General features: G+C 43.9%; 1 protein-coding gene across 1 annotated transcript; it reads left to right on the top strand.

Annotated features, from left to right (window-relative positions):
• Positions 1-60,539: 60,539 nt before the first annotated feature.
• On the top strand, positions 60,540-115,888 carry TOP1 (DNA topoisomerase I). The gene is made up of 21 exons (XM_073606386.1): positions 60,540-60,823; positions 62,539-62,563; positions 90,924-91,011; positions 92,592-93,063; positions 96,370-96,422; positions 97,584-97,676; positions 99,441-99,516; positions 99,914-100,011; positions 100,872-100,987; positions 103,476-103,597; positions 103,682-103,804; positions 104,037-104,224; positions 104,609-104,753; positions 105,711-105,854; positions 107,384-107,569; positions 107,680-107,748; positions 108,312-108,426; positions 108,896-109,023; positions 109,112-109,206; positions 112,395-112,544; positions 113,980-115,888. The coding sequence occupies exons 1-21, from the start codon at positions 60,791-60,793 to the stop codon at positions 114,080-114,082; spliced, it is 2,622 nt and encodes an 873-aa protein (XP_073462487.1). The 5' UTR covers positions 60,540-60,790; the 3' UTR covers positions 114,083-115,888.
• Positions 115,889-144,179: the final 28,291 nt, after the last annotated feature.

Here is a 144,179-nt window from a genome sequence, read left to right as displayed (position 1 = left end):
CAGACAGGTCAGGGATAAAGTTGTGGAGAAGTTTAAAACAGGGTAAGGTTATAAAAAAAAATATCCCAAGCTTTGAACATCTCACGGAGTACTGTTCAATCCATCGTCCGAAAATGGAAAGAGTATGGCACAACTGCAAACCTACCAAGACATGGCTGTCCACCTAAACTGACAGGCCGGGCAAGGAGAGCATTAACCACTTCAGCCCCGGAAGGATTTACCCCCTTCCTGACCAGAGCACTTTTTACAATTCGGCACTGCGTCGCTTTAACTGCTAATTGCGCGGTCATGCAATGCTCTACCCAAACGAAATTTGCGTCCTTTTCTTCCCACAAATAGAGCTTTCTTTTGATGGTATTTGATCACCTCTGCCGTTTTTATTTTTTGCGCTATAAACGGAAAAAGACTGAAAATTTTGAAAAAAAATGATATTTTCTACTTTATGTTATAAAAAAAATCCAATAAACTAAATTTTAGTCATACATTTAGGCCAAAATGTATTCGGCCACATGTCTTTGGTAAAAAAAATGTCAATAAGCGTATATTTATTGGTTTGCGCAAAAGTTATAGCGTCTACAAACTAGGGTACATTTTCTGGAATTTACACAGCTTTTAGTTTATGACTGCCTATGTCATTTCTTGAGGTGCTAAAATGGCAGGGCAGTACAAACCCCCCCCAAATGACCCCATTTTGGAAAGTAGACACCCCAAGGAAATTGCTGAGAGGCATGTTGAACCCATTGAATATTTATTTTTTTTGTCCCAAGTGATTGAATAATGACAAAAAAAAAAAAAAAAAAAAAAATTTACAAAAAGTTGTCACTAAATGATATATTGCTCACATAGGCCATGGGCATATGTGGAATTGCACCCCAAAATACATTCAGCTGCTTCTCCTGAGTACGGGGATACCACATGTGTGGCACTTTTTGGGAGCCTAGCCGCGTACGGGGCCCCGAAAACCCAGCACCACCTTCAGGATTTCTAAGGGCATACATTTTTGATTTCACTCCTCACTACCTATCACAGTTTTGAAGGCCATAAAATGCCAAGATGGCACAACCCCCCCCCAAATGACCCCATTTTGGAAAGTAGACACCCCAAGCTATTTGCTGAGAGGCATGGTGAGTATTTTGCAGCTCTCATTTGTTTTTGAAAATGAAGAAAGACCAGAAAAAAATTTTTTTTTTTTTCTTTTTTCAATTTTCAAAACCTTGTGACAAAAAGTGAGGTCTGCAAAATACTCACTATACCTCTCAGCAAATAGCTTGGGGTGTCTACTTTCCAAAATGGGGTCATTTGGGGGGGTTTTGTGCCACCTGGGCTTTCCATGGCCTCCGAAACTGTGATAGGCAGTGAAGAGTGAAATCAAAAATTTACGGCCTTAGAAAGCCTGAAGGCGGTGCTTGGTTTTCGGGGTCCCGTACGCGGCTAGGCTCCCAAAAAGTCCCACACATGTGGTATCCCCGTACTCAGGAGAAGCAACAGAATTTATTTTGGGGTGTAATTTCACAAATCCCCATGGCGTGTTTGAGCAATATAACATTTAGTGACAACTTTGTGCAAAAAAAAAAAAAAAAAAAAAAAATTTGTCTCTTTCCCGCAACTTGTGTCACAATATAAAATATTCCATGGACTCGACATGCCTCTCAGCAAATAGCTTGGGGTGTCTACTTTCCAAAATGGGGTCATTTGGGGGGGTTTGAACTGTCCTGGCATTTTATGCACAACATTTAGAAGCTTATGGCCCACATTATCCACTCTTCTAACCACTTGAAGACAAAGCCCTTTCTGACACTTTTTGATTACATGAAAAAATTATTTTTTTTTGCAAGAAAATTACTTTGAACCCCCAAACATTATATATTATTTTAAAGCAAATGCCCTACAGATTAAAATGGTGGGTGTTTCATTTTTTTTTTTCACACAGTAATTGCGCAGCGATTTTTCAAACGCATTTTTTGTGGAAAAAACACACTTTTTTAAATTTTAATGCACTAAAACACACTATATTGCCCAAATGTTTGATGAAATAAAAAAGATGATCTTAGGCCGAGTACATGGATACCAAACATGACATGCTTTACAATTGCGCACAAACGTGCAGTGGCAACAAAATTAATACATTTTTAAAAGCCTTTAAAAGCCTTTACAGGTTACCACTTTAGATTTACAGAGGAGGTCTACTGCTAAAATTACTGCCCTCGATCTGACCTTCGCGGTGATACCTCACATGCATGGTGCAATTGCTGTTTACATTTGACGCCAGACCGACGCTTGCGTTCGCCTTAGCGCGAGAGCAGGGGGGACAGGGGTGCTTTTTTTTTTTTTTTTTTTTTCCTTTATTATTTTTTTGCTTTTTTATCTTATTTTTAAACTGTTCCTTTCATATTTTTTTTTAAATCATTTTTATTGTTATCTCAGGGAATGTAAATATCCCCTATGATAGCAATAGGTAGTGACAGGTACTCTTTTTTGAAAAAATTGGGGTCTATTAGACCCTAGATTTCTCCTCTGCCCTCAAAGCATCTGACCACACCAAGATTGGTGTGATAAAATGCTTTCCCAATTTCCCAATGGCGCTGTTTACATCCGGCGAAATCTAAGTCCTAAAATGCTCGTAGCTTCCGGTTTCTTAGGCCATAGAGATGTTTGGAGCCACTCTGGTCTCTGATCAGCTCTATGGTCAGCTGGCTGAATCACCGGCTGCATTCTCAGGTTCCCTGTTGAGACAGGAGAGCCAGAGAAAAACACGGAAGACGGTGGGGGGGGGGGGGGCATTCCCTCCCACTGCTTGTAAAAGCAGTCTAGAGGCTAATTAGCCACGAGGATTGCTTTTACATGAAAGCCGACCGCTGGCTGAAAAGAATGATACCAAGATGATACCTAAACCTGCAGGCATCATTCTGGTATAACCACTCAAAGTCGTGAATGGCGTACCTGAAGACAAAAAAATGGTTAACAATAAAGCACAGTAAACGGTAAAGTATAAAAAATTGCATACCTGAAAAGCAAACATGATAAAACATAATAACAATAAAACATTGCAGAATAGAATACAGTAAAAAAGAGCAGAACACCAGAGAGAGAATAGAGAGAGAGAGAACAATAAAACGACAACTATTTTTTTTTATTTTTGTTTGTGTTTTTTTTTTTTTTTTACACTTTTTTTTTGTAACTGTAACTTTTATAACTGTAACCGGTTCCAGGTTCGGGTCTCTCAAAATGCGATGGCATCTTGGGAGACCCTGTGAAAGTGTGCCTAGTCTGTGCAATGCTGTACCCTACGCTAATACTCAACTAGTGAATGGTAGCGTTCAAAACATTCACCAATGCAAAGACCAGGATTATCAGGACAGGAGGGACAATAATAGCGGGTGTCACGTCTATATACGCGCTTGCTGCAGACACATCTTTTTTGGGGGGGTTCATTGGGTAGGGGTACTCGGGAGGACATATAAATGCCTCTCATGCAGCCGACTGCACTTGGTTGGGGATGTGAATGGGGGAAGTACGGGCGCTGCAGAAGTGGTGGGTTCCCAATTAGGATTGGCGAATGCAGCAGGAAGGGCATTATGGGCACGACGGGCCTGTGTTTGTCTTCTTCTTGGTGGCAGCGGGACACTACTTGTGCTTGCCACCTCACCAGCTTGAACTGCACTTATGGGACTCGCCACGTCACCAAGTGTTACTGCAGTGCTGGTATGACTACGACTGGGGTGTACTAGGCCGCTGGCGCTTGCCAGTTCACCAAAACGCTACAAAAAAAAGTGACAGTGATCGATCGATACTGCACTTGGGTGGGCTGGGCTGGGCCGGGCGGAGGGGCAAAACGCAGGTGCTAGCAGGTATCTGGGCTGATCCCACTAACACTGCGTTTTTGGGAACCCTAAACTGCTGGGGATGCTAGTATAGATCTGATCGGATCAGATATTGATCCGATCAGATACTATACCACTAAGGGAGGTGTACGGTGCGTGCGTGGGTGTTAGTGGTACTGGCGCTAATCTGACGCTGCTTGGGGCTGGTGCTTGCCAGTTCACCAAAATGCTACCAAAAAAACTGTTAGCGATCGCAGGGATCAGGCCTGACTCTGTGAACGCTGCAGTTATGCGTTTAGTGTTTTGTAAGTGACAGTGATCGATCGATACTGCACTTGGGTGGGCTGGGCGGAGGGGCAAAACGCAGGTGCTAGCAGGTATCTGGGCTGATCCCGCTAACACTGCGTTTTTGGGAACCCTAAACTGCTGGGGACGCTAGTATAGATCTGATCGGATCAGATATTGATGTGTTCAGATACTATACCACTAAGGGAGGTGTACGGTGCGTGCGTAGGTGTTCGCGGTACTGGCGCTAATCTGACGCTGCCTGGGGCGACGCATATCACCGCCGGGCGATCAGGGGGCTAAACCTTTATTCAGTAATAAACGGCGGGTGCCCTGACACTAAAAAAAATAAACAAACTAACCAGCGTCACCCGTAACAGTTATACGGTGATCAGTGGTGAAAGGGTTAACTAGGGGGCAATCAAGGGGTTAAAACATTTATTAGGTAGTATATGGGGGTCCCTGTCGCTATAAAACGCTGACAGCGAACCTAAATATTTACGTTCCTAACTAGCGTCACCAGCGACACTAATACAGCGATCAGAAAAATGATCGCTTAGCGACACTGGTGACAGGGGGTGATCAAGGGGTTAAAACTTTATTAGGGGGGGTTAGGGGGGTACCCTAGACCTACAGGGGGCTAATACTAACTGTCCTACCACTGCTAACTGTCACAAACTGACACCATGCAGTAATCAGGAAAAAAACAAAACAAAACAAAAAAACCTGCTTGCTGTCAGTTTGTGACAGGGGGGGGGGGTGATTGGGGGGGGATCGGGGGGCGATCGGGGGGGGATCGGGGGTGTTTAGTGTGCCTGGCATGTTCTACTGTGTTGTGTGTGTGTTGGTGCACTTACATGTCTTCTCTCCTCGGTGCTGGAACGGAAACTGGCCAGCCGAGGAGAGATGACATCACATCCTCTGCCTCTGTGTACTATACAGAGGCAGGGGATGTTTCTCATTGGCTGGGAGCGATCGCGAGGGGGGGGCCACGATCGGATGGTCTCCCCCTCGTCTCTCAACTCTCCCAGCCAAACGCCGACCGCCGATGGCACCGGGGGGGGGTCCGATCGGACCCCCCGCCCGCGGGAAGGCAATCACGTACCAGGTACGTGATTTTGCCTGCCCGTGCCGCTCTGCTCACGTATATATGCGTGAGGCGGTCGGCAAGTGGTTAATCAGAGAAGCAGCCAAGAGGCCCATGGGAACTCTGGAGGAGCTGAAGAGATCCACAGCTCAGGTAGGAGAATCTGTCCACAGGACAACTATTAGTCGTGCACTCCACAAATCTGGCTTTTATGGAAGAGTGGCAAGAAGAAAGCCATTGTTGAAAGAAAGCCATGAGAAGTCCTGTTTTCAGTTTGCGAGAAGCCATGTAGGGGACACAGAAAACATGTGGAAGAAGGTGCTCTGGTCAAATAAGTAATTTTTTGGCCTAAAAGCAAAACGCTATGTGTTTTTACATCAGATACTCTTTTATTCATTTTATAACCAAGCAATACAAAACACACATACATCCCATGTACATACTCATAATCACAATAATCATATATTCCAGAATTATACAGAAAAACAAAAAACAAAAGCTACCCGCCTTCCTCTATCATCTCCTATTATTGTTATCTATCTACTCCTGACCAATCCTTCAGACCAGGATATCCATCCACCTCTTCCACACTTTCTCAAGTATTCCTGGGCAACCTCTATGTAAAAGACCGGTATGTATTTTTCTTTAAATATAATTTCCTTTATTTGTGTTCTCCATTCAGATATTGTTGGGGGGTATGAAGACATCCATTTTTGTGCTATGAGCTTGCGAGCCTGAAACATACTCCTTACTATTGGTATAAGGGTGTTTTCCGGGTTCCTAGTTTCATCTATCATACTCAGAAAACATACTTGACTCTAGCAGCGGCTCCATCCCAATGAGACCATTAATAGTCAACATAACCCCCTGCCAGTATCGATGGAGTTTGGACATCTCCATAACATATGTATTAAGTTGGTTGGTCCCAGATTACACCTAGGGCACCTACGCTTCCATTTAAATAGCTTCTCCAGTGTATGATAATTCCTTTGTAGGATAAGTAGTTGGGTTAATTTTTGTGTAGGATATAAAGAGACCATGGGCACTGCAGACAATGCAGCCTTCCATTGTTCATCCAATATAGACCCTAAATCTCATGCCCAGTGTGTTCTCGATGGTATATCCACTGATTCATGGAACTTATCATAAAGTATACCATATAGTTGTGATATAAGACCTTTTCTAGCCTCCCTCCTGGACAACAACTAAATTATTATAGATTTAGTCAATTTAATTTTGTCGGAACTAGCCTGCATCTGTATAGCATGTCTAAGCTCCAGAAATGGAAAAAAACACTGATTTGGGATCCCATATTGATCACTTAGTTGGGTAAAGGTTTTTAACACATCATTATGAAAATAGTTGAACTATATACCTCAATGCTTTAGACTTCCACAAATCTAACCCTTCCAGTTTCTTTAATTCCCCACAACTATTCCATAGCGGGTAAATAACGTATAATCCTTAACACTTGTAATATTTTTAATTTCCTGGCACGTTTTATCAAATAATTTACCTATTAAAAAGTTTTTATCACATAACTGATTTCCCATCTCCAGTAAAGATAGTGGGTATTCATCATATACGGCTAATAACAGACCCTAATAACGGACAGGTCACTGGTAGATAATGGTCTGGGCTTGCTGACCCACCTTTCCAGAGTATCAAACAGTGCAATGCAGAGGGACTACTTGAAAAGTTGGAGCTGTAGTAGGGATCAAGAGTTGCATAAGCAGATGCGTCCTCTGTAGTGCTGGCTCCTGTCCCATGCGGAGTGAATGTTCTGTCTCAAGGAGGATATAGCTAAACCTTCTTATCCCAATAACTGTAGATACCATATTTCTTTGATCTCAGTTTTATTAGAACAAGCCAGGTGAAACTTCAAAATAACAGAAATACACCTCAATAAGTATAATATTGTATACAATACAGCATACATTGCATAAACAACAATATACAGTACAAGATGGGTTAGAAAAACGTACTTTTTAAGTTCTCTAAGGGGTCATGAGAATAGATTGCGAAATACATGTATTGATCTCTGCAATGTGTTGAAAAGAATGGTGACTGGTTCACTTCCTGCCAACATTCTACCCAGAATTCCCTGCTTGCTGACAACTTCCTATTTACATATACATTAAAAGAAATAAACAGAACTGCAGCAATACCAAAAAAGGAATGCTAGATGGAGCCTGCACACCACATATGATTGTCTTAAGTAAATTACACATTTTGCATGTAAATTTAACAACACAGCTACAAATAACCAGTATAAAACATCAACCAAACATCTGGTGGACAGAAAAGTGATACCAACCGCACTTTTCCTCTTATCTCTATTAGCAGTCTCCAGAGTGGTGACAGAAGCATGAAAAAAGAGTTTTTCAGGTAGTGTGAAGCAATGCACTGGGCATAATAGTATAGGGCTGCTTTTACGCTATGTGCTGTGGTTTACCCACACTGCAGGTTTGCTGCGCTTAGCCATAGACTTCTATTATATCCTGTAGGTTTGGTGCACTTTCTGAAAGGGTGTTATCCCCCCCCCCAACTTTACGTGTGAACGAGCCCTAAGGTTGCCACTGCTGAACGCAAGGGCACATTCACAAGTACAGCAGGCACTGCTGCTCCTCTGAAAAGCGATCTGAGTGTGTTTGACAGGTGGTGAGGAGGATATGTTGCCACCTCCACCACCTAATTCAAACCCATGATTGCTGTGCTATGCACACGATTGCGACTCGGTAGTACGGCAATTAGAAGATTAAAGTGGAGTTCCACCCACTTTTACAACTCTTCAGCATCTCTCACTAAACTGTGCACTGTAAACAAATTGGATATTTTTTAATTTTTTTTCTCAGCACCTACTGTATATCTGCTGTATTCATTTTTCACTTCCTCCTCCCTGGCCGCGGCCCATCGCATCATTTCCTGTTTGCAATGCCTTCTGGGAAGGGGCGGCAACTTCCTCTGAAACTGCCGTTGCTATAGAAACCTGACCTGAAACCTATTACACTGCTTGTGCTGCACTGAGCATGTGCAAGATCTGCAAGGATGAGATCCAGGAAGAAATACAGTCTGGCTTCAGATGCCCACACTTAAGATGGCCACGGCCTGCTGTAAGTTTATAAAATAACAAACTACTGCTATAAACTAACAAAACAGACTTTCGTTTACTGACTAACTTTATTAGAATACATTAAGCTTGTGTATTATAGGGGTATTTTTATTTAAAAAGTATAATTTTGGCCGGAACACCACTTTAAATCAAGTGTGAGGAGGCGACACTGTGCCTGGTGATCTTCAACTTCTCCCATGTTGTTCAGGTAGATTTCAACCTCTTTAAGGTTGCCTACCCCTGCTTTATGGGCATCCAGACACAGTATAGCTCTTGTGCCTACCTTGTCCATAGGTAATTGCATATTTTAAAAAAGTCTGTGGATGTTTGTTGATGCTGCTCTTGAAGCAATAAAGCCTGTTTGATCTCCATGAATTAGAGTAATAATGTATCTAGATAACCTATTTGCGAGAGCCCTAGCTAAAATCTTAACACCTGATGTAAGCACAGATATAGGTCGGTAAGAATCTGGCATTAATGGATCTTTACCCTGTTTTGGGATCAGTATTATTATCGTTTCCTGCATTGATTCTGGGAGTCTTTGCATTCTAAAGGCCTAATTTAATACTTCCAGAAGTTCGGGTAATAGAATCTGTCCATATTTTTTAAAACTTTCTGTAGGCAGCCCATCTAGCCCCGGGGCTTTATTATTATGAGTTTGAGATACAGTTTGTTTTAACTCTTCCAAGAATATAGGGCTATCTAAAAATTCTCTTCCTGTTGGTTTAAATTAGGGATAACAAGTTAATCTAAAAACTGCTTCATTTGACTTGTTGCTTCAGACAACTTGGACTCATAGAGCGTAGTATAGAAATCAACAAATATACTCTGAATACTACTTGCATATGCTATCACCCCCCCTTGCGTCTTTAACAGCTTCAATAGTTGTCGGACCCTCTTGAGCCCGGGCTATTACTGCCAACATACGCCCTACTTGTTCCCCTACTGTAATGTTTTTGACTTTGAAAGAATCTGCTATTTTCTGCTTTGGTTAAAGATAAGTTTCCATATATTTTCTGAGCCTCCTGCCAGGCTAATCACCTATCTTCAGTGGGGTCCCTGATAAAATCCTTTGCCTGATTCACCATCTGCATTACTTCCTCCTCCCGTTGCTTTGATGAGCTCTTAATTTTACAAAATTTCTTTAATCATTATTCCACGTAGATAGGCCTTCATAGTGTTCCAGACAAGTAACGGAGAAGCGGTACCCTTGTTTTTTTGGTTTTTTTATATTATTCTAATGCCCCGTACACAGGATCGGACATTGATCGGACATTCCAATAACAAAACCCATGGATTTGGCTCAAACTTGTTTTGTCTACACACAGTCGCACAAAGTTGTCGGAATTTCCGATCGCCAAGAACGCGGTCATGTACACCGCGTACAACGAGACTATAAAAGGGCAGTTCAGTACCAAGCGCGGCACCCTTTGGGCTCCTTTTGCTAATCTCGTGTTAGTAAAAGTTTGGTGAGAGACGATTTGCGCTTTTTCAGACTCATGGTTTTCAGATCGTATTTCTGCTGTTCAGTTTGTGCTTGTGGGTTTGTATCTGGTCTTCAGTGCGTGCAGCGAGTTACCCTTGACTCTGTCATTGTGTTCTTGTTCGTTCGTTACTGATTTTCAGTTCACTCTTCACAGGCCTTGCTGTTCTTCAGTGCGTTCTGTTACTTCGTTCTGAGCAGCCGACCGTTTTCTAGCCATGTTGCGTGTACGTAGTCATCGTAGAGTTCGTGCTGTGCGGGGGCTTGGTGTTGGGGTCCTTACTTTGACACAAGTCCAGTCCATGAACAGGGTGGGGAGGAGTTTATGGACCAAGAATTGGTTGCTTCAGCGTGACCAGTTCTGTCACATGCTTTTGCTCCGTGAGAGCCGTGAGAATAATCCTGATGATTTCAGGAACTTTCTCCGGATGACGGACCCCGTATTTCACCGTTTGTTGGCTTTGCTGACCCCCTATATCAGCAGGCAGGATACCTGCGTGCGGCAAGCCATTACTCCGGAACAGAGGCTAGTCACCACCCCGCGGTACTTGTCGACGGGGAGAAGCCTGCAGGACTTCAAGTTCTCGACGGGCATCTCCCCCCAGGTTCTGGGGATCATTATCCCAGAGACCTGTTCTGCCATCATCCAGGTCCTGCAGAAGGAGTATATTAAAGTGGAGTTCCACCCACTTTTACAACTCTTCAGCATCCCGCACTAAACTGTGCACTGTAAACGAATTGGATATTTTTAAATTTTTTTTCTCAGCACCTACTGTATATCTGCTGTATTCATTTTTCACTTTCTCCTCCCTGGCCTTGGCCCATTGCATCATTTCCTGTTTGCAATGCCTTCTGGGAAGGGGCGGCAACTTCCTCTGACACTGCCATTGCTATGGAAACCTGACCTGAAACCTATTACACTGCTTGTGCTGCACTGAGCATGTGCGAGATCTGCAAGGATGAGATCCAGGAAGAAATACATTCTGGCTTCAGATGCCCACACTTAAGATGGCCACGGCCTGCTGTAAGTTTATAAAATAACAAACTACTGCTATAAACTAACAAAACAGACCTTAGTTTAAAGACTAACTTTACTAGAATACATTAAGCTTGTGTATTATAGGGGTATTTTTATTTAAAAAGTATAATTTCTGCCGGAACACCACTTTAAGGTAAGATTTTTATCCTTTAACATCACATTTTATTGTATTTTTTTTTTTAACAGAAAAGACATTTTATTGTATTTAATGTTTGATAATATATTGTATTTCTTTCCTCATTCCCTAATTACCATGATTGTAATATGCTGTGAATGTCCCCTTTGTCGTCATGCATGCTGGATTTTCTGTAATCTTTTTTGTCCTTCATACAAATTTGCCTTCACTTACCTCCCCAGCATGCTCTCCTGGGCCTATATTCACCTCGTGTAGTCACTTAACAATGTATTTAGTCAGCTCCATAGTAGTGCTTTATCCTAAATACCCCCTAAAATGTGTAAAATTGTGATGTGTTCTTTAAATTCAGGCAGAGTGCCAGAGGCTTTTTTTTTGGGTTCACAAAATCTTTTGGAACCCTCCCTCCCCCCAACTGCTAACTCAGCTGATACCAACCCTCTATCTATACACACTATACCCACCTCTTTTGTGGTCATATTTATGGATGAATTCACCAAAGCATGTAGTGCAAGGGTCTGCCCGAATACTTTTAAATGGTACTGTTTTAAGTTTTTGTATCCTATTATTATCTTGATAGGTAATAGCAGAATGTAAAAATGAGCTAAAATGTGTACAGTGTGTATTTATCTCTTTGTGTTATGACACTTCTTACCTGTCCAGTGGGCTGCCAATACTGTAAAGTAAGGAGGGGCTGGCCAAAGTAATACACATTATTTATGCATTCAGCTCTCAATGTAGTGGAGAGAGTTACCTGTCCAAAACATCTCCCCCCCCCATAAAATTAGAAAAATGGCCCACAAGAGGGGGGGTGGGGAGGAATCTGATAGGTGGACCTTATACCTTTGTCTTTAAATAGTCCCTAAAAAAAAGTTAGACTGATGTTGGCCAATAATGTTTGTGTCTAATCTGCTTTCCATGTTTATGTGCAAAATGATTAATTTTTTATTCTTGTTTGACTCCACAGTTTCCTTCCAACCCACAGGAATGGCAGACTGTGGCCTCCCACTTTGCCCAGCGGTGGGACTTTCCTAACTGCGGAGGAGCAATTGATGGGAAAGACATCCACATCGTCCCACCACCCAACTCGGGGTCATACTATTACAACTACAAGGGGTTCAATAGTATTGTGATGTTGGCGGTGGTGTTGGCTACTTACAAGTTCCTGTATGAGGACGTGGGGAAGAATGGCCGGATGTCAGATGGTGGAGTCATCGCCCAGACGGAGTTCTACAGGCGTCTCCAGAATGGCAGCTTGGACTTGCCACCTCCAGAAGACAATGCGGAAGGGCTCCCATTCATCTTCATTGCGGATGCAGCGTTTGCGCTGGGGAACCATCTTATGCGGCCATTCCCTATGAGGACCCTCACCCCGGACCAGAGGGTTTTAATTACCGGCTGGCCAGAGCCAGAAGAGTGGTGGAGAACACGTTTGGAATAATGGCCAGCCGGTTTCGCCTATTTCTTACACCCATACACATGGCGGAGTATAAACTCAATCATATCATCCTGGCTTGCTGTGTTCTCCACAACTTTTTAAGGAGAAATTCTTGGAACTATGCTGACTCAGTTGGGCCTGAATCCAGAATTAATATAAATGAACCAACCCTGAAAGCATTTGAAGCTGGCCGTCCTGGCTTGCCCCCCCTGAGTGCCCACGAGGTCCGTCTAAGATACATGGAATACTTTGCAGGTAGGGGGGCCATCAATATGCCAGACAATGTCAGAGACATTTTTTAAATAAAAAACACATTTTAACTACTAAAATATTTGCTGACATTTACTGCTTGTGTTTCTTTTAGCTGACCCTGAGTGAAATTTGGAGAGTCCTGAAAATGGCGTGATTGTGTAACATTAGAAAGCACTGTTGGGTGTTATTTACTAAAGGGAAAGACACTTTGCACTACAAGTGCACTTGAGACTGCACTGAAACAGCACTTGTAGTGCAAAGTGGATTTGCCCTTAGGAAATAACCCCCCATTGTCACATAAAACACCAAAAGTTTCGGAATATTGAAAGAATAAGCCACACATTCTTGATTATCAATCTTTTTAATACAAGCACAATCACATGTGCATTTATAAAAGGTTTTTAAAACAAACCAACATGTTTGTTGTATAACAATTTTTTTGGTCACATTAATAAAAGTAGAAATGTCCATTTAAGGTAAAACAGGCATGTTTAAAACCAACAAGAAATACACAAATCTAGAACTTACAAAGTTCAACTTTGTTATAAATTGAAGGCAATATCAGACATGAGTATTTCTAAACTGTGTTTGATATTGCGTTCAGATGGGGTGAAGTCACCCCTGGAAAATCCAAATTTTGAAGATGAACACAAATTGCCGAATGTCAGCATGTGCTAGCTGCCATCATGGGGGATCAAGGGACGTGTTTTGGGGGTGCAACCCCTTCCTCTCAGCTACTTTATTATTGAGGAAGGGGTTGCACCCCCAAAACGCATACATTGATCTCCCGTGATGGCAGATAGCACATGTTGACCCAGTGTGTGCATCTTCAAAATTTGGCTTTTCGCGAATATGTAAAAAAATGAGAAACATTTTTTCAGTAAAAAAACACAACTAAGTAAGGGATTTTGAAGGGTTTTAAACTCTCCCTAAAACATCAATGATGTTCTTCATTTTGTTTTGAACATCATTGATGTCTTTGCTTGATGTTTTCCAAGTCCCTATTACACCTCATGATCTCCCCGATCAGGATCTGGGAAATGACCTTCATCCACAACATCACGATCACCTAAAAATATAGAAACAAAAACACACCATGTATTATAAATATACCACCATCCATCTCTTACCTGAGCCTGTGGTCGCAGACACTCACCTGTTTTGGTCACTATTTCCACCACGTCTCCTTCCTGATTCCTCCTGTTGGCTTTTGGGGATTTCCACTTCCTCATGAGGTGGGGGGTCTGTTGTCTCCTCGGATGAGTGGTGTCCTCCGAGTCTTTTCTCCCCTATGTAAAAAAAATAGGTATAATTAGCACACAGATATTTGATGGCAGAAATAGGAATATGAAACATTGCTTGGAAGTGGGGTACAATTGTCTGTTTTGGCAGAGTTCCAAGATGAAGAAATATTTATTTACTCTGTCAAGCTTGAATACTTACCTGTTTTGTACAAGCTTCACAGATGGAGTCACCCCTATAGTATATACTGGAGCACCTGTGTGGGCCCCCTAATAAAAAGGGTGTTCTGGTGTCCCACACTAGTGCTCCAGCGTCCAGATGTGTAAACAGCTGCTGAGTGTCCTCTCCTTACACAGAATCTAGATCCATTACATTCTAGTTAGAAACCCATCTAGACCCCAAAATTTATTTAACAGAAGTATGTCTGAAAAAATGTATTGAACTGCATCTGGACAAAACATGGTGTTTTCTAGGCCGAACGAACAATGTTTCATACGAACGAATGTGCCCATGAACATGAAAGTTGCCATTTGAAACTGTACAACAGTTAAAAAAAGCACATGGAGCAGCACGAACGTAATGAAAATAAAGAATAGGAACACAGCACAACTTCTTACTTTTTTGAAGCACTCTCCTGATCCTTCTATACTGATCGTGCTCCCTTAATTTGAGGTCCGACCACCGCTTCCTCAGTTGATCCTTGGATCGTCGTACCCCAAAATTATGGTGCAGACTCTTCACAACTTTCACCATGATGTTGGCCTTTCTGACATTGGAGTTGGGGTAAGGTCCCTACTTCCTGTCATAGTCGGCCCTCTTCAGGATGTCGACCATCTCCAACATCTCCCCAAAGGACATATTTGAGGACTTAAATCGTCTCCTCTGGGATCGGGACGTTTCTGGCTCCGGGCTTTCCTCCTCCTCGTTGCTGTAATTAGCGCGCACCTGTTGTGTCTCCGCCATATGCTCTTCCCCACTGCGCCGAACGAGAAGGGGCGTGGAATAGACTAGAAAGAACGTCAGGGGCGGGCGGAGTTTCACGCATGCGCAGTGTATATAAAGTGTAACACGCGTGCGTAGTAGGTACGATCTGTGAGGGGAGGAAGGAGTATCGGAGGCGCCAATCATGATAACGAAGGTAAGATTTAAACTTGGGGCTATACTGCTTCTAGATTGAGGCCTATATTGTGACAAGATTAGGAGACTTTAGCCTGACATTAGGGTTTGTGTTGTATTGTGTCTTGCAGAGAAAATGGATATCTTGAAGGATAAGGAGTTTATCAGCATGTTCATAGATATGTTCAGGGAGCTGCCCTGTCTGTGGCAGGTAAACCACCCCGATTATAAGAACCAAACAAAGAGGAAGCCAGCACTGGATAATTTGCTGCAATTCGTGAAGCCGGTGATCATCACGGCAGACATCACCTATTTGAAGGCCCTAATTGGTGGCATGAGGAGCACTTATCTAAGGGAGCGCAAAAAGGTCCAGGATTCCCAGAGATCAGGAGCCGCAGATGACATTTATGTCTCCAGACTGTGGTACTATGACAGGCTGCATTTTCTGGCAGGTCAGACTGAACCCAGGCCAGCATTCTCCACGCTTCCTTCCCCCCCAGCTGAGGCTTCTGACGTCCAACCTGGGCCTTCCAGGCAGCAACATGTGGAGGGGCCCAGCTTGAGTCAGGTATAGCATTCTTCAAAATATTTCTGGTTGTCCAATTAATGATGTTAAATCTATGTTAGTTTGGAGTACTAATTTATGATTGTGATTTATGAAACAAAAACGAAAACCATGTCCCTTTTTCATACACAGGAAAGTCTCAGCCAGGAGGTGGCCGGGCCAAGTAGGCTGCCCGATACCCAGGTCCCTCCCCTCCGCTTTCAAAGAAAAAGTGGCAAGAAGAGGAGTAACCTGGAGGAGGCAGCAATTGGCCTATTTTGGAAGGCTACTGAGGCCCTCAGAACACCCCACAGTGTGGAAGAGGATTTTGCTGACCTAACAGAATGCAAAATGCTGCAAATGGAGGAGGGCCAACGCCTCTTATGTGAGTTTGTCATTTTAGAAGCTCTACATAAGGGGTTGAGGGGCCAACTCACATGCGAAAGCCACATTTGTGAGCTCACCCATGATCCTCCTCCTCCAGGTCCTCCTCCTCCTCCAGGTCCTACTCCTCCTCCTGCCACACCTCCAACACCAGAGCCACAGCCGGGAAGCAAGCGTGTAAGGAAGACCAGAGGGTGATGGCCCTGGGTTCAGTCTGGTCTGGCAAATGATGCAGGCTCTTGTATGACCAAAGCCTGGGGACATACATGTCATCTGCTGCTGTTCATGATCTCTTGGACTTCTGGACCAGATTGTACTCCCTTATATATGGACTCCTCAGGCCACCAATTTTGCAGTAAAATAATTGATGTGTGCCCTGGGGGCCAAAGGCTTCGCCAATTTCTGCAGTTTCTCCAGCGTTGCCTCCCTCTTTGTTTGGTTATGAGCCCTTAATAAAGGAATTTTGTTTTCAATTATACTTGCCTATGTGTGTTTTCCTTATAAACAAGGACAGTTTGTTTGTGAGGAGGCAGGTACATTTCAAAAATACAATGTGAAATTACCAAGAGACACCAACACCAACCAATCTCCTTGAGATTAATAAATAATAATGGTGTTTGTGTAACTTGACACACAAAACACACCCAAAACTATTCTGTAGTTAAAAAAATAAATAAATAAATAAATAAATAAATAAAAACAAGATTCTGTAGTTGAAAAAAAATACAAACAAAAAAAAAAAAAAAAATTAAAATTTTTTAGTCAGATGTGACAAATCAAAATATATTGATGAAATCACGATAAATAATAAAGAAAGAAGTTTGGGAGAAGTGTGAATATGAGCAGCAAAATAACCTCATTCTTCTAGCATTATAAAGAAGAAGAGAGTGCGCTGCATTAAACAATTTAAAACATTGCAGCGTGACGAAAGTGCTATATCCATTCTGAACGCTAATTTTACCAGACCGAGCAGTTCCGTCTCGGAATTTATTCTGAGCATGCGTGACACTTTGTGCATCGGAATTGTCCACACACGGTCAGAATTGACGCGATCGGATTTTGTTGTCGGAAAATGTTATAGCCTGCTCTCAAACTTTGTGTGTCGGAAAATCCGATGGAAAAAGTCAGATGGAGCCCACACACGGTCGGAATTTCCGACAACAAGCTCCGATCGCACATTTTCCGTCTGCAAATCCGACCGTGTGTACGGGGCATAATAGTGATGATTCTATTGGGTTCCCCTCCAGCATCAAAGACAACCACTGTGGATTAACTTTCCATGATGGAGGTGATGATTGCCCCCCCCCATCTCCATAGTCAATACTAGAGGGGAGTGATCTGGGAGGTCTCTATGGACATACTGAATTAAATCTAGCCATGGGAGAAGGTTACCATTTCCCAGGGCCAGATCTATTATTGATAATGACCCATAAGTGCTTGAGTGGCATGAGTATTCACTTACCAATGGGTGTCTAAGTCTCCACACCTCCACCAAACCCATCTCCTGAATTTGTCTAGCAAACTTGTTTTATTCACTTTCCCTTCAACTTTTGAGGTGTTAAGTCTATCCTCCTCCTCATTTAATGCTATGTGTGGCAGAAAACTAACACTGCACATTACTCTGAACACACCACCCCCACCATGAAACATGATGGTGGCAGCATCATGTTGTGGGGATGCTTTTCTTCAGCAGGGACAGGGAAGCTGGTCAGAGTTGATGGTGGGAAGATGGGTGGAGCCAAATACAGGGCGATTTTAGAAGAAAACCTATTAGAGTCTGCAAAAGACTTGAGACTGGGGCGGAGGTTCATCTTCCAGCAGGACAACGACCCGAAACATTCAGCCAGAGCTACAATGGAATGGTTTAGATCATATTCATGTGTTAGAATGGCCCAGTCAAAGTCCAGACCTAAGTCCAATTGAGAATTTGTGGCAAGACTTGAAAATTGCTGTTACCAATATTATAATTATATATGTGATCTTTTCTTTTGCTGTCATATATGTAATTGTTAAAATTCAATAAACAAATTTGACAAGGAAAGAAAATTGCTGTTCACAGACACTCTCCGTCCAATATGACAGAGCTTGAGCTATTTTGAAAAGAAGAATGGGCAAAAATTTCACTCTCTAGATGTGCAAAGCTGGTAGAGACATCCCCAAAAAGATTTGCAGCTGTAATTGCAGAGAAAGTTGGTTCTACAAAGTATTGACTCAGGGGGGCTGAATACAAATGCACCACACTTTTCAGATATTTATTTGTAAAAAAATGTTGAAAACCATTTATAATTTTCCTTCCACTTCACAATTATGTGCCACTTTGTGTTGGTCTATCACATGAAATCCCAATAAAATACGTTTATATTTTTGGTTGTAACATGACAAAATGTGGAAAAATCAAGGGGTATGAATACTTTTTTAAGGCACTGTACTTTCTGGACACACCCCTCCAGGGATTGGCTGGGTTCCCATAAATGTTCAAGCTGCCCCTCCATTCTTCTTTTCACTTTAATACTAGAATCTTCCAGGATGCAGGGGGGAGCAATAAGACCAGCAACCTGTGTAACACTGAGATGGCTGGCGCAATCAACCTCTGCTCCACTAACTACAGAGGAGCTAAAAAAGGTTTTGGCTAGGGATACACCAATGCTCCTGTATTGGTGAGTACAAGTACAGATACTTTCAGTCAAGTACTCGCCAATACCAAGTACCGATATTTTGTGGGGTGAGCAGTAAGAAGGGTCGCTGGTTCGAATCCCAACCACGACACTACCTGCCTGGAGTTTGCATGTTCTCCCTGTGCCTGCGTGGGTTTCCTCCGGGTACTCCAGTTTCCTCCCACACTCCAAAGACATGCTGGTAGGTTAATTGGATCCTGTCTAAATTGTCCCTAGTATGTATGAATGTGAGTTAGGGACCTTAGATTGTAAGCTCCGTGAGGGTAGGGACTGATGTGAATGTACAATGTATATGTAAAGAGCCGCGTAAATTGACGGTGCTATATAAGTACCTGAAATAAAAAAAAAAATTAATGGGCGCAAATCACACTGCAAAGAATTGCATGCAATTTGAACAGGAATGTGGTGCGATTCTCCCACCGCTCCTGTGTAAATCCAGGCTTGTCACTGGGTTCATATAGGAGTGGTGCGGGAAACTGCAGGCGATTTGGACAGGAATCGCAACGCATACCTGTTAAAATTGCATGTGATTCTTTGCAGTGCGATTTGCGCCCATTCATTTTGTATGGGTGCAAATCACACTGCAAAGTATTGGTTTCAGCTATTGGAAGCATTTTTATGAGTACTCGTACAGTCATACTCATACTCATGAAAATACTCGATATTGGCACAGATACCAGTATCAGTGCATGCCTAGTTTTGGCTTTACATACATTTTTGGGGTGTTTTTAATTATTTTTACAGAAGATTGTGTATAGTGGTTGTGCTAGCCATGGCATCAAACAATGCTTTTGCACCCTATTCCAGTGTGACCAAAAGCCAGCCTTGATTGCTGGTTTATCTGTTTTTACTGTTGTGTGTTTTATTTCCATGTCGATGTAAAGAAGTTGTAATGCCCCGTACACACGGTCGGATTTTCCGATGGAAAATGTCCGATCGGAGCGTGTTGTCGGAAATTCCGACTGTGTGTGGGCTCCATCGGGCATTTTCCATCGGATTTTCGGACACACAAAGTTTGAGAGCAGGCTATAAAATTTTCCGACAACAAAATCCGATCTCGTCAATTCCGACCGTGTGTGGCCTGTTCCGACGCACAAAGTGCCACGCATGCTCAGAAGAAATTCCGAGACGGAACAGCTCGGTCTGGTAAAATTAGCGTTCGCAATGGATACAACACTTTCGTCACGGTGCAATGTTAGAAATGGTTTAATACAGCGCACTCTCTTCTTCTTTTTAATGTGAGAAGAATGCAGTATTTTTGCTGCTCATATTCACACAGACTTCTCACAAACTTCTTTCCTTATTATATATCGGGATTCCCTTAATATATTTTGATTTGTCACATCTGACAAAAATATTTTTGTGTTGTTTTTATTTTTTTAAAGGCAGATTTTTTTTATTTTTTTTTAGGTTTGTATTTTTTTCCAAGGCTGATCTTTGTTTTATTTTATTTTTAGTTTTACTCCAGAATATTTTTGGGTGTGTTTTGTGTGTCAAGTTACCACAACACCATTGATATCTTATATTATTTAATCTCAAGGAGATTGTTTGGTGTTGGTGTCCCTTGTTAATTTCACATTGTACTTTAGAAATGTACCAGAATCCTCACAAACAAACTGTCCTTTTTGAGGGAAAACACACATAGGAGAGTATAATTGAAACCAAAAATCCTTTATTAAGGGCTCAGAACCAAACAAAGAGGGAGGCAACGCTGGAGAAACAGCAGAAATTGGCGAAGCCTTGGACCCCCAGGGCAGACATCAATTCTTTAACATCAAAATTGGTGGCCTGAGGAGTCCATATGTAAGAGAGTGCAGTCTGGTCCAGAAGTCCCAGAGATCTGGAAAGCAGCAGATGACATCTGTGTCCCCAGAATGTGGTACCACAAGAGGCTGCATCTTTTGCCAGACCAGACTGGATCCAGGGTCATCACTTTCTGATCTTCTTTCTACGCTTCCTTCCTGGCTGCGGCTCTGCTGTTGGAGATGTGGCAGGAGGAGGAGTAGGACCTGGAGGAGGAGAAGTAAAAGGACCTGGAGGAGGAGGAGGAGGACCATGTGTGAGGTCACAAATGTGGGTAGCAGATGTTATTTGGCCCCTCAACCCCTTATTGAGAGCTTACAAAATTAATGACTCACACATGAGTTGTTGGCCCTCCTCCATCCGCTGCATTTTACAGGCAATTATGCCAGCAAAGTCCTCCTCCACAGTGTGGGGGGCTGTCAGGGCCTCTGTAGCCTTCCAAAAGAGGCCTATGGCAGCCTCCTCCAGGGTACTCCTCTTCCTGCCACTTTCTGTTTGCGGGTGTAGGGGAGGGACCTGGATATCAGGCAGCCTGCTCAGCCCGGCCACCTCCTGGCCGAGACTTCCCTGTGTATCAAAAAGGGACATGGTTTTAGTTTCTGCATCATCAATCCCAATCATAAATTAGTGCTCCTAACTAACATCTAGTTAACATCATTGATTGGACAACCTGAAATATTAAGAGGAATGCTATACCTGGCTCAAGCTGGGCTCCTCCACATGTTGCTGCCTGGAAGGCCCAGGTTGGGCGTCAGAAGCCTCAGCTGGGGGGAAGGAAGACTGGAGAGTGATGACCTGGGTTCAGTCTGACCTGCCAGAAAATGCAGCCTGTCATAGTACCACATCCTGGGGACATAGAAGTCATCTGCTGCTCCGGATCTCTGGGAATCCTGGACCCTTCTTGTGCTCCCTTAGATAAGTGCTCCTCAGGCCTCAATTAGGATCTTCAAATAGGTCATGTCTGCCGTGGGGATCACCGTCTTCACAAATTCCAGCAATTGATCCAGAGCTGCCTTCCTCTTTGTTTGGTTCTTATAATGTGGGTGGTTTATCTCCCAAAGACAAGGCAGCTCCCTGAACATATCTATGAAGATTGCCATAAAGTCGGTATCTTTCAAGATATCCATTTTCACTGCAAGACACAACACAAGACAAATCCTAATGTCAGGCAAAACTCTCCTAATCTAGTTACAATATAGGCCTCAATCTAGAAGCAGTATAGGCCCAAGTTTGGCTCTTACCTTCGTTATCACGATCGGCGCCTCCGATACTCCATCCTCCGCTCACAGATCGTACGTACTGCGCACGCGTGTTACGCTTTATACACACTGCGCATGCGTGTAACTCCGCCCGCCCCTGACGTTCTTTCTAGTCTATTCCCCGCCCCTTTTCGTTCAGCGCAGTGGGTGAAGAGCACATGGCGGATACACAGCAGGTGCGTGCTAATTATAGCAACGAGGAGGAAAGCCAGGATCCGGAAACGTCCCGATCCAGAAGGAGACGATTTAAGGCCTCAAATATGTCCTTTGGTGAGATGTTGGAGATGGTCGACATCCTGAAGAAGGCCTACTATGATGGAACGTATGGACCTTACCCCAACCCCAATATCAGAAAGGCGAAGATAATGGCGAAAGTGGTCAAGAGTCTGCACCGGAATTTCGGGGTACGTCGATTGAAAGATCAGCTCAGGAAGCGGTGGTCGGACCTGAAATTAAGAGAGCCCGAGCAGTACAGAAAGATCCGGAGAGTGCTGCAAAAAAGTAAGTAGTTGTGCTGTGTTCCTATTCTTTTTGTCTTTATTACGTTCGTGCTGCTCCATGTGCTTTTCTTAAGTGTTGTACAGTTTTAAATGGCAACTTTCATGTTCATGGGCACATTATTCGTTCGTATCAAACATTTTTCTTTTGGCCTATAAAACACCATTGTTTAGGCCATATGCATTTGCCCACATTTTTTAGGGCCTATTTGTATGAAAAATATTTGGTTGTGTAGATGGGTTTGTTACTAGAATGAAATGCAAACTAGATTCTGTGTAAGGAGAGGACACTCAGCAGCTGTTTTCACATCTGGACGCTGGAGCACTAGTGTGGGACACCAGAACACCCTTTTTATTAGGGGGCCCACACAGGTGCTCCAGTGTATACTATAGGGGGGTCTCCATCTGTGAAGCTTGTACAAAACAGGTAAAGTCTTGAAGCTTGACAACGAACAATAAAAATTCTACATCTTGGAACTCTGCAAAAATAGACAATTGTACACCACTTCCAAGCAATGTTTCATCTTTATATTTCGGCCATCAAATATCTGTGTACTAAGTATACCATTTTTGTTTTACATAGGGGAGAAAAGACTCGGAGGACACCCCTCACCCGAGGAGACCACAGACCCCCCACCTCGGGAAGAAGGGGAAATACCTCCAACCCAAGAAGAGCAGGAGGAAGAAGACGTGGTGGAAATTGGCACCACAACAGGTGAGTGTCTGCGACCACAGACTCAGGTAAGAGATGGATGCCGGCATATTTATAATACCTGGGTTTTTTTGGGTTTCTCTCTTTTTAGGTGATCGTGATGTTGTGGATCCAGGGCATTTCACCTCGGAAAGTGCACAGATCCTGATTGGGGAGATCATGGGGTGGAATTTAGCTTTGGAAAACATCAAGAAAAACATCAATGATGTTATTCAAAAAAATAATAACATCATTGATGTTTTGGGGAGAGTTTAAAACCCCTCCAAATCCCTTTTTTTTGTGTGCTACAATGTTAAAAATGTTTAAGCGATTTTTAGAAAAGCCAAATTTTGAGGATGCACACAGTGTGTCAACATGTGCTATCTGCCATCACGGGAGATCAATGGACGCGTTTTGGGGGTGCAACCCCTTCCTCAATAATAAAGTAGCTGAGAGGAAGGGGTTGCTCCCCCAAAACACGTCCCTTGATCCCCCGTGATGGCAGCTAGCACACGTTGACATTCGTAAATTGGTGTGCATCTTCAAAATTTGGCTTTTCCTGGGGTGACTTCACCCCATCTGAACGCAATATCAAACACAGTTCCTAAATACTCATGTCTGATATTGCCTTCAAGTTTTACCATATGTGAACTTTGTAAGTTCAAGATTTGTGTCTTTCTTGTTGTTTTGAAACATGCCTGTTTTATCTTAAATGGACATTTCTATTTTTGATAATGCCACCCCAAAAATTGTTATACAACAAACATGTTGGTTTGTTTTAAAAACCTTTTCTAAATGCACATGTGATTGTGCAGGTATTAAAAAGATTGTTAATCAAGAATTTGTGGATTATTGTCTCAACGCTACAACACTTTTGTGGTGATGTAATTGCTGCTTTCTGTGACAATGGGTGTTAATTCCTAAGGGCAAATCCACTTTGCACTACAAGTGCAGTTTCAGTGCATTTTCAAGTGCACTTGTAGTGCAAAGTGTACTTGCCTTTAGTAAATAACACCCAACAGTGCTTTGTATAAGGTTACACAATCACGCCATTTTCAGGACTCACCACATTTCGGTCAGGGTCAGCTAAAACAAACACAAGCAGTAAATGTCACCAAAGATTTGCTTAATTTTTTTTTTATTTGATCAAATTGTCTGGCATTTTGATGGCCCCCCTACCCGCAAAGAGCTCAAGGTATCTTAGCCGGACATCACGGGCACTCAGGGAGGGCAAGCCAGGACGGCCACTTTCAAGCGCCGTCAGGGTTGTTTCATTTATAAGTCCGGCCTCAGGCCCAACTGAGCCAGCATAGGTGGCAGAATGTTGCCGTAAAAAGTTATGTAGAACACAGCACGCCAGGATTATATGATTCAGTTTATACTCCGCCATATGGATGGGTATAAGAAATAGGCGGAACCGGCTGGCCATGATTCCAAATGTGTTCTCCACCACTCTTCTGGCTCTGGCCAGATGGTAATTAAAAACCCTCTGGTCCGGGGTGAGAGTCCTCATCGGGAATGGCCGCATAAGATGGTCCCCCAGCGCAAATGCTTCATCCGCAACGAAGACGAATGGGAGTCCTTCCACATTCTCTTCTGGAGGTGGCAAGTCCAAGTTGCCATTCTGGAGACGCCTGTAAAACTCTGTCTGGGCGATGACTCCACCATCGGACATCCGGCCATTCTTCCCCACGTCCACATACAGGAACTCGTAATTACCCAACACCACTGCCAACATCACAATACTATTGAACCCCTTGTAATTATAATAGTATGACCCCGAGTTGGGTGGTGGGACGATGTGGACGTGTTTCCCATCAATTGCCCCTCCGCAGTTAGGAAAGTCCCACCACTGGACAAAGTGGGAGGCCACAGTCTGCCATTCCTGTGGCGTGGAAGGAAACTGTTGAGGAAAACAAAAATAAATTATTATTTTTGCACAAACATGGAAAGCAGATTAGACACAAACATTCTTGGCCAGCATCCAGATAACATTTATTAAGGGGAATTTTACAACACCAAAGTATAAGGTACACCAATCATATTCCCCCCCCCTCTCATGGGCCATTTCTAACATTATAGGGGGGGATCTTGGACAGGTAACCCTCTCCACTTCATTGAGAGATGAATGCCTAAATAATGGGTATTACTTGGAACAGCCCCTCCTTAGTTACACTATTGGCAGCCCACTGGACAGGTAAGAAGTGTCATAATACAAAGATATAAATACACACTGTACACATTTGAGCACATTTGGAAATTCTGCTATTACCTATCAAGATAATAATAGAATGCAAAAACTTTAAACATTTGAAAGTACAGTTACAGGCAGGCCCTTGCACTACATGCTTTGGGGAAATCATCCATAAATCTGACCACAAAAGAGGTGGGTATAGTGTGTATGGGTTTGGCAAAGTCAGCAGATAGATGACTGAGGATATATAGAGAATTGGGATCAGCTGACTTAGCAGTTGGGGGGAGGGAGGGTTAAAAATGATTTGGGGACACCACAAAAAAAAGCCTCTGGCACTCTGCCTGAATTTAAAGCACAAAACACATTTCTAAACATTTTAGGGGTTGTTTGGGGTAAAGCACTACTATGGAGCTGATAAAATACATTGCTAAGTGACTACATGATGTGAATATAGGGCCAGGAGAGCATGCTGGGGAGGTAAGTGAAGGCAAATATGTATGAAGGACATAAAAAAAAACATAAAAATCCAGCATGCATGAGGACAAAGGGGACATTCACAGCATATTACAATCATGGTAATTAGGGAATGAGGAAAGAAATACAATACATTAGCAAACATTATATACAATAAAATGTGATATTAAAGGATAAAAATCTTACCTTCATATACTCCTTCTGCAGGACCTGGATGATAGCAGAACAGGTCTCTGGGATAATGATACCCAGAGCCTGGGGGGAGATGCCTGTTGAGAACTTGAGGTCCTGCAGGCTTCTCCCCGTCGCCAAGTACCGCAGGGTGGCGATGAGCCTCTGCTCCGGAGTGATGGCTTGCCTCATGCAGGTATCCTGCCTGCTGATATAGGGGGTCAGCGAAGCCAACAAACGGTGAAATACGGGGTCCGTCATCCTGAGAAAGTTCCTGAAATCATTAGGATTATTCTCACGGATCTCACGGAGCAAAGGCATATGAGAGAACTGGTCACGCTGAAGCAACCAATTCTTGGTCCATGAACTCCTCCCCACCCTGTTCATAGACTGGACTTGTGTCAAGGTCAGGACCCCAACACCAAGCCCCCGCACAGCACGAACTCTACGAGGAGTACGTATACGCAACATGGCTAGAAAACTGTCGGCTGCTCAGAACGAAGTAACAGAACGCACTGAAGAACAGCAAGGCCTGTGAAGAGCGACCTGAAAAACAGTAACGAACGAACAAGAACACAATGACAAAGTCACTCGTAGCTTGCTTGCACGCACTGCAGATACAAACCCACAAGCACAAACTGAACCGCAGAAAATGATCTGAAAGCCACGAGTCTGAAAAAGCACGAATCGTCTCTCACCAAACTTTTACTAACACGAGATAAGCAAAAGGAGCCCAAAGGGTGCCGCGCTTGGTTCTGAAATGGCCTTTTCTTGTCTCGTCGTACGTGGTTGACGTCACCGCGTTCTTGGCGATCGGAGATTCTGACAACTTTGTGCGACCGTGTGTACGCAAAACAAGTTTGAGCCAACATCCGTCGGAAAAAATCTTAGGATTTTGTTGTCGGAATGTCCGATCAATGTCCGACCGTGTGTACGGGGCATAATAGTGAAAGTCTCAAGCCACAGCACAAAGAAAATCTATAGTTCCACGAAACCCAGAAATGAATAGGGCTCATGCACACTGCATCTCAAAGAAGCTTCTCCTACAGACTTTTGAGCTTTTTTGAGGTCTCATTTTTTTGTGCCTAGAAACTCCCCTCCATGTTACCCAATGTGTCCATGCACACTATGGCTTCTTCAGGAGTTTACAGGCAGAAAAAAAGCCCCCACAAACTCGCATTTTTGAGAGGAGCTTTCGAGCAGAAAAGATGCCTAATGCCCCGTACACACGAGCGGAATTTCCGTCGGAAAAATCTTGAATGGTTTTTTCGACGGAATTCCGCTCAAGCTTGGCTTGCATAGACATGGTCACACAAAAGTTTGCTGATCTTTCGACCGTCAAGAACGCGGTGACGTACAACACTACGACGAGCCTAGAAAAAAAAAAGTTCAATGCTTCCGAGCATGCGTTGAATTGTTTTCAAGCATGCGTAGGAATTTTGCGCGTCGGAATTCGTACAGACGATCGGAATTTCAGATCGGAATTTTTTCCGACTGAAAAATTGAGAACATGCTCTCAATCTTTTGCTGGCTGGAATTCCACCAGCAAAAGTCAGATGGAGCATACACATTGTCGCATTTTCGGACCAAAAGCTTTCAGCGAACTTTTGCTGGTGGAATTTCCGCTCGTGTGTACGGGGCATAAATGTCCAAAATTGTGTGAAAAAGCATGAAAAAGCACAAATAAGCTTGAAAACGCACAAAAAAGGAAAAATGAGCCGAGGGGAGGGTTTGTGGAAAAAAAAACACTTATGCTCAAAAAAGCTTCATATAAAAGTGCAAAAGAGCGAAAAAAGCACAACCTCTTCAAGGTTTAAGGGCTCATGCACACTGCAGCTCACAAAAATGCTGTTTTTATAGGCATTTGAGCTTTTATTACAACTTGAAAAAGCTTGTGCTTTTTTGTGCTCTTTTGCACGTTTTTATTGAGGAAGGAAGGCCCTTAGACGTGGTGTATCTGGATTTTGCAAAAGCATTTGACACAGTTCCCCATAAACGTTTACTGTAAAAAATAAGGTCCATTGGCATGGACCATAGAGCGAGTACAGGGATTGAAAACTGGCTACAAGGGCGAGTTCAGAGGCTGGTGATAAATGGGGAGTACTCAGAATGGTCAGGGGTGGGTAGTGGGGTCCCCAAAGGTTCTGTGCTGGGACCAATCCTATTTAATCTCTGTATTTGCAGACGATACTAAGCTAAGCAGGGCAATAACTTCTCCGCAGGATGTGGAAACCTTGCAAAAAGATCTGAACAAGTTAATGAGTGGGCAACTACATGGCAAATGAGGTTCAATGTAGAAAAATGTAAAATAATGCATTTGGGTGGCAAAAATATGAATGCAGTCTATATACTGGGGAGGAGAACCTCTGGGGGAATCTAGGATGGAAAAGGACCTGGGGGTCCTAGTAGATGATAGGCTCAGCAATGGCATGCAATGCCAAGCTGCTGCTAACAAAGCAAACAGAATATTGGCATGCATTAAAAAGGGGATCAACTCCAGAGATAAAACGATAATTCTCCCGCTCTACAAGACTCTGGTCCGGCCGCACCTAGAGTATGCTGTCCAGTTCTGGGCACCAGTCCTCAGGAAGGATGTACTGGAAATGGAGCGAGTACAAAGAAGGGCAACAAAGCTAATAAAGGGTCTGGAGGATATTAGTTATGAGGAAAGGTTGCGAGCACTGAACTTATTCTCTTTGGAGAAGAGATGCTTGAGAGGGAATGATTTCAATATACAAATACCATACTGGTGACCCCACAATAGGAATGAAACTTTTTCGGAGAAGAGAATTTAACAAGACTCGTGGCCACTCATTAAAATTAGAAGAAAAGAGGTTTAACCTTAAACTACGTAGAGGGTTCTTTACTGTAAGAGCGGCAAGGATGTGGAATTCCCTTCCACAGGCGGTGGTCTCAGCGGGGGGCATTGATAGTTTCAAGAAACTATTAGATAAGCAACTGAATGACCGCAAAATACAGGGCTATACAATGTAATACTGACATATAATCACACACATAGGTTGGACTTGATGGACTTGTGTCTTTTTTCAACCTCACCTACTATATAACTATGTAACTATTGAGCTTCTTTGAGATTTTTTGAGCATAAGCGTTTTTTTTTTCACAAACCCTCCCCTCAGCTCATTTTTCCAATTTGCTTTGTGTGTTTTCGAGCTTATTTGAGCTTTTTTAAGCTTTTTCATGCTCTCTCACTCTTTTTGTGAGTGTTTTTGGGCACTTAGGCGTCTTTTCTGCTCAAAAGCTCCTCTCAAAAACACGAGTTTGGTGAGGTTTTTTTTCTGCCTGTAAACACCTGAAAAGGCCAAAATGTGCATGAACACATAGGCTAACATGGAGGGGAGTTTTCAGACAGAAAAAATGAGAGCTCAAAAAAGCTCAAAAGCCTGAGGCTGGGTTCACACTATAGCAGGAGATTGTGACCGGCTCTCATTGGAAACGGTTCAAACAGCTCCGGAACGGCTGCGGGGCAGTTTGGAGAAGAGTCCCATGCGTCTTCTGGTCCGTTTCAGGTCCCAATTCAGTCAAAAATTCGGACCTGAAACGGTGAACAGCGATGCACCAGACCCCCTGCTGCGTGCCGCTCTGCACACAATGTGAATCCAGCCCAAAAGAAAGATAATCACTAAGCCCTAGTTCACAACAAATGCGGCTTTGAAGTTGTGCTACTTCAGCAGAATTTCAAAGCCACCAGCCAGTGGGAATTCATGTGCAGCTTGCCGACATTGGTGCAACTTCATGCACAGATGTCAATGCAAGGCGCACATGAAATCGCCCATAATAGTGCAGGAACCTTTTCAAAGTAAGTGCAAGTCGGAGTCGCACCAATTTGAACAGTTTCATAGCCAGACATAGGGTGCAACTTGTCATTTGACTTTGTCAAATTGTATGACAATTTGCACCGGTGTGAAGGGGGCTAAAAGCATTAAAATCATGTTAAGTGGTGCCTGTCATTTGCAATGTATTGAACTTTTTAAATAAAAAAGATGTGCCAATCTGTGATCCACTATTAACCCCTCCATTATAATAAAATGATACCTTCCCGGCCCCCCTTCCCAATCCCTTCACTAATATAGGGTGATATGAATATCCTTTATCCCCTTCCCTCAATGACAAGCCTCCCTGCTCACTATTTCTCACCATTTTCTTACATCTCCAAAGTTCCTACTAAAAATTCCTTTGTTCACATGCTTCACTACCTCTGGGGCTAGTTTGAGCTGTTGGAAGCAGAGACCTTCATGGCACATCACTGCAGCCACCTTCTGCATGAGAAGCTTATCCTCATTTGTGAAGTATCTCATTGACTGGATGGGCATATGAAGGAGGAGTGCAGGAAGGCTGTCAGAAAAAGAAAAGGAAAGTAATTAGGCAAAACTGAGATTAGGTCACAAGGGAGTAAGGGAAACTTTAATGGCAATACTTTGTAGCACCCTGGAGTTTAGTCAGGGAACACCTCACAAATTTACTTGCCAAGAGTAGTTATCTTGGTCGATTTGCACTTTTCTCTTCTACCACTAGGTGGCCGGGTACTTGGTGGTACAGGTACGAGAAGGGCAACCCAAGGTCAGGTAATGGGTATGTGGGTGTCCCAGCCAATGGGCAGGGGTTTTCTTGAATCCCTTGGCCTGCTGGAAGAACCTATATATTCGGTGATCTGTGTTCTGTGCCACCTGGAAGGCTGTCTGGATGGACGTGTGTCGTACTCCCCGGACTGCTAGGCTGGAGATTGGGCCTATCCCAGAGGCATCTGGCTGCTAGGCTGTGTGAGGGCCTATCCAGAAGTGAGAAAGCAGCGTAGGGTTGAAATTGCGGCTTGCAGTCCAACCAGAAGTGACGGTTCTGCGGGCCGGAGAACCTGTCAGTGGTCAAAGGTAGAAGGGAAGCGGTCGCCACAAAGGGACCAATCGCCTTTATCAGAGACCAAAGTGAGTAACTGAAGCAAGTACCGGAAGGATAGCGTAATGATGTCACCGTCGGAGGCTCCAACCTGAGCATTTTGTCACAAGTGGACGTCTTCTGGGGATTGGCCGAATGGATGTGTCATCACTACGGATGGTTTATATATGCCTACAGTGCCATTTTGACTAATGGCAACCGGGGATTATACAATAGACGAAGTATAGCAGCTCCTCCATTTTAAATGTTGGCTACTAAGTGTTGGCGACGAACGCTCTAGGAAATAGGGAGAAGCTAATAGAGATGCCGTGGCTTTTATGTGACATAACCGCCTGTTATGATACTTCGCTCCTATAAGTGCAAACTCTTCTTTTATTAAATTATCTGAATTGATATACTGCACCATGGGAGTTTTTTTTTAATCTTTGAGTAACAATAGAACATCGGTTAGTCTGAATACCTATAAGTTTTGGGGAGACTGGTAATTCCATGTGCTGGGCGAGACTGTTAACAGCAGTCACGGCTTTTTGGTAAACAAGTACCTCACACTTGGGTGTTGACCTGAACACACGTTTGATTTGTTTTGGGAAGATTGGTGTCACAACTTCTTTCTCCTGCAATTCATCTTTTATCCTTTGGAGGCTAATTTTGCACTGACTCTTTTCATTGAATACTATGGGATGTTGCTTTAGTTTTCCTTTTTTATATTCTCTTTTTTGAATATTTTTTTCTTTTTTGGGGAAATCAATTTTTTTGTTTTTTCTAATTATTAATCAATTGTTTAATGAATTTATCACTTATTTTATTGATTATTTAATTTTTTACCGCATTTGATATCACAATCATTTTTATTTATCTTATTTAAAGTTTTTGGTATTGAACTTTAGGTGCTAGCTACTTTATTTTTTTATATTTTATTTTCATTTGTTATTCACTCCAAGTTGTCGATTTTAAGTACCGGAACCATATTCTCACCGAAGGGCACGGTGGAGATTCAGGAAACTTCAGGCGGTGATCAAGTCTGGGACCCAACCAGCAGAAGAGACGCTTGCAGAGCAGCCTTGTGTGTCAAGCCAGGGACTGAGCCGATTAGCAGGGGTGAAGCTTGAGAAGTATCTGGAGTGCCAAGCTAGGGACCCAGCAAAGAAGCGGGGGTGATGCTTGAAGGGATACCACCGCAAACCCTGTTGGAGCTCAAGGGATTCATAGTCAGTGAATCAGTGGGTCTAGTGAGAGACCAGGAGCTCAGTATTGAAGAACTACAAGGATCAGTTGTAGTGGAGCTGAAAGAACTGATACGTTGGAGTTAAGAACTGTTAAAGGACTGTTACCATAACAGACATCAATTCTGCACGTGCAGAAGTGGCGCCTTGCTGGGGCCTTTCCCTGCACGGCTGTTCTCCTATTGAAGTCTTGGAGTCTGCCAATTGAGTTTGCAACTATCTAAGGGTGTCCTGGCCCTAACCATCCTTCCCCCAAAATATATAAAAAGGACTGTCAAAAGAAATAAAACCTCTTTTACATCCAAGTAGTTTCTGGCGCCCACTGACTTTCACCATCTTTGTACCCACTATGCCAACCCACCACATATTGAAGGATGTCAGCTATCTTGGCCTTGGAGGTCCTCATTAGACCACAAGAGGTAAAAGACCTTGCTACAACTTTATACATAAAGACAACACAAAAACAAGAGTAAAATCTAACCCTCTACTCTGTATAGAAGGCACCCTCTGGTACCCTCATCTGCCCTTTTTCTTTTCACCTCTGGGGACTGCCAGCAGCTCAAGGGCCACCTGCTGGACCAATGTTGAAGCTGGAAAAACCAAGAAAAAAAGTCACATACTAATAAGCATATCTCAACATGTTTCAGAAACATTGACCCACAGACTATAAGCAATAAAGATCCAACCAAAAAGGTAAAACTAAAATAATTTCCAAACACTGAAAAACTCACAACCGAAACCATGGTCAACAAGCAATAGGACTGCCTTCTAAGAACTGGGATCAGACAGAGGATGCTAAGACTAATCTCTTGGAGGAAGGAAGACTAGAACTGCCCTAGTATGAGAAGGCTGCAAAACTTTAACTCACCTGATCCTATAAGGAGTAAAAGAACAAGAAAGTCCAAATCCAGAATGACCAAAAGGGCAGACATTCTCACCAAGGTGATAACATTTCAGGTTTATCTAGAGCAGAAAAACCTCAAAGAAATTTACAAGTGATTGCTTAGCCCACCTAGCGAACCAAGGTGCAATCGAGTCAGCCTGATCAACTACATGGGAAATACATGGGAAATACATGGGAAGTTAACATACAATGATAGTTAAGGGATGGAGGGAGGAAGCACCCCTGGTGTTAAGCCCTATAGGAAAACTTGCTGAACTATCCTACTCAAAGGGTTACATGGCTAGAGATGCTCGATGCATCAGAGTCCATGGTAAAATAGTCAGGAGATTTATCAAGATGGCAAAGAACATTTGTACTCGGAGTCTCTTGAAGATAATCAAGGAAATGTAATGGAGGAACATGGTAAAGTGACCTGGGGTGTGCCGTGGTCACGTGGTCAGTATGCCTAAAAGGAGGCATACCCAAGAAGTAATTGGAATTAAAGAAGAAGTAAAATAAAGGGAATGGGTGGGTGGGATAACGGGAAGAGAAACGCAGATGGAAAGGGGAGGAATAGGGGCAGATATTTATAGGGCGAGCCACCTTCTACAAATTCAGGCTGACCTGTGGCCAGCCTTCCTACTTGTCCTCGGAGTCTCTTGCAGATAATCAAGGAATTGTAATGGAGGAACATGGGAAAGTGACCTGGGGTGTGCCGTGGTCACGTGGTCAATATGCCTAAAAGGGGGCAAAAATAAAGACAGTAGGATGAGCATGAAAAGGAGGTTTATTTGAAACAACTGCACAACAGATTAATCAGCCAAGTGTGCAAATGCATGGGACATCTTGACGTGTGGATCTGGAATATACCTGGAGTATCATGAGAACTTCCACCTACCTAACCTCTTGATAACATGACCGGGAACCCCCTGGCAAAAGGCCGCTGAAAAAGCCCCTATCCTGAAAAATGACCTAAATATGACTCATGGTCCAACCCTAAGTTCATCAGAAGGGTGCAGTAATGTTTGACAAAGAGCACTGTGGTGAGGGCCGTGGTAGGGGGGTTACCTATCTGGATACCCTTAAGAATGGCCTTAATGGAATGTGCTGAGAATATAGATAGCCTATCGGAATGCTGTAAGGACGCAAAGTGTTCGATTCCTGCCAAGTATGTCTTCAGGGTTTAAGCCGTGAGTGGCAGTAGGCCACAAAGCCAGAAGGTATCGAATGTTGTAACAATCAGGCCTAGAGTACTGCGCTTGAAAAGTCTGGAAAGTATTCCAGGCCGTGTTATAAGCCTTCCCCGTGTTGGCAGATAATGATATGTTGACCAACCCTATCGCAATAGCCCAGTGAGTAGCTAATCAATTGTTAGAAGCAAGAAGTGCGGGGATGGCATAGGCGTCTGGGACCTGCTGGAAAACAATGGATAATTAAAACGGGATATAGAGCTTTCGCAGTTGTATTCAGTATACCAATTAATGAACCTACAGTGCAGATGGAATTTGATCTGCAGAGACCGCCAAAAGAGCCTGCGTACGGAAGCCATGATGAGTAATGAACTGGACCTACCTTGTCGAAGATCTCGGAGGTAGCCTGGTTGTCTGTGGCGAAACTTGGTGTTACCTGTTTATAAGTGACCCCACACCTGTACTGCAGACACTATGGGGTAATCTCAAACAAAGCTGACGTTTGTGCAAACCTGGGAATTGCCAGACATTCGTCCGGCCACGGTCCTGCTAACCAGTGAGTGACAAAAAATTGCTGCATAGCCTTTGGTGGCTGCAGCATCAGTAATGACCTGAGGCGACAACAGCGCAACTGCAGGGATTAACATGGTGATGCCGTTCCAGTGCTGCAGGAAGTGTAAATCAGGAAAAGCAGTAGAATCTAGTTTGACCCGAGAATCGGAGTCGGGGGCTAAGGGTAACAGTGCCAACAACCGAGAAATTAAAAAAAACCTGCCTTGGTAAATGATCCTCCTGTCAAAGTTGCATGCTTAGCAGTGATTGCAATTCCTTCCTGGAACAGACCTCTGCGTGGAGCTCTCCAGCCAGGCGAAGCCCGGGATAAGTTGATGCCTGAGATAGTCCAGATGGGGGCGGCCCCCTACCCCGCCCGTAGACCCCCTGACCAAAACCTGTATCCCGCACATGAGAGCAGGGAGATGCGGAGCCTGCTGCAGCCGTGACGTCAGAAAGGCTTTGCAGGAAATGACGCTGTACACGTGAATAACGGGAAGAGAAACGCAGGCGGAAAGGGGAGGAATAGGGGCAGATATTTATAGGGCGAGCCTCCTTCTACAAATTCAGGCTGGCCTGCAGCCAGCCTTCCCACTTATCTGGGTAAAGCCAGGGCAAGGAAGATTGCCTTAAGGACCTACTTCTCCAGTCTGCAAAACAAACAAGGAGGAAAGACCCAAGGGAGCAGATTCCTTGGAGCAATTAGAGTATTCCCTGCTACTGCCAGAGGTTTCTTGTGTAAGGAAACCAGCTTGTTTAGCATGCATGCCAGCAGGGCTGGACTGGGACAAAAATTTGGCCCTGGACTTCATCCAGACCGGCCCACTTTAATTTTTGCAAACACACACAAAAACAGTATATAAACTATACGCAATTGCGCAAAAAATCTCTGCTCTGCAGCCCAGAGAAGGAGAGGCCTCCAGAAGTGTCCTGTTCACATATTTCTAGGGAGATATCAGCTCATTGGTGGATGAGCACTTCAGCAGAGCTCTCAGCCAACCCAGCAATGATTCCCCAAGCAGTGCTGCTGCCAAGAATGCCAGTACTGCCACTGGTCACTGATGAACTCATGTACTGCCACTGGTCACTGATGAATGAATGTACTGCCACTGGTCACTGATGAATTAATGGCTGACCAGTCATTAATTCATCAGTAGCCAGTGGCAGTACGTTCATTCATCATCAGTGATCATGACCAGCAGTGACAGTACATTAATTCATCAGTGACCATGACTACCAGTGGCAGTACATTAATTCATCAGTGACCATGACCAGTGGCCGCAAATTCATTCATCAGTGACCATGACCAGCAGTGGCACCAGTAAATTCATTCATCAGTGACCATGATCAGCAGTGGCACTAGTAAATTCATTCATCAGTTACCGTGACCAGTGGCAGTAAAATAATTCACCAGTGGCATTAAATTATTCATCAGTTACAGAGACCAGTGGCATTAAATTAATCATTTACCGTGACCAGTGACATTAAATTATTAATCAGTTACCGTGACCAGTGACATTAAATTATTAATCAGTTACCATGACTAGTGATATTAAATTATTAATCAGTTACCGCAGTTACCGTGACCAGTGGCATTAAATTATTCATCGATTACCATGACCAGTGACATTAAATTACCAATCAGTTATCATGACCAGTGGCATTAAATTATTCATTAATTACTGTGACCAGTGACATTAAATTATTCATCAATTACCATGACCAGTGACATTAAATTACTAATCAGTTATCGTGACCAGTGGCATTAAATTATTCATCAGTTACCGTGGCCAGTGGCATTAAATTAATAATTGACCAGTGGCATTAAATTAATAATTGACCAGTGGCAAAAAATTATTCATCAGTTACCGTGGTCAGTGGCATTAAATTAATAATTGACCAGTGGCATTAAATTAATATTAATGCCACTGTGGCATTATTATTAATTTAATGCCACTGGTCAATTATTAATTTAATGCCACTGGTCAATTATTAATTTAATGCCACTGGCCATGGTAACTGATGAATAATTTAACCATGACCAGTGACAGTACATTTACAGTACAGATTTACCCCTACCCCCCTCAACTGAATATGCAGCATGGCGGGGGGAGGGGTAAATCTGTGCTGTAAATGTACTGCCACTGGTCATGGTTAAATTATTCATCAGTTACCATGGCCAGTGGCATTAAATTAATAATTGACCAGTGGCATTAAATTAATAATTGACCAGTGGCATTAAATTAATATTAATGCCACAGTGGCATTAATATTAATTTAATGCCACTGGTCAATTATTAATTTAATGCCACTGACCACGGTAACTGATGAATAATTTAACCATGACCAGTGGCAGTACATTTACAGTACAGATTTACCCCTCTCCCCGCCATGCTGCATATTCAGTTACTTACTATTATTATTAGTAAAGTTATTAGTGCTTACTTGAATGATGAATCGCACTATAGATTTGGTCTGACTGTCACTGTACTCTGTACTTGCTGCCTGCAACTTGGTTCTGGTATGGTTCCGAAATTCCGAATCCTCCTCCTCAGCGGTGCTGGCTCGGCCTCAGCTCCTCTTGGTTGCAGTCTTGCAGGCTTGCTTGCAACGCTACGCCCTGGCTCCGCCTCCTCCTATGTCCCCGGGCCGCCTCCGCCCTCCGGCCGTGAGTGACGTCACCACGCCGGGACAAAGAGGCCGCCCAAGGCTATAATGTTAGGGGGAGTGCCTGGGGGAGTGAATAGTGGCAGCTAGCGTGATGATGCCGGTGTTTGTGTGACGCTGGCGCCGCCCGCCGAGTGCAGGAGAGGAGCCGCCCGGCGCCCGGCGTTAATGACAATGGAGAGAGACACTGACAGTCAGAGAAGTGTAGTGGCCCACTGCCAATCGGCCCACCGGGAAACTCCCGGTAGTCCCGATGGCCAGCACAGGCCTGCATGCCAGGGAAAACTGGCCTCCAAAAGACTTGAAGAGAGCAAAGCAAACAGAGCTGGAACAAAAGGTTGTTCCCAAGTCAGAAAACAAACTACACTATATTACCAAAAGTATTGAGATGCCTGCCTTTACAATATTGAGTTGGCCCTCCCTTTGCAGCTATAACAGCTTCAACTCTTCTCGGAAGGCTGTCCACAAGGTTTAAGAGTGTGTCTATGAGAATGTTTGACCATTCTTCCAGAAGTGCATTTGTGAAGTCAGGCACTGATGTTGGACGAGAAGGCCTGGCTCGCAATCTCTGCTCTAATTCATCCCAAAGGAGTTCTATTGGGTTGAGGTCAGGACTCTGTGCAGGCCAGTCAAGTTCCTCCACCCCAAACTTGCTCATCCGTGTCTTTAAATCTACCGCCCTTGTTGTTTTAACTTTGGATAGATCCCCAGTTATGCATCCACCTATGTAAGTATAATAGGTAAATTAAATTTAAAAAAAATACTTATCTTTTAGGGCCTTGTTTATGCACTGGTGCTCAGTCATGTTGGAACAGGAAGAAGCCATCCCCAAACTGTTCCCACAAAGTTGGGAGCATGAAATTGTCCTAAATGTCTTGGTATGCTGAAGCCTTAGGAGTTCCCTTCACTGGAACCAAGGGGCCAAGCCCAACCCCTAATAAAAAAAACAACTCCACACCATAATCCCCCCTCCACCAAATGATTTGGACCAGTGCACAAAGCAAGGTCCATAAAGACATGGATGAGTGAGTTTGGGGTGGAGGAACTTGACCGGCTTGCAAAGAAACCTGTCCTCAATCCAATAGAATACCTCGGGGATGAATTAGAGCGGAGACTGCGAGTTATGCTACATACACACGGTCAGAATTTCCGTCAAAAAAAGTGTGATGGGAGCTTTTGGACGGATATTCCGACCGTGTGTATGCTCCACCCAACTTTTTGGATAGATCCCTGGTTATCCATCCACCTAGGTAAGTATAATGGGTAAATAAAATGTATAAAAAAATGCTTTTTTTTTAGGGCCCTGTTTATGCACCAGTGCGCAGTCATGTTGGAACAGGAAGGATCCATCCCCAAACTGTTCCCACAAAGTTGGGAGCATGAAATTGTCCAAAATGTCTTGGTATGCTGACACCTTAAGAGTTCCCTTCACTGGAACTAAGGGGCCAAGCCCAACCCCTGAAAAACAACCCCACACCACGATCCCCCCTCCACCAAATGATTTGGATTTGGTCAAAATGATTTGGACCAGTGCACAAAGCAAGGTCCATAAAGACATGGATAAGCGAGTTTGGGATGGAGGAACTTTACTGGCCTGCACAGAGTCCTGACTTCAACCCGATAGAACACCTTTGGGATGGATTAAAACGCAGACTGTGAGCCAGGCCTTCTCATCCAACATCAGTGCCTGAAGCTGTTATAGCTGCAGAGGGTGGGCCAATTCAGTATTGAACCCTACGGACTAATGCCCCGTACACACGGTCGGATTTTCTGACGGAAAATGTGTGATAGGACCTTGTTGTCAGAAATTCCGACCGTGTGTAGACTCCATCACACATTTTCCATCGGATTTTCCGACACACAAAGTTTGAGAGCAGGCTATAAAATTTTCCGACAACAAAATCCGTTGTTGGAATTTCCGATCGTGTGTACACAAATCCGACGCACAAAGTGCCACGCATGCTCAGAATAAATAAAGAGATGAAAGCTAGTGGCTACTGCCCCGTTTGTATTCCTGACGTACGTGTTTTACGTCACCGCGTTCAGAATGATCGGATTTTCCGACAACTTTGTGTGACCGTGTGTATGCAAGACAAGTTTGAGCCAACATCCGTCGGAAAAAAATCCTAGGATTTTGTTGTCGGAATGTCTGATCAATGTCCGACCGTGTGTACGGGGCATTAGACTGGGATGCCATTGAAGTTCATGTGCGTTTAAAGGCACGTGTCCCAATACTTTTGGTAATATAGTGTACATTGCTTGCCACAGCAATACATCTTGTTCCTCCTCTATAGGAGGCTTGCCATCACTGTGACGTTGTCCAACAGTATCAGTAGGACACCTGAAGTAAGGGGGGACTCTGATGGAGGCACCCAATGTAAGGGGGCTCTATGATGGGGATGCCTGATCAAGGGAGCACTCTAACAAGGACTCCAGATGTAAGGGGGAACTGTGATCAAGACTCTGATATATGGGGGGCACTGTGATGGGGACATCTGATGTAAGGGGGCATTGTGATGAGGACACCTGATGTAAGGGGGCACTGTGATGGGGAGACCTGATGTAAGGGGGAACTCTGATAGGGACACACAATGTAAGGGGGCTCTGTAATGGGGATGCCTGATCTAAGGGAGCACTCTGATGGGGACTCTAGATGTAAGGGAGAACTGTGATCAAGACTCTGATATATGGGGGCACTGTGATGAGGATACCTGATGTAAGGGGGCATTGTGATGGGGACACCTAATTTAAAGGGGTACTGTGATGAGGACACCTAATTTGAGGGGGCACTGTGATGGGGACACCAGATGTAAGGGGAGGGTTCTGTTCTCTGATGGGGACACACAATGTAAGGGGACCCTATGATGGAGGTGCCTGATCTAAGGGAGAACTCTGACGGGGACTCCAGATGTAAGGGGGAACTGTGATCAAGACTCTAAAAGCAGCAAAAACCGCTCGCAGGATACCAAACACTAAGTCAATGTAAAATGATCCTCCCACAGCCACACAGGTGCCGGCTCTGCACGATAAGTAGATAATGAATCAAAGAGCTCCGGATGGCCGCACTGACGTGAAAAAAAGCACCTTTTTTTCATTAAAATGTTGCAGGTCACATCAAAGTGGATATATAGGACAAAAAGCAGCTAACGCGTTTCACATCAGTGGATGCTTACTCATAGCTTGAGTAAGCATCCATTGATGTGAAACGCGTTAGCTGCTTTTTGTCCTATATATATCCACTTTGATGTGACCTGCAACATTTTAATGAAATAAAGGTGCTTTTTTTCACGGCAGTGCGGCCATCCGGAGCTCTTTGATTCATTATCTGTGATCAAGACTCTGATATATGGGGGCACTGTGATTAGGACACCTGATGTAAGGGGGGCACTGTGATGAGGACGCCTAATGTAAGAGGGCACTGTGATGAGGACACCTGATGTAAGGGGGAACTGTAATCAAGACTCTGATATATGGGGGCACTATGATTAGGACACCTGATGTAAGGGGGCATTGTGATGGGGACACCTATTGTAAGGGGGTAGTGTGATGAGGACACCTAATGTAAGAGGGCACTGTGATGAGGACACCTGATGTAAGGGGGAACTGTGATATCAAGACTCTGATATATGGGGGCACTATGATTAGGAAACCTGATGTAAGGTGGCATTGTGATGGGGACACCTATTGTAAGGGGGTACTGTGATGAGGACACCTGATGTAAGGGGGGCACTGTGATGAGGACACCTGATGTAAAGGGGAACTGTGATCAAGACTCTGATATATGGGGGCACTACGATGACGCCTGATTAGGGATGAGCCAAACACACACCCCCCGGTGCAGTTCGCACCAGAACATCCGAACTTGCAAAAAAGTTTGTTTGAACACGCGAACACCGTTAAAGTCTATGGGACGTGAACGTGAAAAATCAAAAGTGCTAATTTTAAAGGCTTATATGCAAGTTTTTGCACAAAAAGTGTTTGGGGACCCGGGTCCTGCCCCAGGGGACATGCGTCAATGCAAAAATAAGTTTTTAAAAACGGCCGTTTTTTCGGGAGCCATGATTTTTAGAATGCTTAAAGTGAAACAATAAAGATGAAATATTCCTTTAAATATCGTCCCTGGGGGGTGTCTATAGCATGCCTGTAAAGTGGCACAGTTTTCCGTATTTAGAAAAGTACCGCAGAAAAATTACATTTCTAAAGGAAATAAAGTCATTTAAAACTGCTTGCGGCTGTAATGTATTGTCAGGTCCCGGCAATATAGATGAAAATCATTGAGGAAAACGGCATGGGTCTCCCCCCCCCAGCCCATTACCAGGCTCTTTGGGTCTGGTATGGATATTAAGGGGAACCCCGCACCCAAATTTTAAAAAAGATGGCGTTGGCCCCCAGGCACTATATACTCTGAACAGAAGTATATATACTATACGGCCTGCCCTATATACTCTGCAGAAAATTGGGCCTTAGGTGTTGGTGGTGCCAGAACACTGTAACCCCTCACAGTTACTCTTGTGCACAGGAACAGGCCCTGCTGTAAAATATTATTTCAAAAACTGTAATTACATGCCTCTGTTCAACAGGGGCAGAAAAATGGGGCCTTAGGCAGTGGTGGTGGTGGTGCCACAACACTGTAACCCCTCACAGATACTCTTGTTGGATGCAGGAACAGGCCCTGCTGTTAAATATCATATCAAAAATTGTAATTACATGCCCCTGGCAAACAGGGACAGAAAAATCGGGCCTTTGGTGGTGGTGGAGCCACAACTGGGGATGAGCCGACCTCCCCCGCCAACCACACCCCCCCCCCCCCGGTTCCGTTCGTATCAGAACATTAGAACGGACCGAAATTTTGCGCAAACTTTCGAACCCCGTTAGAGTCTAGAGACTCGAAAGTGAGAAATCAAAAGTGCGAATTTTAAAGACTAATATGCAAGTTATTGTCCTAAAAAGGGTTTGGGGACCCGGGTCCTTACCCAGGGGACATGTATCAATGCAAAAAAATGTCTGTTTCTTCGGGAGCAGTGATTTTAATGATGCTTAAAGTGAAAAAATAAAAGTGAAATATTACTTTAAATATCGTGCCTGGGGGGTGTCTATAGTATGCCTGTAAAGTGGCGCGTGTTTCCCGTGTTTAGAACAGTCCCTGCTCAAAAAGACATTTCTAAAGGTAAAAAAGTCATTTAAAACTGCTTGCGGCTTTAATGTCATGTCTGGTCCCGGCAATATGGATGAACATCATTGAGAACCCCACCCCCAGCCCATTACCAGCCCCTTTGTGTCTGGTATGGATATTAAGGGGAACCCCGCACCCAAATAAAAAAAAGGAAAGACGTGGGGCTCCCAGGCCCTATATACTCTGAACAGCAGTATACAGGCGGTGCAAACAAGACAGGGACTGTAGGTTTGCTCTTGTACATTTTCTACGTGTAGCTCCAGCCACAAAAATCTGTTTTTAAGCTTTTTGGAAAACATAGGGAAGGGTTATCACCCCTGTAACATTTGTTTTGCTGTCTGTGCACCTGTTCAGAAGATTTCACCTCACTTTCTGTCCCAATGACAATTGGATTTTGAAAATTTGGGGTTTTTAGTGAAACAAGGAACTCTTACAGGAGAGAATTTCCCTTCCTAGGGGTAGATTTCCTCTCACTTCCTGTTGTCTCCTTCCGTTTGCAAGTAGGAGTCGTTTGTAAGTTGGATGTTTGAAAGTAGGGGCCTGCCCTATATACTCTGCAGAAATTTGGGCCTTAGGTGTTGGTGTTGCCATAACACTGTAAGCCCTCACAGTTACTCTTGGTGGGCGCAGGAACGGGCCCTGCTGTGAAATATTAGATCAAGAATAGTAATTACATGGCCCTGTTGAACAGGATCAGAAAAAGTGGACCTTTGGTGGTGGACAGTGTGGTGGTGTTGCCACCACACTGTAAGGCCTCACAGTTACTCTTGGTGGGCGCAGGAACGGGCCCTGCTGTGAAATATTAGATCAAGAATTGTAATTACATGCCCCTGTTAAACAGGGGCTGAAAAATTGGGCCTAAGGCACTGGTGCCACAACACTGCAACCCCTCACAGATACTCTAGTTGGATCACAGGAATGAGCCCTGCTGCAAAGTATTGCATCAAAAATTGTAATTACACACCCCTGTTAAACAGGGGCAGAAAAATTGGGCCTTAGGCACTGGTGCTGGTGCCACAACACTGCAACCCCTCACAGATACTCTAGTTGGAGCGCAGGAATGAGCCCTGCTGCAAAGTATTGCATTACACGCCCCTGTTAAACAGGGGCAGAAAAACTGGGCCTTAGGCACTGGTGCTGGTGCCACAACACTGCAACCCCTCACAGATACTCTAGTTGAAGTGCAGGAATGAGCCCTGCTGCAAAGTATTGCATCAAAAATTGTAATTACACGCCCCTGTTAAACAGGGGCAGAAAAATTGGGCCTTAGCCACTGGTGGCGGTGCCCAGAACCAAAAATGTTCTTACAAGCTATCAGCATGAACATTGAGGAGGAAGAGGATAGTCACTCAGCATAACAGGATAGTCACTCAACATCAGCATAGGCAGTCTTGAAGGGATCTCACATTTAAAAAAAAATATTCAGTTACATCAGCATCAGGTGCTTGGTAGCTGGTGATCCAAGACTGATTCATTTTTATGAAGGTCAGCCAATCGACAAATTTGGTGGACAGGTGCACCTGTGATCGGTTACAAAGCCTCATGCAGCACTGAATGTGCGTTCCGAAAGAACGCTGGATGCAGGACAGGCCAGTAGCTTAATTGCATACTGTGCAAGCTCTGGCCAGTGATCTATCCTCAAGACTCAGTAACCCAGAGGATTTTCGGTGGGAAAGGTGTCCAAGTCTGATCTTGTCCCTAGGTATTCCTGCACCATGTAAATAAGACGCTGGCGATGGTTGCTGGAACCGATCATACCTTGGGGGTGTGGACTAAAAAATAGTTTGAACGCATCGGTCAGACGGCCACCTTCTCCACCACTCCTTCTGTGACTGACTGAAGCCTCAGCAACATGTTGTCCAGGAGGACCAGGAAATTATAACCTCCCAGGCTCTGGAAGCATGTTGCACAAACCTTTCTGCAAGGCCTCCCGAAGATGTTTCATCCTCTGCTCCCTCTGCGATGGCAAGATAAGGTCTGAAACCTTACCCTTGTAACGTGGGTCAAGGAGGGTTGCCAGCCAGTAATGATCCCTCTCCTTGATACCACGAATACGAGGACCCTTCCGCAGGCTTTGCAGAATCAGGGAGGCCATGCAGTGTAGGTTTGCTGAGGCATTCGGTCCGGAGTCCTCTGGGTCATGACGACATGATCCGCAGCCACCTCCCCCCAGCCACATACAAATCCATGGGTTTCTTCAGAATGTAAATGATCCCTTGAAGACTGCTGCTGATGCTGAGTGCTAGGCCCCACCTCCATGCTGACACAATCCTCCTTCTCCTCTTCCTGTGTGATCGGCGGGCACGCAGGAACACTGTCTGAAGAAAGGGGGGCTGGAGAGCTAAGGAAGTTCTCCTCTTCCTGCCTCTGTTCTGCCTCAAGTGCCCTGTCCATTATTCAACGCAGCGTGTGCTCCAACAGGTGGACAAGAGGGACAGTGTCACTGATGCATGCACTGTCACTGCTCACCATCCTCGTGGCCTCCTCAAATGGTGACAGGACAGTGCATGCATCCCTGATCATGGCCCACTGGTGTGGGGGAAAAAAAACAAGCATCCCTGACCCTGTCCTGGTGCCATAGTTGGATAGGTACTCATTGATGGCCATCTGCTGCGTGTGCAGCCGCTGCAGCATGGCCAAGGTTGAGTTCCACCTGGTGGGCATGTCAAAGATGAGGCGGTTCTTGGGCAGGTTAAATTCCTTTTGGAGGTCAGCCAGCCGAGCACTGGCATTATATGACCAGCGGAAATGCACACAGACTTTCCTGGCCTGCCTCAGGACATCCTGTAAGCCCGGGTACCTGCCCAAGAACCGCTGCACATCCAAGTTAAGGACGTGAGCCAAACAGGGCACATGGGTCAGTTGTCCCTGTCGGAGGGCGGAGAGGAGGTTGGTGCCATTGTCGCAAACCACCATTCCTGGCTTAAGCTGGCATGGCATCAACCACCTCTGAACCTGCCTCTGCAGAGCTGACAGAATCTCTGCCCCAGTGTGGCTCCTGTCCCCCAAGCACACCAGCTCAAGCACCGCATGGTATCTTTTTGCCTGCGTGCTTGCGTAGCCCCTTGAACGCCTACGGAGCACCGCTGGTTCCGAGGACAAATCAGCACAGGAAGAGGCCATGGAGGAAGAAGAGGAGGGTGTGGAGGAGAGAGGTGTGGCAGAATCACCACTAGTAGAATTTTGGAGGCGGGGTGGCGGAACAAGCTCCAACACTACTGCACCCTGTCCTGCACCCTTCCCAGCTGCCAGAAGAATCACCCAGTGCACAGTGAAAGATAGGTAAAGTCCCTGTCCATGCCTGCTGGACCATGAGTCAGCGGTAATATGCACCTTACCACTGACCGCCCTGTCCAGCAAGGCATGGACATTGCCTTCCACATGCCAGTAGAGAGCCGGAATTGCCTTCCATGAAAAAAGTGGAGTTTGGGAACCTGCTACTGAGGTACCGCACATTCCACAAACTCACGGAAGGGGGCAGAGTCTACCAACTGAAAAGGCAGCAGTTGAAGTGCTAGCAATTTAGCCAAGCTAGCATTCAACCGCTGGGCATGTGGATGGCTGGGAGCGAACTTCTTTCGCCGGAGGAGCAACTGGGGTAGGGAAATCTGCCTGCTAGAATCGGATGTTGGTGTACTGATAGCAAATTTCCTGAAAGTACTTGGCAGTGACACACCTAATTCTACCCCTTCATTCCTCTCAGTGCAGGTTTCTAAGAGGACTGAAGGTATAGTGGGGTTGGAGATCCCAGCTGATGAGGAGGAGCAAGGAGAGGTCCCCCTTGTTCTTTGGTGTGGGTCTTTTAGGTAGTGTTGCCAACGGGCTGCATGGGAGCTCGACATATGTCTGATCAAGCATGTGTATCAAGCGTGGACTGTCTAGTCCATGCTTGATACGCTTCAGACATATGATGCAAATAGCAACGGTGCAATCTGCTGCACACGTCTCAGAAAAGGCCCACACCGAAGAACTTTTGGAATAACGCGCAGAATCACCAGCGCCCTGCACTTGCGGAGCTCTGCGGTGTGATGCAGTTGGTTGGCTGCCCTTAAGCTGGCCCCTGGAGGGCATACTGCCTCATTGGAGATGTGCCTTCTCCTCCTCTGCCTCCTCTTCCTCTCTCCTATCAGGCACCCACGTAGAGTCAGTGAGCTCATCCCTCCTCGTCACTGGAGAAAACCTGGCAGTATGCTGCAGCTGGGGGAACATGACTGCCAGTTTGTTGTCCTTCTTGGGCAACCCCTCTCTCTGGGCTCACGTTAATGCCTTCCTCAAGCTGGGTACCATCATCGGAGCCTTCAAAACGCTGCGCATCCTCCTGCAGCATGTACCTGACACTGTGGTCGAACAGTTCAGAGGACTCCTCCGGTGGGGCTAGGGAAGGAGTAACTGATGATGACCTCGAGTCCAAGGAATAGGCTGCTTTGGCACCTGCATTGGCAGCCAAGGTAGCCTGGGTGACAGAGGATGAGGACGGCTTGGTCATCCACTCTACCAACTCTTCGGCTTTTTGTGGCTCAACACGGCCAGCTGCCGAGAAAAAGGACAAGCATGCCCCATGGCCACGTGCTGATGAGGTGCACCGTCTCCACGACCAGCACTGTTGCCTCTAGACACAGAGCCTGCTTGCCCTCTTTTATTGGCCTGTGACTGTCTGCCTCTCCTTGTTGGCCTTCCAGACATACTGTCTTTGATGTATTGGAATAGGTACACAAGGAATGGTCTGCAGTGAGATGTAGCTGCACAAAGCTGGGATGTATATATATACTGATTATACTGCAGATAGCTGAATCGCCTGCATGCCTGTAGTATTATTAGAAAGAGAACATCAGCAATTGTCTGCAGTTAGCTTTGGTTGCACACTGTGCCCAGTATGCAGTACACTGAATACTGCAGCTAGCTGAATCAACTGCCTACCTGAGGTATTATTAGGAAGAGAACACCAGCAATTGTCTGCAGTTAGCTTTAGTTGCAAACTGCACAGGATACAGTACACTGACTGAAAATACTGCAGCTGCCTGCCTGAGGTATTATTAGAAAGAGAAGACCAGCAATTGTCTGCAGTTAGCTTTAGTTGCACACTGTGCACAGGATACAGTACACTGACTGAAAATACTGCAGCTGCCTGCCTGAGGTATTATTAGAAAGAGAACACCAGCAATTGGCTGCAGTTAGCTTTAGTTGCACACTGTGCGCAGGATACAGTACACTGACTGAAAATACTGCAGCTGCCTGCCTGTAAGTATATTAGGAAGAGAACACCAGCAATTAGCTGCAGTTAGCTTTAGTTGCACACTGTGCGCAGGATACAGTACACTGACTGAAAATACTGCAGCTGCCTGCCTGAGGTATTATTAGAAAGAGAACACCAGCAATTGTCTGGAGTTAGCTTTAGTTGCACACTGTACACAGGATACAGTACACTAACTGAAAATACTGCAGCTGCCTGAGGTATTATTAGAAAGAGAACACCAGCAATTGGCTGCAGTTAGCTTCAGTTGAACACTGTGCGCAGGATACAGTACACTGACTGAAAATACTGCAGCTGCCTGCCTTTAAGTATATTAGGAAGAGAACACCAGCAATTGGCTGCAGTTAGCTTTAGTTGCACACTGAGCGCAGGATACAGTACACTGACTGAAAATACTGCAGCTGCCTGTAAGTATATTAGGAAGAGAACATCAGCAATTGGCTGCAGTTAGCTTTAGTTGCACACTGTGCGCAGGACACAGTACACTGACTGAAAATACTGCAGCTGCCTGCCCTGTAAGTATATTAGGAAGAGAACACCAGCAATTGGCTGCAGTTAGCTTTAGTTGCACACTGTGCACAGGATATAGTACACTGACTGAAAATACTGCAGCTGCCTGCCTGAGGTATTATTAGAAAGAGAACACCAGCAATTGGCTGCAGTTAGCTTTAGTTGCACACTGTGCACAGGATACAGTACACTGACTGAAAATACTGCAGCTGCCTGCCTGAGGTATTATTAGAAATAGAACACCAGCAATTGTCTGCAGTTAGCTTTAGTTGCACACTGCACAGGATACAGTACACTGACTGAAAATACTGCAGCTGCCTGCCTGTAAGTATATTAGGAAGAGAACACCAGCAATTGGCTGCAGTTAGCTTTAGTTGCACACTGTGTGCAGGATACAGTACACTGACTGAAAATACTGCAGTTGCCTGTAAGTATATTAGGAAGCGAACACCAGCAATTGGCTGCAGTTAGCTTTAGTTGCACACTGTGCGTAGGATACAGTACACTGACTGAAAATACTGCAGCTTCCTGCCTGAGGCATTATTAGAAAGAAAACACCAGCAATTGGCTGCAGTTAGCTTTAGTTGCACACTGTGCGCAGGATACGGTACACTGACTGAAAATACTGCAGCTGCCTGCCTGTAAGTATATTAAGAAGAGAATACCAGCAATTGGCTGCAGTTAGCTTTAGTTGCACACTGTGCGCAGGACACAGTACACTGACTGAAAATACTGCAGCTTCCTGCCCTGTAAGTATATTAGGAAGAGAACACCAGCAATTGGCTGCAGTTAGCTTTAGTTGCACACTGTGCACAGGATACAGTACACTGACTGAAAATACTGCAGCTGCCTGCCTGAGGTATTATTAGAAAGAGAACACCAGCAATTGTCTGCAGTTAGCTTTAGTTGCACACTGTGCACAGGATACAGTACACTGACTGAAAATACTGCAGCTGCCTGCCTGTAAGTATATTAGGAAGAGAACACCAGCAATTGGCTGCAGTTAGCTTTAGTTGCACACTGTGTGCAGGATACAGTACACTGACTGAAAATACTGCAGTTGCCTGTAAGTATATTAGGAAGAGAACACCAGCAATTGTCTGCAGTTAGCTTTAGTTGCACACTGTGCACAGGATACAGTACACTGACTGAAAATACTGCAGCTGCCTGCCTTTAAGTATATTAGGAAGAGAACACCAGCAATTGGCTGCAGTTAGCTTTAGTTGCACACTGTGCCCAGTATACAGTACACTGATATACTGCAGCTAGCTGAATCAACTGCCTACCTGAGGTATTATTAGGAAGAGAACACCAGCAATTGTCTGCAGTTAGCTTTAGTTGCAAACTGCACAGGATACAGTACACTGACTGAAAATACTGCAGCTGCCTGCCTGAGGTATTATTAGAAAGAGAACACCAGCAATTGTCTGGAGTTAGCTTTAGTTGCACACTGTGCACAGGATACAGTACACTAACTGAAAATACTGCAGCTGCCTGAGGTATTATTAGAAAGAGAACACCAGCAATTGGCTGCAGTTAGCTTCAGTTGAACACTGTGCGCAGGATACAGTACACTGACTGAAAATACTGCAGCTGCCTGCCTTTAAGTATATTAGGAAGAGAACACCAGCAATTGGCTGCAGTTAGCTTTAGTTGCACACTGTGCGCAGGATACAGTACACTGACTGAAAATACTGCAGCTGCCTGTAAGTATATTAGGAAGAGAACATCAGCAATTGGCTGCAGTTAGCTTTAGTTGCACACTGTGCACAGGACACAGTACACTGACTGAAAATACTGCAGCTGCCTGCCCTGTAAGTATATTAGGAAGAGAACACCAGCAATTGGCTGCAGTTAGCTTTAGTTGCACACTGTGCACAGGATATAGTACACTGACTGAAAATACTGCAGCTGCCTGCCTGAGGTATTATTAGAAAGAGAACACCAGCAATTGTCTGCAGTTAGCTTTAGTTGCACACTGTGCATAGGATACAGTACACTGACTGAAAATACTGCAGCTGCCTGCCTGAGGTATTATTAGAAAGAGAACGCCAGCAATTGTCTGCAGTTAGCTTTAGTTGCACACTGCACAGGATACAGTACACTGACTGAAAATACTGCAGCTGCCTGCCTGTAAGTATATTAGGAAGAGAACACCAGCAATTGGCTGCAGTTAGCTTTAGTTGCACACTGTGTGCAGGATACAGTACACTGACTGAAAATACTGCAGTTGCCTGTAAGTATATTAGGAAGCGAACACCAGCAATTGGCTGCAGTTAGCTTTAGTTGCACACTGTGCGTAGGATACAGTACACTGACTGAAAATACTGCAGCTTCCTGCCTGAGGCATTATTAGAAAGAAAACACCAGCAATTGGCTGCAGTTAGCTTTAGTTGCACACTGTGCACAGGATACAGTACACTGACTGAAAATACTGCAGCTGCCTGCCTGAGGTATTATTAGAAAGAGAACACCAGCAATTGGCTGCAGTTAGCTTTAGTTGCACACTGTGCGCAGGATACAGTACACTGACTGAAAATACTGCAGCTGCCTGCCTGTAAGTATATTAGGAAGAGAACACCAGCAATTAGCTGCAGTTAGCTTTAGTTGCACACTGTGCGCAGGATACAGTACACTGACTGAAAATACTGCAGCTGCCTGCCTGAGGTATTATTAGAAAGAGAACACCAGCAATTGTCTGGAGTTAGCTTTAGTTGCACATTGTGCACAGGATACAGTACACTAACTGAAAATACTGCAGCTGCCTGAGGTATTATTAGAAAGAGAACACCAGCAATTGGCTGCAGTTAGCTTCAGTTGAACACTGTGCACAGGATACAGTACACTGACTGAAAATACTGCAGCTGCCTGCCTTTAAGTATATTAGGAAGAGAACACCAGCAATTGGCTGCAGTTAGCTTTAGTTGCACACTGTGTGCAGGATACAGTACACTGACTGAAAATACTGCAGCTGCCTGTAAATATATTAGGAAGAGAACATCAGCAATTGGCTGCAGTTAGCTTTAGTTGCACACTGTGCGCAGGACACAGTACACTGACTGAAAAAACTGCAGCTGCCTGCCCTGTAAGTATATTAGGAAGAGAACACCAGCAATTGGCTGCAGTTAGCTTTAGTTGCACACTGTGCGTAGGATACAGTACACTGACTGAAAATACTGCAGCTTCCTGCCTGAGGCATTATTAGAAAGAAAACACCAGCAATTGGCTGCAGTTAGCTTTAGTCGCACACTGTGCGCAGGATACGGTACACTGACTGAAAATACTGCAGCTGCCTGTCTGTAAGTATATTAAGAAGAGAATACCAGCAATTGGCTGCAGTTAGCTTTAGTTGCACACTGCGCAGGACACAGTACACTGACTGAAAATACTGCAGCTTCCTGCCCTGTAAGTATATTAGGAAGAGAACACCAGCAATTGGCTGCAGTTAGCTTTAGTTGCACACTGTGCACAGGATACAGTACACTGACTGAAAATACTGCAGCTGCCTGCCTGAGGTATTATTAGAAAGAGAACACCAGCAATTGTCTGCAGTTAGCTTTAGTTGCACACTGCACAGGATACAGTACACTGACTGAAAATACTGCAGCTGCCTGCCTGTAAGTATATTAGGAAGAGAACACCAGCAATTGGCTGCAGTTAGCTTTAGTTGCACACTGTGTGCAGGATACAGTACACTGACTGAAAATACTGCAGTTGCCTGTAAGTATATTAGGAAGAGAACACCAGCAATTGGCTGCAGTTAGCTTTAGTTGCACACTGTGTGTAGGATACAGTACACTGACTGAAAATACTGCAGCTGCCTGCCTTTAAGTATATTAGGAAGAGAACACCAGAAATTGGCTGCAGTTAGCTTTAGTTGCACACTGTGCGCAGGATACAGTACACTGACTGAAAATACTGCAGCTGCCTGTAAGTATATTAGGAAGAGAACATCAGCAATTGGCTGCAGTTAGCTTTAGTTGCACACTGTGCGCAGGACACAGTACACTGACTGAAAATACTGCAGCTGCCTGCCCTGTAAGTATATTAGGAAGAGAACACCAGCAATTGGCTGCAGTTAGCTTTAGTTGCACACTGTGCACAGGATACAGTACACTGACTGAAAATACTGCAGCTGCCTGCCTGAGGTATTATTAGAAAGAGAACACCAGCAATTGGCTGCAGTTAGCTTTAGTTGCACACTGTGCACAGGATACAGTACACTGACTGAAAATACTGCAGCTGCCTGCCTGAGGTATTATTAGAAAGAGAACACCAGCAATTGTCTGCAGTTAGCTTTAGTTGCACACTGCACAGGATATAGTACACTGACTGAAAATACTGCAGCTGCCTGCCTGTAAGTATATTAGGAAGAGAACACCAGCAATTGGCTGCAGTTAGCTTTAGTTGCACATTGTGTGCAGGATACAGTACACTGACTGAAAATACTGCAGTTGCCTGTAAGTATATTAGGAAGCGAACACCAGCAATTGGCTGCAGTTAGCTTTAGTTGCACACTGTGCGTAGGATACAGTACACTGACTGAAAATACTGCAGCTTCCTGCCTGAGGCATTATTAGAAAGAAAACACCAGCAATTGGCTGCAGTTAGCTTTAGTTGCACACTGTGCGCAGGATACAGTACACTGACTGAAAATACTGCAGCTGCCTGCCTGTAAGTATATTAAGAAGAGAATACCAGCAATTGGCTGCAGTTAGCTTTAGTTGCACACTGTGCGCAGGACACAGTATACTGACTGAAAATACTGCAGCTTCCTGCCCTGTAAGTATATTAGGAAGAGAACACCAGCAATTGGCTGCAGTTAGCTTTAGTTGCACACTGTGCACAGGATACAGTACACTGACTGAAAATACTGCAGCTGCCTGCCTGAGGTATTATTAGAAAGAGAACACCAGCAATTGGCTGGAGTTAGCTTTAGTTGCACACCGTGCACAGGATACAGTACACTGACTGAAAATACTGCAGCTGCCTGCCTGAGGTATTATTAGAAAGAGAACACCAGCAATTGTCTGCAGTTAGCTTTAGTTGCACACTGCACAGGATACAGTACACTGACTGAAAATACTGCAGTTGCCTGTAAGTATATTAGGAAGAGAACACCAGCAATTGGCTGCAGTTAGCTTTAGTTGCACACTGTGCGTAGGATACAGTACACTGACTGAAAATACTGCAGCTTCCTGCCTGAGGCATTATTAAAAAGAAAACACCAGCAATTGGCTGCAGTTAGCTTTAGTTGCACACTGTGCGCAGGATACAGTACACTGACTGAAAATACTGCAGCTGCCTGCCTGTAAGTATATTAAGAAGAGAATACCAGCAATTGGCTGCAGTTAGCTTTAGTTGCACACTGTGCGCAGGATACAGTACACTGACTGAAAATACTGCAGCTGCCTGCCTGTAAGTATATTAGGAAGAGGGTAACAGGAACGGATCTAGCTAAACTGAATACAGTGTATATATATATATATATATATATATATACACAACACCTGGGATGCATATATATACACAAGTTAGCTTTAGTTGCACACTGTGCACAGGATACAGTACACTAACTGAAAATACTGCAGCTGCCTGAGGTATTATTAGAAAGAGAACACCAGCAATTGGCTGCAGTTAGCTTCAGTTGCACACTGTGCGCAGGATACAGTACACTGACTGAAAATACTGCAGCTGCCTGCCTTTAAGTATATTAGGAAGAGAACACCAGCAATTGGCTGCAGTTAGCTTCAGTTGCACACTGTGCGCAGGATACAGTACACTGACTGAAAATACTGCAGCTGCCTGTAAGTATATTAGGAAGAGAACATCAGCAATTGGCTGCAGTTAGCTTTAGTTGCACACTGTGCGCAGGATACAGTACACTGACTGAAAATACTGCAGCTGCCTGCCTGAGGTATTGTTAGAAAGAGAACACCAGCAATTGTCTGCAGTTAGCTTTAGTTGCACACTGCACAGGATACAGTACACTGACTGAAAATACTGCAGCTGCCTGCCTGTAAGTATATTAGGAAGAGAACACCAGCAATTGGCTGCAGTTAGCTTTAGTTGCACACTGTGCGCAGGATACAGTACACTGACTGAAAATACTGCAGTTGCCTGTAGGTATATTAGGAAGAGAACACCAGCAATTGGCTGCAGTTAGCTTTAGTTGCACACTGTGCGTAGGATACAGTACACTGACTGAAAATACTGCAGCTTCCTGCCTGAGGCATTATTAGAAAGAGAACACCAGCAATTGGCTGCAGTTAGCTTTAGTTGCACATTGTGCGCAGGATACAGTACACTGACTGAAAATACTGCAGCTGCCTGCCTGTAGGTATATTAGGAAGAGAATACCAGCAATTGGCTGCAGTTAGTTTTAGTTGCACACTGTGCGCAGGATACAGTACACTGACTGAAAATACTGCAGCTGCCTGCCTGTAAGTATATTAGGAAGAGAATAACAGGAACGGATCTAGCTAAATGAATACAGTGTGTGTATATATATATATATATATATATATATATATATATATATACAGCACCTGGGATGCATATATATATATATACACAATACACTGACTGCAGCTAACTGACTCGCTTGCCTACTCTATCTATATCTATCTCTCTCTCAGCACGCCGGAACACACTACACAAGGCCAACTTCCAGGCGGCCTTATATATTGTGGGGCGTGTACTAAATCCCCTGAGGCATAATTGGCCAAAGCCACCCTGCCTGCGGCCAATTATTGCGATCCGTTCTTACCGCGCTTTGACTGGCCAAAGCATGCGGGTCATAGTGCATGCTTGGCCAATCATCAGCCAGCAATGCACTGCGATGCCGCAGTGAATTATGGGCCGTGACGCGCCACTCCAATTTGGTGCGAACGGCCCATAATGTTCGCAATTCGATGAACGGTCGAACGGCTGATGTTCGAGTTGAACTTACGTTCGACTCGAACTTGAAGCTCATCCCTAGCCACAACACTGTAAGCCCTCACAGTTACTCTTGGTGGTCGCAGGAACGGGCCCTGCTGTGAAATATTAGATCAAGAATTGTTTTTACATGCCCCTGTTAAACAGAGGCAGAATAATTGGGCCTATGGTGGTGGTTGTGCCACAACACTGTAATCCCTCACAGTTACGCTTGTTGGGCACAGGATTGGGCCCTGCTATGAAATATTATATCAAGAATTGTAATTACAGGCCCCTGTTAAACAGGGGCAGAAAAATTGGGCCTTTGGTGGTGGTGGTGCCACAACACTGTAAGCCCTCACAGTTACGCTTGTTGGGCACAGGAACGGGCCCTGCAATGAAATATTATATCAAGAATTGTAATTACATGCCACTGTTAAACATGTAATCATAATTCCTTTCTGGTTGGGTAAGCTTCCGGGAGAAGAATGCGACCGGATGGATCACATCTTTGGGGCCCTGTTGTTGCGACAAGACTGCGTTTTCTGAAGCATCCACCTCTAAATTGTAAGATAGAGCAGAGTCCGGTTGACTTAGAACAGGGGCAGTGGTGAATCGTTTCTTTAAGGTCTCAAATGTGGCTTGTGCCTCGGTAGACCAGCAGAAGCGGCTGCCTTGTTTGGTAAGTTGAGTGATGGGGGAGATAATAGTTGAGAAGTTCTTGATGAATTTACGATAAAAGTTGGTCGAAGCCTAAAAAACCTTGGATTCCCTTTTTATCGGTGGGAGCTGGCCAGTCCAGGATTGCAGATACTTTTTGTGGATCCATCTTGATTCCATCTGGAAATAATTAATCCGAGAAACTGGATGTTCTTCTGTTCAAAGTCACATTTTTCAGCTTTGGCGTAGAGTCCGAGCTGGCGGAGTCGGAGAAGTACACTCTTGACCCCGGTGTATCTCTAATGAAATGGAAAATATCAGGATATCGTCCAGGTAGACAACGACAAAAATATCTAGGAAGTCTCTGAAAATATCGTTGATGAAGTGTTGGAATGTGGCAGGTGCGTTGCATAGGCCAAATGCCATGACCAGATATTCGTAGTGAACGAAGCGGGTACAAAAAGCGGTCTTCCACTCACCTTCACCAATCAGCTTCTCTGATTCAGATTAAGTTATAGGCTCCTCGTAAATCAAATTTGGTAAACACACTTGCAGATTTGAGCCTTTGAAAAAGTTCAGGAACCAAGGGCAGGGGGTAGCGTTTTTTTACTGTGATTTTTTTAATGTCATGGTAGTCCACACATGGCCTTAGTGACTGGTCTTTTTTCTTCACAAAGAATATACCTGCACCGGCTGGTAAAGTTGAGTGGCGAATGAACCCTTTCTGTAGGTTCTCTTCAATATAGTCCTTCAGAACCTCTAACTCATGCTCAGACAGGGGAAAGATACGTCCAAAGGGAATTTCTGCCCCCGGAAGAAGTTCAATAGGACAGGCATATGGTCTGTGCGGAGGAAGGGTATCTGCACCCCATTTACTGAACACATCCAGATGGTAGCATTCAGGAACTAACTGACACAGTTCGGCATGTGATTCCAGGCATAGTAAAGAAGCAGAAGGCTGAGGCGGTGATGGATAGCACTGTTTCTGACAATAAGGTGATAGGAACTCTATCTTTCCAGACTCCCAGTCAATATGTGGGTTGTGAGCCTGTAACCAAGGGAGGCCCAAGATGACAGGGAAAAGTGGTGATGAAATTGCATCCAAGCGTAATAGTTCTTGATGGTTGGTAGCAGTGATGGTTAGAAGCGGAGAGGTTTCTTTGTTCACAAGTCCTGATTTGATGCAAGATCCGTCAGCTGGGAACACAGTGAGCCCTTGGTTCTTACGCAAAGGACAGATCAATGAAGCAACTGCAGGCTCCCGAATCAATGATTGCGGTCACTGGCACGGTTCTTCCCGGAAGCTGAAATGAGGCAGAACAATGTGAGCTGAATTGGTAGACATGTTGGGTTGTATAGCTGAAGAAAGTGAAAGGCACTTACGTAGCTTAGCAGGGCAGGAGCGTACATAGTGACCGGGCTCTCCACAGTAAAGATAGAGGTTGTTCAATCGTCATCGTTGGTGTTCCTCTGGGGTTATTGATGGGCGGATCAAGCCCAACTGCATTGGTTCGGGGGCTTCTGGAACAGGTGGAGCAGGATTCCCAAACATGGGGTCAGCAGGCATGGGTGTCTTGGGCAACATGCATACTGGTCTGAACTGCTGCGAGGATCTCTCAGATCTGCATTCATGTAGATGGTGATTGATCTGTATGGATAATGTGATCAGACTCTCTAGTGTGTTTGGTACACCTACTCGGTCAAGTTCACCTTTGAGACCTTTGGAGAGGCCCAAATGGAACTGGTGATGCAGGGCTGCGTCGTTCCAAACGGTATCTGCACTCCAACGTCAGAAATCCGTGACATAACCTTCGACCGGTCTGTGGCCTTGCTGAAGGGCGTGCTCTGCAGTAGTGGTTCGTTGTGGGTCGTCGTATAGTTGCGACATGGCAGTGAAGAATAATTGCAAGGTGTTAAGCTGTGCATTGTTTTCCTCCAGTAAACGGTGGGCCCAGGACTGTGGTTCTCCTTGGAGCAGAGAAATAGTAAATCCCACCTTTGTGGCCTCTAGAGAAAATGTCCTTGGATGAAGGGCAAAATAGAGCTGGCAGGCATTGCGGAATGCTCTAAACTTGCTCCGATCACCGGAAAACCTCTCAGGGGCTGGTACTCGAGGTTTGGGAGGTAGCATCACTACTGGGAAACTTGCAGGGGCCCCAATTGACGTAGCAGGTGCAGATGCGGTGGAAGTCGCAGGAGAAGTGGCCAGTGCCTGAACGAGATCCTCCAGTTGAGCATAGCCTTCTTGCAGGGATGTAACCGCCTGAGCGAGTGAGGCAAGGTGCTGGCAGATCTCATCTAAAAGAGAGGGTCCTCTTGCAGGCTCAGTCATGGCTGTTTGGTACTGTCACATACCTGGTTCATGAGCCTGATGAGTAGAGTAGGGCCTCTCGTACCACACCGGCTTGTGGGTTACTGACGGTGAGACAACAGCCACAGAAGCACGGTGACGTAGGAGTGCCTGAGATCAGTTCTGTAGTCTGTATGGCTGGTAGTCCGTGGATGGATGTGCAGCAGGCAGGCAGGTAGTGGTTAGGCAGACCAGGGCCCGGGCAGGCTGGGATTGCAGCTAGAGCAGGATCCAGATACGGATTGCAGAGCAGAGTCGTGACAGGCTGGATGAGCAGGTTCAGGGTGCAGGTTTTTGAGAGGACTGGAGGTATAGTGGGGTCGGAGATCCCAGATGAGGTGCAAGGAGAAGCCCGCCTTTTTCTTTGATGTGGGTCTTTCAAGTGCTGTTGCCAATGGACTGCATGGGAGGTCGTCATATGTCTGGTCAAGCATATGTGACCAAGCGGCTGCTGTTCTGGCAACGCTTGATCCACTTCAGACATGGTTGCAAACAGCAACGGTGCGATCTGCTGCACACGTGTCAAAAAAGGCCCACATCAAGGAACTTTTCAAAATCAGCAGGTAGTCAGCAGCGCCCTGCACCAGCGGAGCTCTGCGGTGTGATGCAGTAGGGTGGCTGCCCTTAAGCTGCCCCCTAGAGAACATCCTGTCTCTTTGGAGTTGTGCCTCCTCCTCCACTCTTCTATTCAGCACCCAAGTAGAGTCAGTGACCTCATCATCCCCTCCCTCCTCGTCACTGGAGCAAACTTAGCAGTATGCTGTGGCTGGGGGAACATGACTGCAAGTTTCTTGTCCTTCTTGGGCACCCCCTCTCTCTAGACTCACGTTACTGCCTTCCTCAACCTGGGAACCAACATTGGAGCCTTCTAATTGCTGCGCATCCTCCATCAGCATGTACCCAACACTATGGTCGAATAGTTCGGGGGACTCCTCCATGCATGATGGTGAGGCTACGGAAGGAGTGACTGTGGACAAGGAGCCAGTGGAATAGGCCGCTTTGGCAGCTGCATTGGAAGACAAACTACTCTGAGCCTGGGAGACAGAGGATGAGGACGGCTTTGTTATCCACTCCACCAACTCCTCTGCATGTTCTGGCTCAATAACTCGGAAAGCAGCAGAAAAAAAGGACAAGTGTGCCCCACGGCCACCTGCAGAGGATGCACCATGTCCACGACCAGTACTGTTGACTGTAGACACAGAGCCTGCTTGCCCTCTTTTAGTGGCCTGTGAGCCTCTGCCTCTCCTTGGTGGCCTTCCGGACATGATGTATATTTTGTTTTGCAACACCACACTGCACTGTATTGTATACCGTGTACACCACCAGAAAAGTAGTAGCAACTGCACTACATTGTGTAATGTGTACACCGCCTGAAAAGTAGTAGCAACTGCACTACATTGTGTAATGTGTACACCGCCTGAAAAGTAGTAGCAACTGCACTACAGTTGCACTGTATTGTGTAATGTGTACACCGCCTGAAAAGTAGTAGCAACTGCACTACAGTTGCACTGTATTGTGTACTGTGTACACCACCAGAAAAGTAGTAGCAACTGCACTACTGCTGCACTGTATTGTGTACTGTGTACACCACCAGACAGCAAGGGGGGACGGGAAGAGGCGTAGACTCCCGCGGGAGTCTATGCCCGGAAATGGGTGCAAATACCTGTATTATAGAAGTAAGTGTCCATATTTTAAAAGTCAGCAGCTGCAGTATTTGTAGCTACTGTCTTTAAAAAAAAAATAAAAATTCGGCGGAACTCCGCTTTAATGGCATCCCAGTCTTAGTCCGTAGGGTTCAATATTGAGTTGGAGTCCCTGTCAGAGTGCTCCCTTAGATCAGGCACCTCCATCATAGGGCCCCCTTACATTGTGCGTACCCATGAGAGATCAGAGTCCCCCCCTTACATCAGGTGTCCTCATCACAGTGCCCCCAATATATCAGAGTTGTACTGTGATGAGGACACCTGATGTGAGGGGGGGACTCTGATGAGGACACCTGATGTAAGGGGGGGACTCTGATGAGGACACCTGATGTAAGGGGGACTCTGATGAGGACACCTGATGTAAGGGGGGACTCTGATGAGGACACCTGATGTAAGGGGGGGACTCTGATGAGGACACACAATGTAAGGGGGGTTCTGTGATGGAGACGCCTGATCTATTTTTCTATACAATACACAAGGATGTGACTCAGAGGCACAGACAGGAGATTCAGACCTCCTCTGCTGGAAGAAAATATTGCTGACTGGCCCTGCCTGATTTGTAATGTAATCCCCCCTCATCTAAACACACCCAGCTGGTAGCCTTCTCATGTATTCCTGAATGTGCACACCTCCAGTGTAGAGGAGTGACCCCCCTCTATGGAGTATTACTGAGCAGTGCCCGGATGCGGATGACCCGGGGACGCGGTCACTACAGTAACAGCCGGCTCAGCACATCGGGCCGTCCCCTCTTTCACCAGCCAGGAGTGAACTTCTCCTTGCAGAGCAAAGACGGAAGAGGCGCGGCCTTCGCTCAGCCGACGCTCCGCCCACCGGGCCTTTTAAATGAGATGCGCCTGCGCAGTCGGGCTAAATCGGGACTTAGCTGTTACACAATCCGCTGTGTGTCTCTGCCCACTCTCATTTTGCTGTTGCTTCTCCTGGCTGTGCCCTGCTCCTTCCCCCCGCAGACACACAATACGGGAGCCGTCCATACTGCTGCACTGCTTCTCTAGCAGATCTCTGTGCTCGACGCCTAGGCTCCTTACCGGCTCCCCTCCATTCATTCCCTGATCCCCCCTTTCTGTACTTGGTGAGGATGAGTGGGGATAACAGTCACAACGACTCACAGGTAAGCTGATCACCCCCCACCCCACAACCTTTCCTAGATGACCCCCCCCCCCCCAGCCACATGGTCTGCCCCGGTTCCTGGAAACCAGCAGATCCGGGTGAGAAATCCCTTTAAACGGCCACAATGTATCAGTGAGCTCGTGTTCCAGCTGTACAGTCCTCTCTGCTTCCTCTTCAGTCCCCCCAACCTTCTAAACGCATGCAACCCCCCCAGTCCACCCCCCCCAGGACCCCCCTCCACACTGACAAGTTATAATGTATCTCTGATCACCCCCATCATCTCATCCCTTCACCCCACAAACATCCAGGCCCTAGACATCAACTTCCCCCCCATACTTTAGGAGGCCATGAGCCAGATCTGATTATTATATTTATACTATATATAGGATCTGATCCATTTATTATATGTGGGATCTCATCCATCTTCTATTATAGGTAAAGATCCTATTCTATTTTATATTACAGGATCTCCTACACTTGTTCTAGATAGGATCTGATACCCCCCTTATATTATGGGTAGGGCCTTCTATATTTTATGTTCTAGGATCTCATACATTGATTATGGGTAGGATCTTTTATTATAGCTCAAATGGGATCTGATACACCTAATATAATATTATAGGTAAGATAAATCTTAAAGGGTCTGATCCCTCTTTACAGGTAGGGGCCTCCACTTATAATAGGTAAGATCTGATGATTCTTGTAGAAATAGGATCAAATCTTTTCTAAAATAGGTTTTAAAACATTTAATAAGATCCTGTATTGTAATACATGGGATCTGATGACTTATGGGGGGGGGGTCCCCTTTATTGGGGGGTGGTATGGTGCACCCTGTCCTATAAAATATAATCAGGTACTTTTCATAAATAGGATCTAAAACCTGCAATGTTCTAGGAAGGATCTGATACATCTTGTGTATTTTATGATCTGATCCATATTATATTATAGATGTGATCTTATGATTCCTTGGGGTGGCCCCCCTTTATTGGAAGGTTGGGGGGGGGGGTTGCATGTTATAACAATGATCAGAGACTTTTTATAACTAGGGTCTGATACATGTAATGTTAGAGGATGCCTCTTATGTTTTATGATCTGATTCATATTCTAGTATAGATGAGGTGTTGGGGTACCCCCCTTTATTAGGGGGTGCATGTTATGACACTGATCAGATACTTTCTATAACTTGGGTCTGATACATGTAATGTTTATAGGTAGGATCTGATACATCTTAAATGTTTTATGATCTGATTCATATTATAGGTGAGGTGTTGGGGTACCCCCCTTTATTGGGGGGTGTATGTTATGACAATGATCAGATACTTTCTATAACTTGGGTTTGTTCTATGTAATGTTTATAGGTAGGATCTGATACATCTTAAATGTTTTATGATCAGATTTTATATTCTCCTATAGATGTGATCTGATGAGTTGTTGGGGTGCCCCCTTTTATTTGGGGGGGTTGTGGTGCATGTTATAACAATGATCAGATACTTTTTATAACTAGGATCTTCTACATGTAATGTTATAGGATGGATCTGATATGTTTTGTGGTCTGATCTGTAGATTGGGGTTCTGATTATTGGGGACCCCCTTTATTTAGAGGGTATGGTGACCTCCATCAGTAAAGTGTGATTTTTGGGGTGCGGGGAATTTAGCAGAGCCCTCTTTATCTGACCAGCACCCCCATGTCCTGATTTCTCTTTCTCTCTCCTGTAGATCGACGCGAATTTTCGGGCAAACGGTAAGTCCTGGGGTCCCCCGGTTAGTGTGGGGCACATTTTGGGGGTGCAATGAATGTGGATTGAGGTGTGGGCTCCCCCTGTTTTTTCCTCTTTTTCCCATCCCCCCTCCTCCTCCTCTCACTCTCCTTCCTCCTCTAGAAAGGGCAGACATGGCGTCCAGAGACTAAGTCCCGTCTGCTCGCTCACCGGCTCCTTTGTTCACCTCCAGAGCCTTCCATCCGGCCCGTGGAGGGTGATCCCCGGCTAAAAACCCCCTATTTCTGTTCAGGCCGAACCGATCTACAACGTGCCGCCCTCCCCGGGCTCCTCCGACCCCGTTTCACCACAGTTTTCCCCGCCTGAAAGTCGGCTTTCAGGCGGTGGGGACTTAGTCTCTGCGCCATTTTCTTTTTTTCCTCTGCTGCCTGTGTCTGTCTGTGAGTGAGTGAGCAGTGTGTGTGTGTCAGGCCTGGGCTGCAGGGCTGACATGGCTGCTGCTAGAGGCCTGGGCTGTCTGCACCACACTCTGAAATCTGCTCAAATCACCATTTATTACCTTTTTATATATTGTGTCCATCTCTCATTACCACACATTATATTTAGAAATGTGCTCAGGCAACTAATGACTCTGGGAGCCGCTATACATCATCCCAGTCACTATTCACAATGCTAATTCTTCGTGTACAAAACACTTTAATAAAGTTTATTTTATTACCTCAAGTCTGCTCCTAAAGCTGGACGGATACCAATGTTTTCTCATTTAAGGCGAGAACAAAAAATAAAGCCAATAATGTCTGGTGTTTACGAAGCACAACTGTGTCAGTGACTCAGTCAGGTTTTTAGTAATTACCAGGTAGTCACCCGCTCTCATACGGGAAAGTTTGGATTTAGGTGGTTAAAAAATTTTTTGTAGCTGTAGCGATATGTCGTACTGTACATATCTATGCATTTTATACCCATCTAAATCCAAACTTTTCAGTACAAAACTTGTGACTACAATATTTGATATAGCGGCCTACTACTACTAAACCACCACTGACAGTTTTGGTACAGAACGCCTTTTAACTTTTTCTGCCATAAATGAGAGGTCAGCAATGGCCGCCTCCATTTTCCTTTCAGGTACAGTATTTAGAAGACTCTGTTCACGCAGGGGCGACCTGTCAGGCAACTTGGCCACCTGACAAGTCTTGCTCCATTCTGTACAATGGAACCGCTCTAATAGGAGCGACTCGCATCGCTCCGACTTAGAAAAGGGTTCCTGTACTACTTTGGGGTGACTTCAGATCGGCTTGCGTTGACTTCTATACAGAAGTCGATTTGCAAGTTGCGCCGTACGGGGGGCTTCAGAGTCAGGTGACTTTGAAGCCGCCCCTGTGTGAACCAGCTCTAACAGGGGTGCCCAAACTTTTGAGGAGCGAGGGCCACTTTAACGACTTGGTTGTGGGCTACAATGAGTTGAGCGGTGCGGATGACAGGTCTGTGTCCACTCTGCATATGCAGAGCAGACACGGACACAGCCCGCTCTAATCTATGGGCCCTCCGATCCGCTCAGACAGAAGGGGACAGATTCCCTTATGCGTTTTTTTTTGTGGATCAGATTGGAGATGGGTGGGTGTAAACAAACACAAGTCCGTTGTGCCGCTCTATAGTGGTGAATGGAGGGGTCCGCCAGGTGGGACAGGCGGACTCGATCATGTGAAAGGGGCCTCAAACTGCTTTCACACTGACGCACTGCAGTTTACATGCACCTCAACTGACCTCAATCTTCACTTCTTCCTCAGGATTCCTACAGGTATTGCTGGCTGCAGCTGTCCCCCAGGTGGGTGCTGCTGGTGGGTATTGCTGGCTGGTTCTGGACCCACCTTCCCGGAGCATCAGTGTTACAGGAGCCGCTGCAGTAGAGAGCAGAGCTGATACTTCCTGTATCTCTCCTGTCACAGACGGAGGACCTTTTGGTGCCTGTGACAGGAGCTGGCGCTATACTGGAAGCATCCGCTCTACTTCCTCTTTACACTAATGCTTGGGGATGGCGGGTCAGGAACCTGCGATCTGGGCTTGCTGATCCACCATCCCAGAGCAAGAGGTGGTGGGCCACGTCAGAGGGTGCCGTGGGCCAGCGGTTGGGCACCACTAAACTGTAACAACTAAAAAATACCAGCGCCTTGAATTTTTTTCCTTGAAAATTTTGAACAGTAAAGAGACATACTGCATTGTCGCACTACTCTTCTCTATGACTTTTATATCCATCTAAATCAAAACTTTCCAGAACAAACACCTTTTTAACTTTTTTGCCATAAGGCTCAGTTCACACTACTATGACCTGGCAGTTGCACCATTTTGCCAGGTGACTTCCTGCAGGCTTGAGTACTACTTTGTTACAACTTTAGAAGCCACTTCCAGGATTCCCTGGGTAATCTTCCTGTAATGTCAGATCCAAATCACATCAATCTAGATGAGGATCCGACTCGAAGGCGACTTCTATTAAAGTCTATGGGCAGAAGTCGCCTTGACGTAGTACAGGAACAGTTTCTAAAGTCTAAGCAACTTCATTAGTTCTAATTAAGACAACTCTCGTTGACTAACCTTGGATTTCGCATGTCATGCGACTTGGGGTCTCACAAGTCAGGTTCCAAGTTGTGGCAGTGTGAAGCAAGCCTAAATATGAGGTCAGCAGTGGTAATCTTCATGTTTCTTTCAGGTACACTATACAACTTAAAACTACCACCCCCTGGCAATCCCAAATTTTGTGGTGACAATTCAAGACCAGTAAATAGACATATCACTATGTCAAAACTGTACATCTCTATGAATTTTATATCCACCTAAACCCAAACGTTTCAGTAAAAAAGCTGTGACTACAATATTTGATATAGCGGCCTACTACTACTACTAAACTTTGACTGACACCGTTGTGGTTATAAGTACAAAACACCATTTAACTTTTTTTTTTTTTTCTTTTTCTGCCATAAGGCTCAGTTCACAATATTGCGATCTGAAAGTCACACTATGGTGCTACTTTGCCAAGTGACTTGCTGACGACTTGAGTACTACTTTGATGCCACTTTTGGGAATACCTGGGTAATCTTCCTGTAATGTCAGCTCCAAACCACGTCTATCTAGATGAAGATCCAACTTGGAGGTGACTTCTATTAAAGTCTGTGGGCACAAGGCTGGTAGAAGTCGCCTTGAAGTAGTACAGGAAAGTTTTCTAAAGTCGGAGCAACTTCAGTAGTGCTAATTAAGACAGCTCTCATTGACTAACATGGGATTTCACATGTCATGCGACTTGGGGGGAGTCTCTCAATTCGGTTCCCAAGTCGTGGCATTGTGAACTGAGCCTAAAGCTTGAATCGCATTGGTGACACATAAAAGTCAGGCAACTTGAGTCCGACTTTGAGGGAATGACTTGGGTAATCTTCTGGTATCGTCTGATCTAAATCGCATCAATCTAGATGGGGACCCGACTTGAAGGCGACTTCCAATAAAGTCCATGGGCACAAGTCTGATAGAAGTAGTACAGGATCCTTTTCTAAAGTCGGAGCAACTTCAGTTGTGCTTACTAAGACAGCTGTCATTGACTAACCTGGAATTGCGCATGTCATGCGGTTTGGGGTCTCACAAGTTGGATCCCAAGTCACAGTCGTGAGAATCGAGCCTAAATGAGGTGTCAGCAATGGCAGCCTCCATGTTTCTTTCAGGTACAGCATCTTCAACAATGAAAAACTACTACCAACTGGCAATCCTAATTTTTGTGGTAAAGCGATGTACTAATGTCGCACTGTACACATCACTTTTTAGGATGGCTTCTTGCTGGCCTTTTGATAAAGTTCAGCTAACCTGCCGTTTTTGCGTGGGTTGGCTGCACTTTCCTGTAGACTTCTATGAGATCCTGTGGTCTCAGAAAGCACATCAAAACTCCCTTTATGCTGCATCTTTGGTGCGCTTTCTAAGACTGCACCAAAACCACAGGGCATCATAGAAGTCTATAGGAAAGTGTGGCTAACACGCATGAAAATGGCGTGTTAGCTGCTCTTTGCCCAAAGCGCAGCGGGACCGCACCAGGACAGTGTGAATCCACCATTTTTACTGTACTTGAATTTTTACCTCAAAATTTTGGAATGCTGAAAAGTTATAGTATAGCTTTTAGTTCTTAAAGTGGAAGTCCGCCGAATTTTTTATTTTTTTTTTTTTAAAGTCAGCCGCTACGAATACTGCAGCTGCTGACTTTTAAAATAAGGACACTTCCCTTCCAGGGTGCCCGCGATGTCGGCACCCGAGGCCGGCCCGTCCCTCGGTCCTTGGATGCTGCCGGTGCCATCTTCGGTAAGGGAATCAGGAAGTGAAGCCTTGCGACTTCACATCCTGGCTCCTTACTGCGCATGCCCGGGTTGCGCTGCGCAATCCGAATGGTCCCTGCTGTCTCTGGGACCCGTGTTTCTCCCAGCAGACAGCGGGGGGGGTGGTATTATACAGGTATCTGCACCCCCCTGAAAGGTGCCAGAGGGGGGGAGGGTTCCCGAAAAGTGGAAGTTCAATTTTTGTGTGGACCTCTGCTGTAAAGAAATGCATGTAGTCACTGCGCTCGTACTGGAACTTCAAGGTAAGTTTGGATGTAGGTGGGTATAAAATTCATAGATGTGTACAGTACAACATATCAGTATGTTGCTTTGTTTAACCTTTTACCTCAAAATTTCAGAATGCTTAGAAATGAGTTACGAAAGTTTTTAGTTCTTAAAGGACATCTATGTAGTCGCTGCTCTCGTACTGAAATTTCATGGAAAGTTTAGGTGGGTATAAAACATAGATATGTACAGTACGAGTCAGTATGTTGCCTTACTGTTCTTGAATTGTTACTTAAAAAATTTGGAACGCTGAACAATGGTGGTGGGTTTTTTAAATTTTATTTATTTTTTTTTTTAAAAGGTCAACTTAACCTTTTACAGAATATTTATAGTCACAGCTCTTGTACTGAAAGGTGTGGACTTACTGTAGCTGGTTATAAAATTCATAGATATGTACAACATCAGTATGTCGCTTTACTGTTCTTGAATATTAACCACTTGCTTACTGGGCACTTAAACCCCCTTCATGCCCAAGCCAATTTTCAGCTGTCACTCTTTGAATGACGATTGCGTGGTCATGTAATACTGGACACAATGACATTTTTATCATTTATTTTTTTTCCCACAAATAGAGCTTTCTTTTGGTGGTATTTAATCAGTGCTGGGTGTGTGTTTTTTGTTTTTGTTTCTTTGCAAAAAAAAAAAAAAAAAAACTTTTAATTTTGACAAAAAAAAAGTTTTATATTTTGTTATAAAAATTTGCAAACAGGTAATTTTTCTCCTTCATTGATGAGTGCTGATGGGGTGGCATTGATAGGTGGCACTGGTGGGCACCGATGCGGTGGTGTCTTGCCCTCTTTGGGACCGATGCCCCTTTTGACAGAAGCCGGTGATCTGCATTTTTTTTTTTTTTTTTTTTTTCCCCCTCACACGGTCAGCATGAGGAGATAAAAGCCAATTACCAATCTTCTGTTTACATCATGTGATCAGTTGTCATTGGCTGACAGCATCAGCCGAGTCTCATTGACCCGGTTCACACATCTCCGTGGTGGCCGCGGAGCGGACTGCACAAGGGTCCTGTGCGGCTTTGGCTCTGTTTCAGGTCCGAATTGAGGCAAAAATTCGGGCCTGATTCGTCCCTGAAATTGAGAATGGGGACGCACTGGACCCCTGCTGTGAGCTGCTTCCGATTTTTTTTTATTTTTTTTTTTTTTTCCCCCTTTCCTGAAAGAACGCTAGGAGGTGGTAGTTGAGGTATTGTACAGCTTAGTTCTTAAAGGAATATATGTAGTCACTGCCCTTGTTCTGAAACTTTGAGGAAAGTTTGGATTTAGGGAAAATTCCTTGATCTGTACAAGACTTTTCAGTGTCTTTATTTTATTGTTTTTAATTTTAACCTGAAGATCTTGTAGCAACAGGAAGTGGTAGTTTGTTTTTTGTTTTATAGTGTAGTACAGTTTTGTGGGGGGGGGGGTTTTGTTTAGGGAAACCATTCCTGAAAGAAACACTGAGGCTTCCATTGCTGACCCCTTATTTACTGAAAAACATAAATAATTATGGTTTTGTATTTACAAAGCAAAACAGTTTTAGCAACTTATTCAGGTTTTTCGGTTGCTGTATACACGTGAGCTTTGTATATGATCGTGTAGTTGCTGTACGCTTACTGAAACGCTGAGGGAAATTTGGATTTCAGTGCGTATAAAATGTATAGATGTGTACAGTACAACATATCTGTACGTCACTTTATGGCTCTTGAATTTTTACCTGACAATTTTGGAACACCAGGAGGTTTAGTTACAGTATCATTTTTATAGGTCTTGGGTCGCTGGAAAGTTCCTGAAAGAAACATGGAGGCTGCTATTGCTGACCTCTCATTTACAGCAAAAAAAAAAAGTTAAAGGCGTTTTTGTATTTACGCAGCAAAACTGTGTCAGTGAATCAGTCAGTTTAGTAATTATAGGCTTCGATATGCACCTGAAAGCTTTCAATTAATTAGTTTAGTCACTGCTCTTGTACTGAAAAGTCAAGGAAGGTTTAGATTTAAATGGATATAAAAGTCATAGAAATGTAGAGTACGACACAGTGGGGTATGTCTTTTAATGTTCTGAAATTTTGAGGTAAAAATTCAAGTGCTGAGAAATGGTTTACTATAGTATAGCTTTAAGTTCTTAGAGGAATGTATGTAGCCACTGCTCTCATGATGAAACTTCCAGAGATGTTTTGGAATTGAGTATAAAATTCCTAGATGTGTACAGTACGACGTCAGTATGTTGCTTTACTGTTCTTGAATTATTACCTCAAAAGTTTGGAATGCTGAGAAGTAGTAGTTAATGTAGTATAGCTTTTAAAAAATGTATGTAGTCACCACTCTCATAGTGAGGTCCGGTTCACACTGATGCGCTGTGATTTTTTTTTTTTTTTTTTTTTTTTTTTTTTTTTTTTTTTTTTTTTTTTTATATTTGTGAGGTGCGAATTTATCGTGATTTTTACCACGAATTTCAGGAGTTGGACATAGCTGCGACTGATATTCTAGCCAGTGGAATCATAGTGTAAAAAAAAAGAAAAAAAAAAAAAAAAAGGTTTTAACTTCCTGTGTACTTCCTGGTTTTTGTGGGGAGTAGTGTGGTGGAATTCGCACATATGTGAACAATCAATGCGATTCAAGAACGATTTACATTGATGTCTATGGAGACTAAATTCGCAACGCAGTAAACTCGCACAAGACTTTTTTTTTTTTTTTATCGCATTCGTAGAGGAATCGCAACGCAGGTATGTGAACGACTGTCGTTGAAAACCATGACTTTAGGGATGACATGCGAATTTAAAGTGTTTTTGACGCATCACATTCGTCATGAACTCGCATCAGTGTGAACCGGGCCTGAAACTTAATTTACTGTATTTCTCCTTGAATTTTTACCTGAAAATCTTGTAGCGCCAGTAGGTGGTAGTTTTATACTCTACTGCAGTTTTATAAGCTTTTAGATATTGAAGGAAACTGTTCCTGAAAGAAACCTGAAGGTTGCCATTGCTGACCTCCTCATTTAGAGCCCCTTCACACTGTCAGTGCCAGAAAAAGGCTGGTAAAGTGCTGCTTAAACTAGCGGCGATTTACCAGCGTTTTTTGAGCGCTAGCGGGGCGATTTTAACCCCCGCTAGTGGCTGAATAATGGTTTAAAAGCGCCGCTGCCAAGGCACTTTTCAGGCGCTTTGCAGGCACTTCCCATTTGATTTCATTGGGAAGGGGTGCTTTAGGAGCGTTGTATTCACCGCTCCTAAAGCGCTGCGAAGAAGCTGCTTGCAGGACTTTTTTTGACACCCTGCCAGCGCAGTGCCTCAGTGTGAAAGCACTTGGGCTTTCACTTTGGATTGCAGATGAGGCTTCTTTCAGGCGCTTTTTTTTTTTTTTTTTTTTTTACGCTAAAGCACCTGAAAAACGCCCCAGTGTGAACGGGGTCTTACCGAAAGTATTTTGTATTTATAAAGCAAAACTGTGGGGGTTATTTACCAAAGGCTAATCCACTTTGCACTACAAGTGCACTTGGAAGTGCAGTCGCTGTAGATCAGAGGGGAAGTTCTGAAACGAGGGGAAGCTCTGCTGATTTTATCATCCAATCATGTGCAAGCTAAAATGCTGGGTTTTTTTTTTTTTTTGTTTTTTTTTCTTCCTTGCTTGGCCCCCTCCAATCTACAGCGACTGCACTTGTAGTGCAAAGTGGATTTGCCTTTAGTAAATACCCCCCTGTATCGGCAACTCCTTTTACGTTTTAGGTTGCCATATGAACTTTGTATATGAAGGTGTAGTCACTGCTCTCATACTGGAATACAGTTTAGATTTAGGTGCGACCTTTTTTTTTTTTTTTTTTTTACATGAAAATTTTGCAGTGCTGGGAGGTTGTAGTTTTATATAGGTTTTTAGTTGCTAAGGGAAACCATTCCTAAAAGAAACATGGAGGCTGCCCTCATTTACATTGAAAAAAATAAGACAATGGTGTCTCTTTGTGAAGCAATACTGTGACTCATTCACGTTTTTAGTAATTATAGGTTGCAATGTGCACATAAGAACTCAGTATATGATAAATTGTGTAGTCACTGCTCTAGTACTAGAACTTCAAGGGCAGTTTGGATTTAGGTGAGTATACATTTCATTGATCTGTACAGTACAATACAATATTTGTGTGTTGCTTTAGGACTTATTCACGCTAGGAGCCACGTTGGAGTCCCTGGTGAGCAGTGCTGATGCATCATAGTATTGCCTTGTCTATGTGCTGGGACTGCATTTGAACAAAAGCCAATGCTAATGGTGTAACTGGACCCTTATTTTTCTTGGTGGGGGGGGGGTGCGGTTTTTATAAAATTATTTTATTTTTTTTTTGTTGTCTTTTAGAAAACCTTATAGCAGGGAAAAGCAAACTTTCAGAGGTTGAGATCTTTCTGGAAAACATGGAGGAATTCAAAGATACCTGGTGTTTTAGGCGGTAACTTTAAAAAAAAAAACAAAAAAAAAAAAAAAACCAAGCTCTCAATAAAGACAGCATGAAGAACACCTAGTATAGAGTTTTCAGTTGTTTAAAGGAAAGCTTTACTGAAAAACACTTGAGGTTGTCTTTGCAGACCTGTCATATTGATAATGCCATTTGCCTGGCTGTCATACTGATGGTCTGACTTACATATTTTTTTTAAATTTAATGTACCGTATAAGCCAACCAAATCTAAGCCGAGGCACCTAATTTTACCACAAAAAAACAGGGAAAACTTATTGACTCGGGTATAAGCCTAGGGTGAGAAATGCGCATCTACTGTAAGTGGGGGGGGATGCCCCCTAGCTGCAGCCAGAATGTGGGGTCTCTGGACCCAAAGGGTCCTGAAATGACATTGCTGCAGATAGACACAGTTGACCGATTTTTGGGTCAAATGGCCCCGAGGTACGGGGCCCCAAAGTCGGTTCGGAAAATGTCAAGCACTTTTCTGCAGCAGAGAATGACCTTTTCTGAACCTACTTTGTGGCCCCGTATCTCGGGGCCACTTGGTGCTAGCAACCCCAGCTGGATATATTGTAGTGCTAGCTCCACTGGGTTTGCACACCAAATTTGGGGTTCCTAGCACCAAGTGGCCCTGAGATATGGGGCCCCAAAGTGGGTTCGGAAATTGTCATTCTCTGCTGCAGAAAAGTGCTTGACTCCGAGTATAAGCCGAGGGGAGCATTTTCAGCACAAAAAAAATGCTGCAAAACTCGGCTTATACTCGAGTATATACGGTATTTATTTTAAGTCCATAACCAGGACAAGCATGCAGAGTAAAAATGTTGGACTTTCCTTTTAACAGAAAAAAAACATGGAGCAAAGCAGTGCCAGGGACAGTTTGCATACTTGTCCCAAGCCAGGTCATGGCCTGTTTACAGTTGCTGTGTGGTAGAGGCCCGTTCAGCAAAATGCTTTACAGTGTGCTGGGCTGCCTTGCCCACTGCGTAGACACGGCCTTGTGTTCAATTTTAGCATACTGGCAGTGAGGGGTGCTGCTTTCTGCCTTGTTGCAGTTCACTTTCTTTATTGAAACATCAAAGTAAGATTTCATTCATTTCTATGTGCTGGAACAGATACGAAAGGTGACTGATATACTGTATGAAAGCTAGTTCCTTCCTGTATGCTCACATATGAGCGGGTGCAGTAAGACGTATAATCGCACACCTTCCTGCACCAGTAGAGCTGTCGCTTAGATGCGGGGGGCACCATTAATCCTAATGGCACCCCCACATACTAGAAAAAGCAGCACCTTTTTCCCATAATGGGAACCGCATGTGGTTTCCCTAAAGGGCGTGTTTTTGGCGAAGGTGCATGGACCTTTTCCTTGCATTTTCAGAAAGTACAGCAGCCCAATCAAATGCAGGCGCTGGAAACTGCATGGATGTGAATTGTGTGTTATTTTTAAAAACTAAAATATAAACCGTTAAAATATATTGAATTAAAAAAAAATAACTCTCTTGAAACCCCTAATCTTTGCCTCAAACATGCATAATTACTCACGTTTCAAAAGCAAACCCCTCTCTTAAAAGTTGTGGAGAGGGTTCACCCATGAAACGCATAAGGCACTATGAATAGGTCATCTGTATTCAATGGGTTGAGCAAATCTCAGTGTGAACTGTAAAAAGGCAGGCAAAGAACTAGTCACCAGTATTAGCTTTGGTATCCCTGCAGCCCATTGGCTGCTGTATCTCAGCCAATGAGGAGGCAAGAGTCCCATGGGGGCACTCTTGCAAGCTTGCTCCTGAGACCTGCTGTTGTGTCCATTGACACACAGGGATTCGGCCCCGCCCCTCGCTTTCTCGCCACTGAAGTTAATTGACAGGAGTGGGAGCCAATGGCTCCTGCTGCCATCGATCTGTCTAGGAAAGAGACAAAGCCAGGAGAGCCGCAGGTCTCATGCACATCGCTAGATCACGATTGGTCTCTGGTAAGGATCATGGGGGCTGGGAGGAGAGCTGCATGCTGAAGTTTTTTTTTTTTTTTTTTTTTGTTTTTGTTTTTGTTTTTGTTTTTGGTTTTTGTTTTTTTGTTTTTTCATAGAATGCATGAGGGTAAAAAAAAACCTTCAGCTTTTAGAAACACTTTTAGGATAGGTAAGAGGCATCTGGATTCTGTGGGCAATGCAGACAGATAGTTGCATGCACCCTTTTTTTTTTTTTGGTTTGTTTGTTTTTGACATCCTTGATCTGCTGAAGAAATTTAATAACCTGTTTCCTGAGTAATTGCCTTACACCTTGTACAGAAAAGCCACCTTCCTCATAACTTGTTTTACAACACTTGCATTGCCTTTGGCCTAATGCATAGGGGCTCAACCTGTGGGCCTCCAGCTGTTGCAGAACTACAAGTTTCATGAGGCATTGCAAGACTTAGTTAGAAGCATGACTTCCAAAGGCAGAGGTATGATGGGACTTGTAGTTCTGCAACAGCTGCAGGGCCGCAGGTTGAGCACTCGTGGCCTAATGCAAGTTTTGGGGGCCGGTTGAATGTGCATTAGAAAAAAAAACTGCTGCCTTCCTATAGCAGAAAAGGAACAATCCTATAGTGGTGTGTGTGTGTGTGTGTGTGTGTGGTTTTTTTTTTTTTTTTTTTTCCAGCTTTTGAAACTGTCAGAGGCGTGCGTTTTGATTGGCGACACATGCTCATTATCACTCACATAGGTGTCCCTTTAGCCCCCATTCACACCTCCAGTGATTTAAAGCGTAATTCAAAGAGCACTTTGACAATGAGTGGTGTGCTGTAGGAGATTCTCCGGGGGCTGATCGTGATAGACTTTATTCAGAGCGCCTGAAAGTGCATAAAGTGTAATTTTGCACCTGACAACCACCTCCTCTTCCTGGTAAAAGATGGTTCTTTTGGGACTTTAAATGAAGCACACAACTAGAAATTGACAAAATGAACTATATGCACTCACATGTTTAATTGGTTCATGATAAATACATTTATTTCATGACAACACACTTTGGAAATATTTAGTATTAAAAATTATTAAAAGTATTAAGTCCCCAGTAGACTTTAGTTGGAGCGCCTGAAAGTGCTTAAAGTGTCATTTTGCACCACCTCCTCTTCCTAGTAACTAGCTTTCTATTGACTAAAAAAAAGAAATACGTAAGCTTCCAACTGCACAGAAATCCACCAAAGATACTGAAGCTCAGGTATGGTCTTGAGCCCCGTACAGACTGTATATCATCCCAAATCGGCCAGTACAGTAGATACCGGCCGACATTCACCCCGTATATACAGGCGTTTGTTTGACAGAAGCCAATCTTAAAGTGGAAGTCCATGCAAAAAACAAAATCCCTGCATCTATAGCCACCAATATTCTAACACAAACCTCTCTAGCCCTGAAAAGACAAGTATACATACCTTTTTCTGCAGGCAATCCCACCCGATCTCCAGCGGAGGAAGCTCTGCTCAGTACACGTCCGACAACAGCTGTGAAATGAATAGGAAGTGACGTCACCCATAGTTACTTTGGGGCTGACAGCTCAGCATGGGATCAGAGCTTCCGCTGCTGGAGATCGGGCCGGATCACCTGCAGAAAAGGTATGTATACTCGTGTTTTTTTTTTTTTTTTCTTTACAGGGCTAGAGAGGTTAGTGTTAGAATGTTGGTGGCTATAGATGTGCGGATTTTAGTTTTTGCATGGACTTCCACTTTTAAGACTGGCTTCTGTCAAATGAGCATGCTGAAAAACCAGCAGTCGCGCTCAGCCAATGGCTGCAAGTGCTGACCATTGTGCTCTGGTTGGTCACGGTTTCAGAACACAATAGCACAGTGGGGAGATCGCTGTACTAACATTGAATAGTTAGTACAAAAACGTTCTTGCACACTGCTCAGTTTTTACCGCGTGTACCAGGCTTAAAGTGATTGTAAAGGCTCGTTTTTTTAATTTAAAATAACAAACATGTCATACTTCCACCGTGCAGCTCGTTTTGCACAGAATGGCCCCGATCCACCTGTTCTGGGGTCCCCGGTGGCTCTCACGGCTCCTCCCCCGTATCGGATAACCCCCAAGGAGAAGCCTAACCCGGGACATTACCTTGCAGGCACGCTCCCGAGCCCAGCATTCGGCGTCCATAGGCACGAATGCTGGACTCGGGCCCCGGTGCCTGCATCATTGGATTTGATTGACAGCAGCGGGAGCCAATGGCTGGGCTGCTATCAATCTATCCGCTCAAGAGCCGGGACCCCGTGGAGAGGGGGACAGCGCATCTGGGGCGGTCACTGCCAAAAGTGGTGTGTTTGTTTTTTTCCCACCTTAATGCATAGGATGCATTAAGGTGAAAACACCAGGGTTTACAACCTTTTTAAGACTTCTTTCAACATGCGGTAATACTTGCAGCCTTCCGAAAGCGATTGGAAGGTGGTAATGCCTGATGTACTGCAATTTTTACACCCTGGCACCGCAACTGTGAGCCAAGTGTTGGCTCACAGTTGCGGTGAAGCCCCATCAATCCTAAAAGGTGAGTTTAACAGACTGTGCCGCTTGTTAGACTCTGCAGCCTCAGTTATAAATGCTGTGACCATAAAGCAAAGCATGCTGGCTGCCGCATGTGTACAACCATGTCAGTCTGTAATGTTTGGGTTCAGGTGGGTGGCATGAGGGTGCCTGTTTTTACAATTCTCTCAATGGCGTACTCTCCCAGTGATTGGTGGGATTGCTCTGTGTACTGCCCCTAACCTGCTGGACATGAGATGGTCTTGGCACAGTTCATTTGGACTTGAACATGGTTTGCATCTTTGATCGCTAACTGTGCCCAAGCATGGAACTCTAATGCTGCACCAGATTAATTTGTGCCCATTCAGGTGAAAAGGGTACAGATGATTGCTCGGGCCCAGCAGAATGTGAGCACAGGAAGACTGCACAGGCCTGGCACCATGTGCATGCCAGTGGGGTGGGGAGGACAATCGTACTTGGATATGGTCCTAGGTAACTGTACCTACTGTGAGTATGCTCTAAGGCCCCATAACAGCTAAGCATTTTGTAGCTTAAAGTTATAAAATGCTCAACAGTAAAAATCCAATTGTTTTAAATGGTGCATGTTCACACCACAGTGCTCAGTACCTGTTGTAGATGAAAGTACAGGAACTTTGTATTTTCTGGCAGATTTATGTGTTTTTTGCCCCATAGACTTCAATAGGAGCACCATTAAAAATTTATATAAATAAAAACAAAATTTTTTTTTTTTTGCAAAGCGTCTCTGGGGCAAAAAACAAGCAATCCTGCCCTAAAGAGATGGGCATCTCACTGAAGACAATGATTAAATCTCAGGCTGTGTCCAGCTATCTTTTATACTTCAGTAGATGAACTTTGAGTCGTGTTTTGAACACCAACTTCTGGATTGTAAGGAACACGACATCTAATAAAGAACAGCTGTTGTTGCTTTTATCTTTCAATCTAAATTGATGTCCTAAAACTGAAGTATTTTTTTCAGAACTTCTTGGTACTCTATGTGCTGTGTAAGTTGTTATCCTTCATATTAAGTGTGTGGAGCACATGATCTACTGAACTTTACAAGAAAAACAGAAATCTACAAAAGTCACTCTAATCCTTTAAACATTCAAAATGAATTATTAGTGTGTGTTTTTTGTTTTGTTTTTTTATTGATCAAGAATACAATGAAATGATTTTAAAATATTAATAGACTATAAAGTGGATGTTTCAGTAACTAATCTGCATGAATAAATTAGTGACCTGTTACAAACTGTAATTTTGTCAATAAACCTCTTATTACAAAGTGTCCTTGCGCTCCAATTAAGAGATTCTGCCTAGGCTGTGATGTCTTCAGGCTTTTGCAGGCAGGGGGAAGGATTTCCTCCATTTTCCCCCTCTCGATCAGACTGCAAACTTGTAGCAAACCACAAGGTGTCAAATATTTGTTGTTTTTAAAGTGGTTGTAAACCTCGGATATAAAAAGTGAACCAAGCGTATCCCTCTAAAGCGGGAGTGTCAAACTGGCGGCCCTTCAGCTGTTGTGAAACTACAAGTCCCATGAGGCATTGCAAGGCTGACGGTTACAAGCATGACTTCCCCAGGCAGAGGCATGATGGGACTTTTAGTTCTGCAACAGCTGGAGGGCCACCAGTTTGAGATCCCTGCTCTAAAGTGTGTACTTGTCTCAATTCAGAGCATGAAGTGTCATTTCTGGTCATTGCCTCTGCTATAATGAGTCACTTCTTCTGACAAGTTTCTCCTGAAACCAAGATGGGGGAAAAAAAAAGGTGACCGAGGAGGGGCCTCCAACTGATCGACAGCCTCAGCTCTGTTCGTGTGTGTGTGTGTGTGGGGGGGTGGTGTCACTTCCCTCCCCTCCAATCAGCTCTTGGAGCTCTCCTCACTGAGCTCCGAAGTGTGGTTTCAGCTCTCCTCCCCCTTTTTCTGAACTCTCAGATCAGCTTTGAAATGATGTAGAGAAGACTGGAGATAAGCAGGTACAACTTATGTGGGAGGATTTGTTTAATCTCTATCGCCTGAGGCCAGTCACTACACTGGGTATATATAAGGGTTTACAACCACTTTAAAGCCAGGAACTAAACAGGAAGCAGGATTCTTGTATCTGAGAAAGCACATCTGTCAAAGTGGATGCTGACCTTGAATAATCCCAGGACAGATGCACCTTATGAGAAATGCACATGGAAGGCATTGTCATGGGGAGTTCTGTGATCTCTGTGCAGTAAAAAATGCACATGGAAGTGCTATACGAGCGCACTACTTGGCACAGACTTTCTCATCCATTTTACCCCAATAGAACCCTCGAAGTTCAGGAACCCCCCCCCCCCATACAGATAAATATGAAAACCATTGGTGTCATTCGGCTGGCTCTAAGTGGTATTGGATGCCGGCACCATCAGAATGGAGGTCAATCATCTCTAACCTCTGGAGGAGTCCTAGAGTTCCATGGAACTGTGTTTAAGAATGTCTGACTTGGCATGAAAAAATTCGGAAGACCTAAGTTCAGGTGTAAGGACCAAGACCTCTCTAGTCTTTCTATCCATAGCAGTTGAGTGTTCTTGTTCAAGAAAATGTCTGTGGTAGATAATATCTAATTATGGTAAACTGAATCATGTATGGCAGTGGTCATCAGCCCTGTCCTTGGGGCCCACTAACAGGCCAGGTTTGCAAGATAACTGAAATACATCACAGGTGATATCATTTGCTGCTCAGTGATTGCTGTATTCTAGTCTGCAGCTCTCCAAGGTAATACATAAAACCTGGCCTGTTAGTGGGCCCTGAGGACAGGGTTGATGACCACTGATGGATGGCATGCATGTTGGTTGTGCAGCAGTGTTCATCCAGATGTAAGCTGATAGGGCAGCACAGTGGTGTAGTGAATAGCACTTTCACCTAGCAGCGAAAATGGTTGCTGGTTCGAATCCCGACCACGAAACCATCTGCCTGGAGTTTGCATGTTCTCCCTGTCCCTGCGTGGGTTTCCTCCGAGTACTCCGGTTTCCTCCCACACTCTAAAGACATGCTGGTAAGTTAATTGGATCCTGTCTAAAATTGTCCCTAGTATGTATGAATGTGAGTTAGGGACCTTGGATTGTAAGCTCCTTGAGGGTAGGGACTGATGTGACTGTACAATGTATATTTAAAGCGCTGCATAAATTGACGGCGCTATATAAGTACATGGAATAAAAAATAAATAGGAGAAATCCAAGTGCTAAGTGGACTCGCTGGTTGTCTGCTTCTTTCACTGTCCAATCACAGGATGGGGGAGGGACAAGACCTGTAGTAAATCCTACACCTGGAGTGACAGGAATACAAATCTTTGGCAGGTAGAAAAAAATTCCTTATAGACATTTCTTTATATTCAGCAGTTTGCCTAAAAGTCAGCTTAATATTACTGCTAAACTTCCCCATAGTATCCAAATGTTGGCTACAGTACAGATAATGGATGTGTATATCTGCAAGTAACAATTTTTTGTGTTTTGACTTTTTATTTGAAGGCTTGTATAAATTGCGCTACTGCCTAGTTACAGCTTAGTACTTCATTAAAATCACAATGTCATAAGTACCCAAATATGTATTAAAATGCAGGACTGGATATCCTCTTATGGGTAAACAGTTTACATAATGTACATGTATAGCAGATAAAAATGACCCCTCACGGACACTTCATTTCATTGCAACATGGGTTGTTAGCATTATGCAGTGACTTAGCCTAGGCCAGTGATGGCGAACCATGGCACACCAGATGTTTTGGAACTACATTTCCCATGATGCTCATCCACTCTTCAGTGTGGATGAGCATCATGGGAAATGTAGTTCCAAAACATTTGGGGTGCCAAGGTTCACCATCACTGGCCTAGGTTCACACTAAACCCCATGGTCAATGGCTCCTGCTGCTGAGCCCTGTGGGGAGAAGAGAAAGCGGTGCTGCTTTACTCGGGCACAACACTGGATCGAGATGGGACTCGGGTAAGTATTTGGGGAGGTGTGGTTGTGATCTAAATGATGGGACTTTTTTTTTTTTTTTTTTTTTTTTTTTCTTGATTCAGGGAATCCTATAAGGTAAAAATGACTTGCCTTTTAGAACAAGCATCCGGGTATGGTATAGCATCTCTCAAAAAAAGTGAGTACACCCGTCACATTTTTGTAAATCTCTTCGTGACAACACTGAAGTTACACTTTGCTATAATGTAAAGTAGTGAGTTTACAGCTGTATAACAGTGTAAATTTGCTGTCCCCTCAAAACACACAGCCATTAATATCTAAACCACCAGCAAAAAAAGTACACCCCTCAAGAAAATATCCAAATTGGGCCTAATTAGCCATTTTCCCTCCCCAGTGTCGTATGACTCGTTTAGTGTTACAAGGTCTCGGGTGTGAATGGGGAGCAGGTGTGTTAAATTTGGTGTATCGCTCTCACTCTCTCTTACTGGTCACTGGAAGTTCAACATGGCACCTCGTGGCAAAGAACTCTAAGGATCTGAAAAAAAAGAATTGTTGCTCTACATAAAGATGGCCTATGCTAAATGAAGATTGCCAAGACCCTGAAACTGAGCTGCAGCGCGGTGGCCAAGACCATACAGCGGTTTAACGGGACAGGTTCCACTCAGAACAGGCCTCACCATGGTGGACAAAAGAAGTTGAGTGCGCGTGCTCAGCGTCGTATCCAGAGGTTGTCTTTGGGAAATAGATAGGAGTGCTGCTAGCATTGCTGCAGTGGTTGAAGGGGTGGGGGGGTTCAGCCTGTCGGTGCTCAGACCATACACCGCACACTGCATCAAATTGGTCTGCATGACTGTCATCACAGAAGAAAGCCTTTTCTAAAGATGAACAAGAGAGCCCGCAAACAGTTTGCTGAAGACAAGCAGACTAAGGACATGGATTACTGGAACTATGTCCTGTAGTCTAAGACCAAGATAAACTTATTTGGTTCAGATGGCGTCAAGCGTGTGTGGTGGCAACCAGGTGGGGAGTACAAAGACAAGTGTGTCTTCCCTACAATCAAGCATTGTGGTGGGAGTGTCATGGTCTGGGGCTGCATGAGTGCTGCTGCCACTGGGGAGCTACAATTCATTGAAGGAATTATGAATGCCACCAACATGTACTGTGACATGCTGAAGCAGAGCATGATCACCTCTCTTCAGAGACTGGGCCGCAGGGCAGTATTCCAACATAACGGCCCCAAACACACCTCCAAGACAACCACTGCCTGGCTAAAGAAGCTGAGGGCAAAGGTGATGGATTGGCCAAGCATGTCTCCTGACCTAAACCCTATTGAGCATCTGTGGGGCATCCTCAAATGGAAGGTGGAGGAGCACAAGATCTCTAACATTCACCAGCTTCATGATGTCAGATTGGAGGAGTAGAAGAGGACTCCAGTGGCAACCTGTGAAGCTCTGGTGAACTCCATGCCCAAGGGGGTTAAGGCAGTGCTGGAAAATAATGGTGGCCACACAAAATATTGACACTTTGGGGCCCAATTTGGACATTTTCACTTAGGGGTGTACTCACTTTTGTTGCCAGCTGTTTAGACATCAATGGCTATTTGCTGAGTTATTTTGAGGGGACAGCAAATTTACACTGTTATACAAGCTGTACACTCACTACTTTACGTTGTAGCAAAGTGTCATTTCTTCAGTGTTACATGAAAAGATAGAATAAAATATATTTACAAAAAATGTGAGGGGTGTACTCACTTTTGTGAGATACTGTACACGGTTACATTGGTCCACGCTAGACCAATGTAACTGTAAAAATATACTTTTCTGGCATGGGGTGAGAATTGACAGCAGAGGGCTGAACAGGTAGAAAAACTGTATACACACAGCCAATAACATAAAGGCGACTCCTTGCTCCCACGGATTGCATCATTGGGGACTCCTCCATACTTTGCTATGGGGAACATGTCGCTGAACTACCTTTCCATGACCACTGTTGTGCTTTCTGGCTGATACTGCAGGTTTGACACTGTCTCATAGATGTGGGAAAGGGAGTCATCGGCACTGTGCAAACTCTAGGTCATGACTTTGAACTTAGGCAGGGGTTTCCCCACTTGCATGGACATAGTACAGGTCCACTTTAAGCAGCCTTCCGTGCACAGCGTTTATGGCTGGCCTTACTGGCTGGTAAACTGCCCTCTATTTTGACATGCAGTTGGTTAACCACTTCACTTCAATACTGGACACTATCACCCCAATCCCCCCCCCTTCTGCTCCAGACAATTTCAGCTTTCAATGCTGTCACACTTTGGCAATTGGTCATGCAAAACTGTACCCAAATAAAAATACCCCCCCCCCCTGTTTTTTCCTGTTTTTTTTTTTTTTTTTCTTGTGTTTTTTGTTCGGTACAGTGCAATAATCTGTCAGATTGTGCCACAGCTCGGCCACTAAGGCAAGCAACTGGGAGGCTGAGCTGGGTGCCGATCCAAGCATGTGGGTGGATCCCAACCATATGGTCGCGATCTTTCCCAAGCCTGGACCAGCTCTGACTTCAGCCCCCTGTTTGCTAAAAACAGGTCACAGGAGTGCAAAAGGAACTCCTGTGAGCCATAGAAGTACAGCCAAACGAGCTTTGGCTGCACTCCTTTATAATCAAATGTCTGGTTAGGGTGTGATTACTGCAATACTAGTTTAAGTGTGATACTGGTATGTAAATTTTGTAGGAAAATGAACTTTAAAATGCATGCCTCTAAGGCGTAAAAACCTGATATAGTAGCGCATTTTGTTTTGTCACATCTATGTAGTATTCCCTGGGGCATTTCCACTTGTCATTTGCTGAACATGGCTTACAGGAAGACACCACACACCAAAAAACCTTCACTTTGTTCAGTGTTAACTGAACATTTTCATCGTTCTAACTTTTCTAGTCCAGGTAATAAACTGTAGCTTATATGTGTATATTAAAATGTTTACCTGAACCACAAAAAAGAAAAGCCATTATGAGCATATAGAGATAGAGAAAATTTTAAATTTTTTTTTTTTTTTTTTTTTTTTTTTTTTTTTTTTATGAACATATAACTTTATTCGTTTTACGTTCTGCTAGGTTGAATAACTGAATCTGACTTTGTATAAGCTTCATACAATCCTTACAAAGTAGAAAATAGAATGTACAACCGTTTTCAAGTTTTGTTTACTCCATAACAGAACTAAACTTGTTAATTTGAGCGCTTTCCCAAAATGGTTACGTTCAAGAAATGCCTTGAGCATCTGTCCGTTGCGTGTGCTCTTAACTGAACGGTCAAGCTGTCAAATGGCTGGTGTCATAACTGATCACATGTGCAGCATCATGGCAGCTGCAGATCACACACAAGTTAGATGGCAGTTTTATTGGCTGTAAAAGGATAAGAGGTTTTAGTTCTGCTTTAACCGCTAGCCGACCAGCCACCGCAGTTGTACTGCGGCAACATGGCTTGGCGACATGAATCGCCGTCGTTGCGTTGCTTCTATATGTGGCCACTAGGGGCACACACCCACTGCTCGTGCCCCCCCAAAGTATGAACATCGATCTATCTCTTCCCCTAGCAAGTCGCATCCCCCCCTTCAGTTAGAACTCTTAGCAGGGAACACCGTTAACCCCTTGATTGCCCCTAGTGTTAACCCCTTCACTGTCAGTGACATTTTTTCAGTAATCGATGCATTAGTAGTCCCAAAAATGTGTCAAGATTGTCCGATGTGTCTGCCATGCTATAAATCTATACCCTATTTGGTAGACGCTATAACTTTTGCGCAAACCATTCAATATACGCTTATTGTGTGTGGGTGTTTTTGGTAATAAAAAAAAAAAAAAAAAAAAACATGAACAATACATATCAGCCTAAACTGAGAAATTTGCTTTTTAAAAAAAAAAAAAAAAAAAAAATTATAGCAAAAAGTACAAAATAATGTGTAGTGGGGTGTTTTTTTTTTTTTCCAAAATTGTCGCTTCTTTTGTGTTTTTTATAGCGCAAAAAAAAAAAAAAAAACGCAGAGATTATCAAATATCACCAAAAGAAAGCTGTATTTTGTGGGGGGAAAAAAATACATAAATTTTTGTTTGGGTGCAGCGTTGCATGACTGTGCAATTGTCAAAGCGACGCAGTGCCGAATCGCATAAAATTACCTGGTCATTCAGCAGCCAAATCTTCTGGGGCTGAAGCGGTTAAAGCCTAACTAAGCAATAGATTACATTTTAAAGGTTAAGTTCACCTTTCTGAACATTACACCAATATTTAGGGTGTAACATGTTCAACATTAGAACCCTCTCCTGCACCCCTTGTGGCAGCAAGCCAGGGATCTTCTCTCTGTACTTGCTACAATTCAAAGAGTGTGGCCATGATGGGCTCCACCCACACGACTGCATCACTGATTACAGATCCCTGTGAATCGATTAACTAAAAGTACCAACATCCTTTGCAGCTGTCGGCTTATAGTTCTCAATTAGCTACCACGATGCTGTTGAGCTTCTGTGGTAGTTCATTGATTCCTTCTGTTAGCGTAAGGCCTAGTTCACACTGATGTGGTGCGGGAACTTCTTGTACCGCAACAGAATCGCAGGCATTTCACACTGCTCTGCGCACCACTGTGGGTGGCAATATAAAGTTAATGACGCCCCCCCAAATCGGTTTGCAGAATGCAGTGCAAGCTGTGGAATCGGGTCGCATGGGTCTGAACACCCATATGATCCAATTCCAGTGCGGACAAAAAAAGGGGTCCTGCACGTTTTTGGTGTGGCTCCAGTGTGAAATGTCATATGTAAATGTGTGGCTCAATTCACACTGCAACAAATTTGTATGTCATTTGTAGAGGAATCCGATGCGATTCCTGTACAAATGGCATGCGATGCAGTGGACCGCATCAGTGTGAACCCAGCCTAAAGCTGTACGATGTAGGGGCAGACAGCTTACTCCGACAGTCTGAAGGAGGCCTGCATGGCACCCACGATCTGCTGATCACATAGTTAGGTTAAAAAAAGACACAAGTCCATCCAGTTCAACCTTAAAAACAATAAATAAAATAAATATCGTACAATCCAATATACCCAATTTTATACCCTCAGTTGATCCAGAGGAAGGCAAAAAAACCCCAGCAGAGCATGCTCCAATTTGCTACAGCAGGGGAAAAAATTCCTTCCTGATCCCCCAAGAGGCAATCGGATTTTCCCTGGATCAACTTTACCCATAAATGTCAGTACCCAGTTATATTATTATGTACATTTAGGAAAGTATCCAGGCCTTTCTTAAAGCAATCTACTGAGTTGGCCAGAACCATCGCTGGCGGGAGTCTATTCCACATTTTCACAGCTCTTACTGTGAAGAAACCTTTTACGTCTAGAGGAAAAGAGATTTCATCTTCAAATACGCAAAGAGTGCCCCCGTGTCCTCTGGGTTGACCGTAAAGAGAATAACCTGACACCAAGTTCACTATATGGACCCCTTATATATTTGAACATGGAGATCATATCTCCCCTTATTCTCCTCTTCTCAAGAGTGAATAAATTCAGTTCATCTAATTTTTTTTCCCCATAGCTGAGCTCCTCCATGCCTCTTATCAGTTTGGTTGCCCTTCTCTGAACTTTCTCCAGTTCCCCGATATCCTTTTTGAAAACTGGTGCCCAAAACTGAACTGCATATTCCAGATGAGGTCTTACTAATGATTTGAACAGGGGCAAAATTATATCTCTCTAGAGTCCATACCTCTCTTAATACAAGAAAAGACTTTGCTCGCTTTGGAAACCGCAGCTTGGCATTGCATGTTATTATTGAGCTTATGATCTACCAAAATTCCCAGATCCTTCTCCACCATTGATTCCCCCAGTTGTGCTCCCCCTAGTATGTATGATGCATGCATATTCTTAACCCCCAAGTGCATAACTTTACATTTCTCAACATTAAACCTCATCTTCCACATAGACGCCCAATCAGACAGTGCATTGAGGTCAGCTTGTAAATTGGAGACATCCTGTAAGGACATTATTCCACTGCATAGCTTGGTGTCATCTGCAAAGACAGAAATGTTACTTTTGAACCCAATATCATTTATAAAGATCTTAAAAAGTAAGGGTCCCAGCCCTGAACCTTGGGGTACACCGCTGATAACCTTAGACCATTCAGAGTAAGAATCATTAACCACTACTCCCCTGAATTCTGTCTTTTAACCAGTTTTCTATCCATTTACAAACTGATATTTCCAAGCCTGTAGACTTTACCTTACACATGAGCCACTTGTGGGGAACTGTATCAAATGCTTTTGCAAAATCCAAGTATACCACGTCCACAGCCACCCCTCTGTCCAAGGTTTTACTTACCTCTTCATAAAAAGAAATCCGGTTTGTCTGACAACTTAATCAGGTTTGTCTTGACTGATCACTGGAGCAATGCTTTTAAGGCTCCAAAAAAAATAAAAAAGCATTTTACAGATTTTTATTTTTATTTTTTTTTTTTTTCTCCATTTTAAAAGGTGAACCTTCTCCTTTTAATTGGGAAGCCCAACAGCAGCATATAATCGAATTCCTTTTACTTACCAGCTGGTCTGTTTGGCCACTGGGAGCAAAGAAAAACACCTGGTACTTTTGGTATAGGTGACCATGGGAATCGCTCCCCTTCTTTCCATGTGACAGTGCTGGTGCTTGATTGGATGCTCAGACACCAGCTTGCATGCGGTGGGGAAAGGGTGCCCATCACGTGTGTACACTTCACATGTCTCCCTGTCTTGGCTTCTGTTCCTGAACAGAATTGTTAGGAGAAATTATAGTGAGCATGTTGCGTTTCCCTCCTTGGGCAAAGCAAAACTGGTTAATTTTAAGAAGGGGGGGGGGGGGGGGGAAGCAAAGCTTTGTCCATATACTTGTATTGAGAAACAGGGAGAGGTAAAGAAGTACAGTTGCTCAACTGAACAGGAAGTCCCGCATACTTTGTCATGAAGAAAAATGTATGCAAACGCATACCTTACCTAAAAACTATAAATAGGAATGTATGTTTAGCATTTCTTTACATAAAGTTTAATTGCTTTTTCCAGTCTCCTTAGATGTACTTTAAAATAAAGATTGTTTTAAAATGAAGACCTCATAATTTTAAGGTGATTTTACTTTTCTCTTTTATATACAATGCAAGGAGCTGCAGTTAAGGTAGAACCTTGGTCAGAAAATGAAATCTTGCTTGATCACTTCATGCTGGCCCCATTTGCAGGTATCACTATGTAGTCCTATACTGTTTAAAATACAGTATTGCACATGCTCAGTTGCTCTCCTTTTTTTGGCACTGCTGAAAATCAGAGCCACTAGAGCAGTGGTTCTCAACCCTTCTAGTGCTGGTGGGGGGGGAATGGGGATGAGTGGCAGCGCTGGTGGGGGGGGAATGGGGATGAGTGGCAGCGCTGGTGGGGGGGGAATGGGGATGAGTGGCAGCGCTGGTGGGGGGGGGGAATGGGGATGAGTGGCAGCGCTGGTGGGGGGGAATGGGGGGTGAGATCAGTCAGTGGCAGTGCTGGTGGGAGTTCTGATCAGCCAACTTTGGTGCCCTTGATCAAGATCATCTGCTGATCTGAGAACTGTAGTGGGGACTTTTAATGGCAACTATAATCACAGGTAGTCTTGCTCACTGTGTCTCCGGCCTTCACTGTATGTTTGACCTTGTGGTGTCTCATAGCCGAAATCAGGAGATAGGGTCTCCTCCAGCCCCTGCCACTTCACATTCCTCACCAGTCAGCTGACCTCTACTCTCTGAACCCCAGTCATGCCGTGAACTGAATGGGCGGCTGCGAAGAGGCTGAGTGGGCAGCTGCGGACTCCATGGACAGCCCTGCTGGGCGGCTGCGAAAAGGCAGGGAGAGTGGTGCGGGCTTCAGGAATAGCCCAGGATTTGGTGACCCCTGGCAAATTGTCATTTGACCCCCAGGTTGAGAACTACTGCACTAGAGGCTAGGCTGATCTGCGGACAGCCTAAAAATTTACTGCTGCTCGGCCCCTGGGCTTCAGCAAAAATGTCAGCCTCCGGCAATAAGAAGCTGGAACAATTAGAGTATGGCTAGCCTGACAGCTTAGAAATGCCTGCCGACTACATTAGAAGGCTTTCAGACAGGCGGCCCATGCTGGGATTAGTTAATTACCTATCCAGTATTAACGTGCATTATTGCCAGCATATCGACCCCCACCCCCCCCCCCCCCCCCCCAATGAAGGGTGATCTGTTAGCCCCTGAAATGCATTTGTTGTATACCTTGACATTGTTTTAAAGAATGAATACATTGGTGTGAGGCTCTTACTCTTCCAGTACTCTGCATACATTTAGCAGGCTGGTGAGCAGTCCTGATTTTGCTGTTTGTGGAAGTGAGCAGTTATTTCAGTGCCTCTCGGTGGCAATTAAAGATGAATTTAGGTTAAAGTGTATCTAAAGCCAAAACCTTCTTCTGACATGAGTGGTGAGATGTTGAACCTCTGTCACATTTGTGTTGCAGTTTGTATCCATGTTGGGGATACTTACCCACCAAATTTGTGCTGGTGACAACTATTTCTGTACAGAAAGGTGTGGTGGGTGGAGATCCCAAGTTGTGAGTTGGCACCAGAATAGGAATGAAGGGAATTCTTGTTTGGGTGACGGGTGTCCGTAGGGGATTTCTTCACTTACTTCCTACTATGAGACGGTAAAGGAAAGCTTCCCAATGGAACACAAAGTGAGATTTTACCCATTCTTTCTCTATCCAAAACGGTATGGCAAGGGGTTGACTTTAGATATTTGTACTTAAAACTGTTACTAAGAAATGCCCCTACTTTCTATTACAATTTTTTTTTTTTCCTCCTCCTATAAACAGGATGTTCATGTGTGTGTTTTTGTTTTGTTTTGTTGTTTTTTTTTTTTTTTTTTCTGTTGAAAGTCATCACTTAAAGCTCAATTTGTAGCCCTGAGTGTGGTGATGCAATATAAGTTGTACTATAAATTTCAACTAGTGCAAACCCATTGACAGCCCTGGATGACCTTTATTTGTTGGCCCTTGTATGTGTAGTTTAACTTGAAACATGATCCTGGCACTTGGGCCAGTCAGCAAGAACATCCCGTGTAGGTCATCATTAAGATCCTGAGGAGACTGATGTAAAGAGAACTGTAGTATACAATATTCTGGTACCCATAATCAATGTAATATTTGACAGGTAGAATGTAAGCATTTGCAATCTGTATACTTCTAGTGAACTAAAACCGACATCCGTAATTGGAAAATAGTTTTCCAATGGATACATAATTTGAATATTGATTAAATTTTTAATACATTAGTACACATCACCTCTGACCTGACTTAAAACTAACTTGGTTTGGGGGTGGTGGGCTGAAGATTCCACTTGTAAAGATTGTTGGCATAATCATGGCATCCATATGAGCTCAGCTGTGCATAGAGCAGAAATCTGCAGTGCTCGTCTTGAGGTAATAGTGAATGAGACAAAACGCCCATCCCAGTTATTGTGCGACCACCCCCTCCTGGGATTGGGTGTCTGCAGAGGTCCCAGACTTTGAATAGACAAGTGGTTAATCTAAACACTTTATTGTATTTCAGGTGCTTATAGCGTGGTCCAATTTACGCAGTGCTTTACATATTCATTGTACATTCACATCAGTCTCTGCCCTCAAGGTGCTTACAATCTAAGGCCCCTAACTCGTATTTATACATATACTAGGGCCAATTTAGACAGGATCCAATTAACCTACCAGCAGGTCTTTGGAATGTCGGAGGAAACTGGAGTACCCGGAGGAAACCCACACAGGGAGAACAAGCAAACTCCAGGCAGGTAGTGTCGTGGGATTCGAACCAGTGTCCCCTTTGCTGCTAGGCGAAAGTGTGCTGCACCATTGTGCTACATGATTGGTCAACTGTCTTATAGCTCCTATTGCTGTAACCTTGAGTAGAATTACATGCTAAACCTAACTAATTTTAAAAATGGAGTTCTTGTACATAATTATCCACTCCGCCCCAGTTAAGATCCCCTACTCCCTATGCTATGGAGATGAGAGAGGTTTTTGTAGTCCTAACACTTCCTGTACAATGCTGGGTGACAATGCCGCTACTTAAAAGGTGCAGTACAGGGAGTGAGCATTGCTTCTCTAGGACAGAAAATTGTTACTGGCAGCTAGCAGATTGAGACAAAGCCTTGTTCAGCATAGCCATGTGCCCTTTCAATGCACCCACTCTGGAGGCGGCCTACAAAGTCTCTTTCGCTGGTACTGGGTCCTGGCCTATATTGCCAAATTAAACCCAGCATACAGTGGTAGACATTTTCAGGGTTGTGGCCAACGAGGAGACCAAATCCATATCCGGTGGGATTCTGGTCTAGGGTTTTCGGACTCTTGCATACTTTCATAGACCTATCTGCAAGGATGTCAAATTAGCACTGCTTCACTGTCTGATCCCAGGCCTGTTTTCCTACCAACAAATTGGCCACCTACCTATTCATTGCTGCCAAGCGTGTGAATGCCAGGGTCTGGGGGAAAAAAAACTGCTGTCCCGTTTGCAGAGGTGAAGAGCATCCCGACGACCCTCATGATCAATGAGCAGATGACCAGTATCCTTCACAATTCCCACAGTAAATTTCTTAAGGTGTGGTGGTCCTATGCTTTTCCAAACCTGCAGCTGTCCAGCTTGGGCCTTCCCACCTGATGCCATCCATTCTCCCCAGCCCGGGTGATTCCTCCTTTCTTTCCTTTAACTTCTCTAACTTTTCTCTTTTATTTCCATTGGGATTACGACTAGGGCAAACCACCTGCTGCATCCCATGTCTATGTACAATGTTTTGGCTAGGATTGTGAAATCCCCTTACCAATACATGCTAGGTGTTTGAGATCTGCATTTATCTCTGTGCTCTTCTAATATCCTTCTCTTCACCTGGCAGACTCCCATAAACATAAGAAAGACAAAGAGCATCGTCACAAAGAACACAAGAAGGACAAAGACCGCGAAAAATCCAAACACAATAACAGGTGAGTGCACTACATGCAGAATCTTCCAGTTTACAAGCAAAATATAATTACTGCGCTATCAAAATCATAGTGAATAAATGAAACCAAGTGGCAACTTCTTGTGAGATGCACACAATAATATACACTTTTCAATAAATAAGTTGCGCTAATTTCTAAAAAATGTGATTTGAGTAAAAAAAATAAAGTCCATCCAGTGTAGTGACATCAATGTGAAATGAAGAACGATGCACCCAAGTGATATGAAAGAGAGAGATGACTTCCACCACTAGACACACTGCTGCTTACCGACTTCCTATGATCTCCTATTACGGGAGATCACAAGCGCTTTTAGTTTAATACCCAGCCAGGGCCTATGTTAAACACAGCAACAGTCAGCCACAGAGTCTTCATAGGTTTCCACCACTCAAAGTAACATAATGCAATACGATCCCCATGAAGAAATAAAAGGCTTCCATAGTGTAAAATCTTGTACTTTTAATATAAAAAAATGTATTGCACTTCTGTAGATAAACAGAGCATTAAAAAATCAAGCCGGCTCTCCAATGCGTCACTCCGAGACCTGCACGAATGTGGTGACATCAGCATGTCGCTCCTCCCTACGAGTTTCGTCGTAGCTGACATCGTCTGGGGTCATTTTCCAATTGATGAGTTTAATTGATCTTTGTTAGTGTATAGGCCAGGTCATATTGGTAGGATTTTTTTTGTTTGTTTTTTTTTTTTGTTAATAAACAGCAGTGGAAACTGGCTGTTTATGTAGTGGGGGCAACCGGAGCAATTTTTGGAAAGGGGGGTTGGAGAGAGAATCAAAAAATGAGGTCTGGACAGGTGGTTGGCAGCTGCTTCAAAATATATGGTAATTGTATAATTGTAGTGCGCATAGAGCAGTGCTCATGACCGCAGCTAACACACATGGCTTCTTCCAAACAGAAGTATAGGAAAAAGGAGAAGCCTTGTGTCGTGTGGTGTCGTGTGGTGTGTGGGTTTTTTTTTTTCTTCTTTTTTCTTTCCATAAAGTTTATTGGAGCATTGTGAACAAGTGCTGATTTTGTAGTCCCCCCTCCTCCAGTCATCTATTCTTTGGTCAGGAAGAGCTTGCGGGGGGATTGCAGAGCCATTTGCCAAGATGTTACCTGCCAGGCCTGTGCATGCACTCTCCATTCATTCCTGTGGAGCGGAGTATGAAGCTTGCTAGGAATGAATGGGCAGTGCAGATCAATTTTTTCTTTAGACCCTTCTCCTGAGTCTAATCCTTAAAACTGAAGTAAAATATCAGGGAAAAAAACCCTTCCAATTCTGGCTATACCATGTCTTGATGGCTGCTGGGGATGCTAAAAATCGTAGTTGTATTCATGCCACTGCTACTATCTTGCTTGCATCTTGCAAATTAATCAGCTGTATGTCATGTTAAAGGATGCTGTTTAGTTTGGCTTGGGCATCTAGGTTTCAATTACTTTGGGGTACAAAAGGGTTGATATCTTTTCTGAGTAGCATTGGATTGGTTCTAATCCCCTGTTTTGTGAGTCTTTTTCTCCTTATCTTCCATCTTCATCATCAAGTCCATATTTTTTTTCTTCACTAAGCGAGCACAAAGATCCTTCTGAAAAGAAACACAAGGACAAACACAAGGACAAGGATGGTGAGAAACATCGAGACAAAGATGGTGAGAAACATCGGGAGAAGGACAGTGAGAAACATCGGGACAAGGAGAGCGAGAAACACAAGGATGGTGAGAAACATCGGGATAAAGATGTTGAGAAACACAAGGATGGTGAGAAACATCGGGATAAAGATGGTGAGAAACATAAGGATGGTGAGAAACATCGGGATAAAGATGGTGAGAAACATAAGGATGGTGAGAAACATCGGGATAAAGATGGGGAGAAACACAAGGATGGTGAGAAACATCGGGATAAAGATGGGGAGAAACATCGCGATAAGGAAGAGAAGCGCAGAGATGGGGAGAAGCATAAAGATGGAGAGAAGCATAAGGATGGGGAAAAGCATAAAGAAAAACACAGAGATAAAGAAAAAAGAAAGGAACTAAAAGAAAAGGTATGTGGTAGAGTGTGTGTGGTACTTTTGCTAACCTACTCAACTGTAGGCGGCGTTCTTTCGCCTGTGATGGTCCATCGTTGTCTTATGTAGTCACTGAGCAAAAGCAGAAATGGGCAGTTTGTCATGTTTTGTCTCCTAGCTAAGATGCTGCTTCCTCACACTGCAGTGCTCAGTGTTTGCATTGCTGAGTAACAGCCACACCCACAAAGGGATTATTTACTAAAACTAGAGAGTGCAAAATCTTGTGCAGCTGTGCATGGTAGCCAGTCTGCTTCGAATGTCAGCTTGTTCAATTTAAGCTTGGACAAAAAACCTGGAAGATGATTGGTTTCTTTGCAGAGCTGCACCAGATTTTGCACTCTGCAGTTTTAGTAAATCAACCCCAATGTCTTCACAACGTTGTAGAGCGGAGAAGTGTTGTGGTCATGTGTCTCTAACCCACTGCTTAGTAATGTAAACTGGTCAGACTCTAGTGCTTGTAGACCTGTGCAGTCAGTCATGCACCCTGCTCAGCTGCTGTAACAGAAGGTGGGGGTAGGACTATTAAAATGAAAGTGGTTAGCACAAAGTAACTACATACAGTGGGTATAGAAACGAATTGCCCCCCTTTTTAAAATGATTACATTTTGTTGGTTTTGCTGCCTGAAATGAAGACGCACAGGTTTTTTTTTTTTTTTTTTTTTGTTTTTTTTTTGTTTTGTTTTTTTATATATCTCCAGCTGTATTTACTGAGTGCAACTTATAACATTCAATTGAGAAAACGCCAACATGTCAGAAAAAAAACTAAAACAAAAATTCAAAAACAATTGCTGAGTTGGAAAACATCACCCCCTCCTAAAAATGACTTGTAAACTCAATCGGGTGTAGACAATTACCTTCTCAATGGCACACAAAGCCATTTGACTTTCAACCGTGATCAGCTTTGGTCATTTTGATTAGCTCACCATTGAAAGATTTCCTGGAGCTTTTCAGTCCCTGATCGTGCAACTGAAGCAAACGCTTAACTATGGGTGGCAAGGCACTGTCAAGTTATCTTCGGGATAGTGTTGTGAACAGGCAGAAGATAGATACAAAAACATTTCAAAGGCTTTTTTTAAAGCCTAGAAGCACATTGAAGTCTATTAAGAAGTGGAAGATGTTTGGTACAACACAGACCCTCCCTGGATCAGGACATCACTCCAAACTGGATGAAAGAGCCAGAAGGAAACTGGTCAGAGAGGCTTCCAAGAGGCCAACAGCAACTCTGAAGCAGTTGCAGGAATTTATGACAAAGCGTGGTCATTGTGTGAATGTGACAACTATATCACAAATTCTCCACAAATGTGGCTTGTATGGGAGGGTTGCAAGAAAAGCCACTCCACAAAGGCCACATACAGTCATGAGCTTTGCCAAAACGCACCTTGAAGTTTGAGGCCACATTGTCAGATGAGACTAAATTTAAATTATTTGGCCTCAACACCAAACGATATGTCTGGGGGGGGGGGGGGGGGGGAGGGAGATCCCATACAGCTCACAACTCACCATCCAAATACCAGCATTCCTACAGTAAAGCATGGAGGTGGTAATATCCTCTTATGGGGGTGTTTCTCTGGAGCAGGGACTGGAGCACTTGTCAGGATAGAAGGAAAAATGGATGGGACAAAATATCGTTACATTCTTGAGGAAAATCGGCTGCTCTTTACCAGAAATCTCCCTCCACTGAGTCTGGCCGCATCCATTTTAACTGGGCAGATGAAGCTGCTGCCTGTTCATTTCCTGGATTTACACAGAGGCACACCTCCAGCTCTGCAGCTTTGATTGGCCCTCGTATGACTCATCCCCTCTCCCTTTCTGGCAAACTCTCCCAGAGAGAGAGCTGTGCATGTCATAAGCCTAGGCTTTTTACCAGACAAACAGGAAGTGGGCTGTATAAGGTATTTACTGTAAAAAAAAAAAAAAAAAAAAAAAAAATTTACTATCCAAAGTTAAAACAAGGGCAGAAGATTTAATAGATGGAAAGTTGAAAAAATGACTGAGGCTGTATTCACACCTGAGCGTTTCAAAGTTGCGTGTTTTTTGCTGCGATTTTGTTCATGTCATGTTCAAGGCAGAAAAAACGCCTGTGATCTGCCCCAAAGAAGCTCATGGTTTATTTTATTTTGAGCTTGGCGTTTTTCAGGCGTTTTTGCTTCAGGTGATAAAAACGTTTAAATGTGAGCAGGTGCCATTGAAATGAATGGGATTTTGCTTGTTGGGTGTTTTTTCAGGCGTTTTATGAGCTGAAAATGCTCAGGTATAATTGCAGCCTGAAGGTCCGCTTTAACTTTACAATTGCTATCAAATGGCCTATGGTTCGCATAAGTCAGGCCTTGATTATTGCAGGCTCATTTAATAATTAATAATGGAGCAGTTTCATTCAGAATGGAAATCTAAATTTTATTAATCCCTTGAAACTAAAGTAAATTTAAAGCCTTTTGTATTAGGTTTGCTAATTGTAGTAAAGCTGAAGGGTTGGTCTCATGAAGCCAATTGCGCAGATGTGGATATGAATAGGGGGGTGCGGGGGAGAGAGGGAGAGAGTCTAATCTAAATGAGTGGTTAATCTTCTGTTTAGTTTTATGGAAATCATTACAACTTCTGCTGCAAAATTGGCGACCTTACATGAACGTGGGGAATTGATTGCTCAGTCGCACTGCTGCACATTTCTTGTGTGACAGTTCTCTTCAAAACTTGACATCCAAAAAGCAGTTGCTTGCACTAAGGTTTAATCTGGTGGTCTTTTTACCTACAGGGAAGCCTATAATAAGGCTTCCCTGTAGGTAAAATTAATATCACCTAAACGAGCACCGTTTATGAGATCTTCACCCTGGATGCAGCCAGTTGTGTCACCAGTGCATGCTGGTTTTGGGAGCGCTATAAATAGCACTCCCTAAACGCCCTCGCCCATTGAAATGAATGGGAAGCGCTTTGAAAGCGCCACAAAACTGGTCGTTTTTTTTTTTTTTTTTTTTTGTTTATTTTTGGTCACGTGACCTTTTAACAGCACTTCAGTGTGAAAGGGGACTTTGTGTGATGGTCAGTGGGAAGAATTACCCCCTTACAGGTGGCTAAAAAGAGAATTGGTATCAGTGGGTTCTTATCTGAGAGGCAGAAAATGCTCATTGCTCAAGGAACCCCTAGCAACCTCTAGGAACCCAAGAGTTCCATTAAACCCTGCTCTAATAGAGGTGTCTGTGTGTGGTGTGTTTTTTTTTTTTTTTAATTTTGTTGTGTTTAAACATGAAGGTGTCTAAACTAATTTTTAAAACTTTTTTTGTATTGCAGCAAAAAGCCTCCATGGACAGTGGAAAAGTGAAAAAAGAAAATGGCTTCTCTAGGTAAGGTTGAACATTTTGTGCCACAGATTAACTTAACCACTTAAAGTGGTTGTAAACCCTTTACAACCACTTTATACTACAGGCAAGCCTATAATTAGGCTTGCCTATAGCTACACTGGATATCTCCTAAAACTGCACAGTTTAGGACATATCCCTGTATTTGTATGTGCCCACGTCATCGGCACATGCGCACTTAAGCAAACTGAAGTACGTGCCGTTACCGGCGGCTCCCGCGTGCATGCACGGGAGTGACATCATCACGGCTCTGGCCAATCACAGCGCCTGAGCCGCAATACCCGGAAGTAACCCCCTGTCATCGCCGGAGCGGTGAACGAGGACTGCTGCGGGGGCTTCGATCTCGGATAAGTAATTCATAATGAGCTAGTAGCTCATTATGCCTTTGTCTTGCAGGGTTTTATTTTATTTATTTTTTGGAATTTTTCAAAAGGGTTTACAACCACTTTAAATGCCGGGCACTTTCACCCCCCCCCCCCCCCACGCCCAGGCCAGCTTTCAGCGTTGTCATTTAACACTGTATAGATAAGAGAATTTTTATCTTTTTTTTTTTTTTTTTTTTTTTTTTATTTTTATATATATATCACTCGCTGTGTGTGTATAAATCCGTGCCCTGATTATCTGTGTACATGTCCCCTGTCACACTTGCTGGTTACTGGCTCTCCTCTCCTCATGCTGTGACTGTGTGTGAGGAAAGGAATACTAACAGCAAATGTGTACATGTGATCAGCTGTGATTGGACACAGCTGACCATATGGTAAAGGGCTGCTGTGATTGGCCCTTTACTGTGGTCTGTGATCAGCTGTGTCTCCACACAGTGATTGGAGCATGTGGAATGCGCCAAGTGTCGTCCTGGGAACAGAGCTGCGTTGTAGCCGTCTTTCGGCTATAGCATGGGTCTGAAGTGGTTAAAGGCATCCCCACTCAAAACGGATATTATATTGTGGAACTGGGTAGGGTTTGATCTGCTACGATGGGTGCCCAGAAGACCAGATGGAGGTCAGCTTCTTGGCTATGCTGGTATAGGGCATGGTCTTCCTAAGGTGGAGTGTTTTGCTGAAATTTCAGTTGGCTAGCCAGTTGTTATAATGTATCAGACTATTTTTTGATAATTTTGTATGTGACCTTTCCTCATCCTGTTTTCAGTCCTGTTCATGTCAAAAATGAACCAGAAGATGATGGCTACACCTTCTCTCCCAAGGAGAACAAGGCACTGAAGAGATCCAGAGATGATGAAGAGTAAGTATGGAGGGTATTGCGGGAAGCAGGGGGTCTGTCAGGTTGTAAAAGCCACTTATGTTTTTCTTGAGAGTTGACCTTTTTAAGGTTTGAGGATTTTCTCTGCATTTGTAAATTGGCAGTGGAACCCAAAACTGATAGATCTCTATCTATCTTTTTTTTTTTTTTTTTTTTTTGCTTAAAGGTTTTACCTTAATAAATAAAAGCAGATCATTTTCATTACCCCGCCAATGGTAAATGGTTTCTCATCCATGTAAACTGATGCAAGAGCCTGCTAGAGGGCTTGTGCTTTTGAAAAAACAGACTTGCTTGCAGTGTCACCAGATGAAAAACCTAAAAAATAAAACTAATCCTGTATAATAATAATGCAGCACATCTAAGAATTGGTAATCTGCAAAGTTTTTTTTTTTTTTTTTGGGTTTAAATTGTTTGTTCACCCCCAAAAAAATGCAGATTCTGGTCCCTTAAAGCGCTTGTGCTGTGTAATCTGCCCCCTCTAAACTGTAGAAGAAAAAAAAACCCTGAACTTGCCACTTCCTGTATCCCCCTCTACATAGACCACTATAACCAGCTCCACCATGGTCAAAGTGCCTCCCTCTGTAAAGAGCTGTAAAGCGGCTGCGAGTGATGTGACCGGCCTGAAAACAGCTGAAATTAGGCATTTACAACACTCGTTTTTTAAAACTACAGACAGTGCTATGCCAGCCTCTAATAGAGCGGCTGGCATAGTTTTATATGAATGGGTTAACAAACCCTTTATAACTGCACATGCTCAGTTTAGTCTCTATTGCTGGAGAGAACATTTCCTGTTTCATGTGAACTGTTCAGGTCACATGATATTGACATCACACATGTGGGCGTGTATACAGGCTGTAGTGGAAATCTCCTCCTACCTGAAAACTCAGAACTGGACAAACTCTGCAGTTTATCATGTGGTATACAGATCGGCAAAAAAAGGTATATAGTGGCAGTATATTAATGTAAAATTAAGATTTATAAGCTGTGGGGGGGGGGGGGGTTCAGATGAACTATATTTTCATATCACTGGGTTTAGTAACACTTTTAAAACCTAACTTTAGTTTTTTTAAAAATAGGCTGTCCTCCATTGCAAGTAGTTTGACAAAATCACACAAGCATTAATTACAATTGGGGGGGTGGGGGTTGCTTTCTGTATCCATATAAAATTTTGCATTTGCCCATGTATTACTTATTTTTAAAGGCCTTGCAAGCACAGCATTTGATCAGATAGCAATGCACTCCTGGTTCACACCAGTGTGATATCACATGTAGTTCGCACTGCAGATCACATGCGATTTCAGCCATACAGATATTATGGCTTGCATCGTATTTGGACCAAACTCTGTTTTGCGGTTTTGGCCTGCACCAGATCCGATTCATGTCCGAAGTGACAGTTTGCACTGCGATATGCGAACTGATTTGGGGGTGTCATTAACTTTCTATTGAGGCCCCCAGCAGTTCGCATAGTACAGTGTGAACCGCGTGTAACATGTGACCAGAAGCAGAGGACTAGAAGTGCCTCCTGCTTGTTTCCCTGCAGACAGGCTGAGAAAGAGTTGTGACCGCTGTATATCGATTTTAGGTTAAAGGTACTTGGATCGATATATAGATAGAGATCTCTATCCCTAGAGATCTCTTCCCTTCATAATTTCAACGGTGTATGTTTAGTATCTCTTTAACTTGCTCAAATGCTTCAACCAATATTCATTTTATTTTTCCCTCCACTTTCCGGTTTTATTTCCACAGTTCTGATTACAAACCCAAAAAAATTAAACTGAAGATGGCAAGAAGCCAAAAAAAACGAAAGCAAGACGAAGAGGAGGTAAAATTTAGCTTTTTATTTAGGGGTGGAGAAATCTGAGTCGAAGTCTTGAGGCCATTTTTTATAAGCCGTTGAAACTTTTTCCAGGTTAAAGGGTTTGAAAAATTGAGCCTGCGCTATCATTCATTGCATCATAATGTTTAGTGAACCAAACGTCTTGAATGTGCTCCATTCAACCAGCCCTACATTCAGTGTTAACAATTTTCAGAAAGACTTCCTGAGCCAACACCATCCGGAAAAATATTTTTACCAGTTTACTTAGAAATTGGTCTTTAATTCCAAAAATGTGCTAAAATCTTTGAGCCACAATAAAAACCTCTCGTACAGAGGCTAGCTTCATTAAAAACTTAAGATCAATTCCTATTGCTGGTATAAAACCTATTGATATTTGTTTTAGGATGTAAAACCTAAGAAAAACAAGAACAAAGACAAAGGGCAGGATGGTGCAGTTAAGAAGAAAAAAATGAAAAAGGAAGAGGAGGAGAAGTGGAAATGGTAATGTTATGCAATATTATTTTTATTTTTTTTCTGAACTCCAGGTAGACTAAAAAATGCAATTTTGTGATTTTGTGTAGCGATCTTGAATAAAAATACACATTTAATTATTTTTAAATGTGTACATGGAGTGTCACTGAGTTCTTCCTTCACACATTGCTGTGCTGCATCAGTCTACCATATATATATATATATATATATATATATATATATATATATATATATATATATATATTTGTAAATCTTGAACACCCTCCTTGCTGTCTTCCACACACTAATGATTTGACATATCTTAGTAATTTTCTCATGTTTTTGGACGTTTTGCGTGTTATTGGTAAAGCAGAAGGAGGATCACAGATCATAAAGCACCTCAATGACCAGGTCCGCTTATTCAAGGGGCCCCTCTTAAATGATTAATGTAAATTGCCTAAACAAGAAAAAAAAAAAAAACCCTTGTGGGGGTAAATTTTAAATACTTGCCTTTCCCCACCTTCTCCTGCAAAGCCTCGGCGAGGGTGACATCATCCTACTGGTTAGGCCCCGGCGAATGTAGAGTTGCCCAAATCGAGGGAAAAAAAAATACTGCTCTTTGCAGAAGCATTTTTGAGATCTGGGCTACTTGGGACGATTTCAGGGATGTTGTCAGGAGGATGATGTCACCCCCTTGCACTATGGGTTGTGAAAGTCCCCCCCCCCGGTACCTTTTTTATGCATAGTTTAGGAAGAGGGGAGGGAAACATTGAGCAAACATACCTTGCCTAAAGTGCAAGTTCTCCTGTAGAGAATCCTTTTTTATTTTATTTTTCTCCATACAATATATAGTGTTTAATTGCAGCTCATCTACTGGCTTTTCCTCGTAGGTGGGAGGAAGAACGTCATGCAGACGGAGTCAAGTGGACCTTTTTGGAACACAAAGGACCTGTGTTTGCTCCACCTTATGAACCTCTCCCAGACAATGTGAAGTTTTACTATGATGGTATGACTTGATTAAAGTAGAACTATGGCCTCCTATTTAAATTTTAAAAAAAGTGCTGTTTAAGTGCCCTGGAAAAGTCCCACAAATACCTATTGAGCCTGCCAGTGATCACCTAATGCAGCTTTCCGTTTTTCACTACAGTGGCTTGAGAAGCTATTGCCAGGGTTTGGGGTATCGGCATTGTCACTGCTGATTCACAAGCCTGTAGCTTGTCACTCAGCACCTGGCCACACCTTGTCCTGCCTACTGCTTTGATTGACGGCATTGCCTGTTTTACTTTAATCCCTCCCACTGTAAGCTGCAGTGTCTGGGAAAGTAAACACGCAAGACGCTGAATTTGTCTCACTCAATGAAGGAAGCTGTTAGTACTGTAAGGCTTCTGAACCACATAGTAACTGGATTTGGGGCAGTCTCAGTCCATAGGCTTCAATATTGAGTTGGCCCACCCTTTGCAGCTATAACGGCTTCAACTCTTCTCGGAAGGCTGTCCACAAGGTTTAGGAGTGTGTCTATGGGAATGTTTGACCATTCTTCCAGAAGCGCATTTGTCAGGTCAGGCACTGATGTTGCACGAAAAATGCAGTGTGTATCTATGTATATAAATATATACAAAAAAATTATGCGCACTCTGCATTAAGGGAAACCTCGGGGTACGTTTCTATACTCCTGCTCGCAAAACCTGCAGTCCATAGCACAGATTGTGGAAAACCCAGCAACGGTGATAATTTCATAGATCTTCCTAGTTGGAGACAAGGGTATTGAGGGGTGGTGGAGCCTTGGGCTCCGCTTGCTGTCAGTCAGATGCTGGGAGGAGGTAGCAGAGGCATGGTGTGTTTCTATGAATGCACACAGCACCCACCGTGAGCTTGCACTCACAGGTGTCTCATTAGCAGCTGGCTAGCCAAGGAGACACCCACATACTGGCAGTCTTGTAAAAATATTAAATGTGGGCCGCCTCTTGGAAAAAAAATAAAATTAATGAAGGGTTTAAGAACGCTTTTAAAATTAATTTTTTTATTTAAGATAAGTTTTTGGTTGGATGTAGTAGAGTCTGCAATAAAAACATTTCTACTGTATGCAGATAAAAATTAGCTTTAGAAACATTTTTGATGCAAACAATTGTTAGTGTACTTCTGCTTTAGCACTCTGAACTCCATTTTAAAATTTCCCAGGAATTTTCTAACCTTTTACTTTTCCAGTCTACCTCTCACGTGGCTTTTTTTTTTTAACCACTTCACCCCACAGAAGATTTGGCTGCAGAATGACCGGGACGTTTTTTGTGATTCGGCACTGCGTCACTTTAACTGACAATTGCACGGTCGTGTGACATTGTACCCAAACAAAATAGTCGTGTTTTTTTTTTTTTTTTTTTTTTTTTCCCCCCCCACAAATCGAGCTTTCTTTCGGTGGTATTTGATCGCCTCTGCGTTTTTTTTTTTTTTTTTTTTTGTTTGTTTTTTGTTTGTTTTTTTTTTTGTGCTATAAACAAAAAAAGAGCGGCAATTTTGAAAAAAAAGCTATTTTGTACTTTTTTGCTGTAGTATCCCTTTGCTTTTAAAAAAAAAAAAAAAAATTTCTCAGTTTTTAGGCCGATGTGTATTCTTCTACATATTTTTGGTAAAAAAAAAATCGCAATAAGCATATATTGATTTGGTTTGTGCAAAAGTTAGTGTCTACCAAATAGGGGATCGATTTTATAGCATTTTTATTATTATTTTTATTTATTTTACTAGTAATGGCGGCGATCTGCGATTTATCGTGACTGACATTATGGCGGACACATCGGACAATTTTGACACATTTTTGGGACTGTTGGCATTTTTATACAGCGATCAGTGTTATAAACATGCATTGATTACTGTAAAAATGTCACTGGCGGTGAAGGGGTTAACACTAGGGGGCGATCAAGGGGTTAACCGTGTTCCCTGGGAGGTGATTCTAACTGAAAGGGTAGGGGACTGTCTGAAGTGGCAGATCATGGTTCCTAGCTAATAGGAACACCTGATCTGTCATTCCTCTCAGAACAAAACATGGATTTTTGTGTTTACACACACACTTCCGTGTTCTGTCCCTCGTGCTCGTGGCCACCGGTCATCGCGACCATCCGCCACGAGCATTGGCACCCTGCTGTGCAGCAGGAGCGTGCGCGCCTGCTATCACGATCCCGCGAGCCGACGTATAACTACGACAGTTCGCGGGATAGTGCCGACCTGCTGCAGTATGACGGCGGCTGGCCGTTAAGCGGTTAAACATGTGAATTGACTTGTTGCCACCCCCTAGCAGTGTTATGTCTCAACCTCCTGTAACTCTCATTTTTGCTGGACTGCTTGGTCTGTATTTAAATGTGGAGAAAAATAAAAAATGCATGCATGGACTACTATCACTACAGGTGTAACCCCATACAGTTGCCAGAATATACAGTTGCCCCCCCCCCCCCCCCCCCTATAGTGGACCATTAATTCCCAGCAACTTTTTATGTTCACTGCAGGTAAACAAGTCAAGCTCAGCCCCAAAGCAGAGGAAGTAGCCACTTTCTTTGCAAAAATGTTGGATCACGAATACACTACAAAAGATGTCTTCAGGAAAAACTTCTTTAAAGACTGGAAGAAGGTGAACATGATTACTCTTCACTAGGGAGATTTAAATTTTAATAATTGCAGGCTTGTTGTCTCACCAGTATTCTGCCTTCCATAGGAAATGACATCTGAAGAACAAAGTCTTCTCACCAACTTGAGCAAGTGTGACTTCACTCATATGAGCACGTACTTCAAAGCTCAGTCTGAGGCCAGGAAACAAATGACCAAGGAGGAGAAACTGGTAACTTATGTTTATTTTATTATTTTTCAGGTACTTGTATAGCGCCATCAATACATACTATAGAATTCCTGTCATGTTCCATGTCCTAATTCAAAAAGCCCGAAATTTTATTTTTATGGGCTTTGCCTGTTTTTATAAAAAAGAAAAAAAAAAAGTTACTCTGCTGGCACTTTGCAGTCTGGCCCTGTGTTGCAAAGCTCAAACATCTTTTTTGCTTTTTCCCATTTCTTAGAAAATCAAAGAGGAGAATGAGAGGTTGGTGCAGGAATATGGCTTCTGTATCATGGACAACCACAAAGAGAGAATTGCCAATTTCAGGATAGAACCTCCGGGCTTGTTCAGAGGCCGAGGAAATCATCCCAAAATGGGAAAGCTTAAGAGGAGGATCATGCCTGAAAATATCATCATTAACTGCAGCAAGTAAGTTTTACAACAATAATAAACTTCTAAAGCAATTTTTAAAATGCAATCCTAGTTTGCACAGCTGGAATTTGAGTAGAGGGGGGTATAATCCTTTAAAAGTGCAACTTCCTTGGTGTCCAATTACCTATAAGCAGGGCATATACTCTGAGATAAGGCGGTGCGCCCCAATGAACAAGTGCAAAAAATGGCTCTGAGTTTACTGCAGATTAGTAATTTTAGGTGGTATCTCCTCAACTGAAGATTAGTCTGCCAACAATAGTAACGCCTTTTTTTTTTTTTTTTTTTTTTTTTTTTTTTTTTTTTTTTTTTTTTTTTCCCTAAAAGCTTAGAGTAGTATAGCTGTATGGTAGTGTATTGACATCTTTCTGTGCATTTGTCCAGAAACTCCAAGGTTCCCTCTCCTCCCCCTGGACACAAGTGGAAGGAAGTAAGACATGACAATAAAGTTACATGGCTTGTCTCCTGGACGGAAAACATCCAAGGCTCTATCAAATACATTATGTTGAACCCTAGTTCCCGTATTAAGGTAAGAGTTTTAATGTTGAAAGACCCAAAGCCCATAAAATTTAACTAAGAATGATCTTGGTCTGGGGGCCGCTTGGCACCATGTTACCTGTTGCCCTAATAATGGAGTTGGCCTTTAAAGTGTAAACTTGGGTTACATAGAAGTCTGCTTAAAATTTGCTGCTTTCCCCTCCTCCCTATAGTGTGTATATGTATTTACACGCCTCAAATCATTCTTCTTGAATCTGCTTTTTGTCTGGTCAAATGATGCAAAAGCAGCGGCTCCCCTGTGTCAGTGGCTGCTGCAGGGGAGAGGTGGGAGCACTGACAACAGAGGGGCAATGGAAGCTGGCAAGTGAGGTCACTGCTCTGGCAATCCCACCTTGTCAAGCACTCCATGACAGAGGGGTAGCCAGAACATCCACATCACACGACCAGACTCAAGTGGGTTAAAGTAAAGGCGTTTCCACTGATCTCTTTAAAGGCAAAGGAGCATAGGTTGTAGGAGGCGGCATTTAATATTTTTTTAAAGTAGTTCTAAAGCCTAAACGTTTTTTCCCCTAATGCGTTATTTGCATTAAGGTAAATGTTTGGGCATGCGCCCCCCCCCCCCCCCCCCCCAATTATTTGCCAATCACAAACCGTAAGTTTGCACTGTAAAGGTACGAGGTCTGACAATTGCTCCCTTAAATGGTGAGGGTCACCTTTCACCTGACTCCCGTGCGCAGGAGTGACTTTGCTCTGGCACAGCCAATCAAGTGGCCGAAGATCACAAACCTGTAAAAGACCAGGTGAAGATGGGAGCTGCCGGGGACAAGGAAGCGCAGTGCTGAAGGGCTGCGTTTGTAGGCAAGTCTGTCATAATGTTACTAGTATGTAGTACATTATGGCTTGGACCTGCCAGGGGACCTATTTGTTAAACATGATGGCCTTTACTACCACTTTAACTGAAATTCTTGTTTGTTTTTCTTTGTTTTAGGGTGAGAAGGACTGGCAGAAATATGAAACAGCCCGCAGGCTGAAGATGTGTGTTGATAAGATCCGCAATTCTTACAAAGAAGACTGGAAATCCAAAGAAATGAAGGCCAGACAGAGAGCGGTTGCACTGTACTTTATTGACAAGGTGAGACATTTTACCTGAATAGCTGAAGTAGTGGAAGCCTTAGTTGATTAAGCAGAACACCACTGTAGTGCGCGCTTATATCTGGTCTTTTTTGTGTTTGGGGAAAACTGTTTTTATTTTACCAAAAAAGTTCACTACAGTGGTATATAGTGTTTGGAAAGAAAAAAATGCTGGGCATTCTAGTTCACTCCCAGTGCCATTGTTGCATTTTGGCGTTGTCTTTGCAATTGGGAAAGGGGAGGTATCCTTCCCCCCAGACTCATTCAAGACATTTAGCATAACAGTTGCTCCATAAATCTGGCCATACACATGGTATTTTTATCATTTTCAACTGCTTTCCATCAATAAATTGACAGTTTCAATAAGAAGGTAAATTGTGATATTTTGCTCTACAACAATCTTTTGTGCTTTTAAAAAAAAAAAAAAACACTAAATCTGCTACATTTGCTTAAGGTCATTTCAGTATCAGTTCTACTTGTACCTGTTTGGTTGCTTTGCAATTTCAACGAGAATGGTAAAATTTGACAGCGCAGTGTGTGTGTGTGTGTGTGTGTGTTCAGCATTAGACTTTAGTTCAAAGTTTACCTTTTTGGTAATAAAAATAAATCAATTCATGTATTTCTGCAGCAAGTGCTTTTTATTTATTTATTTTTTTTTTACACCCCACAGGCACCTGAAAAGTATTGCACCTGTGATCTATAAATTAGGGGTCGAATGCCAGGCTCCTGCAGACTCAGTATAGCTGCCTGCCCATACCTCCCGTATGGGTAGACCTGTACTGAAAAGCTGGAGAATATTTACAAGTTACACCCTAAATGTGGATTTAACATGTAACCTGCTCCCAAAGGTGAACTTATCCTTTAACAACTTCCTGGCCGCCCCATTGCGGATTGACGTCTGCAATGTGGCTCCGTTATCTTCACTGGTCGTCATGGTGATCAATGGTGCTGTGTCACTCTGACACACCGCATCTCCAATCGTGGTAAAGAGCCCATGACGCAGGCTTTTATCACATGATCAGCTGTGACCAATCACAGTGGGAACCAGAAAGTACCAGTAATTGGCTTTCCTTGTTTCGCGCTGACAGGGAGAGCCGATCGGTGGTCATCAGTGCTGCATATCTGTGCTGCCTATAGGTGCCCATCAATTCTACATATTGGTGCCTCCTCATCAGTGCCCATTGGTGAAGGAGAAAACCTTTTATAATGGAAACAAACTTTTTATTTTTTTTGTTTAGCAAAAAATAAACCAGTGGTGATCAAATGCCACCAGAAGATAAAAATTTTTAGTTTGGGTCCAGTGTTGCATGACCGCAATTGTCATTCAAAGCGTGACAGCGCTGAAGGCTGAAAATTGTCCTGGGCAGGAAGGGGGAAAGTGTCCTGTTTTGGTTAAATATCCAAATGCTTTATTATATATTCCTTTTCTGGTTAACGAGAAGTAAATGTGGGTATGAGATCATGCAGTTGCCAAATGCTGGTACAAATTGTGCTTTTATTGTAATATACCACTTCCTTTTTTTTTCTTAGCTTGCTCTGAGAGCTGGTAATGAAAAGGAGGAAGGAGAGACGGCTGACACTGTAGGCTGCTGCTCATTGAGGGTGGAACATATAAAACTTTTCCCTGAGATAGACGGTCAGGAGTATGTGGTCGAGTTCGACTTCCCTGGTAAAGATTCCATCCGCTACTACAACAAGGTGCCTGTGGAGAAAAGGGTACGTACCCATTCTGAGTGCTTGCTTTAGTTATGGCTATAATGATTCTGGCATTAACCGTAGTATAGATCCTTGAATATTATTATATTTTTTTTTTTTTTTTTTTTTAGGTTTTTAAGAATCTGCAACTTTTCATGGAAAACAAACAACCTGAGGATGACTTGTTTGATAGGCTCAATGTAAGTGTCTTACCATAACTTTTCAATTCTTTAAACTTGTGCTATCATAAGCTGGGCTTAGACTGGTTGGAATTCAACCGGTACAGCAGGGACCAGCTGATTTTTTTTTTTTTTTTTTTTTTTTTTTTTTTTTTATATATGTGTGTGTGTGTGTGTGTGTGTGTGTGTGTGTGTGTGTGTGTGTGTGTGTGTCCATCCCTGTTCAACAGAATGTTCGACTCATGTCAAAAGGACACCTTGAAAAACTTTGTCAATCAGCTGTGGGTGCTGCTGTCAGAATATAATATCCCAGCAGGGACGATTTCTCCCATCCACTTGCTTGTGGTGATGGAATACTTAAGGTGGTTTTTCCTAAAAAAGAATATATATAATCTCTATATCTATATCTCTCCAATTTTAAGGCCACTTATTGCGTGCCCCCCCCCCCCCCATCCCCATATTTGCAAAGACCTCTGGGAGAACTTAAATCGTATGCTGATTTGGGTGCATTCAGGGCAGAACTCGTATTTGTTTTTTTTATCCGTGGCCTCTATGATGAGTAATGCTTTTTCTTTATCCCCCAGACAAGCATTTTAAATAAACACCTTCAGGACCTGATGGATGGACTGACAGCCAAAGTGTTCAGAACATACAACGCCTCTATTACCCTACAGCAGCAACTGAAGGAGCTCACCAATGGTAAGTCTCTTCTTCTGGTGGTAATTCTTGGTTCTCCCTTTTTTTTTTTTTTGTTTTTTTTTTGTTTTTAATGGTTTTTAGTCCTCCCTTAGGGCTTCCTGTAGCGCTTATTTATTTTTTATTTTTTCAGCCTTGCCCACCCACCTAATTCTTTTCTAGGTGGTCTTGTGCTAGAGAGCTAAGTTAAGTTTGAATTTATAATTCTGTGGATTTGGCAAAGAGCCACTGTCCATTTATAATGGAAGACTCCCAGTAACTTTGTTGGTGTCTGTTATGCAATAATACCTAGTCCACATGTAAGGAATTGAAACCTATAGATGAGCAGTCTGTTGAGCCTAGCTTGAAGTGGTAAGATTAAGATATTCCCTAAAAATATATATATAATTTTATTTTGTAATTGTGGTTTTTAAGTACTTCCTATTGAGCTGATGAATGTAAATAGTCTAAATATTTTAATTTATTTTAACAGGCGAAGATAATGTCGCTGCCAAAATCTTGTCTTACAATCGTGCCAACAGAGCTGTGGCTATATTATGTAACCATCAGCGTGCTCCTCCTAAAACCTTTGAGAAGTCTATGATGAACCTGCAGACCAAGGTAGTACCTCTCAGGGTTTCAACTAATTGCATTTTTTAGTAGACGATATAGTTCAGTATTAAAGTGCTTCTGTGTCATTTTTTTTTAGATTGATGCCAAGAAGGATCAGCTAGGGGATGCACGACGAGAGCTGAAAAGCGCCAAAGCAGACGCCAAGGTCAAACGGGATGAAAGGACAAAGAAGTATGTGTGGAATGTTCCCTATTTCTTCATGTGTCTTGCATAACTACACATTAGATCTCATTTTAAAACGGATTTGGCACATCTTGACTAGATGGTGGCCATGTGGCATTCATAACCTTTATTGGGAAGGTTTAACCAAATTAAGTTTTTTCATTGATTGCTTTGCACTGTTGACTAAATAATATCAAGATCCATTAGTAAACTCGCATATACAGTGTAGCTGAAATTCTCCTTTAATCCCCATCAGCAGGGGTTAAAGCTGAGTTCCGCCAAAAAAAAAAAAAAATCTAAGTCAGCAGCTACAAATACTGCAGCTGCTGACTTTTTTAATATATGGACACTTGCCTGTCCAGGGCGCCCACAATGTCCTTACCTGAAGCCGATCTGTCCCTCGGCTCCTGGGTGGAGGCGCCGGCATCTTCGGTAAGTGAAGTCTTGTGGCTTCACAGCCTGATTCCCTACTGCGCATGTGTGTCTCCCAGAAGACAGTGGGGGGCGGAGGATGGAGGAGGGACCAGACATGGCGTAGATGGCTGCAGATACTGTGGCGATCTATGCCAGGAAGAGGGAGCAAATACCTGGATTATACAGGTATCTGCTCCCCCTCCCCCTGCAAGGTGCCAAATGTGACACCGGAGGGGGGGAGGAATCCGAAAGCATTAAGTTCCATTTTTGGGTGCGCTTTAAGTAATGACAAGATTTGACCATTGCAGGAGATACTGTAATATTCTGCCTTACTCATTGAATAAGTAGAATGAGATTAGCGTGCACCTTTGTGTTTGGAGAACTCGCTGCATAATTTCAGTGGGAATGGCATCAAAGAACTATGGTGTCCAAATACATCAAAGTGTCCAGAAACCAAAAATAAGACCCTTTATGTGCATGTTTAACCACTTCAGCCCACCCCCCAGAAGGTTCACACACCTAGCCCCCCCCCCCCCCCTTTCCTGACCAGACCTTTTTTTGTGATGCAGCACTGCATTGCTTTAACTGATAATTGCACGGTAGTGCGATGCTGCACCCAAATAGAATTAAATGTCTTTTGGTGGCATTTGATCACCTCCTACAGTTTGTTTATAGCGTAAAAAAAAAAAAAAAAAATTTTGGAAAAACTATTTTCTACTTTCTCCTATAAAACTCATCCAAAAAAAAAAAAATCGCATTTCTTCATTAATTTAAGCAAAGATGTATTCAGCTACATGGTTTTTGGTAAAAAAAAATTAAAAAAAAAAAACCCAATAAGGGTGTATTGATTGGTTTGCAAAAAAGTTATTGCGTCTACAAACTATGGGATAGATTTATGGACTTTTTTTTTTAAATTTACTAGTAATGGCGCGATCAGCGACTTTTACAGGGATCAGTGCTAAAAAAATAAGAAATAAATGTACGGTCACAGTACTAATGACACTGGCAGGGAATGGGTTAACATGTAGGGCGATCAAAGGGAATAATGTGTTCCCCTTGGAGTGCTTTCTAACTGTGGGGAAGACAGAGACCTGTGTTCCTGCTTAGCAGAAACACAATATCTCCATCTTCCCCACTGACAGTCTGCCTCTCTTGGAAATGATTGCCGGGTGTCGGCAAACAGAGGGTCTCTGCACTGGGGGGAACCGATGCGTGTGGCCGATGGTCGCAATTGCGGGCACGAGAGCCAGAACAGGGGCACGTGTGTGTGTGTATGTACACACAAATCCCTGTTCTGAGAGGAAAGACAGATCGTGTGTTCCTAAATAGCTAGGAACAAAGATCTGTCAGCTCCTCTAGTCAGTTCCTTCCCCCTACAGTTAGAACATCCATAGGGAACACAGTTAACCCCTTGATCGCCCCCTAGTGTTAACCCCTTCCCTGCCAGTGACATTTACACAGTAATCGGTGCATTTTTGTATAGCACTGATCGCTGTATAAATGTCAGTGGTCCCAAAAATGTGTCAAGTGTCCGATGTGTCCACCATAATGTCGCAGTCCCGATTTAAAAATCGCAGATCACCGTCATTACTAGTAAAAAAAAAAAATGCATTAAATCTTTCCCAGTTTGCAGATGCTATAACTTTTGCGGAAACCAATCAATATACGCTTATTGCTATATTTGTTTATATCGCAAAAAATTAAAAACCGCAGAGATGATCAAATGCCACCAAAAGAAAGCTCTATTTGTGGGGGCAAAAAGACATCAATTTTGTTTTGGGTACAGCGTTGCACAACAATTGTCAGTTAAAGCGACAGTGCTGTATCGCAAAATATGGCCTGGTCATTAAGGGGGCAAATCCTTACAGGGCTTAAGTGGTTAAAAGGGAGGTATGGGATTTGAAAATGACCAGCCTTCGTACTCCCCTATATAGAAGCAGCATTGATCAATGCAGCAGCTGTCCCTGGCCGGCTCTGCATGAGAACTGAGCGAGCAAAGACTGCTGATCGATTATCAGCTCTTGATCTTCACTGAGCGGAGCACAGTGTCTGTTTATCATCGCTCTCTGCTCTGCCTCTCCAGTGCTCACTGGAGCACCCTCCTGTGGAGGGGGGCAAAGCGGCCTGCTCAGGCTGTCGGTGTGCTACGAGTCAGCCGGTCAGACATCTGGGTGGATCCCGACATTATTGGGATTCCCATAGAGCCTGGATCGGCTCTTTTGATGTCGGCTGATAGCGGGCTTTAGCCCACTGTCGGGTAAAGCTAAGTCACAGGCATTCACTTAGTTTTGGGCCATACTTGTACTTTTAATACAAATTATGCATGCAATGTTTGTTTATAGTGCAGTTGGCAGAAATATGTAACCTGAAACATAGCTTATACTTTTGTTGGTCAGTGGTTAGAAGAATGCCCCCCTTACACTGATGTCAGTGGCTAATTACCTAAGATAAAAGGCCTCTGTCCTGTGATGGTGCTTTTTCTTTCCCCTTTTTTTTTTTTTTTGACTCCGTCACGTTGATTTCTGCAGCGATGTTGGGCTGAAGGTCATTTTTTGTGCAGCGTTGCTTGTTGTGGGTGTTTGTAGACTTTGGGTACACTACTTAGGTGTAGCAGCCTTCCTTGTGGTCACTATAGTGATTTTATATATGGTTAACATAGTGGGCACTCAGAGTGGGTACTGCTTCAGCATGCACCATTCTTTTGGTATCTAAGGAAATGCAGTTTTTCCCTTGGTCTGGTCCATCCCTCTTCAGTTAAATAACGTTTTTGCATTTTCTTGCAGGTTGGTGGAAAGCAAGAAGAAGGCTGTAGAGAGGATAGAGGAGCAGCTGATGAAACTGGAGGTTCAAGCCACAGACCGAGAAGAAAACAAACAAATTGCTCTAGGAACCTCCAAACTTAACTACTTGGACCCAAGAATCTCTGTAGCTTGGTAAGAACAGCTTTTATATTTTCAGTTTAGTTAACCGCCTTTTGATAGATTAATGCTTTGAGTGTGGGTGCTTTACATTTTTATTTTTCATTTTTATCTTTATCTTGGCTGCAGTTGCTGCACATTATCTGACATTACATTTACAAATTTTTTTTTTTTTTTAATTAACCGCTTGCGGACCGCCCTACGCACCTATACTGCTGCAGGGCGGCTGCTCTGTGGCAGATCACGTACCTAGTATGTGACCTGACACTTCTGGGTCTGGGGCGCGCGCCGCCCCGCTCCGGCTGTAATTGGACACAGCGGAAGCCAATCTGCGGGTCCGGTGGACGCAATGTCTGCCAGAACCCACCAACTGTTTGGGAGACAGGCAGACCGCCGTTCTGTGTGGAGAATATACTGATCCTGTGTTTTCTGCTAAGCAGGTACCTGGCTCTTTACATCCCCCATAGTTGGTAAGCACTCCCTAGGAACACATTTAAACCCCTTTGTTCGCCCCCGAAGTTAACCCCTTCTCTGCCAGCGTCGCTAGTACAGTGCATATTTTTTGCACTGATCACTGTATTTGTCAGGCGTCTGATTTGTCCACCGCAATATCACAGTCCTGCTATAAGTGGCTGATTTGCTGCCATTACTATTAAAATATATAAAAAAGATCCCATAGTTTGTAGACGCTAAAACTTTTGCGGCAGCCTATCAATATACGCTTATTGGGATATTTTTTTTTTTTTTACCAAAAATATGTAGCAGAATATGTAATGGCCTAAATTGTTCATGATAAAATTTTTTGTGTGGGGGTTTTTTTTTTTTTTTTTTTTTTAGCAGAAAGTAAATTTTTTTTTTTTCAAAATTCTCTTTTTGTTTTTATGGTGCAAAAAATAAAAAAACCACTGGTGATCAAATGCCACCAAAAATCTTTTTGTGAGTAAAAAAGACAAACATTTTATTTGGGAGCAGCGCTACATGACTGCGCATGGCCTGGTCAAGAAGGGGGGGGGGGGGGTAAACCTTCTGGAGCTGAAGTGGTTAGAGGAGCTTAATTCAAACTCTATCCCCAACCCCTTGCCTGTATAGCCGGGTTGTGCAAAAAGGCATACTTGTATGCCTGGTGATCCAGCAATGTTCCCTAGGGATTTGCTGCAGCACACCTTTCCTGTGCTACCATCCTCTGACGTAACCAGGGGTTGCCAACAGTCTCTTCGGGGTTGGGCATCGGCCCGGTTAAGAAGTGCATGCACCTTGTCAGGAGGGCGGGCAGCTGCAGAAACTATATAAACACCTATAATCTGTGACTTGGGTATGCCAAGAGGCTGCTGTGGGCACTTGTACACATAGTTCTGGCCTAAGCCAGTAATTGGGAGGAAGGGTGAAGTTCTGTATAAAAAAAAAAAAAGCTTTTAAAATGAATGCTGTGATCATTTCTTCTTGCTCTCAGGTGTAAAAAATTTGGTGTCCCCATTGAGAAGATTTACAACAAAACACAGCGAGAGAAATTTGCGTGGGCTATCGACATGGTGGAGGACGACTATGAATTTTAACGTGTGCGCGAGAGAGACGATTGTGTTCTTAATTTGTTTTTAATTATTATTTTAAGCCTGGATGTCGCCTCGGAAAGGGATTTTTCTTTTAGAGAGCTGTGAGCCTTACCTTTTTATTAACTTAATTTTATTTTAAGATGGGAAGGGGATATGCAGCAGATTAAGGGGAGAAAAAGAGACATGGATTATAACTAAAAATATTAATATTACCATCCCCTTGCTGCCTTCAGTATTGTCCCATGGACAAGAACTATATATACATATGTACAATATGGATGAGCTGAAGTTGTGACTACGCTGTTTTTATGTGTGTTTTAAGATGGGAGGTTTTCACCAGGCATAAAAAAATCCGCTTTTCAAAAAAGTCTGTATAATAGAGTTAAAAGAAAAAAAAAAAAAATATCCTGTGTGTTTTTACAGTTAAGATTTTTTGCGATAACGTCTATTTTAATAGAAAACTATAAATTGTACCCTTCCCTTTCATCTGGACATATCCCCTTACCCTGGTTACACTGTTCTGCTGAAAAGAGGGGGCGTGTTGTCTGGCAGCTGGGGGGGTCACTTTGACTCCTGTTTTTCCCATTAAAAGTGAATCTGGGGCTTGTGGTCTAAAACTGGGGGACAGGAAGCAGTCTTTTTGCCTGCAGCAACCATTGTATGTAATCTGCATTTTTGATGGATGCGAGTTACCATAGATAACAAACTTCAATCCAATCGGGTTTAACCTGTCCTTTTTCTTAGTGTAATTAGAGAACTAATTATGCAGGTTGCTGTAGAGGAAAACGATAGGGCTAATGCATGTAAAGGAGAAATTTAGCACAAAATTGGCAATGATTGGGTTTCACCTTGGGGGGGGGGGGGGGGGTGTAATAACCAATGGATCCATTCTGAACTCCAATTGTGTAAAATTTTCTCTAGTTTCCATGAATTGGCTCCAATATCTTTTTTGCTTTCTCCAGTTTTTATGCAGGAGTCCCATGTCTGAGCCATCCACAGTTGGTTTAGGCGCTTGGTAACAAATGTGACTTTTTTTTTTTTTTTTTTTGTTTTTTGTTTTTTACAATTTTACTGAAAGGGGATTTTTTTTTTTTTTACTTTTTAGAAATGTGAACTTTACTTTTACTTTTTTTTTTTTTTTTTTTTTTTTTTTTCCCATCTTTGCCCAATTATCTATTCACTATTTTAAGTATTTAATCCTGTATCTTAGTAGCAAAAAGCAGAAAAAAACAGTATCAAAACAGTTGTACCATTGTAGGAACATTGAACTTTTCATTTCAGTAAATGCTTTTAACAGAATTTTATTTAATGTGAAAAGTACTTTTTTGTAGAAGTACAACAGAGACCAAACTTGTTGAACCTTTTTGTATAAAAGCATTATTTGTCACGGTGGGATGAACTGACACCCCATGGAAAGGTGGGGGGTACTTGCCATTATTCCTTGAGTTGCTTAAGTCATATAAGCTTAGTCTATGGCACCTCCTTTGAAATGGGGAGAATGATACAGATGTGGACAACTCTGTTGGAAGCCATTGGTGGCCAGGGAGGAAATGTATTTGAAAGCTATACTTGAAACTTATTCCACAATGGACTGGCTAATCCTTTAGTAAAGGCGGTTTTAATTGGAGGAAAAGAACATTTGTCATACAGGGTTTGTTGGAGAGCCTGTAATGCATTTTTTTTTCTTTTATTCTAAATGAGTGTTCACAACAATCCTTTCTTTTATGACTATCTCCCCATCTTCTATTTTTATCATGATTTGCCATTAACTTGAGTGTAGGTTATTTAAAAATAAAACCCTACAACTTGCATTTGACTTTGTTGTGCTTCTTTAGTGTGTGTGTGTGTGTGTGTGTGTGTGTGTGTGTGTGTGTATTTGTTGTGGTGTTGAGGGGTGTTTTTTTTTTTTTTTTTTTGTTTTTTTTTTTTTTTGTTTTGTTTTTTTGTGTTCAATGAAAAAATACATTCCCTTTTTTAAATTTCATTCTCGCCTGCCCACAATAGTTGTACTGCAGGCCAGTATTGTCCCATGGACAAGAACTATATATACATATGTACAATATGGATGAGCTGAAGTTGTGACTACGCTGTTTTTATGTGTGTTTTTAAGATGGGAGGTTTTCACCAGGCATTAAAAAAATCCGCTTTTCAAAAAAGTCTGTATAATAGAGTTAAAAGAAAAAAAAAATATCCTGTGTGTTTTTACAGTTAAGATTTTTTGCGATAACGTCTATTAATAGAAAACTATAAATTGTACCCTTCCCTTTCATCTGGACATATATCCCCTTACTCTGGTTACACTGTTCTGCTGAAAAGAGGGGGTGTGTTGTCTGGCAGCTGGGGGGTGTCTGCAAGGCTGACAGTTACAAGCATGACTCCCCACAGGCAGAGGCATGATGGGACCTGTAGTTTCGCAACAGCTGGAGGGCCGCCAGTTTGAGACCCCTGAAACCATTCCATTGTAGCTCTGGCTGTATGTTTAGGGTTGTTGTCCTGCTGGAAGGTGAACCTCCACCCCAGTCTCAAGACTTTTACAGACTTATGAGCGCTTTTGGTCGAAAAATGCGACCAGGTGTATGCTCCATCGGACTTTTGCTGGCTGAATTCCCGCCAGCAAAAGATTGAGAGCAGGTTCACAATTTTTCGGTCGGAAAAAGTTTTGATCGGAAGTTCCGATCGTCTGTACCAGTTCAGACGAGCAAAATTCCTACGCATTCTTGGAAGCATTGAACTTCATTTTCTCGGCTCGTCATAGCGTTGTGTCACCCTGTTGACGGTCGAAAGTTCAGCGAACTTTTGTGTGACCGTGGGTATGCAAGCCAAGCTTGAGTGGAATACCGTCTGAAAAACCATCCAAGATTTTTCCAACGGAAAATCCGCTCGTGTGTACGGGGCGTAATAGGTTTTTTCTAAGTTTGCCCTGTATTTGGCTTCATCTATTTTCCCATCAACTCTGACCAGCTTCCCTGTCCCTGCTGAAGAAAAGCCTCCCCACAACATGATGATGCCGCCACCACCACCATGTTTCACAGTGGGGATGGTGTGTTCAGGGTGATGTGCAGTCTTAGTTTTGCGTCGCTCAGCATTTTTCTTTTAGGCCACAAAGTTCAATTTTGGTTTTATCTGACCAGAGCACAGTCTTCCACATGTTTGCTGTGTCCTCCACATGGCTTCTCGCAAACTGCAAATGGGACTAATGGCTTTATTCTTGCCACTCTTCCATAAAGGCCAGCTTTGTGGAGTGCACGACTAATAGTTGTCCTGTCGATCTCTGCAGCTCCTTCAGAGTTACCATGGGCCTCTTGACTGCTTCTCTGATTAATGCTCTTCTTGCCCGGCTTGTCGGTTTAGGTGGACGGTCATGTCTTGGTAGGTTTTTAGTTGTGCCATACGCCTTCCCTTTTTTTTTTTTTTTTTTTTTTTTTCCTCGGTTGATGGATTGATGAGTGCTCAGAGAGATGTTGGGATATTTTTGATAACCTAAGCCTGATTTAAACTTCTCCAACTTTATCCCTGACCTGTCTGGTCTGTTCCTTGGCCTTCATGATGCTGTTTGTTCACTAAGAAACCTCCTTGAGGGCTTCACAGAACAGCTGTATTTATAGTAATATTGATTTGCACACAGGTGGACTCTATTTACTAATTGGGTGACTTCTGAAGGCAATTGGTTCCACTAGATTTTCGTTAGGAGTATCAGAGTAAAAGGAGCTGAATACAAATGCACACCACACTTTTCAGATATTTTGTGGAAAAAATATAGAAAACCATTCATTTTCCTTCCACTTCACAATCATGTGCCACTTTGTGTTTTATCACAGAAAATACATTTACGTTTTTGTTGTAGCATGACAAAATGGGGAAAATTTCAAGGTGTATGAATACTTTTTCAAGGCACTGTAAGTCCAAGTTCTGATTAGGGCATGTGAGGACATTTGCCTTTTTACAGCAGGGGTCACAGCCATGCCCCTTAGTCCTCCCCCTCTGAATTCATCTTTGATTTTGCCCTTGAGCCAGACAGTACAGAGGAGGTAATAGCTGGATCAGGATGTTATGCCTCCTACAGACATTTCTTTTAACCTAAAGGACATTATTGCCATGCCTATTGAAGCTGTATGGCAGGGGTCTCAAACTCAAATTGCCTGAGGGCCACATGACAAGTTTTCATATCCCATGGGGGGCCGCATGCAAACTTTTAAAACTTCAAAAGCAATGAACTATACCAGCAATAATATACTATACTATACCCAGCACTGGTGTCAGCAAACGCATTATACCCAGTACTGGTGTCCGTAAGCGCATTATTAACCCAGCATTGGTGTCAGCAAACGCATTATTAACTACCCAGCATTACCCCTCCCACACTGCACAAATAGCCACACACTGCACAAATAGCCCCACACTCCATAAAATACCCCCCACACTCCATAAAATACCCCCACACTACACAATTACCCCCCACACTGCACAATCACCCTCCACACTGCATAAAATACCCCCCACACTGCACAAATTTCTACCCCAGTCACCCCACTAAGGACTTTGCCTCAGTGTGATGGCTCACTCACCTCTCCTGGCAGTCAGGATCATCTGCCTCCCAAATCCTCTCCTCCTGGCTTCCATACAGGCCTAGTGACAGGGGACCCAGAGAACACAATCTCCCGCCCTGAGGTGGCAGCAGGACCCTGGTTTGGAGCTCTGGTCGATCGTCAATGCCTAGGTGGGCGGATCGATGAGCGGATCCTTCCTCCGCTCCATTCTCAGCTCTGTTCTCTCTCTGGGCTGCAGCAGCGTGCAGCGGAGAGGACAGAAGAGATGGAGAGGTAAAGCCGATGGCCGATATATGATGACGATTTTTGTGGCCGATATTTTAGGCCGATTTGAAAAAAAAAAAACCTCACCCACTCCACTCCTCCCTGCTTGCTCCTGTCACTCTACCAAACACTTGATGTCCTCAGTACAGATGGCACTGGTTGGCTTAGGCAGGTGGCACTGGCAGGTGGCACTGTCTGTCACTGGCAGGTGGCACTGGCAGGTGGCACGTTGCACTGTTTGGAGGGTGCACTGATTGGCACTGACAGATGGCACTGGCAGGTGGCACTGATTGGCAATGGCACTGGCAGGTGGCACTTATTGGCAGTGGCACTGGTTGGCACTGGAAGGTGGCACTGGCAGGCATTGGCAAGTGGCACTGGTTTGAAACTGGCAGGTGGCACTGGTTTGGAACTGGCAGGTGGCACTATTGGCACTGACAGGTGGCACTGATTGGCGTGGCACTGGCAGGTGGCACTGATTGGCGTGGCACTGGCAGGTGGCACTGATTGGCGTGGCACTGGCAGGTGGTGGCAGGTGGCACTGGCAAGCACTGGTTGGCACTGGCAGGTGGCACTGATTGGCGTGGCACTTGCAGGTGGCGGAAGGTGGCACTGGCAGGTGGCTTTGATTGGCAGGGGCACTGGTTGGCGGTGGCACTGGCAGGCACTGGTTGGTGGTGGCACTGATTGGCGGTGGCAGGTGGCACTGGCAGGTGGTACTGGTTGGAGGTGGCAGGTGGCAATGGCAGACTGGTTGGCACTGGCAGGTGGCACTGATTGGCAGTGGCACTGGCAGCTGGCACTGACAGATGGCACTGACAGATGGCACTGATTGGCACAGGCAGGTGCCACTGGCAGGTTTCACACTGAGCGGAGTGTAACAGTGTGTGAAACTGACAAGGAGCTGTCCACACTCAGCGCTTGATGCTTGTGTGAAGCTGACACGTAGCACAGAGGAGAGAGACAGAGGGATCTGTCAGAATTGAGGTTGATGTCGGGGTGGGCGGGACCCGGCCGAGGTGGGTGGGGCCAGCAGCTGTCAAACACCAGCCAATGATTGGGCTGCTTAAGAAAAGGGGCGGGCCACATACACGTAGCTGCCCGCCCAGATCCCATTGGCTGGTGTTTGATATTGGCCGGGTCCCGCCCACCCCGGCCGGGTCCCGCCCACCCCCGACATCAACCTCAAATCTGACAGATCCCTCTGTCTCTCTCCTCCTGTTACGTGTCAGTTTCACACAAGCATCAAGCGCTGAGTGTGGAGAAGGAAGGAAGAGCAGCGGCCAGTGCTATATATCGACCTAATGGCCAAATATCGGTCGACCTCTAGTCCTTTATCAGCCCTGCCTGCGGGCCATTTTTAACCGGTCCGCGGGCCGCAAATGGCCCGCGGGCCGGTACTTTGAGACCCCTGCTGTATGGTCTTGTTTATTGTTGGAGAAGCCAATGTCTGTTCACCCAAAAGTATCCAGTATGGAATATATCAAATTCCCCAAAACCACTCCCTCCCTGGTTCACATGCTAATTGGACCTGCTCTGTAAGAGACTGGCCTCACCCGGAGAACATTTTTTTTTTTTTATCTCCTCCAAAACATTTTGCCTAACATTATTCTATTGAGGAAAGGTTCTTTATGAAATGGGTACTTCTTGTGGTAGAGCTGTCCATTTCTTGCCTTAACAAGACCCTCTAGACCCCTGTAGAGGATAAGAGGTTAGAGACCCTCCTTAAAGCTATCTTTGCCTTAGCAGGTCTTGCCATGCAACCCGTGCTTGTATCTATAACCATCTGTCAGACCATTGCTCTCTGGACCAAATGTATACCCTGTACTCCCAGCTGCATCCTTGCTTATCCCTCTGTCAATAGTCAAGGCAGTCCCCTCAGCCTTGCGCTATTGCGTTATTGGTTTGGTGGATATACTTTAGTAAACTTCTAGGATGAGCCTTCTGTGTGCGCATGCTTAGGATTCCCTGGTTTAAGTGTTGGTCAGTAGAGCTCCCCTGCCAGTAATGCCCTCCCTGGCTAAGTACATCACAGGAGGTAAAAGTACTCTGCTCCCCCTGAAGAAAATTACACACCAGAATATTGAGTTGCAGCAGTCTGGAGTGAGTGTGTGTGTTGGGACAAACAGACTCTGTCCTTGGACCGCCCCATGTGTCTGACCTCCAGAGCCCCTAGTGTGGTGGATTTCCAGTCTACTGTTGGAGTTAGGGAAGCTCTTTCCTCCACAGTCCTGGAGAGTTCTCGTGGCATGTTCCAGCCTGTTGGGCTGAGAAGCAGCTCTGGAGAACCTCTCGGTTCAGGGGATTGGGTTGTTCAAGCAGGCGCATTGACATTATGGAACGCAGAAGCCATGGCCTACATCAGTCATCAAGGAGGCAGCAGAAGTTGCAGAAAATGCAATCCACTGAACGCATCCAAAGTGTAGAAAGTTTGGCAGCGGGTCCTCTTTTTTTTTTTTTTTTTTTTTGTCCTGGATCTGGGGATAATGGACTGTGCATCCAGAGGTCTTTCAAACACTGTCAAAGATTGGGGATGCCAGGATGTGGACCTGCTAGCATTCAGATTTGCAACAAACATCTGGACAGGTTTGTTGCCAGATCAAGGGACTTTTTGGGGGGGATACAAATTAAATAAATTCTGAAAAAAACATCTATTACTGCCACTTGTGCCCCGTCATATGCAGCCACTGAGCCCCCCCCACCCGCTTGCTGACTGCCCAGCACTTACCCCATCTTGGTGGTTGGTGCGGGATCAGGCAGCGAGCTGTGGGATGTGCAGCGGGTCAGGGGCCGGCTCCTGTGTCCTCTATTTGTCTTATTCTCCATCTGTTCCATTAGGCATCCAATCGGAGCGCTTGGGTCTTCAGCTAATCAGGTGACTGGTATTAGACCCATGCCTCCTGATTGGCTGAGAGGTGGTTCAGTGTTAGAAACGCAAATATTCATTCGCTTTTCTAACACACCTGAGTGAACTTGGAGTGTGCTCCAAGTCTGCCTATTAGAGCCTATGGCTATAAGCAGGTGCTTCCAAAAAACACCTGCGCCGCTGGAATTCAGGTGTCCGAAAAGCGGCCATGGAAAGATTCATGCTATGCATGGATCTATCCATTCTACACAGAGGGGGGCGCCCCTAATGGACGCACTGCCACTGCTGTACATTCTGGTGCCATCCTGGAATAAGTTCAACCTGATCTACGCCTTTCCGCAACTCCAGATTCTCCCTCAGGATGTGGTATTCAGACATACTCAAGCTTCTAGCTAATAATTTCTGGGACCTACCAGATTGTTCCAGACCTCCTGTCCCAAGGGCCAGTGTTCAGTCCTGCCTCTCAATCTCCTGGCAGATGCTACCTGAGTAATTCAGGATTGTATGAGCCCCCTGTCCCAAGGGCTAGTGTTCCATCCTGCTTCTCACAGATGCTCTCTGGGTCCTTCCAGATCATCTGGACCTTCTGTCACACGGGCCACTATTTGGTCCTGCTTCTTAAGCTCCTGGAAGATGCTATCTGGGTAATTCCGGATCATCTAAACCTCCTGTCGCAATGGCTAGTGTTCCAACCTGCTTCTAAGTCACTGGCTTTAAAGCAGGGGTCTCCAAACTTTCTGAGCAAAGGGCTAGTTTATTGGCCTACAGACATTGGGGGGGGGGGGGGGAGAGAGAGAGACTGTGGCCATTGGGAGTAGAAAATGCATCTTTGCTATTAGGGTGAGAAATGGTGCCCCATTGTTGGTATCAGTAGAAGGAATAGTGCACTGTTGGCATCAATAGGAGAAATGGTGCTCCGCTGTTGGTGGCAGTAGAATGAGAATTGTGCCCCATTGTTGGTGTCAGTAGGAGAAAAAGTGCCCCATTTTTGGTATCTGTGGGATGAATAGTGCCCCGTCATTGGTGTTAGTGGGAGATCTATACTGCCTGATCGTTGGTGTTAGTGGGAGATATAATGCTCCATTATTGGTATAAGTGGGAATAATTATGCTCCATTGCTGGTGTTAGAGGGAGGAATAATGTCTTGTATGAGGGGGAGGGAAAAATGCCCCAAGGGCTGCATAAAGGCAAGTAAGGGGATGCAGTTTGAAGACCACTGCTTTTAAAGGATAAGTTCACCTTTTAACAAAAAAAAATTAATTACACATTGTTTTGCAGGTAAAAAAAAATGTGCATTTACTGTTTTTTATGGGAGCCTGTAAAGCATTCCACCATCGATCAGCAGATTACTTGTACCATGCAAGACTCCTGCAGACCAGTGTATGGCTGCTCGTACCTCATACAGGAAAGCAGATGCACTATATTGTCAAAAGTATTGGGATACCTGCCTTTATACGCACATGAACGTTAATGGCATCCCAGTCTTCGTCTGTAGGGTTCAATATTGAGTTGGCCCACCCTTTGCAGCTATAACCGCTTCAACTCTTCTGGGAAGGCTGTCCACAAGGTTTAGGCATGTGTCCGTGAGCAAGTTTGACCATTCTTCCAGAAGCGCATTTGTGAGGTCAGGCATTGATGTTGGTCGAGGAAGGCCTGGCTCGCAGTCTCCAAACTAATTCCATCCCAAAGGTGTTCTTTTGGGTTGGGGTCAAGTTTTTCCAACCCAAACTCATGTCTTTATGCACCTTGCTTTGTGCACTGGTCCAAATCATGTGGTGGAGGGGGGATTATGGTGTGGGGTTGCTTTTCAGGGGTACTCTTAAGGCGTCAGCATACCAAGACATTTTGGACAATTTCATGCTCCCGACTTTGTGGGAACAGTTTGGTGATGGACCCCTTCCTGTTCCACCATGACTGCGCACCAGTGCACAAAGCAAGGTCCATGAAGACATGGTTAAGCGAGTTTGGGGTGGAGGAACTTGACTGGCCTGCACAGTCCTGACCTCAACCTGATAGAACACATATCTAGACAGCCATCCCTGATGCCATTAAAGTTAATATGCGTGTAAAGGCAAGCGTCACAATACTTTTGACAATATATTGTACTCACTAACAGATTCAATGAATTATGACAGCGCTCAACAACACCGTGCTAGTTCATAGAGAACTACAAGCTGACAGCCGCAAAGACTGTCGGGACTTGTAGTTTCACAGAATACTGCGAATGAGTGATGCGGATTTCAACCCCACGCGACCGCATTTTTAAAAAATATTTTGACAGATAGTGGGTGAAAAAGATCCGTCACAACTGCAAGGTTTTTGTTCTGAGGGACAGGGGTGTTTTTGTATTTACGTGAAAAAGTGAGAACTCCTGCGCTGTCAGCGGAATCCTATACTAAAGGGACACTGCTGCAACACCTAAAAACTGCTCCAAACAGACAAGACAATAGTATAAATAGGGGGGTGGTAGTTGCGCTGTGATAAGAGGGGAATGGGAAAAAAGAAGGGGGAACTATACTATGGTGCATACAACAAAAATATCAGATGACCTGAATACATGAGTCAAATATATGGAGAAGGACTCACGGATGCAAATATATAAATGAAAAAATATATATAAATACAAACACAAAAAATTCACACTTAATAGTGCATACCAAACGTGCTAACAACAAAAACAAAAAAATACCAGCATCAAAAGTGCATAAACCCAAAAAATATCAAATGAGAATCCCTTTAGACGTGTATAAATATGCTGACATTATGGTCGACTGATGGCATGAGAAACGAGTAGGTAATTAATATCAAGAAAATAAATAGATAAATGAAAAATATATATATATATATATATATATAAGTATATTAAATGGTCCCAGTGGTAGGTGTTAGCAGTACGCCAACACTTGGCGACTTGCAAATATAATCCAAAAATGAAAAAAAAGGGGTGTTTTTGTATTTAGTGATCACTACCTCTTGAAGGCTAGAAAGTTTAGAATCCAAAAAAAGTATTATTTTACAATAACCGTTATAAAATGAAACACAGTTGTAGCTCCCCCACATTAAAAAAAATTCCACACCTAACATAAAAACAGCACACAATAAATTCATAACTCCAAATCAGTTTATCCCAAAACACCTTTCACATTCAAGGGCCATATGCATTGAGAAAAAACAATCCCTCACCCTCCATCTGGCAAAACTGCCCTAATTGGAGGATCACCCTTCAGGTGACGGAAGTGAACATTGCCCTTTTGTTGCACACTCCCCCAGGAAGAGTGACTCATTGTGAAGGATCACTCTTTGGGTGACGGGCAGTGCCACCAACCCTATATTTATAACATTCTTTTTATAAGGGTGCTCCAGTAGGGGCTCCCCCTCAAGGGAGGCAGCAGCCCAGCCTATACCTAAGAGCGGACTATAACAAATTATACACAGATTGAGAAAAGAAGCTATTCTGCAACCTAGTTGTACAAGAGCAAATTCTTCTATACCGCCTACCAGAAGGTAGCAATGTATACAGGATCCAAAATATCTCTGAAGGCAATTCCCCTCCCACAGTTCCTCAATACACTGTAAACCAACTCCTGCAATAATCTTCTGTGTCGTTTTTGTTACCCTCTACAAGGCATTACTGTCATGGAGCCTACCCTCCATAGCTTCCTCAACAAGTACAGTCTCTGATGAGCCTTGCCCACCAGATGAGATATATGCCCTGTCCATGACAGATCCTCTCTAATTATTGTTCAGAGGATGTGGCACTTCTCTACCCTCTTAACCTCCATCCCATCAATCATCTCTGGCTCATAGCTAACTTCCCTTATTTTCCTAAAATCAATAAATTTGTCGTTGCTACATTTAACTGTAAATTGTTCTGCACTAACCACCTAGATTTTCAATATGAAAATTGATCATGCTGCCTTTCTCAGTTCTTGAAGATTTTTGGAAAGCAGACAAGTTATGTTATTTAGTAGTTTAGTGAGTTTTTTGAAGTTGTAATTTTTTGTTACAATTTTATGGAAAATTAAGAAATTAAATAATAAAAAAAAAAAAATTCAGTTGTAATTTTAACAAATTATTTCTCACACACAGCATAGGCATACTTTAAAATTAGACTCCAAAACACATTCTGCTATGCCTCCTGAGAGGATACCCCATGTGTGAGACTTTTTCGCAGCCTAGATGCATAGGGGGCCCAAAATCCAAGGAGCCCCTTTTGGACTTTCAAGGAGCATTAATTATGCATTTAATTTCCTGCCTTCCTACCTTCCGATCACATTTTTGGAGACCCTGGAGCACCAGGATGGTGCACAAAATGACCCCAGTTCATAAAGCAAACACTACAAGGTATTTTCTGAAGGGCATAGTGAGTGTTTTGGGAAAGAAATTGCCACAGGTTTTTGGAAAATGCAGAAACTAAAATGAAAGTGTGTTTTTTTTTTTCGTTTTTTTTACACCGTTACCTAATTATTAAGATATTTGTAACACACACATCATAGGCATACTTGGAATTACATCCCAAAATACATTCTCCTACTCCTAAGTATGGCGATACCACATGGTATCTGGCTACAAGGGTAGTGATAAATGGGGAGTACTCAGAATGGTCCGGTGTGGAAAGCGGAGTCCCCCAGGGTTCTGTCCTGGGACCAATCCGATTTAATTTATTCATAAACGATCTGGAGGATGGGATAAACAGCTCAATCTCTGTATTTGCGTACGATACAAATCAGGGCAATAATTTCTCCACAGGATGTGGAAACCTTACAAGCAGATCTGAACAAATTAATGTGGTGGGCGACTACATGGCAAATTAGGTTTAATGTAGAAACATGTAAAATAATGCATTTGCGTGCCAAAAATATGAATGCAATCTACTCACTAGGGGGAGAACCTCTGGGGCAAAACTTTTCCGCGAAAGGGTATTTAAAAAGACACGCGGCCATTCACTAAAATTAGAAGTCAGGCAGTTTAACCTTAACCTGCATCGATAATTTCCAAAAACTATTAGATAGGCACCTGAATGACCACAACATACAGGGATATACAATGTAATACTGACATAAAAGCACACACACAGGTTGGACTTGTGTTTTTTTTTCAACCTCAATTACTATGTAACATGTGTGAGACTTTTTCACAGCCTATTCACAGAGGCCCGAAATCAAGGAGTATCTTAGGGCGTTCTAGGGACATAAATTACACATCTAATTTATTAACTATCTATTATATTTTTGGAGGCCCTGGAGCACAGTGGGACAGTGGGAACACCCACAAAATGACTACATTTTGGAAAGCAAACACCCCAGGGCAATTTCTAAGAGGCTTGGTAAGTCCTTTGAAGACCAGTTTTTGACACGTTTTCGGAAATTAAAGGAAATCGAAAGAAAATAAAAAATATTTTTTTAAGCAAAAGTTGTCAATTTATTAGGATATATCTCACACACAGCATGGGCATACTTAGAATTACAACCCAAAACACATTTTGCTACTCCTCCTGAGTATGGGGAGACTTTTTCACTTTTTGATGATGATAATTTGCTTGATAATTGATGCCAAACGTTATTTCACCGAGTTCTTTCTCTGTTTCCCCATCTATGGAGTGTGGTATATCCTTCCTGTTCTAAAAAGTCTTCCTGCATGTTTTTGCTGAGGAACCATCCAGCATATCCCCAGATCATTTGATCAAAGCTTTTTTGATCCCAGAATGCAAAGCTGAGGATCCAATAACTTTGGTGAGTGGGGACACGAAAGGGGGAGTTTTGGAGCACCGTTCGCACTTTTTACTGAAGCACTTGAGCACTTTTAGATATTGTGTATATCTGTTTTGTTTTTTCTTATTACTGATGCATTAGGCACTGTAGGATGTATATTGTTTGATATAGGCTGCTAGCGCTGTTTTATATATATTTTTATTGCTTTAAGGTTGTAGCACCTTTGTGCAGCAGCTGCTGTCTTCTTATTTTTGTTTCATCACTTGAGTTAACCCCCCCAGCGTGAGTTTTTGAATTAAATATATTATTTATTTCACTTTTTGGACTGATTATGTACCAGACATTGTATTTTGTCTATCACACGCATCAACCAATTGTATCAAAACAAATGTACTGTAATGATCACCTCTGTATGAGTGGCCAGGGATTATAGCTTAGTGTAGTGTCACCTATACCAGTCCCAGTTTCTATAAGCCACGTAAGACTACTGTTACATAGCTGCCCACAGGAATGTCATGTTCACTGTCCAAGAAGTACAGGCGGTTAAAGAAAGGAAGAACAAAAGTGTTCCTGCAGTCCCAGGAGTGCAGTTGTCCGCAGAGAATGGCTGGCACTGGTGTCTTGCAGGAAAATGGACAGTTGGACGTGCAAATGGGTCAGTTGAGACTGTAGGCAGAGGGTTGGTTAGCAAACAGGCAAAGGATTGGTCCAGGCAAGAGGCAGAAACATGATCAATACAAAGGCCTGGGTGAGCACAAGCGGCATGCAGAGGCAAAACTGCACTGGTGTTGAGGTGATCAGGAACACTGCTGTTGGCTTACGCTTGTCTGGGGACTAATGTGGCAGCAATCAGGAACACCATTGCTGACATATTGTACACTGGTCTGGTGACACTGTAATTGGTGTGGCAGTGCTTGGGGACACTGTAACTGGTGTGGTGGTGATTAGGGACAATATGACTGGTGTGACAGTGATCAGGGACAATATGACTGGTGTGACAGTGATCAGGGACAATATGACTGGTGTGACAGTGATCAGGGACAATATGACTGGTGTGACAGTGATTAGGGACACTGATGATGATGAGTGGACAGCGTTGATTAGGGACATTGGTCAAGTGACATTGTACTGCTGTGGTGGTAATCACAATTACCTTTTTTACAGTGATGATCACTGTATATGCAATAATTTCCATCTGTGTTTGGCATCCATTTACAATGAAAATGTTTACTATGCAATTGGTATGACTGTAAGTGATCGCTGTGATAAATCACAGCGATCTCATGTCCAGTAGTAAACAATGGCTTTCATTCATGATGCCATTGCTTACTATTGTAATTGCTGTGATTGGCCCCAGCTATCACATGATACAGGGTAGAAATGACTGGCTCTGTATCATGTGATCACTGTGACCAATCACAGAAATCACACTAGTAAGCAATGGCATCATGAATGAAAGTCATTGTTACAGCCAACACATCTAAGAATTGGTAAGCTGCAATATAATAAATGTTTGCCTTTTGGGTTTAATTCCAGAGTATTTGTTATTTGCTTTGCGTCGCTCCTATTAGAACGGTTCCATTGTACAGAACGGGAGGCGACTTGTCAGGCGACTAGTTCGCCTGACAAGTCGTCCCTGTGTGAACCGAGTCTAACAGCTGAAGTTGCTGTGAGAGGGAAAACAATACAAAATAGCATGCAGTGTGTTGGACACCGATCTTTTTTGTGATCACAGTTGGTTATTGATCAACACATTGGGTTCCCTGGTGACAGTGTTCAGCCAAGGATCTCTAGTATGGTAAATCTTTAGATTTGAAAGAGGAGCTCCAGGTTTTCAACATTTTTTACAAATAAATATCTGAAAAGCGTGGCTTGCATTTGTATTCAGCCCCCTTTACTCTGATACCCCTAACTAAAATCTAGTGGAACCAATTGCTTTCAGAAGTCACCTAATCACCTAATTAGTAAATAGTGTCCACCTGGGTGTAATTTAATCTCAGTATAAATACAGCTGTTCTGTGAAGCCCTCAGAGGTTTGTTAGAGAACCTCAGTGAACAAACAGCATCATGAAGGCCAAAGAACGCACCAGACAGGTCAGGGATAAAGTTGTGGAGAAGTTTAAAGCAGGGTTATGTTATAAAAAAAATTGTCCCAAGCTTTGACCATCTCATGGAGCACTGTTCAATCCATCATCCAAAAATGGAAAGAGTATGGCACAACTACAAACCTAGATCCACAGCTCAGAGATCCACAGCTCAGGTGGGAGAATCTGTCCACAGGACAACTATTAGTCGTGCACTCCACAAATCTGGCCTTTATGGAAGAGTGGCAAGAAGAAAGCCATTGTTGAAAGAAAGCCATAAGAAATCCCGTTTTCAGTTTGCGAAAAGCCATGTGGGGGTCACAGCAAAAATGTGGAAGAAGGTGCTCTGGTCAGATGAGACCAAAATTGAACTTTTTAGCCTAAAAGCAAAACGCTATGTGTGGCAGAAAACCAACACTGCACATCACCCTGAACACACCATCCCCACCGTGAAGCATGGTGGTGGCAGCATCATGTTGTGAAGGATGCTGTTGTTCAGCAGGGACAGGAAGGCTGATCAGAGTTGATGGGAAGATGGATGAAGCCAAATACAGGGCATACGTAGAAGAAAACCTGTTAGAGTCTGCAAAAGACTTGATATTGGGGCGGAGGTTCGCCTTCCAGCAGGACAACGACCCTAAACATACAGCCAGAGCTACAATGGAATGGTTTAGATCAAAGCATTTTCATGTGCTAGTGGCTTAGTCAAAGTCCAGACCTAAATCCATTTGAGAATCTGTGGAAAGACTTGGAAATTTCTGTTCACAGACACTCTCCATCCAATCTGACTGAGCTTGAGCTATTTTGCAAAAGAAGAATGGGCAAAAATGTTCCTCTCTAGATGTGCAAAGCTGGTAGAGACATCAACGAAAAGACTTGCAGCTGTAATTGCAGTGAAAGGTGGTTCTACAAAGTATTGACTCAGGGGGGCTGAATACAAATGCACACCACACTTTTCACATATTTATTTGTAAAAAATGTTGAAAACTATATAATTTTCCTTCCACTTCATAATTATGTGCCACTTTGTGTTGGTCTATCACATAAAATCCCAATAAAATAAATGTATGTTTTTGGTTGTAACATGACAAAATGTGGAAAATTTCAAGGGGTGTGAATACTTTTTCAAGGCACTGTAGCTACTATTAAACTAGAAAATATGTGGTTCACACCCCAATCAGGACACCATATCCATTGAGGGTGCATATTTTCCCTTTTCCTGCATGGGTTTCTTTAAGGTATCCCAGTCTCCTTGCAGTACCGGAGTCCCTGGTTTAAATCCCAGTCAGGACACTAGCTAAGTATGCATTTCCTACAGGTGCTCCTGTTTCCTCCATCACTCTAAAGACATGCTAATAGGTTAATTGTCTCCTGTCCATACTGGCTCTAGTATGTGTGTGTATGTGTGTATGCATGTGAGATAGGGACCATAGACAAATGTAAATGAACACTTTGTAAAGCGCAGCGTAAATTGTTGATGCTATATAACTTCCTGTAATAATAATGATGCATTTACAAATGTAAAGGTGAGGATAAGTGCCTGTAACTGGCCTGTACAGCAGTAATAAACCCCAAATATGCTCCCATAAGAAAAGTACAGTATATCCAGCAATAAATTCACAATACAAGACTATATCATTGTAACTACTGTCATCTTGTGGATTTAAATTATGCACCGCACCACACTCTTATACTTCTATTCTTCATACTGGATTGGGATCCATCTAGTGTCAATCTTTATATTGCTTTAATCCAAACAGCCAGCTGAATGCCCCAATCCTATATGAAGAATCAGTGATGTTATGTGAATTGTGGATGTGCAATTTATTAATCTACCACAAGATGGCACTAAAAAAGCAATTCATTAAAATGCACAGGTACAATGGTGAGATGTACAGGAAGTTAACAGGTTTTAATAAAAAGAAGAGACAAAATGATTAAAAGATGTTATTCATTTACACATATTAATAGAAAACCACCAGAATGCAATGCATTAAAGTGGTAGTAAACTCTCATTTGTGATTTTTACCTACAGGTAAGCTTATAATATCTCCTAAATGGGCACCGTATAGGAGATATTCAGGTGAGCAGCAGCCGGTGACATCACCAGCACATGTGCTCTGAAGGAACGGTATACGCGTGCTTGTTCCTTCAGAGCTGTGTGCCGTGACCGAGTCTCCCGCGTGCATGCGCAGGAGTGACGTCATCGTGGCTCAACCATTCAAACCGCGTCAGCCCATGGAACCGGAAGGAAGACCGGGTGAAGCACCTGCAGCAGTGACAGCATGCCGCTGGAGGGCTTCCTTTCAAGGTAAGTATGCGGTGAATGCTAACACATTATGACATTGCCTTGCAGGGGAAACTTTTTTTTTCACAAGTCTTCATTACCGCTAGCAAGTTCCATCTGAATGACATTTGGGGGCTGATTTGCTAAAACTGGAGAGTGCAGAATCTGGTGCAGCTCTGCATAGAAACCAATTAGCTTCTAGTTTTTTTTTTTTTCTTTTGTCAAAGTTTAATTGAACAAGCTGAAATTAGAAGCTGATTAGCTACCATGCAGAGCTGCACCAGATTTTGCACTCTCTGGTTTTAGTAAATCAATGCTAAATATTTATGCTAAAGCATAAACAACTGACGTTTAAAAAAAATAAAATACTTGTTTTCATATTTTTCATCCTTCTGCTCTTTACTGCTACTCCTTGTCTACATTAACTCTAGTGATGGCGCGAGGGCTGCCTGTCTTTCCTGGGGGTAACCAAAGTGGACCATGACTGCATAATATATGCTGTAAAGGGTACGTTTAGTCTTAATTGTTAGCCTGTGATAGCCTCAGTCCCAAAAAATTAAATAAGCTATTCCCATTTATTATGACAGATAATACAAAATAATGGCTGCACTCCAAAGTAAAATCAAATGCCTGTTAACTTCAGCCATCCGGAAAACATGAACAGCGAATCCCCTTCTGGGATAGGGATGCTAAACCTGTCCAGGATTCACCCGGACATTCTCGGTTTTGAATCCTGTGTCTAGGTTTCAGTCCGCCTGAAACCCAGACACATTATTCAGACAGGGCTGTGGCTCCCCAAGTAAACAAGATAGTTACATTTGTTGCCATCTGGGAGCTGTGGAAGGCTGTATGGGGGCAGGGTCATCGTCCCTAGGGGGGGGCAAGGCGATGATGTCAACAAGAACGATTTAACTTGACAGATAGTAACCCACTTTTAAAATGTCTGTTTTGCCACATTTAAATGCCGCGTTTTGCTGCTTTTGCATTTAAAAGCGTTTGAAAAAAATAAATATTTTTTATTTATTATTTTAAAATAGCCAAAAATTAAAAACGCCTGTAAACTCATTTAGAAGCATTTGGCGCTTGAAGTGCCTCTAAACTCAGCGTCTGAACTAATTTTTTTGCTTTCCAAAAAAGGCCTCTAAACTCAACTGCCTAGAAACGACTATAAACGACCCTGTGTACATGTACTGATACGATAACATAGAGGAGAGTTCAGGAGCAGTTGAAAAAAATGCCCAACTGCTCCTAAATGTCCGTTTAGCAGCAGCAATGTACATGAGGCCTTAGAGTCACCGTCAGTCTTTTATACCGTAGCATCAGGGTACCCGCCGTATATTGCCTAATAAAGGTTTAACCCCCCGATCGTCCCCCAGTTAACCCTTTCACTCCCTGTCACAGTATATATATATATAGTACAGATCTATTTTCTGATCACCATATTAGTGTCACTGGTGACATCAGTTTTAGCATCAGTTAGTGGTAGCGTAAATCCCAGGCAGTGTCAGATTAGTGCCAGGTACACTAACACGCACACACACACACACACACTATATAGCACCATTACTAATATAGTGTCTGAATGGATCAATATCTTTGATCTGATCAGAACTATATTAGTGTCCCCAGTAGTATAGTGTTCCCAAAAACACGGCGTTAGCAGGAGCAGCCAAGTGCAGTATCAATAGATCACTGTCACTTACAAAACACAGCACACAAAACTGCAGCGTTAGCAGTCACGCTTGATTCCTGCTAACGCTAACCATCATTTTTTTTGTTTGTAATTGAAGCAGTAGCTGACAACCAGGTGCTCCTTTACCTGTGGGATGCACTAGTTGTACCTATAAATTTAGTGGCCAAAATGTCCAAACAGAGGTACAGTAGTGAAGAGGCCTACACATTGCTGAGCATGACAGATGAGAGCAAAGGGGAAGCCTCACTGTCTGATTCAGACTCAGTATACGAACCTGTAGAGAGCAGCGGCACCCTGACAGATAGCTCTGACGACGGAGTAGTGGTCCCTGCTAAGGTCAGGCGCACCCGACCCCGTTCTATTGCTGAGGTTCAAAAACCGCAGGGTTCTCGTATGGAGCAGATAGCCAGTACTAGTGCCGCTCAACCTTCTGGTAGTACGTCCTGGTCATAGACAACCAGCATTGCAGTATCACTTGGTACGGTAGCGAGTCCCATAAGTGCCGTTCAAGCTGGTTCGGTGGCTAGCACAAGTAGTGCCCCATAGCCACCAAGAATTCATACACAGGCCCGTAGAGCCCATAGTGCCCTGCCTGATGTGCTTGCAAATCCTGATTGGCAGCCCACCACTTCTGCAGTACCAGTATTCACTGGCCAACCCGGAATTCAGGTGGCAACAGGGGATTTTACTTCTCTTGAATTTCATTTGCTGTTTTTCATGGAAGATCTGTACAGATCTATTGTGGACCAAAGCAATTTATACACTGGTCAATTTATCGCCGCAAATCCCCATTTGACCCTTGCCAGAGAATTTGCCTGGAAACCTATAATGGTTCCCGAAAGTAAAACCTTTCTGGGCCTATCCCTCATCACGGACATTACTAAACAGAGTGAGTTGCGATCATATTGGTCCACTGACCCAATTCACCATATGCCCGTGTTCTCGGCTTCCATGACCAGGACGCGATACGAGCAAATCTTGCAGTTTATGCACTTTAACGACAATGAACTCTGTCTTCCTCGGGGTGACCCTGAATATGATCGGCTCCACAAAATTCGGCCCCTCGTAAACCACTTCAACCAACAATTTGCAGCCTTGTTTATTCCCGATCAAGTTGTCTGCGTTGATGAGTCCCTGATTACGTTTTCTGACCGCCTTGCTTTCAAACAGTATCTCCCGAGCAAGCATGCCAGATATGGGGTCAAGATGTATAAGCTCTGTGACAGGGCCACAGACTATACATAGAATTTTTTGGGTTACGAGGGAAAAGATAGTCATGTGGAGCCCCCCAACTGCCCAGACTACATAGGAAGCGCTGGCAAAATTGTTTGGGACTTGGTGTCACCCTTATTCGGAAAGGGGTACCAACCACTTGTACATGGACAATTATTACAGAAGAGTACCACTTTTTAGTCACCTTTTTGACTCTGGAATTGGTGCATGTGGCACTGTGCAATCTTGGCTCTCCATTTAACCCTGCTTCTGGTCTGTGTTTACTTGATCCCTGGCTCCTGATCTCGGCTTCTCATCTGACCTTGCTTTGCCTTATGTCCTGGTACCGTGCTGCCTGTCTGTTAAGGAACACAGATTCCCTTGTGACCTCGCTCCTGTGTCCTGTTTGGTTCAGCACTTCTGCAACTACAGTCCTGCGACTAACTGCGACTTCCTGCAACAGGCCTCTGGGTCTTCATCTACAGGCACTCGTGTTCCTCCTAACCCTTGGCTCCTTCTGTTCCATTCTCAGCAGGACCTGGGCTGGAGATACAAGAGAGGGCGACCTCGTCAATTTAGTCTCCCTTCAGGTACGTGACAGTACCAGTCAGCCAGGGATGGAGTCTGAAAGGGAGGTCTCTCTGCTATCAACCCTTTGTCAGACTGTTCCCACACTCTCCCATGTAGTGCAAGAGTTGCATATGGGCTTAGCCCACATCTATGACCAACTACTGAGTGCATCCAGCTTGACCTGCAACTAGGCAGTCCTGCCTTATCTTCCTGAGCCCAGGGTACCATTACCCGAACATTTTTCTGGAAACCGTAGGAAGTTCAGGACTTTTCAGAATTCCTGTGAGCTGTATTTATCCTTGTTTCCTCGCACATTTCCTACTGAGGAAGTGAAGGTGGGATTCCTCATTTCTCTGTTGCTGGAAGAACCCCAGGCATGGGCATATCAGCTTCGGGAACAGCATGACCCTGTCCTGGCCTCAGTCAACTCTTTTTTTGCTGCCATGGCTCAACTATAGGCTGACCCTTTCCGTCATCGGACTGCTGAAACCTCATTAAGCCGCCTGCAACAGGGCCCTGGGCCTGTGGAGGTCTACGTCTCTGACTTTCGACTGTGGAGTGCTGATACCGAATAGAACAATGCAGCCCTACATTTCCAATTTCGCCTTGGCCTATCTGAAGCCGCCAAGGAGGAGCTCGCCAGGGTGGAAATCCCCACCTCTCTGAATGACTTAATCCTTCTTTGTATTCAAATCGACCGCCGCCTGTGTGAAAGGCAGTTCGAAAAGATCTTCACTTAATGCCTGTCTGCTCCGTGGACCCTCCACCTGCCTCTGCGTTGCCTAAAGATGCATCTGGTGACGAGAAAGTTCCTCATGCCAGTTTTCCAAGACCTCCTCTGTCTAAACAAGAACAGGCCCGACGTCGCTATAATAAATTTTGTCTCTACTGTGGCGATGAGGGGCATTTCCTACAGACTTGTTCCCGGAGACATCATAGGAGATCTCCTCCTCCTCCTGCAGTTGCCGCGCTAAATTCCAGCCAGAACCACATCCTGCTGCCAGTCTCTTTTCATCTAGACAGAAGAACTCTCTCTGTTTCAGCCATTGTGGACTCTGGGGCCTGTAGCTGTTTTGTGGACTCTTCCTTTGCTACCCTGTATAATCTGCCCCTGTGTGCCAAAAGAAACAGCTTCACGCTCCACCTGGCAGATGGTTCAAGCATCAAATCAGGACCTGTCACCTCAGAGACTGAACCTATCCTGTGCCTCACAGCTTCTGGGCATCGAGAACTCTTACGGTTGGATGTCATCACTTCCCCCCTATTTCCTGTCATCCTTGGGCAGCCCTGGTTGAAGGCACACAATACCCTCATCAACTGGTCCACGGGGGAGGTGACCTTTCCTTCCCACTACTGCAGAGAATTTTGCTTTCCTCCTATACCCAGTCCTGGAGTTTCTTTCCTCTGCATTGATATGGACTCTGAAACAATCAAAATTGTGCCTTCTGTTTATCATGATTTCCTGCACATTTTTAATAAAAAGAATGCTGGTGCAGAAATTCCCTTTGGCAGGATCTACCCACTCTCGGAACTAGACTAGAGGAGCTGCAGAAATATATTAATAAAAACCTCGAGAAGGGGTTTATCCGGCCATCTTCATCCCCTGCTGGTGCTGGAATATTCTTCGTTGAGAAGAAAGATCACTCTCTCCGACCATGTATCGACTATCGGGACTTAAATAAGGTGACCATTAATAACCGGTACCCCTTACCTCTTATCGTTGAGTTGTTCCAGAGACTACGGGAAGCCCGTGTATTTTCCAAGCTTGATCTACGGGGAGCTTACAACTTGATCAGAATAAAGGAAGGTGACGAGTGGAAGACGGCTTTTAGGTCTCGTTTTGAGCACTTTGAGTACCTGGTGATGCCCTTTGGACTTTGCAATGCGCCAGCCACCTTCTAGCATTTTGTAAACAATGTGTTTCGAGACTTTCTTGATCTGTTTACTATTGTTTATTTGGATCACATCCTGATCTTTTCCTCTTCTTTAGAATCCCATCGGGTCCATGTAAAGAAGGTATTAAGCAGACTGAGGAAACCTCACCTTTATGCCAAGGCAGAAAAATGTGAGTTCGAGAAAAGCACCATCCAGTTCTTGGGCCTCATTATCTCTGCAGACGGGATTTCCATGGATCCACAAAAGGTATCGGCAGTATTTGATTGGCCTGCCCCTACTGATAAAAAAATCTGTGCAGCGATTTGTGGGGTTCGACAATTTTTACAGGAAGTTCATTAAAGACTTTTCCAGTATTATATCCTCTATCACTCAATTGACTAAACAACACCTGCCCTTCTCATGGACCCCAGAAGCTCAAACAGCATTTGAGAAACTGAAGGGCCTGTTTACAACAGCTCCCATTCTGAAGCACCCAGATCCTGATCTACCCTATATCCTTGAGGTTGATGCTTCGGAATTTGCTGTAGGAGCCATGTTGTCCCAGCGACAAGGGACAAAATCTTTGCTTCACCCTGTTGTCTTCTTCTCCAGGAAATTAACTACCCCTGAAAGGAACTACGATGTCAGTGATCGGGAATTACTTGCCATCAAGTCAGCTCTTGAAGAGTGGCGTTACCTGCTTGAAGGGGCTGCACACCCTATTCTTGTATTCACCGATCACAAAAATCTTGAATACTTGAGAACGGCCAAAAGATTAAGACCCCACCAGGCCAGATGAGCCCTCTTTTTTGCAAGATTCTGCTTCCACATTAGCTACCGGCCCGGAACCAAGAATGGGAAGCCGGATGCTCTCTCACGCATGTTCCAAGATACCCAAGTATTCTCTGAACCTGATACCATCTTACCTGCTAAAAATGTTCTTTTGTTACAGACCGATCTTGTTTCCCAAGTGAAGACAGCAGTCCTGGATCATCCTCCTCCTCTTGAACTTCACCTCCAGATTAAAGAGGGTCTCTACTTCCATGGTGAGCAGATCTTTATTCCAGAACAATTACGGACAGCAGTACTCTACACGTGCCATGATCATCCCCTGGCAGGGCATTTCGGAGCACATAAAACCTCTAAGTTACCCCTTCGTTCTTTCTGGTGGCCAAATTTGATACAAGATTGCAGGGACTACGTGAGGTCTTGCACAACATGTCTACGGAATAAATCTTCTAAAACTAAGAATTGGGGCCTGTTGGAGCCCCTTCCTGTACCAGAGAAGTTATGGAATCCGAGGGATTTACCACCATCTTTGTAATAGCTTGTCCAAGATGGTCCACTTTGTGCCCCTAAAGGGTACCCCTTCTGCTGCTGAGACTGCCGCTTCCTTTCTCAAGGAAGTAGTGCGTCTACGTGGTATTCCTGCCAACATTACTTCTGATCGCGGAGTACAGTTTACCTCCAGATTTTGGAAGTCCCTATGTGAAGTCCTGGGCATTAACCACTTGACGACCGCCTCACGCCGATTTACGTCGGCAAGGTGGCACGGACAGGCAAAATCACGTACATATACGTGATTTGCCTTCCGCGGGTGGGGGGTCCGATCGGACCCCCCCCCCCCCGGTGCCCGAGGCAGTCGTCTTTTGTCCAGCGGCGATCAGAGGTGAGGGGGAGGCCATCCGTTCGTGGCCCCCCCCTCGCGATCGCCGCCGACCAATCACATCATTCCTTTGCTGCTGTATGCTAAACAGCAGCAAAGGAAATGATGTCATCTCTCCTCGGCTCGGTAATTTCCGTTCCGGCCCGAGGAGAGAAGACAGGTATGTGATTGCACAACACACACACACACAGTAGAACATGCCAGGCACACAAAACACCCCGATCCCCCCCCCCCGATCGCCCCCCGATCCCCCCCCAATCACCCCCCCCCCCCCCCGTCACAAACTGACACCAGCAGTTTTTTTTTTTGTTTTTTTTCCTGATTACTGCATTGGTGTCAGTTTGTGACAGTTACAGTGTTGGCACAGTTAGTATTACCCCCCTGTAGGTCTAGGATACCCCCCTAACCCCCCCTAATAAAGTTTTAACCCCTTGATCACCCCCTGTCACCAGTGTCACTAAGCGATCATTTTTCTGATCGCTGTATTAGTGTCGCTGGTGACGCTAGTTAGGGACCTAAATATTTAGGTTCGCCGTCAGCGTTTTATAGCGACAGGGACCCCCATATACTACCGAATAAATGTTTTAACCCCTTGATTGCCCCCTAGTTAACCCTTTCACCACTGATCACCGTATAACTGTTACGGGTGACGCTGGTTAGTTTGTTTATTTTTTATAGTGTCAGGGCACCCGCCGTTTATTACCGAATAAAGGTTTAGCCCCCTGATCGCCCGGCGGTGATATGCGTCGCCCCAGGCAGCGTCAGATTAGCGCCAGTACCGCTAACACCCACGCACGCAGCATACGCCTCCCTTAGTGGTATAATATCTGATCGAATCAATATCTGATCCGATCAGATCTATACTAGCGTCCCCAGCAGTTTAGGGTTCCTAAAAACACAGTGTTAGCGGGATCAGCCCAGATACCTGCTAGCACCTGCGTTTTGCCCCTCCGCCCGGCCCAGCCCAAGTGCAGTATCGATCGATCACTGTCACTTACAAAACACTAAACGCATAACTGCAGCGTTCGCAGAGTCAGGCCTGATCCCTGCGATCGCTAACAGTTTTTTTGGTAGCATTTTGGTGAACTGGCAAGCACCAGCCCCAGGCAGCGTCAGGTTAGCGCCAGTAGCGCTAACACCCACGCACGCACTGTACAGCTCCCTTAGTGGTATAGTATCTGATCGGATCAATATCTGATCCGATCAGATCTATACTAGTGTCCCCAGCAGTTTAGGGTTCCCAAAAACGCAGTGTTAGCGGGATCAGCCCAGATACCTGCTAGCACCTGCGTTTTGCCCCTCCGCCCGGCCCAGCCCACCCAAGTGCAGTATCGATCGATCACTGACACTTACAAAACACTAAATGCATAACTGCAGCGTTCGCAGAGTCAGGCCTGATCCCTGCGATCGCTAACAGTTTTTTTGGTAGTATTTTGGTGAACTGGCAAGCACCAGCCCCAAGCAGCGTCAGATTAGCGCCAGTACCGCTAACACCCACGCACGCACCGTACACCTCCCTTAGTGGTATAGTATCTGAACGGATCAATAACTGATCCAATCAGATCTATACTGGCGTCCCCAGCAGTTTAGGGTTCCCAAAAACGCAGTGTTAGCGGGATCAGCCCAGATACCTGCTAGCACCTGCATTTTGCCCCTCCGCCCGGCCCAGCCCACCCAAGTGCAGTATCGATCGATCACTGTCACTTACAAAACACTTAACGCATAACTGCAGCATTCGCAGAGTCAGGCCTGATCCCTGTGATCGCTAACAGGTTTTTTGGTAGCTTTTTATTGAACTGGCAAGCGCCAGCGGCCTAGTACACCCCGGTCGTAGTCAAACCAGCACTGCAGTAACACTTGGTGACGTGGCGAGTCCCATAAGTGCAGTTCAAGCTGGTGAGGTGGCAAGCACAAGTAGTGTCCCGCTGCCACCAAGAAGACAAACACAGGCCCGTCGTGCCCATAGTGCCCTTCCTGCTGCATTCGCCAATCCTAATTGGGAACCCACCGCTTCTGCAGCGCCCGTACTTCCCCCATTCACATCCCCAACCAAATGCAGTCGGCTGCATGAGAGGCATTTTCTTTATGTCCTCCCAAGTACCCCTACCCAACGAACCCCCAAAAAAGATGTTGTGTCTGCAGCAAGCGCGAATATAGGCGTGACACCCTCTATTATTGCCCCTCCTGTCCTGACAATCCTGGTCTTTGCATTGGTGAATGTTTTGAACGCTACCATTCATTAGTTGAGTATTAGCGTAGGGTACAGCATTGCACAGACTAGGCACACTTTCACAGGGTCTCCCAAGATGCCATCGCATTTTGAGAGACCCGAACCTGGAACCGGTTACAGTTATAAAAGTTAGTTACAAAAAAAGTGTAAAAAAAAAAAATATATATATAAAATAAAAAAAAAAAAGTTGTCGTTTTATTGTTCTCTCTCTCTCTATTCTCTCTCTCTTGTTCTGCTCTTTTTTACTGTATTCTATTCTGCAATGTTTTTTTGTTATGTTTTATCATGTTTGCTTTTCAGGTATGCAATTTTTTATACTTTACCGTTTACTGTGCTTTATTGTTAACCATTTTTTTGTCTTCAGGTACGCCATTCACGACTTTGAAAGGTTATACCAGAATGATGCCTGCAGGTTTAGGTATCATCTGGGTATCATTCTTTTCAGCCAGCGGTCGGCTTTCATGTAAAAGCAATCCTAGTGGCTAATTAGCCTCTAGACTGCTTTTACAAGCCGTGGGAGGGAAAGCCCCCCCCCCCACCGTCTTCCGTGTTTTTCTCTGGCTCTCCTGTCTCAACAGGGAACCTGAGAATGCAGCCGGTGATTCAGCCAGCTGACCATAGAGCTGATCAGAGACCAGAGTGGCTCCAAACATCTCTATGGCCTAAGAAACCGGAAGCTACGAGCATTTTATGACTTAGATTTCGCCGGATGTAAATAGCGCCATTGGGAAATTGGGGAAGCATTTTATCACACCGATCTTGGTGTCATCAGATGCTTTGAGGGCAGTGGAGAGATCTAGGGTCTAATAGACCCCAATTTTTTCAAAAAAGAGTACCTGTCACTACCTATTGCTATCATAGGGGATATTTACATTCCCCGAGATAACAATAAAAATGATTAAAAAAAAAAAAAAAAATGAAAGGAACAGTTTAAAAATAAGATAAAAAAGCAAAAAAAATAATAAAGAAAAAAAAAAAAAAAAAAAAAAAAGCACCCCTGTCGCCCCCTGCTCTCGCGCTAAGGCAAACGCAAGCGGCGGTCTGTCGTCAAACGTAAACAGCAATTGCACCATGCATGTGAGGTATCGCCGCGAAGGTCAGATCGAGGGCAGTAATTTTTGCAGTAGACCTTCTCTGTAAATCTAAAGTGGTAACCTGTAAAGGCTTTTAAAGGCTTTTAAAAATGTATTTATTTTGTTGCCACTGCACGTTTGTGCGCAATTTTAAAGCATGTCATGTTTGGTATCCATGTACTCGGCCTAAGATCATCTTTTTTATTTCATCAAACATTTGGGCAATATAGTGTGTTTTAGTGCATTAAAATTTAAATAAGTGTGTTTTTTCCCCAAAAAATGCGTTTGAAAAATCGCTGCGCAAATACTGTGTGAAAAAAAAAATGAAACACCCACCATTTTAATCTGTAGGGCATTTGCTTTAAAAAAATATATAATGTTTGGGGGTTCAAAGTAATTTTTTTGCAAAAAAAAATAACTTTTTCATGTAAACAATGAGTGTCAGAAAGGGCTTTGTCTTCAAGTGGTTAGAAGAGTTGGTGATGTGTGACATAAGCTTCTAAATGTTGTGCATAAAATGCCAGGACAGTTCAAAACCCCCCCAAATGACCCCATTTTGGAAAGTAGACACCCCAAGCTATTTGCTGAGAGGCATGTCGAGTCCATGGAATATTTTATATTGCGACACAAGTTGCGGGAAAGAGACAAATTTTTTTTTTTTTTTTGCACAAAGTTGTCACTAAATGATATATTGCTCAGACATGCCATGGGAATATGTGAAATTACACCCCAAAATACATTCTGCTGCTTCTCCTGAGTACGGGGATACCACATGTGTGAGACTTTTTGGGAGCCTAGCCGCGTACGGGACCCCGAAAACCAAGCACTGCCTTCAGGCTTTCTAAGGGCGTGAATTTTTGATTTCACTCTTCACTGCCTATCACAGTTTCGGAGGCCATGGAAAGCCCAGGTGGCACAAAACCCCCCCAAATGACCCCATTTTGGAAAGTAGACACCCAAAGCTATTTGCAGAGAGGTATAGTGAGTATTTTGCAGACCTCACTTTTTGTCACAAAGTTTTGAAAATTGAAAAAAGAAAAAAAAAAAAGTTTTTTCTTGTCTTTCTTCATTTTCAAAAACAAATGAGAGCTGCAAAATACTCACCATGCCTCTCAGCAAATAGCTTGGGGTGTCTACTTTCCAAAATGGGGTCATTTGGGGGGGGTTTGTGCCACCTGGGCATTCCATGGCCTCCGAAACTGTGATAGGCAGTGAAGAGTGAAATCAAAAATTTACACCCTTAGAAATCCTGAAGGCGGTGCTTGGTTTTCTGGGCCCCGTACGCAGCTAAGCTCCCAAAAAGTCCCACACATGTGGTATCCCCATACTCAGGAGAAGCAGCTAAATGTATTTTGGGGTGCAATTCCACATATGCCCATGGCCTGTGTGAGCAATATATCATTTAGTGACAACTTTGTGCAAAAAAAAAAAAAAAAGTGTCACTTTCCCGCAACTTGTGTCAAAATATAAAATATTCCATGGACTCAATATGCCTCTCAGCAAATAGCTTGGGGTGTCTACTTTCCAAAATGGGGTCATTTGGGGGGGTTTTGTGCCACCGGGGCATTCCATGGCCTCCGAAACTGTGATAGGCAGTGAAGAGTGAAATCAAAAATTTACACCCTTAGAAATCCTGAAGGCGGTGCTTGGTTTTCTGGGCCCCGTACGCAGCTAAGCTCCCAAAAAGTCCCACACATGTGGTATCCCCATACTCAGGAGAAGCAGCTGAATGTATTTTGGGGTACAATTCCACATAGGCCCATGGCCTGTGTGAGCAATATATCATTTAGTGACAACTTTTTGTAAATATTTTTTTTTTTGTCATTATTCAATCACTTGGGACAAAAAAAAAAAATATTCAATGGGTTCAACATGCCTCTCAGCAATTTCCTTGGGGTGTCTACTTTCCAAAATGGGGTCATTTGGGGGGGGGGTTTGTACTGCCCTGCCATTTTAGCACCTCAAGAAATGACATAGGCAGTCATAAACTAAAAGCTGTGTAAATTACAGAAAATGTACCCT

The sequence above is a fragment of the Aquarana catesbeiana genome, linkage group LG12, assembly GCF_042186555.1.
Source record: "Aquarana catesbeiana isolate 2022-GZ linkage group LG12, ASM4218655v1, whole genome shotgun sequence".
NCBI lineage: Eukaryota > Metazoa > Chordata > Amphibia > Anura > Ranidae > Aquarana > Aquarana catesbeiana.
The sequence above is the reverse complement of the archived record's forward strand: the minus strand, read 5'-3'. Positions and strand labels throughout refer to the sequence as shown.

Bases quoted from the DNA above. Each gene is read 5' to 3' on its own strand.
- TOP1 (XM_073606386.1), top strand. From the start codon at position 60,791: ATGAGTGGGGATAACAGTCACAACGACTCACAG. The intron at 100,988-103,475 runs GTATGACTTGAT...TGTTCACTGCAG, and splicing joins TGTGAAGTTTTACTATGATG to GTAAACAAGTCAAGCTCAGC. The intron at 105,855-107,383 runs GTGAGACATTTT...TTTTTTTCTTAG, and splicing joins CACTGTACTTTATTGACAAG to CTTGCTCTGAGAGCTGGTAA.